Source organism: Pinus tabuliformis, chromosome Q (assembly GCF_031772625.1).
Source record: "Pinus tabuliformis cultivar Carrire ecotype Pingquan chromosome Q, CPIR1, whole genome shotgun sequence".
NCBI lineage: Eukaryota > Viridiplantae > Streptophyta > Pinopsida > Pinales > Pinaceae > Pinus > Pinus tabuliformis.
Genome location: NC_142296.1, coordinates 1,123,657,013 through 1,123,801,191, shown reverse-complemented (window position 1 = coordinate 1,123,801,191; position 144,179 = coordinate 1,123,657,013). Strand labels below are relative to the sequence as shown.

Sequence of the window (144,179 nt, the reverse complement as noted above, 5' to 3'; positions counted from 1 at the left end):
GCTTCAACACCAGCACCAGCTCCCTGGCACTAGCTCTGATACCACCTGTCACGCCCCTACATTGGTGGTACTCTTCCAACCTCACTATAGCGAGGTGCAGCACTACAAACCGTTTTCTTTTCACCAATACTTACGATTGTAGACTACACGTAACATTCCATACTTAGTTTATTTTTCGTTACCAAGTATTATCTTTGTTCTTTATACAATGAAAGCCCATAACATTCACATAAACAACATTATACAATAGAAATGCACAACAGTATAAAGGGAGGGGCAACTCTCTGCAATATGAGTCTGCCCGAATCAATATATATAATGTTCTTTTATAAGTACAAGTTAAATATCGGGAAACCCCAAATTTACACTTAGCCAAATTTCTAACTTCGGCAAACTTGGTTGCCCAGCTCGTCGGCACCTCCGCACGGTCGCCGCATGACTCACCAACCCTTCATTTACCTCGTCGCACGATCGTGTTGTTTGCCCAACTTGGGCACGCCTCATCGTAACCAAGTCGCCACACACGGGTGCCTCCGTACGAGTCACACCTCCGTTCACAACTCCAACACTTCACCGTTTCCACCATTTCGTTGTGCACGGCACACCCTACCCAAGTCGCCCGTCCGCACAATTCTTCGTTTTGTAGTGCACATCGCGCCCTCACCCGTCCGCACGTCCACTCGTTCACCCAAACAACTTCACCCGAGTCGCCACACGACTTCACCCAGGTCGCCACACGACTTCACCCGGTTCGCCCAAACGACCTCACCCGGGTCGCCACACGACTTCACCCGGCTCGCTCGAAAGACTTCACCCGGGTCGCCCGACGACCTCACCTGGCTCGCCTGAATGACCTCACCCAGTTCGCCTAAACGACCTTGCCCGAGTTTCCTGCCTGACGACCTCGCCCGAGTTCTGCCCGAACGACCTCGCCCAAGTTCTGCCCGACGACCTCACCTGAGTTTTCTGCACGAGTTTTTCACCCGAGTTTTCTGCACGAGTTTTCCACCTGAGTTCTGCCAAAATGCTCATCCACGCACTACAGAACTCCTTTGATCGAAATCGTGATGATCAAATGATGCCTTTGCCTCCACAAACGCACACCAATATATATGGGCGGGTGGTCGGTTATGTCACCCGGCCGACCTACACTCAACCCCCAAGCCGACTTGTTTACAATGTGTTGTCTCACCCAGGAGGAGGGTCGGCCCTACCAACTCATGGCACTGCCCCCTCAACTCGCCCAACACCTTATAAACTCATCCAAGGTTCATTTACTTCGCATTTCGCACAAGTCTTTCGCACGGCGGAGTCACCCTGCCTGTCACGCCCCTACACCTGCGGTGATCTTCCAACCGCTTGTAGCGAGGTGCGGCACCACCGAGCGCTTTCTTTTTAACAATACTAACACCCGTGGACTACGCCTACTTCAACATGAACATACTTAGCTTTATGTTTTTATGACCGAATAAAGCATTATCCTTTATACTTTAGTGAAGACCATTCTCAATTATTAACCATGTACAATAAACCGAGAACATCAACAATAATCAAGTACAAAGGGAGGGGCAACTCCCAGAAAGTCTGCCCGACAATTTTATTATATCAAGAATATCAGTTTACAACAGACTAGTGTGCCTTGCCAAACCAAGTCTACACTTAGTCAAATTTTACAAAAGACAGGCCACCTGCCTTTTACAACATCTTGTGCACCCTTGCACGAAGGGAGGTGCTCACCCGAGCCACCCAAGATCCCTTAGCCAAGTCCTACACAAAACTGCTCCTTAGAATTCACCCCGGACACGTTTGCCAACCTTCGACCTGTTCACTTTCCAAGTGTGCAACACCTTAAGAGATGAGCGCATGAGATATGCGCATCTCTCTTCTAATTCTGCGCACTTTTTAGAACTCCACGAAGTTGTGAGGAGTGAATGCGATGCTCCAAAATGACTCCATCACATGCTTATATATACGCATGTCTTGTTGGTGATACGTGGGGTGTGCAGCCTTAAGGCCGACCCCCAAAAGTCATAACAATGCGCCCTCCAAACATCTTGCAAGTCGGCTTGCAAGTCTTCGTTCCAACGCATATAAACTTCGGTTCATACTCCAAGTGTTGTCGCAAGTGTTCGTCCTTCGTCACATTTTTGTCGCACTTGTGGCGCCCGCCCGTCGCGTTTCTCCACGTTCGTCGCACCAACGCATGCCCGCGCGCCCGTCGCACCCGGCGCCCAACCGTGCCAAGTTTGCGAAGGTCTTACACTACCCGTCGCACAGACCGCAAGTCCTTACAGGGGGAGGAGGAGGTGGATGGAGAGGAGGGAGAGAAGGTAGGTGAGGACCAAGAGAAGGAAGAGGGGTTAATATATATTTTATATATATAATTTTACATATATAATTATATTAATATTAATATTATTAATATTAATATTAATATAATATAATATATATAATTTTTATTATATATATTATATAATATAAAGTTATTTATATATAGCATATTATTATATTATATAATAAACTATAATACTATAATATATAAAGTTTATTATATATTTAATATTTAATATTTAATATAATATTATAATTATATATACCTGCCCATCCAACATACATCCGTTGGCTTAACTCATCTTTTTCACGTCGGCCCACCCGTTATGTGGGTGACCGCCTGCTTGTCGGCTCGCCCGCGATTAATATAATTTCATTATAATATATATATATATATATATATATATATATATATACGGAACACTTTGATTTTATAAATAGGACCTGGGAACCTTATTCTTTGAGGCCCCACTCTGCCAGAAACGCGACAGGAGCGATCGTTTTTAGAGAAAAACGAGCTAGAAACGGGACGGTACTGGAAACGTCGTTTTCTACGTCCGTTCTAGTCACCATGGGTCAATGCTGGACATAGTGAATTATTTGGAATACATAATCTATAATTCTGTGTATAGAGTGTCTAAATAAGGCAGTTTATACAATTAAGCTTTTTATTCTATTCTTCAACTGATCATCCAACACGATGTGTTGTTTTACCCTGTATTTCATTTCAAATGACTTAGTGGGCAACAACATCTTATTGTGAGAAAATCAAATATTTTCAGATGGCTTATTATTTGGACATTGAAAAACATGGAGAATGTTATTGCCAAAACAAACAAATTTTATAATATTATCCTATAGTTTATTATCTGGATCATGTTAAAAGTGGTTAACTTTATTTTGAAATGATGTATTTTTAAATTTTATTTAATATTTTATAAGTGGTAGATTATGTATTTTAATTAGGTTTTAGATTTTATTTACAAAAATTTGGTTCTAATTTATAGTTTTATATAAAATTGAGTGAGATTACACTTTAGGTTGAACTTTACTTTATTTGAAGAGTTAAAATTTATTTTTTTCTTATTTTTATTGTTTTTTTCTCTCTTCGTTTCTTGAATGTGAAATTTCAAAACTCTGTTTCTTGTCTCGTTGATGTTTCTCGTCTCATTTCCCATTTTTCGTCTCGTTTCTCGTTTCTCGTCTCGTTTCCCGTTTTTCGAATGGCATGAGTCTCCAAGTGATGAGGCCAGATGTATTTACTTGGCGACTTGAGTGGAATAGCTATGGCACCTAATCCCAATGAAGTTCGCACTTGGGGTAAAGCACTAGACTTCACAGTATGTTTCTCTAAACACTTCCGAATAATAATTATAAAACAAAGAAAAAAATGTTTGATCGTGACAAAGTGCAAACTAGTCCTGAAATTTTCAGAATTGTGAAAAAAAATCAGACTTTTATTTGCCTTTAGACTTGTGTGAACATATGGTATAGTTGAAGGATAGAGGACCAATTTCGAAGACTTTGTATGGATTTTTTGCGGACAGTTTTTGTTTAGGCTGAATTTTAGCAGAGTACAAGTTCTTGTGGACTATAGATGAAAGGACATACTAGAATGCCTCTCTCTGAATTGTAAGTGCAATAGCACAGTGGCACTGTAATTTCTTTAATTTTCGATTGGAAATGGCTTCGTAAACAAACAAAGTGCAAAAAGGGAAAGTAGGTAGAAAAACATGGCTTCACTATCCATGACTTGCTAATAGCCTTCAAGCGTTTGGGCAGTGGCATAGGTGGCTACTAGTAACGTTTAAAAGAAGGAATGGCAAAAATCATTGAGTTGGGAAATAGGATTACCAAGTAAAATTCAAATCTGCATTAGAACGAGATTGCCCCATCTCCGCGAATGAAACATAGGTATCATCGACATTTCTCTCTTTGCCCTCACAACTTGAATAACTCCTCTAGTGATCGAGAACATGAAAAAAAAACCAGATATGTAGATAGATAGGGGCCTCGAGAACACCAATTTGAATAACTCCTCTGGTGATCGAGAACATGAAAAAAAAAACTAGATATATAGATAGATAGGGGCCTCGGTAACACTTTGATTTTATAAATAGGACCTGGGAACCTTGTTCTTTGAGGCCCTACTTCGCCAGAAACGCGACGGGGGCAATCATTCTTGGAGAAAAACGAGCTAGAAACGGGACGGTACGAGAAACGCTGTTTTCTATGGCCGTTCTAGTCACCATGGGTCAATGCTGGACATAGTGAATTATTTGGAATACATAAACTATAATTCTGTGTATAGAGTGTCTAAATAAGGTAGCTTATACAACTAAGCCTTTTATTCCATTCTTCAACTGATAATTCCAAGGTGCGAAAGCATCCAACAGGATGTGTTGTTTCACCTTGTATTTCGTTTGAAATGACTTAGAATATTTTCAGATGACTTATTATTTGGACAATGAAAAACATCGAGAATTCTATTGCCAAAACAAGCAAATATTATAATATTATCTTATAGTTTATTATTTGGATCATGTTAAAAGTGGTTAACTTTATTTTGAAATGATGTATTTTTAAATTTTATTTAATATTCTATAAGTGGTAGATTATGTACTCTAATTAGGTTTTAGATTTTATTTACAAAAAGTTGGTTCTAATTTATAGTTTTATATAAAATTTAGTGATCGAGAACATGAAAAAAAAACAAGATATGTAGATAGATAGGGCCTCAGGAACACCAATTTGAATAACTCCTCCAGTGATCGAGAACATGAAAAAAAACCCGCTTGGGTTTTTTTTTCAAAAATTTGTGGTTGAATGTTTGGTTTGCCAACAAAATAAAGTTGAAACAATTAAGACACCAGGTCTATTACAACCTTTATCCATTCGAATCCAAGGTTGGGAGGAGGTTTCAATGGATTTTATCACAGGTTTACCCAAGTCTGAGGGGAAGAGTGTCATCATGGTGGTAGTTGACATACTTACCAAGTATGCACACTTTTGTGCATTATTACATCCATTTAAAGCCAGTACAGTTTCTACTGCATTTATGGAAACAATTCAAAAGCTACATGGAAACCCAAAGATTATTGTAAGTGACAGAGGTCCCATTTTTACTGGAACTTTTTGGACAGAATTATTTTCTTGTCTTGGTACTCAGTTAGCTCATAGCTCATCTTATCATCCTCAACCTAATGGGGAATCTGAGATAGTAAACAAATGTTTGGAAGGATATCTTCGTTGCTTTGTATCTGATAAACAGACACAATGGGTCAAATGGTTGCCTCTCGCTAAATGGTGGTATAACACTTCCTTCCATACTACAACAAATATGACCCCATTTATGGCACTTGATGGATATCGACCACCATTCATCACATTCTATTTAAGATAAAGTTCTAAGGTTCAAGCAGTGGAACATCACAGCGAGTATCAACAACAAGTTCTCCAACTCTTAAAGGATAACCTCGTGTTGGCGCAAAAAAGAATGAAACAACAGGCAGATCAACATCGCAGCGAAAGAAGTTTTGATGTAGGTGACTGGGTATTCCTACGGCTACAACCATATAAACAAATGTCCCTCAAGCAAGCTAAGAAGGATAATAAATTATCACCAAAGTATTATGGTTCGTACAAGGTGTTGCAAAATATTGGTACTATGGCATACAAATTGGAGCTTCCTGTAGCTTATTGAGTGCACCCAGTTTTCCATGTTTCATGTTTAAAGAAGGTTATAGGCGACAAGCTCCCAGTTCAAACAATATTGCCAGAACTTGACGAGGAAGGAAAAATTATATTGGAACCAGAAGCAGTCATAGAAACAAGAATTCGACAGCTACGAAATCGATCCATTTCGGAGTATCTCATCAAGTGGAAGAACTTATCCGCTGAAGATTCCACATGGGAGGATGAGAATTTTATACAGAAACATCCATAGCTACTCAAGCGTTGAGGACAACACTTTTTTGAAGGAGAGGGGCATGCTAGGTCTCTATAATACTAGTGATGCCCCCATTACTATTGTAGTTGTATCCCTTATTAATATTGTTGTGCCCCTATTGTCCCCATATTGTTATTACTATGCCCCATAGAATCCCTCTATTGTAATTTTTGTGCCTTTATATTATTATTGTTAGGTCGGTTTGGTTATATTGTTACCCCTTAGACTCCTATATAGAAAGGAGGTTTTGTCATTTGCATCATCCAAGAATTGTTCATTTGTGTAATGTAAAGGAGGTTGTCCCCTCAAAGAGGCTGAATTCTAAGGCGTTCAACTATCTTTTCTATCCTTTTGTGAGCTGGTTTCATAACATTTATTTATTTATCTATTATATTATTGGTGGATATATTTAAAATGTTCTTATGCAAGTGCAAGTAAGGTTTTGAGCTTTTGCTAAGTTTTATGTTAAGAATCTGCAAGAGTGAGACAAGACAAGAAAACTAGCGGAAAAGGCTTGAAGCCATCTATTCTATTATATTGAATTCAAAATTTAACTTTATAATACATCAATTACGATTCAGGATCTTTTAGGTCTAGATCTAGATCGCACTCACAACTTATTAGTGGATCATCACGGTATCTCATCAAGATAAGATTTACAAGTCATGGCAGTTGTATTCTTAGATTTTGTGATTATTTAGGAACTCACAGAGTAACATCTCCAGCCCCCCTAAAAAAAATCACAAGTTCAAATAATTGCACTAATAACATGTGTTATCTTCACTATCTAAAACCGTTGAACTAAGTTTCGAAGAAGATATGCATGAAAACTGCCAATATTTGAATATCGGGGAAGTGAACAATTGTTATGTCCAAATATTTCAGTTGAATAATTGAAATGATTTTATATTGAGGAGACCAATTACTATGCATGAATTCCCAATTGATGACTAAATGCTAATAAGACCTCGAAACTTATATGTGATGTCCACCCCTATCACGTGAAAGATGAGAAGTTTTTCAATAGTTCATTCTTGAAAGGATCCAAGCTAGGGCTTTGGATTCTTTAAGTGGTGGTTTTTTTGGTTGACCACTAATCGTATTCCATAGAAACTGGTGGTTTATGGTTTACCATTAACCAATCTACTTTGAATAATGTGGTGGCTTGTGGATGACCACTAACCAATCTTCTTTGAATAGGGTGGTGGTTTTTGGATGACCACTAACCAATCTACTTTCAATAATGCGGTGGTTTTTAGATGACCGTTAACCTATATGCTTGATTTGAATAATGTGTTGGTTTTCAATTTACCACTAACCAATTTGTTTTATCAATTTACTCTCCCCACCCAAAGGTGTAGGAGAGTTATGCATGTGCTCCACCCATTAAGGTGTGGGAGAGTACCATCTTTATTTTGGAATAACTTGTTGAAAGATTTTTGTCAATTTCTTCATACAACTTTGTCTTTACCTCTATCTTGACCAAACTGTAGGACTTATGCAACTTCTTTACTTCTTGATTCCATCTCCAATGATTTATCCATCCATATTGAATTAATTTCTTAGATTATTTTGCTTTCGACATCTTTCTGATGGGTGATTTTTCTTCCCACAATGAAGACAAGGATGGAGATCAAAACATTGATGTGTCAATTTCTCTAAAAATATTGGCACTTTTATCAAACTTCATCGAGAAATCCTAAACTCACAAACTAAATTGGTTTGGAGTACTTTGAAATATAAAAGTTATCATTGAGTATAGGTGGCCAATGTTCATTATATGATTACTGGTAACGTTTAAAAGAAGGAATGGTGAAAATCATTGAGTTGGGACATGGGATTACCAAGTAAAGTTTCAGTCTGCATAAGAAAGAGGTTTCCCCATCTCGCGAATGAAACGGAAATCGCAGGTAGCTTCGACATTTCTCTCTTTTCCCTCACAACTTGAATAACTCCTCCGGTGATCGAGAACATGAAAAAAAAAAAACTAGATATGTAGATAGATAAGGCCTCGGGAACACTAATTTGAATAACTCCTTCAGTGATCGAGAACATGAAAAAAAAGCAGATATATAGATATATAGGGGCCTCAGGAACACTTTGATTTTATAAATAGGACATGGGAACCTTGTTCTTTGAGGCCCTACTCCACCAGGAAAGGCGACGGGAGCGATTGTTCCTGGAGAAAAACGAGCTAGAAATGGGACGGTACGGGAAATGTCGTTTTCTACAGTCGTTCTAGTCACCATGGGTCAATGCTGGACATAGTGAATTATTTGGAATACATAATCTATAATTCTGTGTATAGAGTGTCTAAATAAGGCAGTTTATACAATTAAGCCTTTTATTCCATTCTTCAACTAATCATCCAAACATGATGTGTTGTTTCACCCTGTATTTTGTTTCAAATGACTTAATGGGCAACAACATCTTCTTGTGAGAAAAATCAAATATTTTCAAATGGCTTATTATTTGGACATTGAAAAACATGGAGAATTCTATTGCCAAAACAAACAAATATTATAATATTATCCTATAGTTTATTATCTGGATCATGTTAAAAGTGGTTAACTTTATTTTGAAATGATGTATTTTTAAATTTTGTTTAATATTTTATAAGTGGTAGATTATGTATTCTAATTAGGTTTTAGATTTTATTTACAAAAAGTTGGTTCTAATTTATAGTTTTATATAGAATTGAGTGTAATCACACTTTAGGTTGAACTTTACTTTATTTGAAGAGTTAAAATTTATTTTTTTCTTATTTTTATTGTTTTTCTCTCTCCTCATTTCTTGAATGTGAAATCTCAAAACTATGTTTCTCGTCTCGTTTCTTGTTTTTCGTTCTTGGTAACATAGGTGCAATAGCACAATGGAACTGTAATTTCTTTAATTCTCGAATAGAAATGGCTTCGAAAAAAAACAAAGTGCAAAAAGCGAAAGTAGGTAGAAAAACATGGCTTCACTATCCATGACTTGCTAATATGCTTGGAATTGTAAGTGCAATATCACAGTGGAACTATAATTTCTTTAATTCTCGAATAGAAATGGCTTCGAAAAAAACAGAGTGCAAAAAGGGAAAGTAGGCAGAAAAACATGGCTTCACTATCCATGACTTGCTAATATGCTTCTAATACCTCTGTAAAAAACCTTTTACTCAACAATCCACCTCAGCGTTGGAAATATTATGAAGGAAAATTTTGCTAGTGTAATAATAGCCTTCAACCGTTTGGGCAGTGGCATAGGTGGCCACTGCTCATTATATGATTACTGGTAATGTTTAAAATAAGGAATGGCGAAAATCATTGAGTTCAGACATGGGATTACCAAGTAAAGTTCCAGTCTACATAAGAAGGGACTGCCCCATCTCCGTGGATGAAACAGAAATCGCAGGTAGCGTCAACATTTCTCTCTTTGCCCTCACAACTTGAATAACTCCTCCGGGTATAAAGGTTCATTCCGATGAACTTATTTCGAACCAAAAAGCAAAATGAGTTTGTTTGGGGTTTTATTTTAATTTGTGTTTGTGCTAATAAGTATGGTTATGAGATTTTTCAATGCGTTTTTAAAGTATATTTTTGGGATGAATGAAGAAAATTGGTGTAAATTAAATATTTTTAAATAGTATGTTTTATGTTTTTTATTTATAGTTGATTTTATTAGGAATAGGATTAGTAATGGATTAGTAATGGATTTATAGTTGGTTTTATTAGGATTAGGATTAGTAGTGGATAAATAATTCACTTTCTATTGATTAATTGTTTAACTCTATTTATTATATTGTTTTATATACTAATTTTTAGTCGTGTGGAAGTTAAAATATTTTTTTCTTTTTATAAGAAAATTATATTATTAATTTATTTGAATTATTGAATTTTATTTATCTATTATATTATTGGTGGATATCTTTAAAATGTTCTTATGCAAGTGCAAGTAAGATTTTGAGCTTTTGTTAAGTTTTATGTTAAGAATCTGCGAGAGTGAGACAAGACAAGAAAACTAGCGGAAAAGGCTTGAAGCCATCTATTCTATTATATTGATTTCAAAATTTAACTTTATAATACATCAATTACCATTCAAGATCTTTTAGGTCTAGATCTAGATCACACTCACAACTTATTAGTGGATCATCACGACATCTCAGCAAGATAAGATTTACAAGTCATGACAGTTGTATTCTCAGATTTTGTGATTATTTAGGAACTCACAGTCTAACATCCCCCGCCCCAAAAAAAGTCACAAGTTCAAATAATTGTACTAGTAACATGTGTTATCTTCAATCTATAAAACTGTTGAACTAAGTTTCAATGAAGATATCTGTTGGATCCCTATAATACTAGTGATTACCCCATTACTATTGTAGTTATACCCCTTATTTATATTGTTGTGCCCCTATTACCCCCATATTGTTATTTCTGTGCCCCATAGAATCCCTCTATTGTTATTTTTGTGGCTTTATATTATTATTGTTAGGTCGGCTGGATTATATTGTGACTCCTTAGACTCCTATATATAGAAAGGAGGTTTTGTCATTTGAATCATCTAAGAATTGTTCATTTATGTAATGTAAAGGAGGTTGCCCCCTCGAAGAGGCTGAATTCTAAGGCATTGATCTATCTTTTCTATCTTTTCTTGAGCTGGTTTCTTAACATTTGGTATCAGAGCTTTGGATTCTAGGGTTTCGCTGCTCCAAATAGGTCATCGTGGCATTTTCGCTATAATTTTTTTCTGTGACATTTCAGAAGTCGCAAAAAAAACCCATTTGAGAAGAAATCGTGTTGAACCTTGGGTCCGAATTTTAGAGCTTTTCGCGTGATATTTTCAGAGATATGATCTGAGGAAGTTGGTCTTTTTTGCAGACTCCTGAATTACATTCAAAACAGGTGACCTGGGGAAAATCGTCATAACTTTCTCTCTGAGGATCGGATTGAAATTTCATAAGAAGGTACAGAAAGAGGACGGACTGTAGTTTCTTGTATGCATTTTTCAGATCCATAGGTCGAAACAATGACTCGTGGCACGTCGTACAATTTTACTCTACTGAACTAGTCTATAAGCAAGTCACTGTGGGAGATTTCGCATAACTCTTCCTTGGAGAAACCAATTTGGGTCAGACTTGTGGCATTGGAAAGAGGACTCAGAAGGCTACTATAGATCAAAATTTCAGAACTGAATGATCCGAAATTACAGAGATACATCAAATTCAATATCAGGCTTCTACAAAGTGAAAAAAGGTGTGTAGTTTTTTTAAAATTTTTTGCATAAGCTTGGTTTGAAGGAATTCAAAGGGCATAGTAAAGCATTATTATCAGTAACTGATGCCCTGAGAAAAGAAAATGCAAACACCTAGTAAGGAACCTGAAAGCTCTAGCATGACTCATGAAGAAAAGGAAGAAATGCTACATGATATATCAAAATTACAAGAACAAGTGCAACAAATGTCACACTCACAAAAGCTAACAGAAGCTAAGATAAATGGTGTGGAATCTAAGATAAAGGGCATGGAAGCTAAGATGGATGATTCGAACACAGATTTGAGAGAGGCAGATTTGGCAGATTTGAAGACAGACATGGACGAATTGAAGATAAATATGAATAAGTTGCTACAAGAAATGGGAACTAAGGATGAAAGGGTACTAAAGGAAACTCATGATGAGAATAAAAGAAATGTTAATCATGATTCCATAGATGCTAATGTTGGATCGAAGACTCACCATATTCCAAAAATCGATATGAGGAAGTTTGATGGCAAGGATCCTGCCACATGGATATTACAGATGGAGCAATTCTTCGATCTCAATAATGTGCAAAACACACAAAAGGTACGTATGGAAACTGTATATTTGGAACCAAATCAGTTTGTATGGTATCAATGGCTTTGCTCTCGTAAACAATTTATCACTTGGGCAATTTTTACGGAAGAATTGATAGCACATTATGAGGATACAAAAAGCAACACTTTTTTTAGCCAATTGATAAGTCTCAAACAAAAGGGTTCAGTAATGGAGCACATTGAGGAGTTCCAAAAATTGAACATAAGGGTAAAAGATATTCCAGAGGAGCATAGGATTGATGTGTTCATAGGGTCTTTAAAGGATAATATCCAACATGATGTTCGCCTTTGGGAACCTGATTCATTAGAGAAGGCATTCAGGTTAGCAAGAAAAATGGAAAGCAAAATTATGGCAACCAGGAAGCATACCACTCACAACTATAAAGATGGAAGTGTTGTTGCCCCTAGTCTTCCACAACCTATAAGGTTGACACCACAACAATTGGAAGAAAAAAGAGCAAAAGGGCTTTGTTACAGTTGTGATAGCAAATACACTAAAGGTCATAAGTGTGCTGAGAAGAAATTATTCTACATAGATTGTGAAGAGGAAGAAGAAAAGGAGCAAGAAAGGTCAAAAGAAGAGGATATACTCCAGGAACAAAGCCTAGATGAAGAACAAATAAATCCGACCATATCTTGTAATGCATTGGCGGGAATTACCACTCCTCAAACCATCAAGATAGAAGGACAAATCAAGAAGAAAAAGGTAATAGTGTTGATTGATTCAGGAAGCACCCACAATTTTATTCATTGTAGGGTAGCAAAAGAATTGAATTGCTTCCTATATCCAGCACCAGAGTGTCAAGTGATGATTGCAAATGGAGGAACAATAAATTGCTCTGGAAAGTGCCATAATATCAAGCTATCCATGGGAGAATATGTATTGACTAGCCCAATGCTTTCCATTCCAATGGGAGGTGTTGATGTTGTACTAGGAGTCCAATGGCTACAATCCTTGGGTACAATAGCTTTTAATTTTCAAGAACTTTTCATCAAATTTTCTACGGAAGGAAAGGAAGTTGAATTAAGGGGTATTGCAGGGAAACCAGGAAAGATAATCAGCTCTAATGGTATGACAAAGCTTCTAAAAAAGGAGCAAAGAGGTGTAATTGCACAATTATGTTCGCTAGATGTTTCCACATCGGAATCATCTATTTCTCCAGATCTCCAAAAAGTCCTGGACAATCATTCCAAGGTATTTGAGACTCCCAAAGGTCTCCCACCTATGCGTGATCATGATCATGCTATTCATCTGATTCCAGGAAGTGTTCCTCCAAACATCAGGCCGTACAGATATCCCTATGTCCAAAAAAGTGAAATTGAACGTATGGTTGCAGAAATGCTAGAGGCTGGTATAATTCAACCGAGTCAAAGTTCTTTCTCTGCTCCAGTAGTATTGGTGCACAAGAAGGATGGATCATGGCGCATGTGTCCGGATTATAGGGAGCTCAACAAGCTCACTATTAAAGATAAGTTCCCCATTCCTGTCATTGATGAATTACTGGATGAATTGCATGGATCAATTTACTTCACCAAGTTGGATCTTCGTTCGGGATATCATCAAATCAGAATGAAGATTGAAGACATTCCAAAAACAGCATTTAGAACTCATGAGGGTCATTATGAATTTTTGGTCATGCCTTTTGGCCTTACCAATGCACCTTCAACATTTCAAGGTTTGATGAATTCAATTTTCAAACCATTCCTTAGAAAATTTGTGTTAGTATTTTTTGATGATATACTAATCTACAACAAGTCTTGGAAGGATCATGTTGAACATGTTGACAGGGTGCTACAACTATTGGAGGAGAAACAATTATATGCAAAAAGATCCAAATGTTTCTTTGGAGTCCAGGAGGTGGAATATTTGGGTCATATTGTATCTCATGAAGGAGTTAAGGTAGACCCTAGCAAAATTAAAGCCATTAAGGAATGGAAAATCCCCACATCCATAAAGCATCTGCGAGGATTTCTTGGGTTGACAGGGTATTATCGCAAGTTTGTTAAGAATTATGGGAGAATAGCAGCACCTCTAACAACATTATTGAAGAAAGATGCATTTTCATGGACTCCGGAAGCAACAAAGGCCTTTGAACATCTTAAAGAGGCAATGTGCCAAGCACCGGTCTTAGCTACACCGGACTTCACAAAAACCTTTATTGTGGAATGTGATGCTTCAGGAAATGGAATTGGTGCTGTTCTAATGCAAGATGAAAGACCCATTGCTTTTGAAAGTCGTCCAATCAAGGGAAAGTTTTTAAGCAAAGCTATTTATGAGAAGGAAATGTTGGCAATACTCCATGCACTTAAGAAATGGCGACCCTACCTAATGGGAAGACACTTCAAGGTAAAAACGGATCATGATAGCCTTAAATACTTTTTAGAACAAAGATTATCCTCTGAAGAGCAACAAAAGTGGGTCACAAAGATGTTGGGTTATGACTTTGAAATCATCTACAAAAAAGGGAAGCAAAATGTGGTGGCAGATGCACTCTCAAGAAAGGATGAGGATGTGGAAGCATTGTTGTGCGCCATTTCTATTATCCAACCAGATTGGATAAATGAAGCAAGGGAGGAATGGAAGAATGATGAAGAAGTGTGGGCACTTATTCGAAAGCTACAACAAGATTCCAGTACGTCTGATACATTTAGCTGGCAAAATGATTCGTTATGGTACAAAGATCGCTTATACCTCTGTAAGAATTCCCAGCTAAAACAAAAGATTCTTATGGAATTGCACACTTCTCCCTTAGGAGGGCACTCAGGATTTTTAAAAACTTACCACAGGGTTAAGAAGGAATTTTTTTGGGATGGCCTTAAATCAGATATTCAAAAGTTTGTGGCGGAATGTTTGGTTTGCCAACAAAATAAAGTTGAAACAATTAAGACACCGGGTCTATTACAACCTTTATCCATTCCAAGCCAACGTTGGGAGGAGGTTTCAATGGATTTTATCACAGGTTTACCCAAGTCTGAGGGAAAGAGTGTCATCATGGTGGTAGTTGACAGACTTACCAAGTATGCACACTTTTGTGCATTATCACATCCATTTAAAGCCAGTACAGTTTCTACTGCATTTATGGAAACAATTCAAAAGCTACATGGAAACCCAAAGATTATTGTAAGTGACAGAGATCCCATTTTCACTGGAAATTTTTGGACATAATTATTTTCTTGTCTTGGTACTCAGTTAGCTCATAGCTCATCTTATCATCCTCAATCTGATGGGCAAACTGAGATAGTAAACAAATGTTTGGAAGGATATCTTCGTTGCTTTGTATCTGATAAACAGACACAATGGGTCAAATGGTTGCCTCTGGCTGAATGGTGGTATAACACTTCCTTCCATACAACAACAAAAATGACCCCATTTATGGCACTTTATGGGTATCAACCACCATCCATCACATCATATTTAAGAGAAAATTCTAAGGTTCAGGCAGTGGAACATCACATCGAACATCAACAACAAGTCCTCCAACTCTTAAAGGATAACCTCGTGTTGGCACAAAATAGAATGAAACAACAGGCAGATCAACATCGCAGTGAAAGAAGTTTTGATGTAGGTGATTGGGTATTCCTACGGCTACAACCATATAAGCAAATGTCCCTAAAGCAAGCTAAGAAGGATAATAAATTATCACCAAAGTATTATGGTCCGTACAAGGTGTTGCAAAAGATTGGTACTATGGCATACAAATTGGAGCTTCCTGCAGCTTCTCGATTGCACCCAGTTTTCCATGTTTCATGTTTAAAGAAGGTTATAGGCGACAAGCTCCCAGTTCAAACAATATTGCCAGAACTTGACGAGGAAGGAAAAATTATATTGGAATCGGAAGCAGTCACAGAAACAAGAACTCGACAGCTACGAAATCGATCAATTTCAGAGTATCTTATCAAGTGGAAGAACTTATCAGCTGAAGATTCCACATGGGAGGATGAGAATTTTATGCAGAAGTATCCAGAACTACTCAAGCATTGAGGACAACACTTTTTTGAAGGAGAGGGGCATGTTGGGTCCCTATAATACTAGTGATTACCCCATTACTATTGTAGTTATACCCCTTATTTATATTGTTGTGCCCCTATTACCCCCATATTGTTATTTCTGTGCCCCATAGAATCCCTCTATTGTTATTTTTGTGGCTTTATATTATTATTGTTAGGTCGGCTGGATTATATTGTGACTCCTTAGACTCCTATATATAGAAAGGAGGTTTTGTCATTTGAATCATCCAAGAATTGTTCATTTATGTAATGTAAAGGAGGTTGCCCCCTCGAAGAGGCTGAATTCTAAGGCGTTGATCTATCTTTTCTATCTTTTCTTGAGCTGGTTTCTTAACAATATCCCTAGAAACTACCAATATTGGTGAGACAATGACTGATAGACACCATCATAGAGAATTAAACGGGCAGCTTTAAGACTTGAAATACATTTTATTAAAGGATTTGTATTTACATCTGCTATGTTAAGAAACATTATACTTTCTGCCAATTTAACTTCCAATGAATTTAACTGTTGCTTGCATTTGTTACTTCAGTCACTTTGCAGTAGTGGAAGCTAGATTTCTTTGTGCTTTTTTCAATGCATTTATGGATATCCTAGTGCTTGCGACTAGAACCATTGAACAATTTGGTTCCAATTAGAGACACTACATACTTGTGACGTGATGAAGTTGTTTGGCTTCTGAAGAATTTAGCACAATGAGTTAGAATGGAAGATCATCAATGGAAACTATTTTATTTACAAATAGATGGTTCCAACTTATTACACCTTGTTCTTGTACGTTATGTTCTATTTCTTATGGATTTAATGGATAGCTGCAATAAGGGATTAGTCATCCCTATTGTAAGGTAAACTGTATTTATATAATGAGCATTTTTATAGAATTTTATTTTATCTATGCAAGGTACGCAGGAACTGTCTGCGTCCTAATGCTTTTAGTCGGTTCAAGATATTTGGATGCTTGGACCAATGGCCTTGATAGATTTGAGGTTTTCACCATTTCTTTCATTTGTGTCATGTATGTAAATTAAATACATCTCAATTCCATATGACAGTGAAGGAAGGCAAATTATTCAGATAAGATAATTAGAGCAAATAGTGCAATCCAATTATAGATATTCAATCTCTTTCCTGCAAAATCAACCATTTTTTTTTAACTTAGTCTATTCTATTAATATACACAGAGGTTACGATGCCAGAGAGTGAGGGCTGGCAAAACGAGGCTCAATGCTCTATAATTATGAAAAGATCATTTTTAACCAGTGGTTTTCCATGAGCAGAAATAAAAAATGGGCCCTTTGCCTCTAGAGTCTACGATACATACTACCGTAACACTAACAACCAAAATTGAAACTAATTGGGCTATAATCCAAAAAAATTACTACTAATGTCATATTCATCAAAGAAAAGTATGTAACATGGCAGGTTTGGAGGTCATTCCTGGACATTAGTGTCCAAGGAAATGGGGTTTGATGGACTTCTAGCTTCCTTTCCTACCTCATCAACATCCAGCATTTGATCTTTCCCAATGTCATTTTCCTCTTCCTCATCCTCTTCATTAATGGCGAGAATGGCCATGATGAATGCATCATACTTGGCATCCATCTGATCTAGCTCCTCCATAATTGGGTGAATCTCTTGCCCTCCAAATATGGAGGCCATCATTTCCTAGACATGCCTATAAAGATCTGCCATCATAGAATATGTTGAGTTTCTGCCACTTGAATGCTCATGGTCTGGAATTACTTTGCCCACCTCATTTACTACTGGATCAGGGGTTTGGGCTCTTTTTTGCTTGATTTTGTTCCCAAGCTCTACTTGGTCCCTTGTAGTCTCCAAATGGTGCCTCTGGTAGCCTCTTTCAGTGGCAGCCACCTTCACTTTTGCTTTTCTTTCCCAGGAAGAGAAGCCAGTGGTGGCCTATGAGAATGGCCAACCTCCTCTCATTTATGGGACTTAGGTGGCCTACCCCTTCTTTTCCTACCATTGTATCCCCTATTCTCTTAAAGGCCGTCATAAATCAGACGGGGAGGTATGGAATCCATGGTTTCCCCCAACAGATACAGTCAAAACAAAGAGAAGGAAACCAATGCTCTTACTTTTGTTGCTCTTCTCTTTCTCTTCACATAATATTTCTTCTGCCATTCCAAAGGCAGAGATACCAAAGAAAAGGGGAATGAGCTTCATCAAATGATTGTGTTGTGTGTGCTCTTCTATGCTGTAAATTGACGGTTTCGTCATCCTATGTGTGCTAGATAATAATACCCCCCCAATATTTTCATGAGTAGTATGGTTGGTGATGGGACCGTGCTTGCTATCAGTCAAATGACACCTGCCTGCCAAAACATTTTTGTGACACTGTCTGGGATCTCACAAAATTAACCTTTGAAATTTGTATAAACTAGGAATAAATTACAAGTCACCATTTAATCGGAGAGGGTGAAATGGTTTTTTTTCAATAAATGCATGAGTTTCACCACTGGAGGTATTAACCCAATTTTAGGTTTTATTTTCTTGTTCTTCCCTTTCTTTCCCAACCAATATCTATGGATATCATCTCTACGTTGCCCTATGAGAATGGCCAACCTCCTCTAATTTATGGGACTTAGGTGGCCTACCTCTTCTTTTCCTACCATTGTCTCCCACATTCTCTTAAAGGTCGTCATAAGTTAGATGGGGAGGTATGTAATCCATGGTTTCCCTTAGCAGATATAGTCAAAACAGAGAGAAGGAAACCAATTTTCTTACCTTCGACGCTCTTCTATTTCTCTTCACATAATATTTCTTCTGCCATTCCAAAGCCGGAGATACCAGAGAAAAGGGGAATGAGCTTCATCAAATGATTGTGTGTTGTGTGTGTTCTTTCATGCTACAAATTGACAGTTTCGTCATCCTCTGTGTGCTAGAGAATAATATCCCCCCCCCCATATTTTCATGAGTAGTAGTATGGTTGGTGATGGGACTATGCTTGCTATCAGTAAAATGGCACCTGCCTACCAAAAGGTTTTTGTGACACAATCTGGGATCTCACAAAATTAACCGTTAAAATCTTTATAAACAACGAAAAAATTACAAGTCACCATTTAATCAGAGTGAGTGAAATGGTTTTTTTTCAATAAATGCATGAGTTTCACCACTGGAGGTATTAACCCAATTTTAGGTTTTCTTTTCTTTTTCTTACCTTTCTTTCCCGACCGATAGCTATGGATATCATCTCTAGGTTGCCCTAACTATATAGTGTAATGTAGAGAGTAAGTTCCTGCCAATGCAAAAAATAGAATGCCATTTTCATATAAATTGATAACCACTATTAGAAGCCCTGCTCCAATGTTCTTTTTATCAAATTTATGGTGACACTGGAACATTTATCAAACAACCAATCTTCCTATTCGGTATAATATAAAGGTCCTTCCAATGAAATTGACACCTACTATTTGTGTGGAGAGGGTGAATTTTAATTGAATAATTGGATTGGAATAAGGGTGTTTGAAGTGTTCAAGAGAATTGGTTTTGATTTATAGGTTTATAGCGATTACTGAGATCCCTCAGAGAATGTATAGACTAATTGAAAGGTAAAAGGTTGTTGTGAGCTTTCTTCTATGGTGGAGGGCAGATCTTCGAAAAATTTGAGTGAACCAATACTTAGGTTTGGTGGTCCAAAACTTCAAGAGAAAGAACTTACTATGCACTACACTCTTTTTTCTTTTCCTTTTTTTTTTCTTTATTTTTTCTCCAGAGGAAAGAATCTGTAATTTTATTCTACTTTAAACAAGGAACAAAATTACATTTTGTAGATGCCAAAAGAATTTGGTAAGATAAGCTTCTCAGCTTATGTGCAAAAAGAAAAGAAAAAAAATTTGAAAAAAATTACATAAGATCTTGCAAGTTAAGTGTGATAATAATCACTTAACTTTTCTTTCTTGCCTTTTTTTTTTTTTTTGGGACCTTTTTCCATCCCCCAGAGTTGGGATGTATTGGAACCATTGCCAATTCACTTCATGTTGTCTTCGGTGGAAGTTCTTTGTCTGAATTTTTGCTCTTAGAAATGTGATCTCTCTTTGTACCCCTTGTCCCATATTCTGTGTGCCTCATTTTCCGCTGATCTAGTGCTTGGAACTCTTCTGATTCAATTCCATTCTACATATGTGTTGTGCTATCATTATGGACTAGAGCATCCCCTTCTGCTTGATTTGGAGGGTTCTCCATGGTTTCTTCTTTTGAGAGGTAGGGATCAAAAGGCCGCCATCCCTTTGATTTTCGAGCTTGCCCCTTTTTCCTTTTTGGGATTTTTTTTTTTTTTCCTTCGGGCATGTGTTCTACAAGTGTCCTATTTGGTAACATATTTGACATCTGAATGTTGTATTTTCATAGTCCAAAAATTGGGTCCACTAAACGTTTTTATGTTTTAGCAGAATGCGATTAGGTAGGCCTTTATTGAGGTTTATTTCTACACAGTTCTGACGAAGGTAAATAGACCTTTCTTCTTTCTTTCAAGGTCCATCTTTTTGAATGATCCCAGGGTGTTTTCAATATCATCTAGAACCTTGTGGTACTTGAAAGGAAGGGGGAGATTTGGTAGCCTCTCCCATACAAACATTGTTGAGACCACCATTTTTGTGGCATCAAAATTTAGGAACCAAGGGGTGATGATGAGCCCAACTCTTCCCTAGAACTAGGGCCCATCATTCAATACTTTCTCCTGATCTTCCTGAGTATCGAATTGTACAATAAAGAAACCCTTGGAGCATAGATAAATATCATAATTGGGGGTCCAAGTTGAAAAGACCCACTGATGCAAAGCATAAAATTTAGGCCAAAAGCCATTGAACTTGCAGATCACAACCATAGATTGGAGAGCATAAAAGAGGTGGTTTACCTATGGTAGGTTAACCTCCATGGAAGACACTTGTTTCATTTGTTTTGCAGCGTAAGGTCATGGGATGTGCATAGTCAAATTTGTTGGATTGGTGCCATTTCCTTGTGTCGCATCCTTGTAGGAGACATAATCACCAGGGTTTTTGGATTCCCGAGCCCCTCCACACAACCTTAGGTTCAAGATTATGGTAGAGTTTCTTGAAATGCAGTAGTTCCTTATCTGAGAAAAATCTTGTAGCAACTTTCCTTCAGAAAGGAGACACTGTTTATTTGCAAGAATACCCAACCTATTCTCTATGAGCTGCTTCAACTTTGTCACTGAGTCTGAATCTGCAACCCAGAAAAGGAGAGGCTTCCCATTTAGGTTCTTGATGAAGATCTGCAAAGCCTCTTGTTCCAACCCATCCTTTCTTCCTTCTCACCCATATTGATGAGAACGGGGGGATTCTCTTATCATATCTATGCCATGCGTGAAGACGGATGACAACTTCTTCGTTGTCTCGATGGGATTGGAGAGACAAAATGACACTCTCGTCTTGATGTTAAAGGGTATGTCCTCAGGAGAAACCCCGTTGGTCAACATATTGTTTACAAGGATTTTGAATTCGATGCAATTCATGATCCTCCTGATGGAGGTTCCATCCTTCCTTCTTGCCAAATTGGTCACGAAGTTGATGTTGAAATGCGTAACTAGGTTCGATCTTCATAATGTCTATTGTAATCATGATTTTATGTGTTCAACGAAAATAGAAAAATAAATTTATTGTTTTCATTCTTGATGCATGTGTTTCATGCTCAAGCTAAATTTATTTGTAGGTCAAGCACCCATTGAGTGCTTCTAGGTTTCCCCAATGTTGGGGTAATCCATATTTTGATGAAACTACGATAAACTGGCTCGAGGCTCTGTCCTCTTTGTATATTTCCTGTACATATTAATAGACTACTTTTACTTAGAAAAAAAATAAAAATATTATATTATTAATATTAATAATATAATATAATATAATAATAATATAATATATAATAATAATTAATTTTTTATTAATAATATATATTAATAATACTATATAATATTATTGACAGAGGAGGAGGTGGAGGGGGAAGAGATTGAGCGAGAAGGGGAGGAAGAGGGGGAGGAAGGGGGGTGAGAAGGGAGAGGAGATGAGGGGGGAGGCGAAATCAGAGGAGGGGGAGGAGGCAAAGACAGGGAGGGGAGGAGGACGGGGGGATGGCGAGGAGGGAGAGAAGGTAGGTGAGAACAATGAGGAGGAGGAGGGGTTATATATATATATATATATATATATATATATATATATATATATATATATAATATATATATATATAAATAGATTGCAACATATTCTCAGCTAGGTGAAGTCCTTATAGTGGGTGATTTCAATGCTAGGACTGCAAGTGAGCAAGCTAGCATTCTTTGTTGTAAAGATTATTGTGACCCTATTTGGCTTACAGAAGAAAGCAATCATCAATGGGAAAGAATTTCAGAGGACAAGGGCTGCAATCTCTTTGGTGAACAATTGCTTACTCTATGTGGGGCCTTTGATTTAGTCATTTGTAATGGCTTGACTAGATGGGCAAAATCTGGTAATTTCACTTGCAATACTTATAATGGAGCAAGTGTGGTAGATTATGTAATTTTCTCTCATGGTTTGTGTGAGAAAATGGAAGAAGTTCTGGTTGGAGATCAGCTGTGGGATTTGAAATCAGATCACAAGCCAATTTATTTATGTTTCTCTTGGATTGGAAAGAAACAATTAGAGTCAAAAATTCAGCATGTCCAACAAAATCTCCCACACGGCAGAATTCTTTTGACCCTAGGAAATTGTAATACCTTCAAATGACGCTAGAGAGACTCTTTGAGAAGGATAAAATTACAATTCACAGCCTTCATAGTCACGAATTAACACATTTAATTCAATGCGCACTTGCAAAGTGCAAAAGAACAAAAATTAAGAAGTCTGAAACAAATTGATTTCCGGTTAATGCTTGGTTTGACGAGGAATGCAAAAAGGCAAGGAGAATGTGGAAAGAGTCAAACAAGGATAACATAAAGCTCAAATCTTACAAGCATTTATTAAGCAAGAAAAAGGCTGATTTCATGGTTTCAAGGAGGGAAGAACTAATCTTCCTTGGGAAAAATAATCCCAAATTATTTTGGAAGGAGCTCCAACCGAAAAAGATACAAATTGGAAATAATATTACAACTTCTAAATGGTTTGACTATGCAAGACAACTCTATGAACAGGTTCCCAAGGTTGACCCTCCCCCCTTGGTCAACATTGATACTAAACTCTTCACGGTACAAGAGGTAGAGATGGGTATCAAGAAGTTGGGTGTTGGAAAAGCAAAAGACTTAGCTGAACTCCAAGCAGAATATCTAAAGTGGGGCTCAAAGATTCTTGCACCTCACATTACAAAAATCTTCAACAACATCATACAACAAGGGCTCCCCACAGATTGGACAACTAGTCTGGCAATACCTCTTTTCAAGAGCGGCGACATCAATAATCCCTCCAATTATAGGACCATCATGATAAACCCTTTGTTTGCAAAGCTATTTGGAAGCATGCTAGAAAACAAAATTAGCAAGTGGGCAGAAGAAAGAAATAAGCGTGCTAAAGGGCAAGCAGGTTTTAGACCTAAGCATTCCACAGTTGATCATTGCATAACTTTAAGGCACATCATTGAAAAAGTTTGGGAGAAGAAGGAAGAAGTCTTCTGTTGCTTTGTTGATTTCAGAAAAGCGTTTGACTCGGTTCCTAGGGATAAACTTTGGCAAAGAATGGAGGAACTTGGGGTTCCTAAACATTTGAGAGCAGCTGTGCATAGGCTGTATGAAGAGGTGAAAGTCAAAATTAGAACTTCAGCAGGCATTTTTGAAAGTTTTAGAAGCGATATCGGGGTCAAGCAAGGTTGCCCACTGTCTCCTACCCTTTTTGGTTTATATATCGACAAGCTTGAGGAGTGGTTAAATTCGCAGGGAGGTGATGGTATCTATTTGTGCAAGTTTGTTATAAGGCTTCTTTTGTATGCAGATGACCTTATTTTGATTGCTAAATCGGCTCTTGGTTTACAAGAGCACTTACTATCCCTTGAGCATTTTTGTAGAAGTGTGGGGATGCAAGTCAATATCAACAAAACGAAAGTAGTGGTCTTCTCTAAGAAAAGAAAACATAACCAACATAAGTTCTACTTTGAAGGCAACATTCTGGAAGAAGTTGTGGATTACAAATACCTCGGAATTGACTTCAACAAAAATCTAAGCTGGAATGGTTGTAGAAAGAAAAGAACTTTGGGGGGTTGGAAAGCATTTTATGCTTTTCAAAATAGGTGTAGAGAGGCAGAGTTATGGGACTGGAAGACCACTCAAACTCTTTTTGGGCTTCTAGTGATTCCAGTGATTCTATATGGTTGTGAACTGTGGGCTAGTAGTACTTTCGACATGCAGTAGAGACAAATTGAGAAAATTCAGAAGCGTTTGATTACAAACAAATTTAAGATTAAAAGTGCAATTCCTTATGATATCTTGTTAAGTGAAACAGGGATTGCTCCTATTGAAGCAATTGCTATGGTGCGAGTCATAAGGTATTTAAAAAAAATTGAGCAAATGGAAGAGGGTAGATGGCCTAAGGTTGTCTTTAATGATAGATTGTGCAAGAGCAAAAAAACTTGGATGCAGCAAAATAACAAATGGTTTAGTAAATGGGATATTTGCTTGAACGCGTGCCCCATAAACAACAAAGAGATAAAAGCTTTTGTTATGGAAAAGTTCCACAAACGTACTTGGGAGAAGGAGCTAGGAAGAAAGAAAAATTACTATATTGAAGTGTTTAATCCCACTCATAATCATCAACCAAAAGCATACATAGAGGCCAATATCTCTTGGAGAGCCAAAATTCTTATTGCTCAGTTAAAGACTAATTCTCATCAACTCCGTTGTGAAACAGGGCGCTGGAAAAGGCCAAAGGAAGTGTGGGAGGAAAGGGTATGCATTTTTTGTTCTTCCGGAAAAGTGGAAACATAAAAACATTTCATTTTAGAATGTGGGGCCTTCAAAGACAACAGGGAAAGTTATGCAGATACGCTGGCAGCTAGCTCTTGGGATAATCTATTTAACGAGGGGTTTGTCGAGAAGATGAGAGCATTTATTGTGAAGCTTCACAAAAAAAGGACCGAATACATCAAGCAGATGAAGAAGCAATCTGTCCCATAGGCTATCTTTAGCCTCGTGGACGTTAAAATAATTTCTTTCTTTCTTTCTTTCTATATATATATATATAATATAAAGTTATTTATATAAATATATTATATTTAAACAAGAACTTCTACTCTTCTAAAATTCAGCCTTAACAAAAACTGTTCACAAAAAGTCCATACAAAGTCTTTGAAATTGGTCCTCTATCTTTCAGTTATACCATATGTTCACACATGTCTAGAGGCAAATAAAAGTCTTATTTTTTTTCACAATTTTGAAACTTTCAGGACTGTTTTGCACTTTGTCACGATCAAACATTTTTTTTCTTTGTTTTATAATTATTATTCGGAAGTGTTTAGAGAAACATACTGTGAAGTTTAGTGCTTTACCCCAAGTGCGAACTTCATTGGGATTAGGTGCCATAGCTATTCCACTCAAGTTGCCAAGTAAATGCATCTGGCCTCATCATTTCGAGACTCATGCCATTCGAAAAACGGGAAACAAGACGAGAAACATCAACGAGACGAGAAACAAAGTTTTGAAATTTCACATTCAAGAAACGAGGAGAGAGAAAAAACAATAAAAATAAGAAAAAAATAAATTTTAACTCTTCAATAAAGTAAAGTTTAACCTAAAGTGTGATTACACTCAATTTTATATAAAACTATAAATTAGAACTAACTTTTTGTAAATAAAATCTAAAACCTAATTAGAAAACATAATCTACCACTTAATAAAATATTGAATAAAATTTAAAAATACATCATTTCACAATAAAGTTAACCACTTTTAACATGATCCAAATAATAAACTATAGGATAATATTATAATTTTTGTTTGTTTTGGCAATAGCATTCTCCATGTTTTTCAATGTCCAAATAATAAGCCCTCTGAAAATATTTGATTTTTCTCACAATAAGATGTTGTTGCCCACTAAGTCATTTGAAACGAAATACAGGGTAAAACAACACATCATGTTGGATGATCAGTGGAAGAATGGAATAAAAAGCTTAATTGTATAAACTACCTTATTTAGACACTCTATACACAGAATTATAGATTATGTATTCTAGATAATTCACTATGTCCAACATTGACCCATGGTGACTAGAACGACCGTAGAAAAAGACGGTTCTTGTACCATCCCATTTCTAGCTCGTTTTTCTCCAAGAACGATCACTCCTGTTGCGTTTCTGGCGGAATAGGCCTCAAAAAACAAGGTTCCCAGGGCCTATTTATAAAATCAAAGTGTTCATGAAACCCATATCTATCTATATATTTGGTTTTAATTAAAAAAACATAAAAATTTAATTATATTTTAATAATTTTATTTTTTATTAATTAAAATAAATAAATTATAAAATAAATTAATCATAAACCTGACCGATAATAATTAATAAACAAATATAATCACCCTATGTTAATTTAATATGCCTTAAGGATTAAAATCATTCTTAAATTCAATAATATCATCACCCCATTTTTTCCTAAGAAATTTAAGAGGCCATGGTTGGATTATTATGTCAGGTATTGCATGTTTGTTATAAAGATAGTTAACATATAATTATGTAAAACAAATAACATTATTTAATGTTTATATAATTTATATTATAAAATTTATATAATTTATTATAAAATTTATTTAATGTTTATATAATTTATATTATAAACACTTTACTCTTTTTACCTAGAGATTTGTATTTCATTGAGACCCAAGCGGTTTTTTTTGCAGTTGTCTATAAAGAGACTTTTTGAAAGCTTTTTTGGCCGGTTTTTCTGGTGAAAATCCTGCAGCAATTTATTGGAATCACAAGTTTGATAGCTAGTTTCTGCACAATCAAAATGTCCCAGGGGTTTTTCAGGTGCTGAATCCAAATATACAGTTAAAAAACCATTTTAAGTGCAACATCTCAATTTCTTCCGTCGGATTCCGTCACCAGAATCTCCAAAAAATCACATTATAGACAACTCAATTTTTTTTTCATGTTCTCGATCACCAGAGGAGTTATTCAAATTGGTGTTACCGAGGCCCTATCTATCTACATATATGGTTTTTTTCACCGGAGGAGTGATTCTAAGTTGTGAGGGCAGAGAGAGAAATGTCAACGATACCTGCGATTTGGGTTTCATTCGCGGAGATGGGGCAATCACTTTCTAATGCAGATAGGAATTTTACTTGGTATTCTTATTTCCCAACTTAATGATTTTTGCTATTCCTTCTTTTAAACGTTACCAGTAATCATAAAGTGGCCACCTATGCCACTGCCCGAACGCTTGAAGGCTATTAGCAAGTCATGGATAAATTACAGTTCCACTGTGCTATTGCACTTACAATTCGGAGAGAGGCATTCTAGTACGTCCTTTCATCTACAGTCCACAAGAACTTTTACTCTGCTAAAATTCAGCCTAAACAAAAACTGTCTACAAAAAATCCATACAAAGTCTTCGAAATAGGTCCTCTATCCTTCAGCTATACCATATGTTCACACATGTCTAAAGGCAAATAAATGTCTGATTTTTTTTCACAATTCTGAAACTTTCAGGACTATTTTGCACTTTGTCACAATCAAACATTTTTTTCTTTGTTTTATAATTATTATTCGGAAGTGTTTAGAGAAACATACTGTGAAGTCTAGTGCTTTACCCCAAGTGCGAACTTCAGTGGATTAGGTGCCATAGCTATTTCACTCGAGTCGCCAAGTAAATGCATCTGGCCTCATCACTTCGAGACTCATGCCATTCGAGCAAACAATGGCAAGAATGAAGCCCTGGTGGATGGCTTAATACTCTGTGAACGTCAAACTGCATTTTCAATAACAGTCACCAGTCTGTTAGTGATTTTTCTCATTTCTCCTGCTCCATCGATTTAACACGTCTAGTCCAAAATGCCGATGACAATACTTTTCATTTTCAGTTTGAACTTTGAATGGTTCTCTGTACTTTCAAGGCAGCCATGATGTCACTGGAGAAAATCCACCCAAAACACAGCACATCAAATTCTATCCGTCAGAATGCCTAACTGTATAGTGTTCTTTTCATGATAATGAAAATTGTTCTCTCTCTCTACCCGCACTGGGCCGGATTCCCTCGACAGCAGAACTTGTGTCTGTTGTTTTCTGAACTATTGTGAGTGCATGGGCCAGTTGGCTGTAATTATTGTTTTTAGACTGTCAGTGGTTAAGGTTGTCTTTGCAGCTCAACTTTTTTTAATTATATAAAATGCCCTGTATACACAATACACAATGATACATATGTTGATCATCTTAATAGTTAAAGGAAACATTTTACGCAAAACATTTAATTATTCCATTCAATTGGCTTCTGTGGTCTGACATTACAGTTAGGGCCAGACGTGTTTTTTCATTAGATAAACTGTCACCCTAGGCAATAAAGCTTACTGCTAATACATTTGGTCTTTTACTTCTCCAATTTTAAAAGCATAAATATGAGCCTTTGATTTGCTTTCTAGTTTTTTAATGAAAAAGATCATCGTACTTAGGCTGCTTTGATTTGTATTTATCCTGATTTACCATATCACTTCTATTTTACGAGAATGTTTCTATCTACCCCTGCTTTATTTTTCTCGAGCAGTAGGCTGAAAAGTTAACACCATTCGACAAGATTGTATTTACCTTTTTTGTTGCTTTTAACTTCAAGATTTTGATAATATTATCTTGGATATCTCTAGTCTATGTTTGGAATAAGCCTTCGGTAAAAACAATATAAGTCCTCAAGGAAAGATGACTATGTTGTTGGCAGTTTGATTCAATGAATTACCTTAAATGGCCATTTGCAAGCGCAATGTCATTTTAGGTTTTAGGGCTAGGAATGCAGCCTTAGTCATATCTATGACAAACTATCGATGTGCTTGAATATGATGAATATATTACCTTTTTGACATGCAGCGATTTGCAAGTGGAATATGCTTCAGAAGAGAATGCGTCCATGGTTTATACAGCACTTTCCGTTGACAAAGAGGTATGTCATGACTACATGCACCATCTATGCCCCGTAATTTGATTTTGTTTGTGCTGATGTATAATCAGGTTATTGGACAATGGAAATTATTGTCGTCACTCTGAAATGTCTTTCATCTCAAGAAAAATATCTCCCACTAGTTAAAACTTAAAACAAGGGATTTTTATTCATGGGAATTCCAGACTTCACCTTTTTCCTAGACCTGTTTTGGAACTTTTGTCGAGTTAATTCACTGAAATCATTGTACAAGGTGAAATTGTTAAATGTTTTGCGATTTATGTAGGTTGATAAATTTAAGGGTGAAGTCTGGAATGGGAACTTTTGCAGAGTCTATTACTGAAATCAATGTACAGGGCAAAATTGTTAAATATATTTGCAATTAGTGTAGGTTGATATATTTAAAGTGTTATGGTCTTTTTCACTATTATAACTTATTATGTTTTCAAATTTCCATAAAAGAAGTCTATTAGGTTTATAAGCTAAGTTTACAATTCCGGTTGCATACATTTTGCCAAACATAGCTCCAACAATTTCTCAGAAGTGTAACTTACATTGCAATGTATTCCAGATCAGTTTGTTAGTTGCATATCTCTTATTGCTGTGCAATTCTTGAAGTCCTTTTAGTCTTGTGTTCTTGTGGCATATCTTTAAGATTTAGATATGATTGGATTCTGCCATATGTTTGAACAATTAGATAAATAAAATTTGAAGTTTGCAAAGTTCAACACTTCTCGATTTTCCTTAATAATGGTTTTCTTTAGTACTGCCTGTCAGTATTTTTCTTGACAATGAATTCCATGAGACATTTCATTGCCAAGTTTATTTTCCTTATTTCATTTGATGTAAACTACTGTTTCATCAGTACTTTATAATTTCGCTCAAGTAGAAGGGATAGTTAACAAGAAATATATGATCTTCTAGTTCTGATTTACCTTTGTAGATAGATGCAAGTATACCAAAGCCACTTTTAGAATCGGAAGTAGAGGAAAATATTACACCAACGTCATGTGTTAATTTCTTTATATTAAATGATTAAAAAAATTACACCTTAAGAAATTTGATCCCTCTAGGTGTTTAGATCCAGTTTTAAGATGGATCTGTGCTGGTTTAATTTTTTGGATGTTGTCATGTACATATGTAAAATGAAATGAAATGATATTTTAATGTCCACGAGACTAGAAATAGTCTATGGGACCCCCAGTTCCCTGTTCTTTCGCTTTTTACAATTCAATCCTTTTCTTATTCAAATTGATGATGAGCTGGCCCAACCTTCTAACAATCCCCTCATTGAAAATACAATGCCAAGAAACTGATGCTAACATATTCCCATAACTTTCTCTGATGTCTTTGAACGCATCACATTCCAAAATGAAATGTTTTTCCAATTCCACTGCCCCAGACGTGCAAAATGTACACACCCATTCTTCCCAAGCTTCTTTAGGCCTTTTCCACTATCTTGTTTCACACCGAAGAGTATGTGAGTTGGTTCTTAATTGAGCAATAAGAACCTTTGCCCTCCACGAAATGCTAGCTCTGATGTACTCTTTTTGTTGGAGATCACACATAGGGTTGAATTCCTCAATGTAGTACTTCTTCTTTCTACCCAACTCTTTTCCCCATACCCGTTTACGAAACTTCTCCATAACAAAATTATTTAGCTCCTTGCTATTTGTGGGACAAACATTGAGGTAGATATTCCATTTTTGCATCCATGTGTAGTTTTGTCTCATCCATGTTTTCTTTCTTTCACTCATGTCTTCATTGAAGATAATATTAGGCCATATACCTACTCCCATTTGTTCATTTTTTTTAGATATCTTATGAGCCGCAGCATAGCAATTGCTTCGATGGGAGTTGCTTCTGTTTCACTCAACATTATCTCATAAGGTACCAAACTTTTTATTTTGAACTTACTCATGATCAAGCGTTTTTGGATTTTCTCAATTTGTTTCCACTTTGAGACGGGGGTGCTGTTAGCTCACAATTCATACCCATATAGCATCACTGGACATACTAGGAGTCCAAAAAACACTTTACTCGTTTTCCAATCCCATAACTCTGCCTCACTTACTCATGATTAAGCGTTTTTGGATTTTCTCAATTTGTTTCCATTTTGAGATGGGGGTGCTATTAGCCCACAATTCATACCCATATAGCATCACTGGACATACTAGGAGTCCAAAAAACACTTTACTCATTTTCCAATCCCATAACTCTGCCTCTCTACATCTGTTTTGAAGAGCATATAATGCTTTCCACCCTCCTAAATTTCTCTTGTTTCTGCAGTCCTCCCAATTAAGTTTGTTGTTGAAATCAACACCGAGGTTCTTGTACTCATTTACTTCTTCAAGAATGCTGCCTTCAAAGAAGAACGTATGTTGGCTCTGCTTCCGTTTATTAGAGAAAATCATTATTTTGGTCTTGCTAGTATTGACTTGCATCCTCATTGCTCTACAATAATGCTCAAGGGCATATAAGCATCTGTAATCCATGGGCCAATTTAGCAATCAATACAAGATCATCAGCATATAAAAGAATATTTATCACAAACTCCCCCAACCTAACACCATCTCCACCTTGCACATTTAGCCACTCTTCTAGTTTATCAATATATAAACCAAAACTAGTAGGGGATAGAGGGCAACCTTGCTTGACTCCAATGTCACTTCTAAAGCTTTATGAAATACTCACGGAGGTTCTAATTTTGACTTTCCCCTCTTCATAAAGTCTATGGAAAATGACTCTATAATGCAAAGGAATTTCAAGTTTTTCCATTCTACGCCACAACTTATCTCTAGGGACTGTGTCAAATGCCTTTTTGAAGTCAACAAAGCAGCAAAATACTTCTTCTTTGTCCCCCCAAACCTTTTCAATAATGTGTCTCAACGTGATACCATGATCCACTGTAGAATGCTTCGGCCTAAAACCCGCTTGTCCTTTTGCCCTCTTTTCTTTTACTTCTGCCCACTTATTGATTTTATTTTCTACCATGCTGCTGAAAAGCTTTGCAAACAAAGGATTGATCATAATGGTTCTATAATTGGAAGGATTGTTAATGTCTCCACTTTTAAAAAGGAGTATTGCTAGGCTAGTTGTCCAATCTCTTGGGAATCCTTGCTGAATGATGTTGTTGAATATTTACATTTCTATGGTTTGATGGTGGATGATCCGCTTGGGATGGTGGAGGAATCCAGGGTTTTGGGGAAAGCATTGGGTGTGCTCAACTCTACATTTATAGCATTCCTTCCTAAGAAGTAAGATGCATTATCCTATGATGATTTGAAGCCTATCTTTATGTGTAGCCTGGTATGCAAATTCATTTTTAAAATTATTGCAAACAGGCTGAAAGGAATTTTTATTTGGAGTTATAGCTGAAGAGCATTTTAGATTTCTTTTTAATAGACAAGTTCATGATGCTGTTGGAACAGCCCAGCAAGGAATGCATTCAATTAAATCTAGAACCTTCCTGCTGCAGTGATGAAGTTAGACATTGCAAAAGCACATGACAAGGTAAATTGGTTATATCTTAGACAGTTATTGATCCAGCTGGGCATGAATTTGCAGATTGTGGAATGGATTACAGGCCTTAGCTTCCTTTGCAGTACTAACAAATGGCTCTCCCTTGGGTTTCTTTATTGCTTCTAGAGGACTTCAACAAGGATGTCCTTTAGCTCATTTTTCATTGTACTGGTAGCCAAAGGACTTAAACAAAGATGTTCTTTAGCTCCTTTTCTCTTTATACTGGTGGCCAAAGATCAAAGTATGTTGATCAGAGAAGTTAGGAGAGTTGGAACCTTGAAAGGAGTACAAATTTCCAGGCGTATTTATCATATTTACTTTTTGTTGATGACATCGTGACCTTTGGCAAATGTTCTGTTTCTGAAATCAGAAAAATAAAAGAGATTCTGGATATTTTTTGCAAGGCCACAGGCGTGGAGAATAATTTGAGAAGGTCATTAATGTTGTTTAATACTGTGGATGAAGAAGTAAAAACTTAAATGGTCTTCCTTCTCCCAGTGAATACGTTGAACTTATCTGAAGGCATCAAATACTTAGGCTTCATCGTAAAGCCTAATATTCACAGGTGCGAATACTTTGTATGGATGTACAATAAAATTTAAGTGAGTGTTTCCCTATGGTCTAATAGGTGGCTTCCCAGGGGTGGTGGAGGCTATTCTGGGAAGCATTCCCATGTGTTGGATGTCTATTGCTCACATATCAAAAGTTATCCTTAACAAGATTAGTGCTTCAGCTTCCCTTGGACTGGAAAGAGGGAGAAGAAAGAAATTCCTAGAGTAAAATGGACTAAAGTGGGAAACCTAAAAGAAGCTTGAGGTTGGAGGTTAAAAAATATTCATTGCTTTAGTCAGGCTCTTAGCAAAATTCTTTGGAGGCTTGTCTATAATGAGGAGCTGTGGGGTAAGGTTATGAAGTCTAAATATCTGAGAAGGCTGTCTTTTGTAGAATGGCTTAGGAATGAAAGGAAGTCTTCAGAAGGAACTTTGGTAAGGGTCTTCCCTCTCATACGAAAATGGGTAGCATGGAAACTTGGTAGGGAAAATAAGGAGAGAATAGGGGGAGACCCCTAGATTGCGTGTAAAGGTATTTCAGGATGTCTGGAGCCTTGTTAAATATTTTCATGCATAAGATATTTTCTCTTTGGAGGATGCAGTAGTAAATGATGGAAGGAATATATGGGCCGAGTGCTAGAAGTTGGCAGAAGACTTGGCCTATGCAAGGGGAAAAATCAGAGGAATGGAAACTTTTTGTAAACATATTAGCAGCGAGTGCCATAAAACGTTCACATCAAGAAGACATTTCTCAAGTGGTCTAAAAGCCATGGATCTAGAGAGTATACAATAAAATTCGGGATATTCAGCTAAGATGGAAGAAAACCAAGATGGAGAAAGAGTTTTGTGGTGGCAGGTAGTGTAGAAGTTAGACTGCCCTTTAAATGCCAAAATTTTCCTGTGGTTAGCTCGACAACAAAATTCTGACATGGGGAAACTGTTAGAAAAGGAACATGCAGTGTCCAGGGAGATCCACTCTGTGTAAGGGGAATGTGGAAACTGTGGATCACTTGTTTGTTTCTTGTAATTTGTCTACAGTAGTATGGGTTGAAGTGCTTCAAATAAGTGAAAAAAACTAGTGGGAGCAGAGGACTTTGCTAGATTGATTTTGTTCTTGGATTGGGGACATGTACGAAAAAGCTTTCAGGGATTTACCACGTTATATGTTTGGGGTATTTGGACCTCAAGGAACAAAATCATATTCCAAGGAGCAGAGTTCAGTCCATTGCAACACAAATAGCTTATAAAATCAGGAGTGCATGTGACAGTAGTTGGAATCCATTAAAAGAAATTTTTGCCAGAACACAAAAAGAATATCTTACAAACTATGATCAGGCCTGGGGCTTTTTGATGGAGCCTGCCAGGGTTGTCCAGGTGTGTGTGGGGCTCATGCTGTGTTGTTTCTCAATCAATCTCATTTTTTCAATCTGAAACTAGCTGCTGGAAATGGTACACATAATAGTGCTGAGCTATTTGCCATGTGGCTTCTGCTGCAAACGGCAGCAGCTAAAGGCTTAAAAAATTTGCAAGTCTTCGGAGATTCCAACCTAATGGTGAACTGGGCAAAAATGAATACAAAATTGTCAATCTGACCTTAGAACCTATAATGACCCAAATGCAGGAGGTTAAGAGGTCCTTTGATGAAGTTTCCTTTTTTTTTTGTTGAGAATTCAACTCCTTTGTTGATCATTTATCTAAAGAAGCTATTTCTTACGCAGGCGGGTCTCATTTCTGAGTAGGAGATCAGGGAATGTTCACAGGTCTCAGTTTCTGAGAGAGTCCTGTACTGATGCAGGGCCACCTTTGCAGTTGAAGTTCATTAAAAAATCTGTTTTTGTTTATTCAAGTTGTTAATGTATTGGACCCTTCGGGCAAACACGAGGATGACAAAGTCCTTTTTCTGAAGGCTACCTTCTAGGAGCCTCTGGATCTTTCTACAGTTAAGCCTTAGGACTGTTTATTTTTTGATCCTGTATGGGTCGTTTGATGTATATATTGATTTCACTCTTGAAATATTGAATATAAAGCTTTTTTCTGTAAGGATTTCAAGTCTCAAAGAATATATGCAAAAGGACATGGAAAATGATGAGCATTTTTATGAGGCTATGAGTACAATTAGTTACAGTCATCCAAAAAACCATAGTGAAAGGAGTCAGGTCTGTAAATGAAAAAAGAGTTGTTTGAAACTGGCAACCAACAACAGAAAACTTCATATCTTCTTCCACAGAAACTTTTCGTCATTTCTACCTCTCTTTTCTTCCAAGAAAAAAAATGTATATTTGGCATTTGCTATTTCAAGTAGAAATCAAAATATACATTGACTGTGCCTGCTTATAAGAGCTCCTTTCAGACAACTTCCAGATCAGCATAAGATTCTACAAAACATCCTTCTAATAAAAGGGTCAGGCCTAGACGCAGACTTAAAGTACCACTATACTGCCTTACTTTTGGGAGGGACAGGACATTTCCAGCTATAGTGCTAACATTGCAAACAACCCAAAATAATATCTTTTTTTTTTTGTTTTTTTGTAAAGGTTCAGCGGGACTTTATATTAATAGAATATAGTAAAATACATAATGCAGAGTGGGAGTCGATGGGACCTCCGTGTGTCTGCCTTTGTACAGCTGAGCTGGTCTAGTCTCTGCTTCTTTTTTTTTTGAATGGATCGTTTACAGCTTGTGGAATTATTGATAGATGCATACATAGAAGAATCAAGGGAACTCGACATCCGTTAAGCTCGATGGTCTGCATTGTTTATGGTGTTGCATTTTGCTCAAGTTCCCCCTCCTCCAAGTCTTCCAGAGGATGTGATAATCTTCAAGATTGGATTGAACGCCGGCGTTGGCTATGGTGTTGGCCAGCTTATTTGCTGTTCTTTGGACCATTTGAAAGGTGACACCTTGAATGTTGCTGAGATGGCCTTGCAGATCCTTCAGGATTGTCGAGAGCCTCCAACTGGGTGTTAGCTTGTCCACTTGCGTGTCGGTTTGGAGTTTTGTCATCATCTTGATGACAATCTCCGAATCTCCTTCCACCACCAGAGGTAGAAATTTGTAGCGGTCAGCTAGGGTGATGCCTTTGATGAGAGCGATTAGCTCTGCAGCATTGTTGGTATTTGTGCCCAGATTGCCATGGTAGATAAGATGGATGTTCCCGGTGTGATCCCTGATTGCTCCACCGTACCCAGCTTTCCCCGGGTTTTGCTTTGACGCCCCGTCAAAGTTCAGTTTGAATGAAGGAAATGGAGGCGTACCCCATTTATCCTGCTTCATCGCAGCGGTGGCCTGGTTCCTGCCCGTGGGGGTGGTCTCGGCTTTGAGATTTAGGATCTGGATGATCCTTTGGTCATTCGAGACGTGTTCCCCTCTTGCAGCATTGTGTCCATGGCCTGGATCGATTCTGTGATTAGCTGTCGCGTTTTTCCAGTTAGCCTTTCCACTGTCAGCGTCGAGTTCTTGAAGATTCGAGCATTTCGCTCTTTCCATATGATCCATGCAATGGCTCCCAGAATAAGGTTCCATGCCCTGTTGACCAGATTGTTGGGGGATATGGAGGATTGCCAATTGCTCAGTGTAAGGCCGATCGAATTTCTGTTTCTGTCGGATTGTCTACAAAGGCCATGTCATCCCAAAGAGAGCAAGCAGTGGGGCAGGTGTTGAGAATGTGATTGAGCATTTCCTGATCATTCTCACAGAGGATGCATCGGGAGGGCCCTATGAAACCCCGTCTCTGTAAATTGTCCCAAGTGAGCACTCTGTTATGCAGGACCAACCAAGAGAACAGGGTTATTTTGGGCCACGTTCCTCTACTCCAAAGAGCGTGCCATTTGGGGTCCGGTTGCCAATCAAGAGAAGCAGCTATGATTTTGTATGCTTCTTTGAGGTTGAAAGTTCCTTTAGGATTATTTCCCCATCGAAGGATGTCTTCTTAATTCGAAGTGAGGATTTTGCGCTGGTCTAGTTGTTGTAAGAGAGGTTCTATATTCTCATTGCGGTCTTGAGTTAGCCATTGCTCTTTGGCTAGCCATTTTTGCCATGTGGTGGCCGATGTTCGGGGTTGCCAGTAGTCTGCTACCCTTCTCAACCCTGCCTCTTGCATGTCATTTTTAAGAGTAATCCAATCTGGGTGGTCAAGGGGGGGGAGTTGCTGCCAGGCATCCTCCCAGAAGAGGGCGGTGTTGCCCTGGTGCACTTCCCAAAAGCTGTGCTTCTGAACAATATGTCGATTTTCCCATACTTTATTCCAGAGGGGGGATCCTTGAGTATTACCAGTGAGCCTGATGAGGTCTTTGTCCTGGACTTGATTTGTATACTTTGCTTTCCACAAGGTGCCCCATAGGGAATTAGGATTTTCCACCCATCTCCACCAGATTTTCGCTGCTATAGCCTTGCTTAGGATTTCATGATCTCTTAAGCCCAGTCCTCCTGCCAGTTTTGGTTTACATATGTCTGTCCACTTGAGGAGGGCCCATTTGCGCTTCTTAGAATCTCCATTCCAGAGGAAGGACCGCTGGATGTTTCAGATGGATTTATACACTGTTTTAGGCGCTACTAGGGCCGAGAGCATGTAGGCCGGCATTGTTTGGAGAACTGATTTGACCAGCACCAGTCTGCTGGCCATGTTTAGGGCTCTGTGAGTCCAACTACTTAATCTGGCCTTCATTTTGTTGAGGAGATCTTCCCAGTTTGCAGCTTTGGGGGCATATTCTGAAAGTGGGATGCCAAGGTATTTGGTTGGAAGGGAGTTCCTCTGAATTTTGAGAATTTTGCTGAGATTTCTCTGCACAGGAATAGAAGTATTGAAGAAAAACAATTTGGATTTTGTTAGATTGATCTCCACACCTGAGGCCTCCGTGAATGTTCTTAGCACCTTGCTGAAGGTTCGAGCTTCCTTCACCGTGGGGGTTCCCATGAGCATTGTGTCATCTACAAATTGCTGATGCGTTACTGTGGGGCCTTGATGCGCAACTTTGATGCCTTTGAGCTGATTCTTTTGGAGTGCTTGGGATAGAGATCTTCCGAGACCCTCTGCCATGATGACAAAGAGAAAAGGCGACAAGGGATCTCCTTGCCTTATACCTCTGGACGGGAGGAATGGTTGTAGGGGGCCTTCGTTCAGCATGATTGAAAAGAAAGCTCCTGAGACCATTTCCATTATCCAGTTTATCCAAATCTGACTGAAGCCAAAAGCCTGGAGGATTGCTCTGATGTATGTCCAGCTAATTTTGTCAAAGGCCTTGGAGAGGTCAAGCTAAATGAGCATACCAGGAATCTTTTGTGTTTTGATAGAATGCAACATTTCCTGGTTGAGAATTATGCTGTCGGTTATCTGTCTACCTTCAACATATCCTGACTGTTCTGGAGATATGATTGAGGGAAGGATAGGTTTGAGTCTGTTGGCCATCAATTTTGAGAGGATTTTATAAATGACATTGCAGAGGGCTATTGGTCTGAACTTGTCGGGGGAGTCAGCATGATCAGATTTTGGAATTAGGGTGAGGAAGGTGGCATTGATGGCCGGTAGCACTCGCTTGGTTCTGTGAAAGTTCTTAATCAGATTGAAGAGGTCGGCTTTGATAATGTGCCAGCAAGCTTTGAAGAATTCAATTGTAAAGCCGTCTGGTCCAGGGGCTTTGTCAGTGGCCATGGTGAAGACGACTTCTTCAATCTCCTGCTCAGTGAACTCTCTTAAGAGAAGGGAGTTTTGCTCCTCCGTAACTAAGGGGGGAATAACATCAATGACTTTGTTGATAGGTTGGGTTCTATCATGATTGGGATTAATGAGAAGTGACCTGAAGTATGAGTTTAGTTCAGATCCTATTTGCTCTCTGGTAAAGACCTTAGCCCTGTCAGCTTTTGTAAGGGATAGAATACGGTTGTTGGCTCTATGCTAAATGGTTGATTTATGGAAGAAGCTTGTGTTGCGTTCCCCATGTTTTAACCATTGCACCCTTGATTTTTGTTTCCAGAGCAGCTCTTCTTGTCTTAGCCTTTCTTCCCATTGCTTTTGAAGGTTTGATTCCTGAGCTAACCTTTCCTCATTAGGCCCGTCCTTGATCATTGTTTGTTGGAGGCCCGCCATTTTTTCCTCGAGCTCTTTTTTGGCTTGAAAAATGTTACCAAAAGTGTTCGTGTTCTAGCGTTTGAGATTGGCCTTGATGATCTTGAGCTTTTGCTGGAAGATGTACATGATGTTATCGCTCTCTACAGTGGTTTGAGTCCACCAGCTCTGTATATTTTGCATGAAGGTTGGATGATCTATCCAAAAGCCTTTGAATCTGAAAGGCCTGTTTTGAGGCTTGTCCATATTGGTGAAGTGCATCTGCACTGGCCAGTGATCTGATCCCCCAATAGGCAGAATGTTGGCTTCCATGTCTAGATTTTGGAGCATGATGGATTCCGAGATGAGGAACCTGTCAAGCCTCGATGCAACTTGCCTATTTCCCCCTTGCTTATTGTTCCAAGTATATAGACCATTGACTGTGGGAACATCAATGAGTTTAGATGCAGCTATGAAGGTATTGAAAGCTTCTGCATCTTTATCCAGTCTTCTTAAGCCTCCTTTCTTCTCCGCTAGGGTGGTGATCATGTTGAAATCACCACCTAGGACCCAGTGATTGTCTCCATGGTGTTGTCGGATCTCGTCCAAGTCTTCCAACATCTTGAACTTTTCTTGGAGTCGCTGAGGTTCATACACATTGGTAATGCATATTGTGTGCTTTGAGTCTGGCATGTTGAAGATGACTGATAGCGAATGCTTAGTGGACCGAGCATTCTGCATGAAGAACTTGTTTTTATTCCAAAACATTAAAAGCCCTCCTGCTCACTGTTTTCAAAATCGTTTTTGAAAATCGGCTACCGATCTAACCGGTCGGTTAGCAAGGGCGCCGGTCTAAACCGGCAAAAAAACCCGGTTCAATCGCCCATTTCACTAAAATTTGCCCTAAACCGGTGCTAACCGGCCGGTTTAGGACGGAACCGGCCGATTTTGTATCAAACCGGCCGGTTCCGTCCTAAACCGGCCGGTTAGAGGCATGCCCACCGTGTAATGCAAAAAGTCTATGCGGACTGTGTTTTAGGGGTTTTGGGGGGAAACTAAGGGTGTTTTCCCTCCAAAAACACCCTCTCCAAGCCTTTAAGAGGCCCCTCTCACTCTCATTTGTCTCACACAACTGTTTTGGAGTGTTTGTGAGCTTGGAGAGTGTTGAGTTTTTGGCATTTGCTGAAGTAGTCATCTTGGAGTTGGAGTTGGAGCTATTTTGGAGATAGTGTGTAGCTGTCAGTGGAGTTGCCATCTTCAAGAGGAGGCTAAGGAAGCTAGTTTGCATTTCCAGGTAAGGCGTTGCACTTGAAAATTCCTTATTTGACTGTTGTCCATGAATTAATTTTTTTTTTATGTGTTATAAACTCTCACTTCTATGATCTACCATCCAGGGAGTCATCATGCCTCCAAAAGCCAGAGATACTGCATGGGCTCATTGTGATATGATTGATGGCAAAATGATATGCAAATATTGCCAAAAATCCATTCAAGGAGGGGGTATTAACAGGTTCAAGCAACACTTGGCTGGGATAGGAGGCCATGTAAAGCTATGTGGAGCACCAAATGAAATAATAGGGCATATTAGGGCAGAATACCTTCAGAAGTTTGAGACTCAAGTCACTGAACCAATAGAGAAGTTTGTGACTGCAAAGTTTGGGAGTCGAGACTCAACCAACTGAGTTTGATCATGATGACTGAGACTCATGAGAAGTTTCAACTTCAAGTGATAATGTTGATCACTATTATAGTATTACTATTATCATATATGTAGAGTCCAGACTGAAGTCTTGTAGTAGGCCACTGGCCCCATAGTTTGTAGGCTTTGTTTTTGCACTCTAGAGGCCATTTAGAGTCTCATTGCTTATGTATTTTGTCGATGATATGTATTGCACTCGGTGCCATTTTGATATATTCACCTTTACATGGTATATAAATGAGCAATCTTTGCATATTTTGTCTCTATTGGCTTGGAATCATGCTTTTAAATCTTAAAAATAGTTTTTTCATTAAAAAATAATTATTTAATGCATTTTTCTAAAACCGGTTCGTTTAGACCAAACCAGTCCCGGTTAGACCGGTTCCGGTCGGTAAACCGTTTCATTAGGTGGACCCGTTCGATCACCGGTTCCGGTTTTAAAAACATTGCTCCTGCTTGCCCAATGGCGTCTGTGCTTATGCAATGATAGCCTTTTGCAAAGAGTTTCTTAAGTGTCTCTATGCTGTTGGAGGAGCATTTGGATTCTTGTAGAAGGACAAGGTCTGGAGATTGCGTAAAAAGACGGCTTTTTAGGATTCGTCTTTTGGAGGTGCCATTTAGCCCTCTGATATTCCAGGTTGTAATCTTCATTGAGTAACTTTCGGTGTGGATAGGACCAAAGCCCTAATTTTTCCTTCATTGATTAGGCGCCTTCCGAGTTCTTGTATTTGTTGTTTTGTCGATTTTCTCCCCCTTTTCTTCCTGGACCTTTCGGCTTGTATTGGTCCAGGTCCAGGTTGGCTTGGATGCCTATTTGGCTGCTATTTCCCCATTGCTTTTTGGCTGCATTCTGGTTGAGATATTCTAACTGCAGGTATGCCATTTCGATTTTCTCTAGGTGTTCCTGGGGAATGGCATTCACTCCCTGTTTGGACCATTGCTCATTGACCTCATGGAGATCTAGGTCACCTAGGATCTCTTCCAGGGGATTGGTAGGAGTAGTTGAGGGTGGCCGGTCTGGATGAGTTTCTATGCAGGGAGGGGCATGCATTGGGACATGGCTTGCATCGATCTGGCTGGGATTGGGCTGTGGGTTTTGAAGTTGTGTCTCGGCTTGGGGTGAGTCATGGTTTGGGATGGAGATGATTGAAGGGCTTGATGATTGAACCTGCTTGGGTGGATCTTGAGCCGTGGGGGTAGGGGATTCCAGAGGGTTCTCGTTTGGATCAAGGTTGCCCAGTACTTCAAAGCTATTCGGCTGGGTGGGGGTCGGGTTGGAGGAGTGTTTCAGAGGATTTTTGCCTTTCTGCCTTTTGTTTTTCCTGGAAACAGGGATGAAATCTGGGGGCGGGTTATCCACCTTGTCCGCTTTGGGTTGAGGTGGGGGTTGATTCTGGGGGCACCCATGACTAAGATGTCCATGCTGTCGGCATTTCCTGCATCTGAAAGGGATGTTTTCATAGTCGATGGATTGCTTCCAATGAATTCCTTTGTAGATCAGATCAATATGACCTGGGAGGGGTCCTGAGACATCCATGTAAACGCAGATTCTAGCATAGGCAGTGTATTTACCTTGAGATGTGAGATCTAAAGTTTTGATGAAGACGCCCAGTATTCCCGATGGCTTCCAAGATATGCTTATTCCAGTAATCCACAAGCAAGGAGTAGAGTCTGAGCCAAACTGGAACTTTTTTGAAATCTTCCTGTTCTGGAGCAAAGTTGGGCCTCCAGTACGTCATGTAGAGTCCTGCCGAGTTGTAGAAGTATGGGCCTCCTTCAAAAGTGCGATCTCTGTCATCCCTGTGAGCGAAGATGACCGTGAAAAAACTTCTTGCCCCCAACTGAAGTTCATAGTTCCCTTTGGGCTTCCATTTCTGGTTTATCCACCAGCAGAGAGATTTTTCATTAAGTCGCACTCCCATGAAACGACAGATTAGGGCATGTTTACACATGTGATCTCTGTATTCTTCGATCCAGGGGTCTTCGATGATTAATGATGGTGTTTCCTCCGATAGCGGTTTGCAAGGGGACGGGCCTGTTGTCCAGTTTTGGCTGGGAACGTTCCCTGCGGCCGAAGATCCATTGGCCTTTGGAGTGTGGTTTGCCGCCGGAGCTTTGCCGTTGTCCCTGGATCGAGAGCCTGATGGGGTATTGACGGGCGCAGAAGGAAAGTTGCCGAATATGAAGGAGCCGAAGGCTGGGGGGGTCGATCCCCCCCCCGAGGGTGGTCATGGAGCAATGCGGCTAGGGTTTGTTTGCAGGATTTGGAAAAGCTTCAGTCAGAGCACAGAGCTTATTTTCCCCAACCCAAAATAATATCTTAAAACTGCCTGAAAAATGCTTTTTAAACAGTACTTATTGGAAAGCCGACACCAAAACCCTCCTTCTGAATTCCTTGCCATGCATAATCATTTTTCTGATTGCAATGGCATCCTTGGAAAGACAATATGCCCGAGAATTAAATTGTCTGTGAACAAGCTGAATTGAAACCGAATGAAAAGCTTCCTAGAGTTCCTTAACTCGGTGCTGCTAGTGAGAAAGAACAAGACTATCCAACTGTACAAATCCTTTAAACCTCTCTGTTGCCACTTTTGAGTCTCTAGCAACCTGAAGATCCTGAACACCTTTAACCACATCAAATTTTAGTAGGGCACAAAGGGCTACTAACTATTGATCTTTGTGTAGCGTTGGGAGGTATTCCCGCATGGCAAAAGGCCTCCCAAGTCGGCCAAGGAAAATTATAAAAATGAAAAACTAAAATTTGTATTTTTGGGCTTCATGTAGGACCCAAATGGTCAAGTTGGCCCCACCATGAAAGGATGTGACCCTTGGTCAAAGTCACCCATTTAACAAGTATAAATACACGAGTTGACTTCGACTTTTTGACCAATTTGGATTAGCACATTCTCTCTTCTATTCACATGTGCGAAGTCAAGAAGATTTAATGTTTGATCAAGTCATAGAAGCTGCCATTTGACCAAGTTTTGACCTGATCTGTTTGACCAAGAACCTGTCCAAGTTTGACCACAGAAAAAGGCTGAGTTTGACTGCAGAGAGAGACTGTTTGACCGCAGGAAGTCAACCACAGGTCTGCGTTGACTGCAGGGGTCAGCCACAGGTCCAAAGTTGATTGCAGGGGGACAGGTTGACCAGGATGAAAAGTTGACCAGAATTGACTATTTTGAAGGCTTGACAACATTGACTACGCTGGAATTTTGACCAGGTTTTACTGGTGAATAGACTTGGATTTTGGCACAGATTACTAGAATATTCTTGGAAATGTAAATATTTCTGAAGAACAAATTTCTCGTAGAAGAAAAGTTTCTGGTTTTTCTTGCATGTTTGGGTTTCCCAGGGAAAATTTTGTTGTCCCTATTGAGCTTGGCTGTCTCTTTATGATCTTACTGTTTTCACTGCATTATGTTGATATTTTCTGTGTATAATTGCTCAATGATATAAATGATATAAAAGATAATTTGATTGAAGATCATTAGGAAGTAATTATCATATCAGAAAATCTGTTTCTACTGTGCATTCCTTGTAGAAAATTCAACATGGTATCAGAGCTTTGTTGAAAGAGCACACATTGCAGTCAGTCCTAGAGACAAGTTTTCAAGCAACTTAATTGGTTTTTGGGTCTCTTGCCTAAAATGGCACCAAGTCTTAGAGTTGAAGACAGGTTGGATGGTGCCATCAATTTCAGATCTTGGAATACCAGGATACTCCTTATTTTGGAAGAGAATGAACTTCAGGATCATGTGGAGAAAGTCATTCTAGAGTCAGAGGGAGCTGAAGAGAAAGCCAAATATAAGAAGAATGAAGCTAAGGCCAAGAGAATCTTGGTAGATTCCATAAAAGATCACTTGATTCCTCATGTTGCTGGATTAAAGGCTGCCAACATTTACTTTCTTCATCCTCATTTAGAGGATTGAGTGCCTCATACCTCTGTTTTGCTATTAGAATACTTGTAGAATTATTCCATTAACGCACCAATTGGTCAATTTGTTAATTCCAAATAATCACACTATGATTACGACCATGATTGAACCTTATCTATTCTTGAGCCAGATTCCCCTACAAACCAATCATCTTCTTCAACAACCGTGCTTGATGCTAGCCAATGTGCACACCATGAACACTAATGTCTGCAACATAGCATTAATCCCTCTCACTTAGTTGATGTATCAACTCATATGAGAGAGCATAGTAATCTGCTATCCCTATCCAAGGATTTAGATTCCACAGCCAAACGGACATGGTCATTCTTGCCTAATTTCCAGGCCACTCCTTGATCAAGGACTGAGAAAGCACAAACCAAACCCTTCCAAATATTTGAAACACCTCTTACAGATTTTACTTGAATTCTTATCCATTGTTCCACACTTAAATTGGGAAAGTATTTTTGTTTTATCAGTTTTCCCACATCGCCTTAGAGAATAAAAGCCTACAAGGACTTTTATCTGCCAGCACAAACATACATATATTTTCAACTCCCATCTGCCACAATTTTTGGGTTTTGCCAAAGTCTTCTATTTAATCAAAAGTATTCCCTCCTTTTTCTTATGCCCATCCAGAGAAAACTGAAAAATTGCTTTCTAATAGCCTCAAGCATGCTTCTTAATGCATAATCAAGGGAAAGCCAGTATATTGGGATAATTTCAAGGACCAAATTGATAAGAATAAGACGACCACCAATGGAGAGCCACCTAAAACACCATTAAGTAATCCTTTTAACCAGCCAGATCCAATCCGCCACCCTGTAATCATTTGACGTGAGATAGTAACCCAAATATTTTAAACCTTGATCCATCACATCCGTATTGAAAGGAAAGAAAAAGCAAATCTAATCAATCACCTCTGGAGATACATCATTATGCAGAAAATAAGATTTATCATTTCTAATTTCCATCCCTATTGCAAGACAAATTTGATCAATTATGCCCTTACTAGCCCCCCACTCTCTTATAGTTCCATCTCCACATAATAAAACACCATCCACAAAAAGGAAATGAGACACTAAAAAATGATCTGCCACCTGGATACCTTTAATCTTACCACTGACTCAGGCTTCCTTGAGAAGTCTGCTCAACCCTTCTGCAAAAACAGGAACAACGATAATGGGCACCCTTGTCGTAGCCTCATGTGAAGCTTTGAAGAACTAGGATGGGGATCCTTTAATTAACACCACGAAATTTGATGAGGAGACATTATCCAAATTTAACCCAATCGGTAGCAAGACCAGCAGGAGAAAAGTCCAACTTACTTTATTGTAAGCCTCAGCCAAGTCAAGTTTCATCACCACCACTGTAATTCCATTGTTTTTATGGAGTGGAGGCTCTCTTATCTGTTGTTGCATGAACCATCACTCTTGTACACCTATTAAATCCTTCAAACAACACCAGAATCCTGGGCAGTGATAATCCCCAACTTATGTACATTGGAAGCACTTTGAATGCCTCAACCTCAACATCATGAACCGAATGCCACATTTACTGCTTGAATGAAGTAGAACTCCACAAACCTGGACAATCCAATGACCTTAGAACATCTCGCTACACCTGCTCTGCAATAGGACATGAGACAGAGATGGTTCACTGTTTCTTTGTCCTGACACCACACACCTTATTGGGACCTTGCCAACCTTGTTTTTGACCATTATCCCAAGTCAAGACCTTATTGGCCAGCACCAACCAAACTGTAATGCATGCTTTTAAGGGACAATTCCATTTCCAAACAATAGTCCACCAACATTTACTTCTTCATCCTCATTTAGAAGATTGAGCGCCTCATACCTCTGTTTTGCTAATAGAATACTTGTAGAATTATTCCATTAACACACCAATTGGTCAATTTGTTCATTCCAAATAATCACACTATGATTAAGACTATGATTGAACCTTATCTATTCTTGAGCCAGATTCCCCTACAAACCGATCATCTTCTTGAACAACCGTGCTTGATGCTAGCCAATGTGCACACCAGGAACACTAATGTCTGCAACATAGCATTAATCCCTCTCCCTTAGTTGATGTCTCAACTCATATGAGAGAGCATATTAATCTGCTATCCCTATCCAAGGATTTAGATTCCACAGCCAAATTGACATGGTTATTCTTGCCTATTTTCCAGGCCACTCCTTGATCAAGGACTGAGAAAGCACAAATCAAACCCTTCCAAATATTTGAAACACCTCTTACAGATTTTACTTGAATTCTTATCCATTGTTCCACGGTTAAATTGGGAAAGTATTTTTGTTTGATCAGTTTTCCCCACATCCCCTTAGAGAATAAAAGCCTACAAGGAGTTTTAGCTGCCAACACATACATACATATATTTTCAACTCCCATCTGCCACATTTTTTGGGTTTTTCCAAAGTCTTCTATTTAATCAAAAGGATTCCCTCCTTTTTCTTATTGCCCATCCAGAGAAAACTGAAAAGTTGCTTTCTAATAGCCTCAAGCATGCTTCTTAATGCATAACCAAGGGAAAGCCAGTCTATTGGGATAATTTCAAGGACCAAATTGATAAGAATAAGACAACCACCAATGGAGAGCCACCTAAAACACCATTAAGTAATCCTTTTAACCAGCCAGATCCAATCCGCCACTCTGTAATCATTTGACGTGAGATAGTAACCCAAATATTTTAAACCTTGATCCATCACATCCGTATTGAAAGGAAATAAAAAGCAAATCTAATCAATCACCTCTGGAGATACATCATTCTGCAGAAAAGAAGATTTATCATTCCCAATTTCCATCCCTATTGCAAGACAAATTTGGTCAATTATGCCATTACTAGCCCCCCACTCTCTTATAGTTCCATCTCCACATAATAAAACACCATCCACAAAAAGGAAATGAGGCACTAAAAAATGATCTGCCACCTGGATACCTTTAATCTTACCACCGACTCAGGCTTCCTTGAGAAGTCTGCTCAACCCTTCCACAAAAACAGGAACAACGATAATGGGCACCCTTGTTGTAGCCTCATGTGAAGCTTTGAAGAACTAGGATGGGGATCCATTAATTAACACCACGAAATTTGTTGAGGAGACATTATCCAAATTTAACCCGATCGGTAGCAAGACCAGCAGGAGAAAAGTCCAACTTACTTTATTGTAAGCCTCAGCCAAGTCAAGTTTCATCACCACCATTGGAATTCCTTTGTTTTTATGGTGCGGAGGCTCTCTTATGTTGAACTGATAGCATCTAATATCTACCTATTGAGAAGAAACCTTAATTGTTCCTCTGAGTTGCTAGAAGATAAAATACAGTGTTCCACGGGGACATGTCCCTAGGGTGAAGGGCATGCTCCCCATGTTTCCCATGTTGTTGGGACGGGGGGATGCCTGGGGAAATGTTTCTTGCCGTTCCCTTTTGGGGAAACTTAGGGAAACATAGGGGGACACACTTACCCAATGTAGGGGTGTCCCCCTTCCAAAAGGGGGGCTTTTGGGCATCCCATCTCTAAAGTGGGGCAATTGGGTGCCCCATATTAAATTTAGATAACAATGGTATGTTCTATGCTTAGCACAATTACTTCAATGTACTTTAGCATCGCAATGACAATTTCCAATTTAGTTTCCAATGGTGATCACTTTCTCCATTAATCACATTGACAGTAAAAGTAGATAGAACATGAATCTAAATGCAAAGACAAGCCAAGACAAGAGAATACCAGATTTGGCGGATGCCAGGGAAAAACCCTTTGATCGATTCTTCTTATTATTATATCAAATGTTCAACAGAGAGAGAAAATACAAAAGTCAAAATTGACTTGCCAAATCAAAGACAAAACAACCCTGTAAAATCTGCAATACTGCTTCTCAGTGAACAATAGTCAAATCAACCTGAACTAGGAAGTCAACGATGGTCAATGCAACAGTCAAACAGTCCACTTGGAGCTCGGTCAAACCCAGTCAAATTCAGCCTTCCTTGCTGGTCAAAGTCAGCCCAAAACAGTCCTTCAAAGTCCAGTCAAATTCGGTCAAAGGAGAGAGAAAGTCTGCTGTAATTTTCTGCGGTCAAAGTTGCAGTCAACCCTAAAGTCAACGCTGGTCAAAGTGCCCAGATTTTCTCGATTTCTGTGCCCAGTAATGCGGCCTAGAGAAACAGAAATAATCCTCCAAAAATCGCAGTCAAAACTGGTCAAAGAGTCCCTGGTCAACGTTGGTCAAACTTGGTCAACTCCTGAAATTTTCGGCCCTGCAATTTTGTCCAGAAATTCGACCTCCTTGTGCCACACGTGTGAGAGAGAATGCCCAATAGCTGTACGAACTAATGAGAGAAGGAGAGAGAAGAATGTGAGAGTGATGATGATGCCAAATGAGGTGAGAGGACACTTGTATTTATACAAGTTGTTGAGGGTGAAGTGACACATCCATTGGGCTTCATGAGCCTACATGATGATGTGGCTGACTTGAACAATTTGCACATGTGTGGGCATAAATTCAAAAACACACTTTTGTTTGTCCAAATTAGATGATCTTTATATCAATTTTGGTCCTCTCGAAAAGAGGAATTTAATGCAATCATCATCTCCATCAAATGAGCTGTCCCAAGGTGGAATTTGGCTCTAGTTGCCAATTTTAACACTCCCTCTCAACTAGGGAGAATTCCACCTGCCAATCCATCCATCATCAGCGATCATAATGCCATCTTGTCATCATGTACCATCTCTGTATCTCATCTTATCTCTGCTCTGCTGAACACTGATATGAATAATGAAAAAGAATCGATCAAGAGTGAGTCACAAGACCTTACCACTCTCCACTGACAAAAGTCAATCTCGAGGTAGAACCTCAATGAGACTTGATCCTAGATCAAGTTGTTGAACATCATGCATCCTAGTCATAGGGAGTACGACAATACACGATGCGTCAATCGGTAATGCTATGGTCCCTAACCACTTTTCCCAACTCTTTGGCTAGATGAGAGGTACTTCCCATGAGTCTCAGACTAGATGGGTAGGATGTATGTTGGGGCATCAACAGGAGAAAGTGAACCACTCATCTTGCTCATATGCCATAGGAGAAGGTGAACCGCTCATCCTATGAATATGTCAATCGTAAGGGAAGGTGAACCACTCACCCTACACACATGTGTCATCAATCGTAGGGGAAGGTGAACCACTCACCCTACACACATGTCAACCATCATGGGGTATCACAGGGGAAGGTGAACCACTCACCCTGTACACAACACACCAATAGGGGAAGGTGAACCACTCACCCTGTACACAATGCACCAATAGGGGAAGGTGAACCACTCACCCTATGGTCGCTCATAGCTTCAAGAAGTACCCCAAGCCCCCAGGAGCTCCTAGAGCTCAATGTCCAACTCAAGTGGGACCCTCATTGGAGGGTCTTTCCACGACTCCAAGTCTTTGTCGGAAGGCTAAGAATTTGACCTTCCCTAAGGGCTTCGTGAGGATGTCTGCGATTTGCTCATCGGTCTTGATGTGTTGGAGCCTTATTGCTCCTTGTTGTACCATATCCCGAATAAAGTGGTACCTGATATCAATGTTCTTGGAGCAGTCGTGGAACACGGGATTCTCTGAAAGACGAATCCCACTTTGGTTGTCGCAGAAGATCACAGTGGTATCCAACACGTGCTCAAATAGCTCACTAAAGAGCTTCCTCAACCAAACAACTTCACAACAGGCCATACTAGCTGCAATGTATTCAACCTCGGCTGTGTATAAAGCAACCGATTTTTGCTTCCTGTTCATCCCTGAAATTGAAGTAGACCCCAATGAGAAGCAACATCCTGATGTGCTCTTTCGATCCACCACACTGCCAGCCCAATTAACATCAGTATATCCATGTAGCCTCAAATTCCCGGCAGTGTATCTTAGTCCATAGTTGATTGTGCCATGGAGATATCTCAAGAGATTCTTAGCAACAATCCAATGTGTGTGATGAGGTTCGACCATAAATTGACTCAACGTATTCATAACGAAGCATATGTCTAGACGAGATTTTACCAAGAACATGCCCCCTCAGGTTGTCTATATTTAGAAGGGTTTGCCAATTTGGGCCTAGCAGCACTTCCACATAGCATCTTGAAGTTGAGTTCCATCAGAGTAGACACAGACTTGCAATCCACCATCCCACATCTCTCGAGCAACTTCACAATGTATTTTCCTTGAGAAAGGAAAATCTCACCTGGCTTTTGCCAAACCTATAGGCCTAGGAAGTAGTGCATCAATCCTAGGTCCATCTCGAACTCGGAAGCCAACATCCTCTTGCATTGATAAATGAGAGGGTCTGCACCTATTAGAAAGATATGATCTACGTGAAGGACCAAAATGAGAGGCATGTCCTTTTGAACCTTGAAGTATAGGTTAGGATTAACATCGCTCCTCGTAAATCCCAACTTCATAAGATAGCTATCAATCCTCTCATACCAAGCCCTAGGGGCTTGCTTCAACCCATAGAGGGATTTCTTCAACCTACATACATGTGTCCGTCTATCTTGTACTTTGAACCCCTAAGGTTGTTCCAAGTAGACTTCTACCTTAAGCGAGCCATTCAAGAAAGCAGTCTTAATGTCCATTTGATGTAGTCTCCATCCTTGAGTGGCAGTTAAAGCAATAATAGATCAGATGGTTGTATATCAGGCAACTAGTGCAAATATCTCGTCATAGTCCACTCCTTCCTTTTGAGAGAAGCCTCGAGCAACGAACTTGGCCTTGTATTTTTCAACACTCCCATCTGCTCCATGTTTGATTTTGTATAGCCATTTTGAGGTGACTATGGATTTGTCCTTCGGTCTAGGCACTACATCCCATGCATCATTTTTCATGATAGATTCATACTCCTCATTCATCGCATCCTTCCAGACTTGGTGTTTTATGACTTCTTCGAATGTACATGGCTTAGTTTGAACAATGGCACGCAGCTAAGTACCCTTGATACCTGTTCGACTTCTTACTTTCACAGAATGTCCCTCTTGGAGCAATATGTCTTTCAACATCTTCGAGCGTATCTTTGAGCCACAAGGGTCTTTTCCTTGAGGTAGAGGGATCAATAAGAGGTGGATCAATGGGATCCATTAGGCCTTCAACATCAGGCATAGGCTCATATGTCGGAGGTTCATGTTTTTTTGTAGCATCATCATTATCCTTCCTTGGAGTGGGGAGATCTCTAGCTTTCCCAAGGGTAGTGTCTTCATCAAAGGTGACATCATGGCTTACTTCCACATCTCTTTGACCAGGTACATAGATTCTATATGCCTTTGAATTTTCACTGTAGCCCACAAATATACCTTTCTTCCTAGATGCTTCCAACTTGTTTCTTTTCTCTTTAGGCGCATGAAAATATATGGGACGACCAAATATTTTAAAATGAGAAACATCAGGATTCTTACTAGTGAAAACTTCTTCGGGTGTCTTGAAATCCAGTGCTTGATTTGGGCTACTATTTTGAACACACAAGACAGTGTTGGCAGCTTCTCCCCATAAGAACTTTGGTAGACCTTGATCACGGAGCATGGCATGGGTGGCTTCCATAATTGTTCGATTCTTCCTTTTAGCAGCTCCATTTTGCTTGGGAGTGTATAGAATGGTTGTCTCCCTCTTAATGCCAGCCTCTCTGCAAAAGTCATTTAATTCATTTGATTCATATTCAGTTCCATTGTCGGTCCTTAATATTTTGATCTTCTTCCCTATTTGGTTCTCCTCCAATTCTTTGAAAGAACGAAACCATTTGAACACTTCATCCTTCTTCAAGAAATAGATCCGTGTTTTGCGAGAGAAGTCATCCACAAAAATTGCATAGTATACATATCCTCCCAATGATGTTACGGGCAACATACCAGATAGGTCAGAATGGACTAATTGAATACTATCGGTAGATTGGCTTTCACTTGAAGGGAATGGTCTCCTTGTAAGTTTCTTAGTTGTACAACCCTGACAAACTCCATCATGATTCATGTTGAAATTAGGCATACCTGTAACCATCTTCCTTACCTCAAGTAAGGCTTTGTAATGTAAGTGGGCGAACCTTTGGTGCCATAGCTCAAATTGAAGTGAAGCATCGCAAGTCAAGGCTCCCAAAGGACTTCCTCCAACTTGATAGAGGTCATCAACCCTATGTCCAAGTGTGAATGCATCTTTAGGGTTTCTTTCCCAAATACATACCTTTCCATCAATGAATGCTACCTTGAAGCCTTTTGTTGATTTCTAGTAGCATCGGATGTGCCCTAAATCTCAAAATACCCAGAAATCGTTTTGGGAAATCCACCCGGAGGCAGTTTTATTAAAATAATTAATTATTTTTAATAGATCCCTAAGTCTAAACTTAGGAAATTAAAATAATTAATGGGTATTAATCTAATTATGGGTGTAACTTCTAGAAGAAGACGAGGATCAAGCTAAAATGATCTTATCCATTGATTAAGATCTTATCTGGGCCGTTGAATGTCAACGAGGAGATTATTTAAGGAGGCTTGAGGGTCATTTGGAAAACACACTGAGAGTTCATCAGTCAGATCAAATTGCTGAGCCAAAGAGCAACGCAGTGATTTCGTGGTCATCATGTAGACAGTCGCAGAGATAGTTTTGGCTGGAGAATCTTCTCCGCAGCCAAGAATATGCAACAGAGAGGCAGAGAAAGATGCAGAGGAGGCAACACAGTGCCCAGTGAGGGTGATGCAGAGCTAGGAAGGGCTCACGTAGAGCAGCGCAGTGCCTTCCAAGCATAAGTCTGAGAATTTTCTGGGACGTTTTGAGCCGGGAGGGCTGAAGTTGGAGCTCTTGAGAGCAAATCGATCCAACATAGAGGTGACGCAGTGCCTCAAAGGCAGTGGCGCATGCCCACGCAGTGACTGCGTAAGGGCAACGTAGAGGTAGCCAGGGACTCATTGGTTCAACTACCAGATCAGTTGGGACTTGCAGTGTAGAGTGATGTAATCTCACTAATTTCTTTTGCCAAGTGATATTCTCTGTACTGGATTGCCAACAAGGCATCCAAAGTTTGTATTCAGAAATAACTTCTGCTTAATAATAAAAACCCTCAGATCTGCTGCACTGGTTTTCCCGCATTGTGTTTTTCTGGGGACATTTGTCCAACATTAACGACGTCATTGTGTTGTATTTTTTCCTGTTCAGTTTCTTGTTTCGGCATATTATTTTTAAAATAGTGAATGTTGCAGTTGTATTTACTTCGATATTTACCGTAGAACACAATAAATAACTTGTATGGATTAACAAGTAGGAGAAGTAACATCAGTTTGCTGAAGTAGGGATTCCGGGTTTAGGAATATTCACATGGTATCAGAGTTGCAGGTGAAGCAAGAAGAACAAAGCCGGAAGATCTAGTGCTGAAGAGAAGGAGGATCGAACTACTGCATAGGCAACAATTCAAATCCCCAAAGGGATTACGCAGTCTAGATTGGAGGGCAAAGATTTTCGAGGAAAGGTCTCTCTTTGAGTGAGTTGACAGAGAGGTAAGACCTCCAGATCGAAGTTTCCAGTGGTAGAGGGAGAAACGCAACAAATTTAGCAAAGAAGAGGTTTTTCTGGTGGGACGCAGTTTTTTCTGCAGGCAATTGCTGGGCAGAAAGACATTCGAGGGAAGAGAGAGACACGGTTGCGGGAATTCTTCCTCAGAGGACTTCCAGCCAAGGAGTTTGAATTCTTAGTAGCTGAGCAACAATGGAGAGGGGCAGATCTACAAGCTCCAGAAAGGAGTGCGTAGGCCAGTCCAGTGCTACACAGAGGAGAGAGGAGGCTATTCGACATTTCGATTGGCAGATATGGCAGCCAGTGAACTGAGAGATCAGGATAGGTTGGATGGGACATCCAACTATTTGATCTGGAAGGCAAGGATGTCATGCCTTCTGGATGAGCATTTTCTCAAAGTCTACGTCGACTGCGTGGTAGCTAAGTCCACAGATCTAGATCAACTCAAGAAGTACAAGGGAGAAATGGCGAAGACAAAAAGAATGATCCTCGACGCAGTAAAGGATCATATAGTATGTATGTCACATAGTAGGTAGAAATATTGCCAAAGAGATGTGGGATGCATTGTCGATGCTATATCTAGGATCTTCCGAGCAGCGAAAAATGTACTTGGATCAGAAGATGAGATCTACGCAGATGCAAAAGGGGGAACACATTGATCCATAGCTCATGAAGCTTCAGGAGACTAGAGATGAATTGGCAGCTGTGGGGTTGTTGTCGCACATTGACATGACAACGCTCAGACCGGGGGCTGTCACTCTGATCCCCGATCTCTCTGTTCAAGCCTGTCTCCCACGGCTAAGGGGGTAGACCCTATGAGATGATGAAGACCAACTGTGGACCAGTTGGGTTGGGAGACACGATATAACAAGCACTAAATGGATTTTGCTAAGTTGAAGGAACAGTGCCTTATAAGATTTATGTTTAAACGATTACTTGCTAGATGATATAGAAATACAAACCATGAACAACAATCATTTATCATCAAACGACTAGAACGGCGTAAGATATCCGTTAAAACCACACAATTCTTATAATATTCAAATCTCAATAGCTATTAAAAATTTCGAAAAAGATCAAATGCTTAAAACAACCATGCAATTATGAATCATTAACTAGATATCATATGTAGCTAATCTTTAAGATGATCATTCATGTGCAGACCTGTCTAAAATGATGAACATTTATTCTGCATCAATATTTGAATCTCAGCAGGAAAAATAAAATGTGACGAGCTGAGATTAAAACTAGCAAAAAATTTTCAAAAAATGCCTTTTATGCTTTTCGAATTATGGCAAAAATTTAAAGCTTAAAAATAAAATAAAATCCAGTTCTACATGTTAAAAAAAAATCCCCTTTTTCCCTTTTTTATTTTATTTTGATTTTATATTTAATAAAAATCTAAAAAAAAGAAACTATTTAAAACTAAAATCTAAAAATGATAAAATTTAAACTATGACTAAACCCTAATCTAAAAAGAAATAAGACATAACCACGCAAATATCTATATCATAAAACTTAAAATTAAGCCATCGAAAAATCGTTTTAATAAAACACTACACGCTACTGCCCTTTTATTTTTTATTTTGCCTTACAGTTTCGATACCCTATACGCACAATGCTTACTGCAGTCAGACAAAACGATAGATTTAACAAATAAAACCTGAGACTGCAATCAAAACCACGACGAGTTGGGCAAAAATCATGAACGCTGCTTCTGAAGGGTATGGCGTAAATAAAAAATTGAAATGCTCATTTACTAGATCCGCAGGCTTTGCAGGTTTAGACACCAGACGGCGGCGTTTTGAAGAAAGACGCGTGGGTAGGTTTGAGTCCACCACTCCTATTCAAATCGAAATGCCTGCGGGTCGATTCTCAGCATTTCTGAATGGGACGATTTCGCTTTAGATTGGATCTGTTACCTGGCGCTAAATGGTTCACGTCGAATGATTTTCAAGTGATGGGTTTCTTACCTGGTTTTCACAGCATGAAAGCAAAGAAAATACGCCTTTAAAAAAAAAACGATGCTACAGCATATACAAACTTACCTACGCATATACAAACCAACCTCGTGTATATTTTGTTTTGCAGTTCTTTTCTCTTGACGGCTATGAAGCCACGGCGTGGAATGAACTGCACAGATTTTGCAGGTAGCCTGCCGTTTTCACGTGGGTAACAGAAAAGCAAAACCCTTGAATCGAAATATGTTCCCTTCAATACGTGATTTCTGGGCCTTGATGCTTCCACGGCCAGCCAAGCAGATGGTCAATCAATCAACGCAGCACCCAGAGGACCGAGAAAACTCCAGATCTTGTCTCAGGTCTGTAACCTGCAAGAAGAAAACAAAACCCGGCAGATATATACAAAATTTTAAAGTAAAACCCTTCAAAACTAACCTAAAATCACAAAATTTTTTTTTGCAGTAAACAAAATCAAAACCCTAGATCCAGCAAAAGAATTACAATATTTACAGATCTAAGGCTCTTTAGTAGCCAGATTTATCAATAATCACAGTAATATTATCAGAATTTAATTTAAATGTAAAATGCTTCAGAAAACCCTGCATGCATTCATAAAAAATATTTCGAATGATAAGCCCGGGATCAAGAACTGGCTGGGCTCTTTCAGAAAACACAATCCGGGAGTTGGCTGGTTCAGCCGAGAACTTCCCCTAACGCCCGGTAATCTGAAAAAAGGATTTCCTGCACAGCTTAAAATCAACCATCAATGTAGAAGGAGAAAACAATAGTGAAACCCCGATCAAATGGAGATACCTGCCAATATATTTCAGAATCTAAACTATCATTCAAACCCCAAAGATCAGACAAGATCCCTGTGCCTAGATCAATCTTCATTAAGCTATCATTAATGGCTGAAAATAAAATTATGCAGAACAAATAGAACAATCTTACAACATTTTCAGAAGAGTAACACCTGCAAGATTTTTAACCCCAAAGTTTTCTTTATTGCACAAAAAAAAATAGACTACAAGAGAGCTTCTTCAGCACAAGACTCACAGATCCAATCTGATCTCAAATGACCCCTAGCACCCTATTTAAAGTAAAAAATCCCAACAGCTAGTTCGAGTGATCCATGTCAAAATGATCTCGACCGTTGATGAGGATCAAGACATCTCTTAATATCATCCGTCGAATTTGTTAATTCTTTTAAAAAATAAAACTTTGCATGTATTTACTCAAAATATTATTATTTTATTATTTTTATTTTTTATTTTTTATATTTTTAGTTATTTATTTATTTATTTTTAATTTTTTAATTTTTAATTCATTTTTAAAATGGATCCTCGAACTTAGCCTTTGGAAAAATCACCTAGGACCTAGGACTAAGGACTCATGAGGGGATTTAAAACATTTTCCAACCCTCAAGACACTTTACATCATGACTTTTACAATTTTACATCTTAAGGGGAAAAACCCATTTAGCATAGACCCTCATAAACCACCCAGTTCTGCGACACCACTATAATCTAGCAGATTTACACACTAGGATTCTCCTGAGATTCTAGTGACAAAATCCATCCCGGCTTTGGGTTTAGGCTGAAGGAAAACTCTGCCGATCATGGATCGGTGAGATGAAAAACCTTCCGAGACGTAGATTATCACTTAGAAAATTAGGTCCACCTAGGCAATTTACAGACATGACTCATATCTGCTATGATTATTTACAATTTATACATGCAGACTGGGTTTACAACATAAATTGATCAAGCTGTCGATGACTGAAGGAGGGCACGGACATGTCGATCAAGCGCTACCCCTTTTTGCGAAGAAAAGGGGGTGTACTGCTATGGGCAGTTGACCGGTAGTGGTCAACATCTGGCTCTACTTGGGGACACGTTGCTGTACTGTAGGAATGTGAGAATCCAGAATCTGCACCCATGCAACACACAACAAAATATAAGTAGCGTCCATCCAAAAATCATCATATAACATTAAGCACAGGAAAGATATAAGCTCTTCATTTATTAACTATCTAATCCTAAAACAGAAATGAAAATGCTGAAAAAAAACAAGGAGTAGGGTTAGAAATACAGCGGATGCCCCTGGCATCAGATATGTTCAATATAGTGTATATTGAGCATTTGCCTGCTTTCAGGCAAATCTGTCGGCTGCTTGTCGGATGTGCCATGTCCAATTCTGCATATGGTAGGAATTTTTGCTATCCGAAAATCAAGCTGCTCGCGGCCGTCTGATGCATCAAATCTTCTTCTCATTTTCTTTCTCTTGCACTTTTTCTTTGTGGCAGGCTGTATCACTGATGACATGGAACTTTCTGTTTCAAAGCTATCAGATGAAGTATGTAAGATATGCGTGACATGTCTTTCTTTATCCTGCATCTGATCTTTATCATTTTTAAGTCTATCTGGATCACCTTCAATTAACCATCTTTCAATCGAACCAATGACCTCCTCATAATAAGATGGAACTTGTTGCAACAAATGAGAAGGTTCCTGATCTGTTGATGTCCCCTGGTTTCTCTCATCCTCTGACCATTGTTGAAACTTTTGAACCTGTATTTTAATGGCATCCATCTGACTAGAGTGTTCAACCTTTATAGCACTGATTTGCCTGGCATGGTCTTCTTCCATATCTTTTATTACTTTATCGTTCTTTTCCTTTATGTTCATCAAGCAATACTGCATGGAGTTTATTTCTTCTTTATGATTTGCTTGCATGGTAGCCAACTGATTATTATGATCGAACGTCATGATAGTCATTTCTTCATCCATAGTTAATAACTTGTTTTGCATAGAATTAATTTTCCTATCATGATCAGTTTTCATGGTCATCATATTTTCCTCTAATCCTGACATCTTGCTTTGCATGAATCTAATTTCTGTGTCATATTTAGTCTTCATGGCCTCAATTTCCTTAGCATGCTGATTTTGCATAATCTCCATCTCCCTATTACGTTTTTCCAGGTGGGTGCATAAAGTTCTCACATCATTGACGTAATTAGTTTGATTAATCTCCATATTTTTTACCAGCATCATTAGTTCTTGTATAATTTGCCTTTGATCTTCCTTTTCATTGTCATTTGTCCCTGCTTTTCCACTATCATGGACTTGATCTGCAATAGTACAGGTGGATGACACATTCTGATCTTGAAATCTTTCGTCAACAGCTGGACCTTTTATAAGATTACTTTCTTTCTTTTGCATAATTTTAGGGGCACAAGGCGAGCTGTTTGGATCACCATATCTATCTTTAAAAGCATTGACAATGTCTTGTAAAGAAGTGAAAGAATCCTTAGGAAAATTGTTAAACCAATTCAAAGCATCACCCTCTAAAGAAAAGACAAAAAGACGCATTTTGATATCTTCATGATTAAACTGAGGGGGTCTACAATATATGATCATTATACGAGTAAACAAGCCTAGATGCCTTTTAACAGCAATTGAATCACCACCCGAGAACACAGGTAATTTAGAAATGGCCTCCTCCGGAAAGTCATGGAGACGGTCAGTAAAATGACATGGTTTAAATGAATAATCCATGATGAATAATAAGGGATCAAATGGATGATAGAACGAGATTTCTGCTCAAGAAAATTAAGAGATGAAAGAAATGGAGTCGCCACTTGAACAATGAATCTAATTCTAGGATCCAAAAAGCAACAAACAAGCTGATGAGAGAGGCTTCTTGTCTGGGAAAAATAAGAAAATGGAGTCGCCACCCAAACAAGAAACAAATCGAATAGAAGTTGCTGATATGACGAAAGATAAGGTGATGAAAGAGATCCCAAATGATGCCAAAAAAAATGTTGAATTTTCCAGCTCAAATGAGAGATGAGAAATATGAGAAGATGAATATCGTTAAAACGCCAGGAACAGAAAAACTCTATCCCCGGAAACGACGCCAAAAAATTATAAATTGTAAATAATCATAGCAGATATGAGTCATGTCTGTAAATTGCCTAGGTGGACCTAATTTTCTAAGTGATAATCTACGTCCCGGAAGGTTTTTCGTCTCACCGATCCATGATCGGCAGAGTTTTCCTTCAGCCTAACCCCAAAGCCGGGATGGATTTTGTCACTAGAATCTTAGGAGAATCCTAGTGTGTAAATCTGCTAGATTATAGTGGTGTCGCAGAACTGGGTGGTTTATGAGGGTCTATGCTAAATGGGTTTTTCCCCTTAAGATGTAAAATTGTAAAAGTCATGATGTAAAGTGTCTTGAGGGTTGGAAAATGTTTTAAATCCCCTCATGAGTCCTAAGTCCTAGGTCCTAGGTGATTTTTCCAAAGGCTAAGTTCGAGGATCCATTTAAAAAATGAATTAAAAATAAAAAAATTAAAAATAAATAAATAAATAACTGAAAAATATAAAAAATAAAAAAATAAAAAATAAAAATAATAAAATAATAATATTTTGAGTAAATATATGCAAAGTTTTATTTTTTAAAAGAATTAACAAATTCGACGGATGAGATTAAGAGATGTCTTGATCCTCATCAACGGTCGAGATCATTTTGACATGGATCACTCGAACTAGCTGTTGGGATTTTTTACTTTAAATAGGGTGCTAGGGGTCATTTGAGATCAGATTGGATCTGTGAGTCTTGTGTTGAAGAAGCTCTCTTGTAGTTCATTTTTTTTTGTGCAATAAAGAAGACTTTGGGGTTTAAAATCTTGCTGGTGTTACTCTTCTGAAAATGCTGTAAGATTGTTCTATTTGTTCTGCATAATTTTATTTTCAGCCATTAATGATAGCTTAATGAAGATTGATCTAGGCACAGGTATCTTGTCTGATCTTTGGGGTTTGAATGATAGTTTAGATTCTGAAATATATTGGCAGGTATCTCCATTTGATCGGGGTTTCACTATTGTTTTCTCCTTCTACATTGATGGTTGATTTTAAGCTGTGCAGGAAATCCTTTTTTCAGATTATCGGGCGTTAGGGGAAGTTCTCGACTGAACCAGCCAACTCCCGGATTGTGTTTTCTGAAAGAGCCCAGCCAGTTCTTGATCCCGGGCTTATCAATATTTTTTATGAATGCATGCAGGGTTTTCTGAAGTATTTTACATTTAAATTAAATTCTGATAATATTACTGTGATTATTGATAAATCTGGCTACTAAAGAGCCTTAGATCTGTAAATACTGTAATTCTTTTGCTGGATCTAGGGTTTTGATTTTGTTTACTGCAATTTTTTTTTGTGATTTTAGGTTAGTTTTGAAGGGTTTTACTTTAAAATTTTGTGTATATCTGCCGGGTTTTGTTTTCTTCTTGCAGGTTACAGACCTGAGACAAGATCTGGAGTTTTCTCGGTCCTCTAGGTGCTGCGTTGATTGGTTGACCATCTGCTTGGCTGGCCGTGGAAGCATCAAGGCCCAGAAATCACGTATTGAAGGGAACATATTTCGATTCAAGGGTTTTGCTGTTCTGTTACCCACGTGAAAACAACAGGCTACCTGCAAAATCTGTGCAGTTCATTCCACGCCGTGGCTTCATAGCCGTCAAGAGAAAAGAACGCAAAACGAAATATACACGAGGCTGGTTTGTATATGCGTAGGTAAGTTTGTATATGCTGTAGCATCGTTTTTTTTTTGAAAGGCGTATTTTCTTTCCTTTCATGCTGTGAAAACCAGGTAAGAAACCCATCACTTGAAAATCATTTGACGTGAACCATTTAGCGCCAGGTAACAGGTCCAATCTAAAGCGAAATCGTCCCATTCAGAAATGCTGAGAATCAACCCGCAGGCATTTCGATTTGAATAGCAGCGGTGGACTCAAACCTACCCACGCGTCTTTCTTCAAAACGCCGCCGTCTGGTGTCTATACCTGCAAAGCCTGCGGATCTAGTAAATGAGCATTTCAATTTTTTATTTACGCCATACCCTTCAGACGCAGCGTTCATGATTTTCACCCAGCTCGTCGTGGTTTTGATTGCAGTCTCAGGTTTTATTTGTTAAATCTATCGTTTTGTCTGACTGCAGTAAGCATTGTGCGTATAGGGTATCGAAACCGTAAGGCAAAAAAAAATAAAAAATAAAAAAGGGCAGTAGCGTGTAGTGTTTTATTAAAACGTTTTTTCGATGGCTTAATTTTAAGTTTTATGATATAGATATTTGCGTGGTTATGTCTTATTTCTTTTTAGATTAGGGTTTAGTCATAGTTTAAATTTTATCATTTTTAGATTTTAGTTTTAAATAGTTTCTTTTTTTTTTATATTTTTATTAAATATAAAATCAAAATTAAAAAAAAAAAGGGAAAAAGGGGATTTTTTTTTTAACATGTAGAACTGGATTTTATTTTATTTTTAAGCTTTAAATTTTTTCCATAATTCGAAAAGCATAAAAAGGCTTTTTTTGAAAATTTTTTGCCAGTTTTAATCTCAACTCGTCACATTTTATTTTTCCTGCTGAGATTCAAATATTGATGCGGAATAAATGTTCATCATTTTAGACAGGTCTGCACATGAATGATCATCTTAAAGATTAACTGCATATGATATCTGGTTAATGATTCATAATTGCATGGTTGTTTTAAGCATTTGATCTTTTTCGAAATTTTTAATAGCTATTGAGATTTGAATATTATAAGAATTGTGTGGTTTTAACGGATATCTTACGCCGTTCTAGTCGTTTGATGATAAATGATTGCTGTTCATGGTTTGTATTTCTATATCATCTAGCAAGTAATCGTTTAAACATAAATCTTATAAGGCACTGGTCCTTCAACTTAGCAAAATCCATTTAGTGCTTGTTATATCGTGTCTCCCAACCCAACTTGTCCACAGTTGGTCTTCATCATCTCATAGGGTCTACCCCCCTTAGCCGTGGGAGACAGGCTTGAACGGAGAGATCGGGGATCAGAGTGACAGCCCCCGGTCTGAGCGTTGTCGTGTCAATTTGTGCGACAACAGGGGTCAACACCTCAAGGTTTCTAGATGGTAAGAATGACCCTAAATTTAGTATCTGAGGAGTGGGAAGTCTTTGTCTAGAGCATCCTGGGCAGGGCAACTTTGCCAAACTGGGATGAGATGTGGGCAACTCTTAAGCAAGAGGAGCTGAGGAGGGACTTGGTTAAGTGTAAACTTGACGGAAGCAGCAGCAGTGGGTCGAAGCCCAAGGAGGAGGGTGAGAATGCAAGCCTTGCATCCAAGGGGCAGTAGGAGCAACGAAATCGGAAGGACGTTTCGAAGATTAAATGCTTCAGGTGTGGTGAAATGGGTCGCTACGCAACACAATGTCCTCTCAGGAAGAAGGACAAAGATGAGAAGCATGATCCAAAGGTTGTAGCTGCGAAGATCGAGGAGGAAGAGTTTTCTATGACAGCCGAGATACCTCCAGGAGGGAGGTGGGCTGATTTAGAGTTGTAGTTTGAAAGAGCTACAGATGGGCAGGATCCTTGAGGAGCCCACCTCTCAGATCAATTCCTTGCTATGGGAGCCTAGATTAGAAGTAGCAGGATGGACCAGTGTTAGTTGGTGCAAAGGAGTGCATTGAAATTTCTAAGTCCAACCCGTTAGAAATTTTCCTGCACTATCTAGTTTATTTCACCTACTTGTTTAGTAATTGAACAAGTTATTTAACCATATAAATACTGAAATAAATACAATTGCAATCTCAACCATCTACAAATCATCAACTGAAAGAAATAGACAAACATAGGACACCATTATTTTTGGACAATTGTCCCCGGAAAATCCCATCTTGGGAAAACTGATGCAACAGTTATGAGGGTTTTATTATTAAGCAACTTTTCTTGAGTACAACTGGGTGCCAAACTGGCTCACCCGACAGAGAAATCAATCTGGCAGTAATATCTCTCTTCGGAAGCAGATATTCAGCAAGTCTGCTCCACAAAAGTCTCTCCAACGCCTCTTCGAGGCTCTGCGTTAGCCCTCCTAGCTTATGCGTTAGCCTAGAACCCTCTGCGTCAACCTATAGATGCTCTGTGCTAGCTCTCTGGCCCTCTGTGTCACCCATGCAAGCCCTTTGCGCAGTCACTCTGGCCCTCTCTGGGGCTCCTGCTGGCTTTGCGTTTACCTCTCTGCCTCTTCACTGATCTTCCGACACTATCTCTGCCTCTCTGCTATGCACTCATTTCCCCTCACTACAACTCTGATCATTGGTTCGATTTCTATCAACAAATCGAACTGAATGATCAACTTGGTGTCTCGCTCCAGAAAATCGAACTGACTGATCAACTTGGTGTATCTCCAACTGACCCTCAAGCCTCCTCTTATAATTTTTCTGGTGAGTCTTCAATGGCCGAGATTAAATCTCTAATAAAAGGCTAAGATTAGATTTGTGTTGATCCATGTCATTTAGAACCTTCTCACCTAGTTTTATATTAATACCCATTAATATTTTTATTTTCCTAAGTTTAGACTTAGGAACCCATTAAAAATATTAATTATTTTAATATCTCTTTAACCGGGTGGAATTTCCCCAAACCATTTATGGGTCTTGGAGATCTCATGTGCTTTAGCCTCTCCACTGATTTTCATGGCTAGAGCACATCTAATGCTACCTCAAATCAACACTCCCTCTTACCAAGGAATGTGCTCTAGTAATGCTCCACCACTGAAAGTTACCCTGATCATTCGACATCGGTACCTGTGCTGATGTTTGGCCTTATTGCCCAGCATCCATTGCACTGCTGCCTCCTGTATTGTTGCCCATGGCTCTACGACTGCCACTGCTACATCTGTACTGCAACTCCCTCTGCATCCGTGATGTTGCTGGTCCTTTCTCCCAACACTAGATCTGCACTGCAACCCTCTCTCATGTTGCATCATGCTGCCCATAGCACTACCACTGCTACTACTGCACTACAACTCAGTTATTGAGAAGTTGGTAACTGACCTACCCAACAGCTGACTTCCTTGTCAGGCTAGAAGCCCTCCTGATGCTGAAGCTTTCTCTGTTGCTATCTTGTGCTATCTCCGCTGCCGAAGGCATGGGTCACACATAGACTAGATGAAATCAACATAATATGACCTCATATGAAATATGAGGTGGTTGACAATGGTTGAAGGAACTCTAATTGAAAAGTTCCTCAGAAGGAAAATGTGTGAAAAAAGAAGGGAATAGATCGTGGAATATGCAACTATGAAGAAGGCAATCAGCATCCAAGAACTAAAATATTTGACTAGGATATCTCCATGAAAGATATGAAGACTCTGATGAAGTCTGAAAAAGAAAGAGACCCTTAACAATATATATCTTTTGGAGATATGTCAATATGTAGGATACTGATGCAAACTAGAAGATGTCATGATGATAGACCATGACAAAGGTAATTTTGATTTAATGTTCGTTTCTTATTTTGAATAATGTCTGGATGGGCTTATGCAGGGATGCCGAGGGAAGAGATGTGGATGTCTTTCAGCACTGATGACCATGAAGCAGGATGAAAGATCCTTAAGGAAACATGGCATGAAGGCAGCATCATGGCACGAAGGAAGACCAAATATGGACTAATGGATCACTTTCCATTGAAAGGAATGATGACATGATTAACTCATGGATGAAAGTGATGGATGGTTTGTGCCCTACTAAGAAGTCCCGAAAGATGTAGACTCTATGAGAAAGAAGAAATTCATGACATCAAATGAAGGAGTTCTACAAGCAGCTGGTTGTCCCATGATATCCACCTAAAGAGCTGCTGAAAGCAAGTCCCAGGTCAAGAGGGAGCTTGGTCAAGTCCCTAGCTAAAAGGGAGCTTGGGTGCATTCCTGTCTATAGGAATGGGTACATTCCTTCTGTGGAATGGGTATGTCCTCCCTAAGATGAGAGGGAGAGATAAACACATCATTCTTGTCTTTACTTGGGAAGACAAAATGGAGGATTGGGTAAACATCTGGCATCCGATACTCTTTGAGGATGAGTTAGGGCATCCAAGATAAGAGTAGTCATAGAGGACGGATATTATTTGAGGACTAGGAATCCATGATAAGAATAGTCCTGGTGGAACACACTTTGAGAACTCGGGTAGGGTGTGTTCCGAGAGAGACATTGGTGAGGGTGTCTATACATCATTTGTCTTGCCAACATTGAGTTCTGATCTTGTGGAGAGATAGAGCTGTTAGTCAAGGCCTTGCTATGTGACAATGTTGGTTGATATGATGCTATACAAATGGGTTACCAATTTGACTCTTCTTATGAGAATTATTTAGATTGAGAATGTCGAAGTACCTTGTATGGATTATGAATACCTCCCTAGTTAAGAGGGAGTGTTGAAAAGGTAACTAGGTTCGGTCTTCATAATGACATGTGTAATCATGATTTTATGTAATTGATGTAAAGAAGAAAAATAAGATTATTTTTGTAATGCTTGAGCCATGGGTTTCATGCCCAAGGAATTTTATTTTTAGGTAAGGCTCCCATTTTGAGCCTTTAGGATTAGTCATCATGTCATAAAGTCTATAGAGTCAATGTCAAAGATGAAAGACCCATTTGGGCATGTAATTTATTGTAAAAGAAAAATTTGTGAACCCTCCAAGACCATGTCACAAGGTCACCTTGAAGTCGGCCTTAAGATAATTCTAGAAAGGCATGTCGGCCTTGTCACTGGGAGATGTCAACTCATTTTGAGGAGCAAACCACTATATATAGGCAACTCGACCTTCATTTGTAGACAAAATTTCGGTCAAGGATAAGAAGGCAGAAAGAAGTGTGAAGTTCATGAAGAAGGAAGCCTATAACCAAGCGAAGGAAGGAGGAACATAATCAAGGATATTTTCGGATTTGTTTTGGGTTGATCCACTCCACACGTGCGAGGAATAGATGCTGTCCACTGCAGAAGAAGCCGAGGTATGACAATCAAACTTGAAGGTCGGATCAAGGTAAAAGATAAGGTGGATCTCAAGCCGAGTTGCCAAAGAAGAAGTCTCCATCTAGAGCGAAGATAAATCAAGGTTCAAAGTTGGTCAACCACACGTGCTAGGGTTTCTGAAGCAGGGCTAAAAGTTGCAGATCTGAAACAAGGGACCAAAATTTGAAGGATAGCCGAGCTCATGAGAAAAGGAAGAAGTTTGACTATCGTTGACTCAAGGAAGAAAACGTTAAATCAAGAAGGCCTGTTACTTGGCCTTGGAAAGGTTGTTGTGTCAAGGGTCTTGGTCGTGGTTTTGGTATTCGTCAATTGAAGTCTCTATAAGAAGAAGAATTCGTTTTGGGTTTTGCTCCCAAGTGGGAGAGGTTTTGTCCTTGGCTGATTGCCTACATTCTGTGTCTCTTGTCTCTTTATTGTTTATGCTATGGTAGCTATTTTGTTAATTTTAGGCAACAGTGGTATGTTCTATGCTTTAGAGCAATTTTACTTCAATTTCTTTATTAGCCCAGTATCAATATTCAGATTAGCAATCACATCAACATGATAGTAAAATGCAGATAGAACATAAACATAAACAGTAGAAGACAAGCTAAGACAAGAGGACACAAGATGTGGTACCAGCTAGGGGCAAACCCTAATGTGCGGAAACCCTTGATCAAATCTTGTTTTAGTCTTCAATAGTTCAGCAGAGAGAGATAGTACAATTTACAAATCTGATAATTTATAACAGCAACAAAAGAGCCCTAACCAGAAAAGTCAATGTTGGTCAACAAGGCATTTTGACCCTCAGCAAATTTGTCAACTTCAGTCAACTTCGGCCTCTAAACAACAAGATAAAATAGCCCTCAAAACAATCAAATTCAGCCTAGTAAAACAACCCACTCGCAGTCAGTGCTAACTGCAGTCAACGCTGGTCAACAGTCAACGTTTAGCCTTGATTTTTGTGCCTAAAAATGCAGCTTGCCCAAACAGAGATAGCCCTTACAAAAAAACAATCAAAGGAGGTCAACGCATGCTAGTCAACGCTTGGTCAAAATGCCCAGAAATTTGGTCTCCTGAAATTTCGACCTCCTGAAATTTCAGACGTGTGGAGAGAGAGAGAGAGACCCAGAAATCCATACCCAATCAATGAGGAGAGAGAGAGGGAGAAGTGTGGAGATGAGTGTGTCCAAATGAGGTTAAGTCACCTTCTATTTATATGCAACGTTGAGGATGAATAAACGTGACTGTTGGGCTTTTGACCCTACATAAGTTTGCTGACCGACCTTGACAATTTGACCATAATCAAAATAAATTCATAACATCATTTGTACATGTCAAAATCGGATGATCTTTAGATCAATCCTACACCTCTCGGAGAGAGGAATTGAAGAAAAATATCAACGGTCATAAATAAGATGACCCATGTGGAGTTTGGCCCTAGTTGCCAATTATAACCAGTGTTCCACGGGGACTCACCCCCCCCCCCCCCCCTAGGGGTGACGTTTCCCCACGCTCCCAAAATGGAGGAAACTCGGGGGGATGTGCTAGGGAAACGTTTCCCTTCCCTGAGGGGACGTTTCCCCACGCTCCCAAAAAAATGGCCTTGCTTATAGTTTATGATTTAATAGACCTAAAGTGGTACAAAGCTACTCATGTTCTGTATGGGGATAACGTCTTGTGCTGTCTTTTGGTTTCAACAAGCGTTATTTTAGAGGGTCAGTATCATGGAAATTTGCTGGACCATATAGCACGTACATGAATTTTCCCTTTTAAAACTTGTCATTTTTTTCTCAAGTGATGGCTGGATTACAGTGGGGAGATAACTAGAGTGACAGGCAAAGAATATGAGACATTCAGTTTGTGTTTTTAATTTGCATGACATTTGACATACAAACTATGGAAGTAGCACCTATGTCATGTGGGAAATAATTGGGTGGACTATAGACTAACATGCGTTTACTGCAAGCATGACAAAATACTATGGGCAACAAAAAATCTCAGGAACTGTCGTTATATATGAATTTATACAGTTACAAAATTTACACAAAGCACAGTGGCTCAACTTGAATTCTCAGGTCTGAAAATTATTTTCACCCCTGAAATACACTGCTAGTTTGAAGTTTGAATTGCATGGCATTGCTCTAATAAGGTAGACAAATTATCCATGCCATCGTTGGTCACCCAAGTTGGTTCGCAGATGGTCATCCTGCAGTCAATGTCATTTGATAGTAAACTGTTAGAAACTCTTTCATGTGATCTTCTCATCTCTCCTGGAACTAAAACTCTTCTTTCAGCATATGGTGTACTGTCTATATTATATATAATATAACAAACTTTCTCATTGTTGGATCCAATACAGCTGGACAACCCATTGTAGTTGCCCCTTCTACTGCCAATGCAGTGTTCCTGATCTGTTCATTTACCTTTTCACATAATTCAATGGCTACCTTATCAAGCTGAAGCTCTCCCTCTGTCTGACCAAAATCTAAATTAGAATTTGACCAAGCTGAATTAGAATTTTAAATTTATTATTTTATATGATATTATAAATTTGGATAATGTCAAATGATATTCATATCAATGATCATGCTTTGCAGCTTTTCAATTCAAACCAAATTGTCATAGTGGACTCAATTAATAAATTATATTTTATATTTATAAATTTTTAAGACCCTGACGCTCCCCAACGTTTCCTAAAAAATGGTAGGGAGCTTTTGCTTAGGCCGCTCCCGCGCCCCCTCGCTCCCTCGCCTCCTCGTCCCGGAACTTTGGTGGAACATTGATTATAACACTCCCTCTCAACTAGGGAGAACCCCATCAGCTAATCCATCTGCCAATCTGTACTATCTCTGCCATCAATGCACTGCTTTTCACTACTCTGCTCTGCTGAACTATGAAGAAGAAGTGATCGAGAATGTATCATACCATTCGCTACTGACCTGAAGTGAGTTCCAATCAAAAGAGAGTGTCTCATACCACACTTACTAACCCGAAGTCAGTTCCAATTGATCCCAGATCAATACCGGTCATCCTAGCATAGGGAGTACGGTAGTACACGATGTGTCCATCAGTAGTACTATGGCCCCTATCCTCATTTCCCTACTCATTGGCCAGATGAGAGGTACTTCCCATGAGTCCTAGACTGCATGGGTAGGATGTCTCAGCAGGAGAAGGATGAACCACTCATCCTGCCTACATGTCGCCACGAGGTATCATAGGGGAAGGCTGAACCACTCACCCTGTACATAGCAAACCACTAAGGGAAGGTTAAACCACTCACCCTATGGCTGCTCATCGCTCCAAGAGGTACCCCAAGCCCCTCAGAGCTTCTACAGCTCAATGTCCATCTCATACAGGACCCTCATAAGAGGTTCTCTCCATTACTCCAAGTCGTTCTTGGAAGGCCAAGAACTTGACCTTCCCTAGGGGCTTTGCATCGACGTCCTGCTCATCAGTCCCAATGTGATGGAGCCTTATTGCTCTTCATTGTACCATATCCCGGATAAAGTGGTACTTGATATCTACATGCTTGGAGCGATCATGAAACACGAGATTCTCTGATAATCGGAGCCCACTCTGGTTGTCGCAGAGGATCATGGTGGTATCCAACACATGTCCAAACTACTCACTGAAGAGCTTCCTCAACTAAACAACTTCACAGGAGGCCACACTAGCAGCTATGTATTCTGCCTCAGCGGTGCTTAAGGCAACTGATTTCTGCTTCTTGCTCATCTAGGATATCGAAGTAGAACCCAAAGAAAAACAACATCTAGAAGAATAACCATGCAGTCTCACATCTCCGACAGTGTATCTCAGTCCATGAGTGATTGTGCCCTGAAGATATTTCAGAAGATTCTTGGCACCCATCCAATATATATGATGAGGCTCAACCATATATTGGGTCAATGTGTTAACTGCAAAACATATGTCCGGACGAGAGTTCACCAAGAACATCAGTGCTCCTATGAGTTGACAATACTCAGAAGCATTTCGCAATCCAAGTCTAGCAACACTACCACACTACTTCTTAAAGTTAAGTTCCATCGGAGTAGTCATAGGCTTGGAGTCCACCATCCCAAATCTTTCCAATATCTTCACAACATATTTTCCTTGAGAGAGGAAAATTTCACCTGGCTTTTTCCAGACCTCCAACCCTAGGAAATAGTGCATCGGTCCTAGGTCCTTCATCTCAAATTCAAAAACCAACTCCCTCTTACATTTGTGAATGAGAGGGTTTGCACCTGTCAGAAAGAGGTCGTCCCATAAAGTACCAAAATGAGAGGTTTATCATTTTCAACCTTAAAGTAAAGGTTTGGATCGGCTTGACTTCTAATGAATCCCAACTTCATCAGATAACTACTGATCCTCTCAATCCATAGAGAGCTTTCTTCAACCTACATACATGAGATTCCCAATCATGAACTCAAACCTCTCGAGTTGTTCCACATAGACTTCCTCTTTGATTGAACCATGCAAAAAAGTGGTCTTGACATCCATCTGATGTAGGTTCCATTCTTGCGAGGCAGCAAGGGCTATGATTGAGCGGATGGTGGTGTATTGGGAACAAGTGCAAATATCTCATCGTAATCTACACCTTCCTTTTGAGAGAAGCCTCTAGCAACAAAGCGAGCCTTGAACTTTTCTGCACTTCCATCAATTCAATGCTTGATTTTGTAGAGCCACTTAGAGGTGACAACTGATTTGCCCTGGGGTCTAGGGACCACATCCCAGACATCTTTCTTCATAATTGACTTGGATTCTTCATTCATAGCATCCTTCCATACTTGATGCTTCATGGCTTCTTCGAATGATGAAGGCTCATTTTGAATGATAGTGATCATGGAGGCATCGTTTTGTCTTAAAGCACCTTGATTTCCGATGTTAGCTTTTTTGTCCTTCCTTAGGATAGGAAAGTTGTTGATCTTCCCGAGGGCCATATCTTCGTTGAAGGAGACATCATGACTTACCTAAACTTACTTTTGACCAGCCACATAAATTCTATATCCATTAGAATTTTCGCTATAGCCCACAAAAATTCCTTTCTTCCCAGATGCACCCAATTTGCTTCTTTTCTCTTTCGGCACATGAAAATATACGAGACTCCCAAAAGTTCTAAAATGAGAGATATCGGGTTTCTTACCAGTGAACATTTCTTCGAAAGACTTGGAGTCCAATGCTTGATGAGGGCATCGGTTTTGAACATACACAACGGTATTTGCAGCTTCAACCGATAGGAACTTCGGAAGGCCCTGATCATGAAGCATGGCACAAACTGCTTCTACAATAGAGCGATTCTTCCTTTCAACCACACCATTCTGCTCAGGAGTGTATGGCATTGTAGTCTCCCTCTTAATGTCAGCTTCTCTGCGGATTTGATGGAGGAGAAGCAACGTTTTTTGCAGGGGATGAGGGCTGCAATAGAAAAGAAAAACGCAAAGAAAAAAAAATTTGAAAGTTGCAGAGGAATATGATGGAAGTGATGTATGTAAGTTGAAGAGACAGTGAGTCAAGCAAGCTGGAAAAAACGCAACATACAGAGGTGCTGCAATTTTGGTAGCAAAGGAGGAATGAGGGTTTAAAAAAAAATCGATTTTTTCTAGAGAAAAAAACGCGGCATAAAATGATACCCAGAAAACCCTTTAAAGCATTTCTAGAAATTGTTTGATTAAAGATAATGTATCCTTCTCCTTCAGATTTATTCTTGAAACCCTTATAAAAACTTCAAATCTAAGAATTGTAAAACCCTTGGACTGCAACATTTTGAATAATATGTCCCTGCAAAATTATGTGAATAAACCCCAGAGATCTAGATCTTGCCCTCCAGGGCCTAGATCTGGACTCTACACAAATTTCTTCCTCAGAGCTATAGTTGCACAACGACAAAAAAACACCCAAACGGTATATATAGTGATAAAAATTAAAACCCAGAAAAACCCATGTTAGGAAAATAATTACAAATTTTACAAACTGCAGACTCTAATCAGCCAGATCTACCATTATGTTGCACATAAATTAAAAGGTTTTTACATTTTAAAGGTGCTAACCGAAACCCTCGTGTATCAGTAAAGCAAAAAAATTCTTATGATAAGCCCGAGATTAATTTTGCTGGGCTCTTCAGAAAACACGGATCGAGAGTTGGCTGGTCCAACTGAAAACTTCTCTTAACGTCTGAGGATCTAAAAAATCAAGATTTCTCTGCAAAACTCAATCCAGCTGTCAAAATTGAGCGAGAAAATAATAATGAAATTTAGACAAATAGAGATACCTGCTATTACATTCAAAATTTAGATTATTATTCAAACCCTAGCGATTGAGCAAGATACCTGTACTCAAATCACTCTTTAGAAGCTATCATCAATGGCTTTAGAAAAAATTATGCATGAAAACAACACATCTTACAGTGTTCCCATGAAGAGTAACACCAATAGAACTTAACCCCAAAGTCTTTTTTTATTATCCAGAAAAATATTACACAAGAGCTTCTTGCTAAGCACATGACTCAAAGGTCGGATGGATCGACTGACAAATGACTTCCTATTTAAAGATAAATCCTCCAACGGCTAGTTCGAGTGATCCTCGTCAAAGCAATCTCGACCGTTGATGAAGATTAAAATTTCTTTTAATCTCATTCGTCGAAATATTTAAATATTTGGGGAAATTCGAAAATTTTCATTAAATGTATTTTAATTAACTAAAAAATATTTTTTTTTGAGTTAATTTCCCAAAAAATTTGACTTTGACTTAACCCTCGGGATCAAAGGTTTAAAATTTGGCAAAATAATTAATTTACCTTAGTCCTGGAACGTTTTAAAATTTAATTTTTAAGGACCGACGAATTTTGCCTTTGGAGAATTTAAATTTACCTAAGACCTTGAATTAATTAAATTTCTAGCTTAGGATTTTAATTAATTTTTGGCACGAAAATTTAATTAATTAACCTATGAGGGGATAAATTATTTTTCCAACCTTCAAGACACTTTACATCATGATTTTCATATTTTTTTACATCATAAGGGGGAAAACCCATTTGTAAAAGACCCTCACAGACTACCCATTTATGCGACACAAATATAATCCAGCAGACCAAACAATTTGTAATAAAATAACTTAACCAAATAGTTAGGATTATTCCCAAATTACTTTTACATAGACTTGATCTAGAACACTAGGACTCACCTAAGATCCTAGCGACAAAATCCATTCCAACTTTGGGGTAGGTCTAGAGGAAAACTCTGCTGACTATCCGAGAATGGATCGATGAAACAAAAAACCTCCCAGAATGGAGATCGTCACTAGAAAAGTAGGTTTACCTAGGTCGTTATATACATGGCACGGATCTAATGAGATTATTTACATTATGCACATGCAAAAATGGTTTACATAACATCTTGGAAGTTAAGCTAATAATGGTAGCTGGATGGCATAGACACATCGTTCAAATGCTATCCCTTTTGCGGAAAAAGGGGGTGTACTGCTATGGTCGTTGACACGTAGTGGTCAACAAATTCCATATGATCATCTTTCCCACAAAAGTTGCAATTTCTGTCACTGTTCTTACTCTTTGATTTTGGTCGTCCTCTGTCACCATTGGGAGTAGAAGCTAATTGAGAGGGTTTGTGATGTTTGTTTTACTTGTTGTTGCAAATATGTTGCTTTTTGGGATGATTAGTTTTATCTTTCTATTGGGTCCACCAAGGCTTTGTTAGATGTACCTATGGTGCTCTACACTCCAAGATGCAAGAGCTTATCTTGCTCTCTAATTAAAGAATCACAAAAAGATTCAAGAGTGAAATCTTGATATGCAACCCCTAGAGCTTCTCCAGTGGCATAAAAGGTAGATACAAAAACAAAATATTTAGTACCAAGCTTAGCAAGAATAATATATATGCATTGGTCATCCTTCATATCAATTTTATAGTCTTGAAGTAAAAGCATAAGTGTTTTGAACTTGGATAAATAATGAAAGCCATTATTTGTTTGTCAAGTTGATGGGCTCTAATGATATTTTGTTGGATAAAGACTTTATTCCACTTATTCCAAGCTTCATTTGGGTCATCAATTCCTTGAAGATGAAACCTTAAATTAAGAGAAACGAGAATTCCAATTAATCCCCATGCTTCATCATTATAAATTCCTATTATCCCATTTGGCTTTCTTATCGGCATTAGTGAGGGATTTTTTTTATCCAAGGTAATTCAGTACAATCATCTGCTTCTTAGTACATCCTCCTTATGGGATTTCCATAAGAAGTAGCTGGTACTTGTAAATAAAAGTTCACTTGGAGTACCTATATTAAGATATGTAGATAATATGGATTCAAAAGCTGAAATTGACTATCTGAATCGAAATCTCTGAAGGAAAAAGGTTGTTTAAAAAGAAAGAACACTAGAAATGAATTTCAAATGTCAAAGTTATGACCTTTTTAAAAAAGACATGAAAGGTGACCAAAGCACCACTTGTTGAAAAATGTGTAACTAGGTTCGGTCTTCATAGATATGAAATGTACTTTTTGATTCTTGTAAATTGTAAAATGAAATAAAATTATTATTATTATTTTTGGAGCATGGGTTTCATGCTCAAGGTCTTTTTTATTTTATAGGTCAAGCACCCATTGAGTGCTTCCAAGGTTTGTCCTAGGCCAAGAAGTCAAAAGAGTCATTGTCATAAGTTGAAGACCCCTTTGGGCACATTGTAACTTGTAAAGAAAATTATTTTTGTCTTTAAAAGTGTCAAAATACCCTTCAAGACCAAGTCGGTCTAAAATGAGGAGCCACGTTCACCTTGAGGAGCCTATATAAAGGAGGAAAATTGACCGCTTTGAAGTACATCCATCTCTCATTCCTTCAAGAGAAGGAAGAGGAAGAAGAAGGAAACAAAGAGGGAAGAAGACTAAGAAGACTTGGTTTTGAGCTATTTCTCTCTCACACGTGCGAAGGAAGGCTAGGGTTTTTGCAGCAGATATAGGGTTTTCCTCTACAATTTTCGATCTTGAAGAAGGGAAGGCAAGATGGTCAAGCGAAGGTCACGAGAAGCCATCCTCAAGCTCTAGAAGTTAGAGAATGCCAAGCGAAGGTCTAAGAAAGCCTTAGAAGGCTAAAACGAAGCTCACATGTGTGGTAGCAACAACTGCAGGAGTGTCGAAAAGTTCAGGTTTGTAGTGGAGGCCGAAATTCTGTAGCTGGGGGTCGAAGTTGTGCTACTGGAAGAGATTTCACTGGGTTTGACTTGTTCAAGGAAAGCACACCATTAAAAAAGGTTGGACTTGGTCTTGGTCTAGAGGTCTTGGAATTCGTTAATTGAAGAATCTATAAGGAAGAGGAGATGTGTTGATTTTTCTCTCATTTGGAGAAGTTTTGGCCCTGGCTTGCAACCTATATTTTGTGTTCTTGTTCTTCTTGTTTTGTTCACTGTTTGATGATATACAAACATAATATTAAGTAAAGAAGTTGATAAGTAAGAAAAAGTTAAAATACATCACAAGCAGTTATCAAGGAAAGAGAAATCACTCTAATCATTGCCCTATAGATTTCTCAACACCATGTGGTAGGTAGAAGTCGACTCGTGTGGAGAGAGATGCACAGTGAGGTTATTGAGTAAAGAAAAGATTCCTTCCCTTTTCTAACTTTTCCTAGAAGCTCACTTTTGCAAATAAGTTACTTATGATGCGATCCACTTTATAAAATAAGTGAAAATCATTTTTACAATGAAGTTATTTTATAAACTAAAGTCACATACAAAAAGTAACTAAAAAGAGTATTAAAGCTACCTTATAATGTTTCAATTTTATAATTTAAGTGAAAGATACTTTACAATAAAGTTAAGAGATAACTCAAGGTTGTAAATTTTCCAAATCTTTATTAAATAAATTGGAGCTTGAATTTACTCAATAACAAAAATAAAAAATCGAAGCATGCATCAATCACATAGATCGCTGGAAAAGACAACGAAAGCATAAAACACGAAACACAAAATCTATCCTTCAAATCAACTTATTATTCATGACTCAAATTTACAAGGTCACCTCATAAACGAGTGTTTCTACCTACTGAATGAGAAAACTACAAAACATGTTATGAGAAACTTTCGATATGACTTTGTTTGTATGATTGTACAAATTGTTAGTACGATTGTACAAAATTCACTATGCCGATAGATCTACAACTTGCAATCGTTGTTGGGATATTCTTGTCATTGCTGCGCAATTTTCTCCTTTCCTCAAACTCTTTCTCCACCTTAAGATGAAATTGTCTCCATGAAGAATCAACATTTCTTTTACCTCTACCTTGCCTTGCTTTCATAGTTTTAGCAGAGAATCAGGTTTTAAGATTATTCCTAGTCTAAGCACAATTTTAAACTAACTACTAAAACAAGACTCACATTTTTTATAAAATGAATTACAATATAGAATTAATTTTCTAAAATTAGAATTACTATTTGAAAATTAGTTTTTTCAAAAATATCTCGAACTATTTCTTGCCTGTTCACACCAAACATGTGTCAAAGTTCCTAATCGAGCTATAATTGTAAACACTTGCTCTTAGTGAGGAAGGAATTTTGCACCAATCCAAGTCAATGTTATCAGAAGATTCGGAACCAGACCGATCATTGAATTGATCGACCCCAAAATCGAGAACCAAATTAGAATTGGAAAGAAATTAGACCAAAAGATCGGTTAAACAAAAAATACATAAATATTCAAATTTTAAAGAAAATACATAAATATTCATGTGCATCCATATCCATATGAATTTAAATATACACATATGTACAAAGTTTCTCATATATATAGCAAGGGTGCATATAGCCAAAAAAGCATAGAGTGCAATCCACCTTTGAACCAAAAATGCATCAACAAAGAGGCTTTAGATGGCCTCTATACTCCAAAAAAAAATCATGTGTTGAAATTTGGTACCAGAGGACAGGTGGTTCCCTTAGGCTTTGATCTTTGGCTTAGGGAAAAGTGTCCAAAAAGAATTTAATTTTTCTCCTAAAGTGACTTTATAATTTTATAAAGTTAAATCTAATTTAAAATTGACTTTAAGTGATAAAGTTATTAAGTCTAATTTTAAAGTAACTTTTATAAAGTAAATGAAAAATTAGAAAGGAAAAGTGACTTTGGAAATAAATGACTAAGTGGGTCTTTATTAAAGTGGGGTGAATTAAAAAATAGAAAGTGAGATTTAAATGAGCATTTAATCTCAGCCATTGATCTAAATCTATTTCAGCAATTGGATTTAGAGATCACCCAAAAGTCACTTGGATCACCTAAAAGTCACTTGGAGTTATATTAAAGGAGGAAAAGGTCATTCATTCTTTCATGAGCAGATTGGGAGAAGGAGAGCAAGAGAGCAAGAGAGATTTCTGAGCAGGGAGGAGAAGGAGACAGCAGCTTGGCACACATTCCAAGGCAGCAGTTGAGCAGATTTGTACAGCTGATTCAGCACATAGTGAAAGACAGATTTTTGCACAAAAATCGAGGAGCAGTTTGCTGATTTTTCTGCACACAAAACAGAGGCCGTACAACATTTATTGCTGTCCTGTTTGCTGTAATTTCCAGATTGCTGTGAGGCACGGGAAATGAGATAAGTTGTAAATTTGCTTGCTGATTTTTTGCTGAATAATTCTCACTGTAAAAGGCAATTTTTTAGAAATAAAGAAGAGCTCTCAAACTGGTTTTCCCCAAGAGCTGTAGGGGGTTTTTCCAGGGTCAAGTTGACCAAAAATATCAGTGTTTTAATGTGTTTTAATGGCTGTTTTGATTGCTGATTTTTAATTCTGCAATTTCCAGCATTCTGAAAAATTTCCAGAATTTGTGTTTTTAGCAATATTTATTTTTTTCAGTCTGTTAAATGTATGGTTATGGGAATGGGCATTTAACTACATGGGAGAAATAAGGAGAAACTGAAAACCGGGGTGGGAAAACAGAAATTTCTACATGGTATCAGAGCTTGAGTGCTGAAGGGCAGTTTGGGACAGCAAAAAGGAAAAATTACAGTTGGTGATTTTTCACTCAGAAAATTATAGCAAGCTGATTTTTTCATAAATAGCAGTTTTATCTTTACTAAAGCAGTGCTATTTTTCAGTTTTAGGACAGCAGGATGTCATTGGGATTGAGGGTGGAGGATAGGCTGGATGGGCATATAAATTACAGCGTTTGGAAGGAGAGAATGCAGAGTATCTTTGAGGAGGCAGAAGTCTGGGATATCATGGTGCATACCGCACAGAACCCTGTTGTTGTGCCTGCTGATGTTACTCAGTTGGCTGAGTATAAAAAGAAGAACAATAAGGGTAAGAGGCTGATTCTAGACGGAATCAAAGACCATTGCATTCCTCATGTGAGAGGAAAGAGCAATGCCCATGAGATGTGGACAACATTGTCCAATCTCTACCAGAGTACCAATGAGAACCAGAAGATGGTCCTGAAGGAGAAGCTGAAGAACATTAAGATGGGTAATGATAGTGCAGCTGGATATCTCACAAAGATTACTAATGTGAGAGATGAGTTGGCAGCGATTGGAGAGGCCATTCCACCCACTGAGTTGGTGCGGATTGCAGTGAATGGCCTCCCCCGTTCATGGTTGAACTTTGCTGATGGGGTTTGTGCATGTGAGACCCTTCCCACATGGGAGAGGTTTTGGGATGATTGCATTTAGACAGAGATCAGGAAAGGTCAGCTTGGGGAAGCCAAGCCAGTTGAGCAGGATGAGGATGTAGCACTGGTGGCAGGAGGCAAGAAAGGCAAAGGGAAGAAGGAGGCTTCCACAAGCAGTGGTGGGGGCAAAGGCAAAGGTAAAGGTAAACAGGGGAACACACAGAAGGACTATTCCAAGGTGAAGTGTTGGAATTGTCAAAAGATGGGACACTATGCAGTTGTGTGTCCGGAGAAGAAGAAGAAGAAGGGGAAGAACCAGGACGTGGCAGCTTCAGCAGAGATTGAGGACTTTGCTGGTCGTTTTGACCGAGAGTTTGCGTTCACTACGTGTGAGTCCTCTAGTGCAGGATCACCTGCCACACAGGTTCAGAGGGAGCATGCTTTTCCCTCGATTAGCGGAGCATCTACAGGTATCTGGTATGTGGACAGTGGGGCTTCACGTCATATGACAGGAGTCCGTGAGTACTTCTCAGAGCTTTCAGAGAGGCACTGATATCGAGGTAGTACTCGGTGATGACAGAGTTGTTAGAGCAGTGGGGGTGGGGACAATGACATTTCAGAGGGAGTCCAAACCTCCCTTGAAGGTGTAAGAGGTTCTTTATGTGCCAGGGATGAGGAAGAACCTCATATCCGTCTCAGCTTTGGAGGACAGAGGATATGAGGTACTGTTCAGGGGAGGACAGGTGTTGATGTATCCCAGGGGCACTCCAGCTGATTCAGCTAGAGTGATAGGTGTACGCCATGCAAAGGTGTACAAGTTTGCATTCCAACCCCTTTTGGCATTGAGCAGTAGTACCGACAGCAGAGCTAGCAGTTCTGAGCTGTGTGAGATTTGGCACCGCAGGATGGGACACATGTATCATGGAGCCTTGAGGACATTGCGGGAGATCACCACAGGTGTGCCAGATTTCAGTACTGATCACTTTGATACTTGCAGAGGTTGTGCGATGGGCAAGTTTGCCAAATCCCCTTTTCCCAGCAGTGACAGCAGAGCGACGGGGATACTTGATTTGATTCATTCCGATGTGAGCGGTCGGATGTCTCATGTTTCCTTGAGTGGATATGAGTACTATGTTTTATTCATTGATGATCACTCCAGGAGGACCTGGATTTATTTTTTGAAGACCAAGAGTGAGGTCTTCAAGCGGTTTCAGGAGTTCAGAGCTCTTGTGGAGACTTAGACAGGTCGAAAGATCAAGTCCTTGAGGTCGGACAATGGAGGAGAGTACACCCTTGGAGAGTTTGTTGACTATTGTGCGGAGGCAGGCATTAGGAGGGAGTTCACTGTTCCTTACAACCCCCAGCAGAACGGGGTTGCAGAGAGGAAGAACAGATCCATCATAGGGGCTGCCAAAGCCATGTTACATGATCAGGGGTTGCCATTGTTCTTGTGGGCAGAGGCCTGCAACACAACTGTTTACTTGCAGAACAGGAGTCCGCATCGTGCCTTGGGGCACATGACTCCGGAGGAGGCTTTCTCTGGGAAGAAGCCTGATCTTGGTCATCTTCATATCTTTGGATGCATTACATACTCCTATATACCCAAGGAGAAGAGGACCAAACTAGAGCCCATCGCAGAGAAGGGTATCTTTGTGGGCTACAGTGAGATCTCAAAGGCCTTTCGGATTTACATTCCTGCACAGAGGAGAGTTGTTGTCAGACGGGATGTGAAGTTCGAGGAGGACAGGGCCTTTGGGAGGTCACGGGAGTTAGAGTATCTGGATCAGCCAGACCCTCAGCAGCAGTTGATCCAGTGGGCAGGGATCAGAAGGATCAGGAGGTACATCTATGAGGATGTCAGGTCCGTCAGTGAGCATGGCTCATCGAGCTAGAGGGGTGGTGCTCCGGGCAGCATGCAGAGCAGTTCACAGAGCAGTTCACTAGGGAGTCCACTGATGGACAGTTCACACGGTACCTCAGCTTCTACAGGTTCAGGTGCAGGCAGGAGGACAGCAGACAGACAGTCAGGAGTTCAGGCTACTGATGATGATGAGGAGGAGGAGTTTCATTCTCCGGTGGGAGAAGTGCGCTCAGGGAAGAGGAAGCCCAAGTGGCTTCAGGACACCTTGAGAGATGCCACATCTGTTGCTGAGCCGAAGAGGCCGGTCAGAGAGAGTAGACCACCTGAGAGGTTTTGTAGCTATATGGTGATGGTTACCAGCATCCTTGACTCTGAGCCTTCTAGCTATGAGGAGGCAGCTAGCCAGCAGGTCTGGAGAGAGGCCATGCAGGAGGAGTATTCTTCTATCATGAAGAATGATGTTTGGGAGGTGGTGCCGAGGCCTGAGGGCAAATCCGTGGTTACTTCCAGATGGCTTTACAAGGTAAAGCATGCTGCAGATGGCAGCATTGAGAAATTCAAAGCGAGGTTTGTGGCTAGAGGGTTCTCCCAGGTAGAGGGAGTTGATTATGAGGAGACCTTCGCTCCCGTGGCTCGATATACTTCGATCCGCTCCATTATATTGATAGCAGCAGAGATGGGTTGGAAGATCCACCAGATGGATGTGAAGACCGCATTTCTCAATGGCTTCATACAGGAGGAGGTGTACATTGAGCAGCCACAGGGCTTTGAGGTGCATGGGAAGGAGTCCCATGTGTGCAGATTGAAGAAGGCCCTTTATGGCCTGAAGCAAGCTCCCAGAGCTTGGTACTCCAGGATAGATGCATACTTGCAGGGGATGGGTTTCACAAAGAGTGAGGCAGATCCGAACCTTTACTTTATTGTGATTGGTGAGGAACCTTTCATTCTGGTGCTGTATGTGGATGACTTGATCATTACAGGTGCAGAGAGACTCATAGAGCACTGCAAGAGAGATCTTGCGGCGGAGTTTGAGATGAAGGACATCGGCTTGATGCATTACTTTTTGGGTTTGGAGGTGTGGCAGGAGGAGGGGCATTTCTTCCTGGGGCAGGGGAAGTATATTGTGGACATCCTTAGCAGATTCCACATGGAGGATTGTAGACCCATGTCGACACCGATGATCACCAACTGGAAGAAGCTTCATGCTTCGGATTCCGAGTTGGTGGATCCCACATTGTACAGGTAGCTGATTGGTTCCTTGATGTATTTGGTCAACACTAGACCAGATATCTGTTTTGCAGTCAACACGACGAGTCAGTTTATGTGTGAGCCTAGGAAGGTTCACTGGGTGGCTGCAAAACACATTTTGCGGTACTTGCAGGGGACAGTGGATTATGGTCTGGACTACAGGCAGGGAGATGGAGTGAGATTGGCAGGATACACTGATTCTGATTGGGCAGGTTGTGCTTCTGATAGGAAGAGCACTTCAGGGTGTTGTTTTGGGTTGGGTTCAACAGTAGTGTCATGGTTCAGCCGGAAGCAGCAGTCAGTAGCACTGAGTTCAGCGGAAGCAGAGTATATGGCAGCCAGTCTAGCTAGTTGTGAGGCCATCTGGCTTCGCAAGATGTTGTTTGGCTTATTTGGTCAGCCGTTGAGACCTTCAGTGATTTACTGTGATAATCAGAGTTGCATTAAACTCACGGAGAATCCAGTATTTCATGACAGGTCAAAGCATATCGGGATCAGATATCGTTTCATCAGAGACTATGTTCAGAAGGGAGTTGTGAAGCTTGAGTATATTTCCACTGATGAGCAGGTTGCAGATATCCTTACCAAAGCCTTACCACGGGGCAAACATGTCTACTTCAGAGACAAGATGGGTGTGGTGAGGAACACCTTCCTCGGTAAGAGGGAGTGTTGAAATTTGGTACCGGAGGACAGGTGGTTCCCTTAGGCTTTGATCTTTGGCCTAGGGAAAAGTGTCCAAAAAGAATTTAATTTTTCTCCTAAAGTGACTATAATTTTATAAATTTAATTCTAATTTAAAATTGACTTTAAGTGATAAAGTTACTAAGTCTAATTTTAAAGTAACTTTTATAAAGTAAATGAAAAATTAGAAAGAAAAAGTGACTTTGGAAATAAATGACTAAGTGGGTTTTTATTAAAGTGGGGTGAATTAAAAAATAGAAAGTAAGATTTAAATGAGCATTTAATCTTAGCCATTGATGTAAATCTATTTCAGCCATTGGATTTAGAGATCACCCAAAAGTCACTTGGATCACCTAAAAGTCACTTGGAGTTATATTAAAGGAGGAAAAGGTCATTCATTCTTTCATGAGCAGATTGGGAGAAGGAGAGCAAGAGAGCAAGAGAGATTTCTGAGCAGGGAGGAGAAGGAGACAGCAGCTTGGCACACATTCCAAGGCAGCAGTTGAGCAGATTTGTACAGCTGATTCAACACATAGTGAAAGACAGATTTTTGCACAAAAATCGAGGAGCAGTTTGCTGATTTTTCTGCACACAAAACGGAGGCCGTACAACATTTATTGCTGTCCTGTTTGCTGTAATTTCCAGATTGCTGTGAGGCACGGGAAATGAGATAAGTTGTAAATTTGCTTGCTGATTTTTTGCTGAAGAATTCTCACTGTAAAAAGGCAATTTTTCAGAAATAAAAAAGAGCTCTCAAACTGGTTTTCCCCAAGAGTTGTAGGGGGTTTTTCCAGGGTCAAGTTGACCAAAAATATCAGTGTTTTAATGTGTTTTAATGGCTGTTTTGATTGCTGATTTTTAATTCTGCAATTTCCAGCATTCAGAAAAATTTCCAGAATTTGTGTTTTCAGCAATATTTATTTTTTTCAGTCTGTTAAATGTATGGTTATGGGAATGGGCATTTAACTACATGGGAGAAATAAGGAGAAACTGAAAACCGGGGTGGGAAACAGAAATTTCTACATCATGCGACAACAAGTACCTACATATCATCAAAATCATCACCTATATTGGAATCCTTATCATCAATATCACCCTCTAATCATTAAAATAAGATAGGAAAGGCTTAAAGTGTGGAATTGAGATTTTGTTTGAGTGATGGGTACTTTTTTACTAGGGTTATAACAAAGGAGTTCAACAATCCATGCCACCAACATCGAGGTACATAGAGGGCTTGGCACTCTTGATTAAATGCTAGTTCCATGCCCTCATTTATAATTGAATCCAATGGAAACGCTGCACTCCCCCCAATCATAAAATCCTGAAAACTATTAAATTTACTGGATTTTGAGAGGGATCTAAAATTTTACTTTGTCCATATGAAATCCAATGAGGTTGGAACCACTCTCAAACATTTTGAAACAATTAATAGTAATGTTAAAAAATGATGAAAATGTTATCTTTTAGTTTCATCCTTTTACTTTAAGAATTTAGCATTACAATTAATTACAAAGCATTAGTAGTGCCCTATGGGTGAATATTAGGATTCCCCACTTATAAATTATTATTCCTAGGCAAAATTCAGGGGGGACGCCCTGATGTCCCCATTTAGAGGGGGGATGTATGTTGAAGATAATAAAAAATAAATTATCATGTGCTGCACTGGTTTTCCCTTTGGGGTTTTTCTAGGGACTTTAGTCCAAAATCCTTGGTGTCATTTTTATGTGTGTGAATCTATTTCTTAGTGCCTCTTATTTTTAGTAGCATTTATTTTTAATTGTGAAGATTGCAGTAGTGAGCTATTCGTTATTTGCCATTAATTAATTAACAAAAGGCAAATAAATTGCATTAGTTAGAAGAATAGTTTCCAATTTATTGCAATTGTGGTTTTTTCACATGGTATCAGAGCAGTGTTGATCAGATTTGAAGCTCAAAGGTGAAAGCAGGAGAAATCGTGCAGTTTCAAAGGGTGATTTGAAGCACTTTCTTCAAATTTGCACAGGTCAGCCAAGCAGTGCGCATAGCAAAGAGGTAGAGTTCGATTTCTAGATCTGACCTGGTGGGAAAATGTGAATTTCCTTAGATATGTAGTAGCAGGCAGTAGATTTACTGGAGAGAGGGTTCCGTTGAGCAGATCAGTGATTTTGTAGAACAAATCTATCAAATTTGGGTGCAAAAATTTGCAACAGGGGTTTACATTTGCAACTTAGCTGGGAAGGAAGAGGAAAGCACATAGGAGGAATTTCCAACAATTTCATAGACGGTTTCCAACCAAGGGAGAGGAGATTGAAATTCTAGCAGTGATGCCGGATTTTGCAGTGTGAATTAGCTAGTCTAGCAGTGCAAATTGCCGGGAGAAGGTTTGATCAGTTGCCAGAGGTGGGTTCAGTGTCCAGAATGCAGAGCAAATTTCTTCCAGAGGCAGAGGGAGGCTAGATGTCCCACCTGGAGGCAAATCCGGGGCTGTACGAATTTCCAGAGGCCACATCTGCGCATTCCAAGATTAGTACGGGCAACAAAAGAAGCCAGATTCAGTTGCTGAAAAGAGAAAGGCAGTTCCAATTGATTGACCTCTAGCATACTTGAGTTTCGTAGAGATGGCCACAACAGGTCTTAGGGATCAAGACAAACTTGATAGAGCCTCTAACTTTGGTGTATGGAAGGCCAAAATGCAATTCCTGTTAGATGAGCATGGTTTGAAGGCTTTCGTGACAAATGTCATGGTAGAGCCAGCAGATCCACAACAATTGGCTACCTTCAGAAAGAAATGGCCAAAGCTAAGAGGATGGTCCTATATGGGGTTTGGGATCACATAGTCTCGCATATTGCAGACAAGAATACAACAAAGGACATGTGGGATGCCGTCATAAAACTGTATGAGAATCCATCAAAGAATCGTAAGATGATTCTCAAGGAGAAGTTGAGGACCAACTTGATGCAAAAGGGAGACGCCGTTACATCCTATCTCACTAGAATTCAGGCTGTCAAAGATGAACTTGTGGCAGTAGGAGAGAAACCTGAAGAAAGTGAGCTAGTGAGGACAACTCTCAGCGATTTTACCAAGGAGTGGCATACTTTCATCCAAGTTATTTCTGGGCGAGATACACTACCTAGATGGGATCATCAATGGAGTGACTTCACTCAGGAGCATTGTTTTAAAAGCCGGCTGGCTCGAAACCGACTCAGCCGAGTTGGTTCGAGCCGGTAAAAAAATTTGTGACTCGGCCAACGATCTGGTTTGGTCGGCCGAGTTAAGACTGACTCGGTTGAGTCATGGCATGACTCGGCCGGGTCAGTCTTAACTCGGCCAGATCCGTATCTACTCAGCCGGGTCACTTCATGCGGCTAGTAAACCCCAAAAACAACGTTTTTTTATATATTTTTTTAAATTTTTAAGATTTTGCTGAGTGTTGGGGACTCCAAGTTGTTTTAAAAATTGGTTAAGTGCTATTTGGGGTCCATTCCCCTCTCCCAAACCCTATTTAACCCACTCAAATGCTCTCATTCTCTCACAGCCATCTCATGCATTTGAGTGAGAACTTCAGTGAGAGTTTGTGAGCAGTTGTTGAGTTTGTTTTTGGAGCAGCAGTGAGGAGTCTTGGGCAAGCATTGTAGCTGGAGTGAGGAGCTTCTTGGGCAGCCATTTGGAGCAGCATTGAGGAGTTGATTTCTTGGAGCAAGCTTGAGGAGGCAGTTTGTGCCTGGAGGTATTTTTTTTCACTTGTACAAATATGTTTTTGCTTATTAAATTTTAGGTGCATATCTAGAAATCCTAAAGAGTGTTTTTTGTGAAAGAAATGAATATTGAATCAATGTTTTTTTTTTCATTTTCAGATTGTTTGCTTTCATTTCCTAGTCAAAAAATGGCACCTAGAGTGAAAGATGCTGCTTGGGCATATGTTGAAATGGTTGATAGTCAAATGCATTGCAAATTTTGCCAAAGGAAAATTAAGGAAGGTCCTGGGGGCATTAATAGGTTGAAACAACACTTGGCGGGGATTAGAGGCCAAATTATTCTGTGTACCTCACCAGAAATTGGGGAGATTAGGAAGGAATTGTTAGCCAGCTTTGAGAAGTTTAAAGAAGATAAGGCTAGGCAAAAAGAGTTAGAGGCTGAAATTGGGAGGAAGAGGGAGATACAAAAAATGATGGCTACCAACCCCCATTATGATTTTGAGGGTTCTTCCTCTATCCCTCATACTGATGCATCCAACCCTTTCTGATATGTTCCTCCCTCTTTTGGTTCTATTCAAGATAAGGGAAAGGGTAGAATGAAAAAGGGTGATATGACTATCAAAAGTTATTTCACTCCCTCCTCTCCATCAGATGCACATGGTCCTCAAGCTAGTAAAAGTCAAATGCAGCCCACTTTAGATGACCATTGGAAGAAAGAATTGAGGGAGACTGCTTGTGATTACATAGCTAGATGGTGGTATGATGCTGATATCCCCTTCAATGCTTCCCGTTCACCATATTATGAGCCTATGTTTGATGCCATACATGCTGCTGGAAAAGGCTTCAAAGGCCCTACTATGCATAAGCTAAGGAGGTATCGCTTGCAGAAAGAAATTGCCTCCATTAATGAGTATTTGAAAGATTTCAAGGACTCATGGGCAAGAACAGGATGTACCATCATGTCAGATGGATGGACTGATCAAAGAAACCGTACCATCATAAACTTTCTTATCTTCTGCCCATGGGGAACCATGTTTTTAAAATCAGTTGATGCATCTGATAAGGTAAAAGATGGGCAATTGTTGTTTCAGCTATTGGATGAGGTTGTTGAGGAGGTGGGGGTGGCTAATGTTGTTCAAGTCATCACAGATAATGCCTCTAACTATGTTCTTGCTGGTAAACTGTTAGAGGAAAAACACAAGACCATCTTTTGGACCCCATGTGCTGCACATTGCATAGACCTCATGCTTGAGGATATTGGAAAATTAGATTGGGTCAAAAACACTGTAGATCATGCCAAAAGCATAACAAAATTTATCTACAATCATTCATGGATTTTGAGCCTCATGAGGAAACACACTGGGGGCAGGGATATTATTAGGCCTGCCATCACTAGATTTGCTACTCATTTTTTGACATTGCAATCTATGCTTTCCCAAAATAGAAACTTGCAAAAGATGTTTTCCAGTGATGAATGGAATCAAAGCAATTGGTCTCACAAACTGGAAGGCAAAGAATTGAAAAAGAAAGTTAATGAAGAAACTTTTTGGAGAAAGGCAGCAGAGATTGTGAAGCTTGCTGAGCCACTGGTTAAGGTGTTGCGGTTGGTGGATGGGGAAAGATTGGCTATGGGCTTCATTTATGAGGCTATGGATCAAGCAAAGGAGCAAATAAAGAGGGCATACAGGGATAGAGTGGCTAAGTATGGGCCCATTTGGGCAATCATTGATGAAAGATGGAACAATCAACTCAATTGCCCTATACATGCAGCTAGGTATTTTTTAAACCCACGGTATCATTATAAAGCTAAGGAGTCAGGAGCTTTGAGGGGGAGGTTAGAGATTGACTGCATTGATTGCATGATCCAATTGGAGTTTGATCAACTGGAGATACGCCGACAGGTCACGACCTTCAGCAATGCCTCGGATACCTTTGGGAAGAACCTAGCAAAGATTGCAAGAGAAGCAGATGAACCAGGTAAACAAAAATTTCAAAAAAATTTCAATTTTCAAATTCTTAATAGTTTTACTTTTTTAAAATTTTTTTAAATCGTTTATAATTTGAAAGTTGGATATAATTTGTAATTTTGTTGAGCTAACTCATTACACTCCTATGTTTTTTGCAGCATAATGGTGGGAGGCTTTTGGTGGCCATTATCCTGAATTGCAGAAGTTTGCAATTCGTATTTTGAGTCAAACTTGCAGTGCTACTGGGTGTGAGCGCAATTGTTCTGTCTTTGAGAGGATTCACACAAAAAAGAGAAACCGTTTGGATAAAAAACGGTTAAATGATCTAGTCTATGTCCAATACAACCTCCGGCTCAGACGAAACCAATTGCTGAACAAAAGACCTGATTCAGGTCCCATTGTGTTGGAAGACATTGATCCAACATCAGATTGGGTAGTGGAGTGTCATCCAGCAGAGTTTGATCCTGATGAGGATCTTGATTTAGATTTAGGTAGGGAGGCATCACTCGAACATGATGTTCAATTGAAAGTAGATCCCGATCCACCTGTACTACTAGCCTTAGCTTCACAGCTAGCAAGTACTCCAGTTGCAGGCACTTCCTCTGCTCAGCCACGACAGAAGCGCAGCCGCATATCTTCTCTATCTCAGCTTGCATCTACTGCACAGCTTGCTAGTGCTACCACTTCTACAGTTGCAGTTGGAGATGATGATGATGAGGAGGAGCCATGGGGCCCCCTCTCTGACTCTTATGATGAGGGGGAGCCATGGGGCTCCCTGTCTGACTCTGATGATGATCTAGAGATTGATCCACATGATCTTGGCTCCTCTGGCAGTAGCTATTAGCCAGTAGTACTAGTCATAGTTTACTTTTGTTGTAGAGGCCATTTCTAGCCTCCTTGGTTATGTGTTTTTTGTTTTGAATCTTTGATCATGTATGTATTGCCATTGGACAGTGCACTGGGTGCCATTTTGATATAATGGATATATTCATGAGCCTACTTTGATCATATGTTGTCTTCCATCTATATTATAATGCTGTGTGTTTGGAAACATGAATGAAAATCTTTAAATTTATGTTTTTTTATAAAAATAAATAAATATTTAATGTATTTTTTACAACGACTGAGTCATTGAAATCGAGCCGGCTGAGTCGATATCGAGTCGGAGTTTTAAAACATTGCTTAAGAGGAGTTGAGGCTCAATCTTGCAGCAGGTACTATCAATAACAACAAGGAGGAGGAGGATGAGGAGAACGTAGCCCTTGCAAGTAAGGGAAAGGCGAAGAAGGGTCCCAGTCAGGGACAAGGCTCAATGGGAGGAGAAAAGAAGAAGAAAGACCTGTCGAAGGTCAAGTGCTTTGGGTGTGGTGAATTTGGCTACTATGTCTCCTAGTGTCCTCAAAGGAAGAAGGAGAAGAAGCAGGAGCAGATAGTAGATTCGATAGAGATTGATGAGTTAATCACCAAATTGGAGGAGTTTGCACTGATAGCAACAATACCTTCAGGAGGAGGAGGGGCTTGATACCTTAGCGTGTCAAGATGGGCAAGTTCCAGCGCAGATGCAACATGAAGATCAATTAGAGTAGTTCGAACTGTTGCAATAGGACCATCACCTTTGCTACGAGGGCCCACAATATCATAGTAGCAGGTTCAGTGTCAGCAAAGATAGTTGCAGTCAGTACTTGAGAGATAGTGTAGAGCTAGTTGCAGTGGCACAGATAATGCGAATTGCTCAGTTGCAGGGTGTAGATGCAATTCCAGCTAGACTGATTTCCCATTGGGAGATTGTGACTCAGAGGGAGTCTAGCTTTAGAGGGAGCAACCCTATGGAATCTTAGTGCTTCAGGTTCTAAGGAGATCAGACTCACTATTGTAGTAGTTGCAGTAGCAGTGCATGATCAACAACAACAGTGTGAGGTGGATCAAAGTATGTGCAGTAGTTGATGGACAATGTTTGCTAGTCGAATTTTTCACAATGATTTCCAATGATAGGGAGTCAGATCAGGTGAGATGTGAAGAAAGGAGGTGTAATAGATGTCACACATTAGTAGCATGGTCAGTCCCAGCTATAGGTTGTAGATGAGAGATGATGGAGAGAACACCTTCCTCTCTAGGAGGGAGTGTTAATTATTGGATATTGTGGTAGCATCAGACAGGTGTTCTAGTCTCTAAGGTGTCAGAGAGACTAAGGAACTTGAGATCTCCAATACCCAGAAATGATTTTGCGAGATATGGCTCCGAAACACCTTAATTAAATTGATTGACCGAAAAATTAAAATTTCCTAAGTCTAACTTAGGAAAACTGGTTAATTAAAGTGTATTTATTAAGAAAATCGACTTTTGCTCTAGAGGCTTCTCAAAAGCGATTTGGTAGAGTCTAAGATGATCTGAGCCATCGATCACGATTAGATCTTGGCTGTTGGTGCTCTAGCGAGAGAATTGTAAGAGCAAGTCGACGGGCCTTGGAGAAGAGACATTGAAGGAGCAAGAGAGCATGGCAGTGGGAATTTCCCAGTGTGCAACATCCAACGAGGGAAGAGTTCGAGCTAGTAGAGCATCAATGAGAGGATCAACAAAAATTGGAGGGTTTCCAAGGGAGATTTCCACTTCAATTTGCAGAGGTCAAGTTTACCGGTAGGAAGGCCGTGTGAATTTCTCTAGTGCGCGGATTTGGGCAGTATATCACTTTTTCAGTTGCTGGGATTAGATCTGGAGGATAGAGTGAGTTGCCTAGTGCAAGTGCAAGTTCTCCAAAGGAGTGCAGGATCAACAAATCTTAGTTTCCAACTAGTGTGTATTTCCCACATCAATGTTTTTTTTGGTGCCCATTTACTGGAGGAGGCCGATTTTGATTTTGGGAGGGAAACAAAGGGTTTCTAGGTCGATCTGCCAGTTGGAGTGGAGTAAATTTTTCGGAGCTTGACTACTAATTGGCAAGAAGATCTATGTACTCTGTAATTTGTTGAAGATAATAAAATATAAACCCTCATCTGCTGCACCGGCTTTCCCTTCGGTTTGTTTCCAGGGACTTTAGTCCAAAATCCTTGGTGTCCTTTTTATGCGTGTGCATCTATTTCTTAGTTCCTGATTTATTTTTCACAACATTTATTTTAATTGTGAAGATTGTAGCAGTGAGCTATTTGTTATTTGCCGTTAATTAATTAATAGAAACAAATAAACTGCATTAGTTAGAAGAATAATTTCTAGTTTATTGCAATTGTGGATTTTTCATAGGACGCCCTCTTCCCCCCGTTCCCTTTTGAGGGGGGAAATCCACATGCACCTGTTTTGGGGAAACATGTTTACCACTTTGGATAAACATTTTCCCCTACGTTTCCCCAAAATGGGGATGTGGGGAAACATTTCCATAGCCATCCCCCCATTCTAGGAGTGTGGGAAACATGGGGAGCATGCCCCCCACCTTGGGGGAGGCATCCTTTTGTAACATTGATAAATAGCCTTTGGGTTGACCCACTGGCTACCCCAGATCAATATTAAAAAAATCGGCATCAGGATAAAATTTGCAAAGGTTTGAAAAATGAATAAATTGTAAAAATTGGCAAAATTAAATTAAAAAAAGTGATGGCAATATTTTAGATTTTATCACAATTTTTACGATTTTATCCCGTTTTTTTTCAGACTTACAAATTGGTAATTTTTTCAGCTGATAAAATCGGCGCCCATCACGATTTTTTCGTGATATTTTCAACACTGCCACAGACGTCCTTGTGTAGGTATTTTTGTTGAATGCTTTTTGATACATAATAGAACTGTGTATCTAAAATTTGCATGCAACTTTATAGTTTATTGTAATGAATCTTTGTTAGCATGAAACTGTGTTTCACAACATTTTGATGCTGCTCTTGCGACTTTAATTCATGGACTTAAGGCCTCTCTGCTATTTTTTTTGTGATTTCTTTGCTGGGAATGTCCGATGATTTCATGTTTATATTTTCCTCACGATAGAGAAGAACTATTAAGTGCAAGTCAGTAAGATTCTTATTCTTAAACATATATTTTTCTCCCTGCAGTTACAACCTGACAAAGTGAAGAGGAATATGGTTTTGAATGGTCGGCAACTTTTGGTGTGAGTAAATCTTCCCTTTATCAGTTTTATGCAATGCATCTGCACCTAAAACGGTATTGCGAATATTGAAGTCTGGTTGCATCCAAGTCTGCAGCTAGTGACCTTGAGGATATTCTGAATGGGTCTATACTTGTAATGTGCATTTCTAGTGGGTACAGTGATTTAACATGATTACAGCATGTTATCATCTCTAGTCTGTATATCAAGTGTAGGTGCTTGGACTGGTCTCAGTTCCTAAGATTTAATGTCATGCAGAATTAAACAGGCAGCTTTAAGACTTGAAATACGTTTTATTGAAGGATTTGTATTTACATCTGCTATATTAAGAAACATTATACTTTCTGCCAATTTAACTTTCAAAGAATTTAACTGCTGCTTGCATTTGTTACTTCAGTCAGTTTGCAGCAGTGGAAGCTAGATTTCTTCGTGCTTCTTTCAGTGCATTTGTGGATATCCTAGTGCTTGCGACTAGAACCATTGAACAATTTGGTTCCAATTAGAGACACTACATACTTGTGCCATGATGAAGTTGTTTGGCTTCTGAAGAATTCAGCACAATGAGTTAGAATGGAAGATCAGCAATGGAAACTATTTTATTTACAAATAGATGGTTCCAACTTATTACCCCTTGTTCTTGTACGTGATGTTCTATTTCTTATGGATTTAATGGACAGCTGCAATAAGGGATTAGTCATCCCTATTGTAAGGTAAACTGTATTTCTATAATGAGCATTTTTATAGAATTTTATTTTATCTATGCAAGGTACGCAGGAACTGTCTGCTTCCTAATGCTTTTAGTCAGTTCAAGATATTTGCATGCTTGGACCAATGGCCTTGATAGATTTGAGGTTTTCACCATTTATTTCATTTGTGTCATGTATGTAAAGTAAATACATCTCAATTCCATATGACAGTGAAGGAAGGCAAATTATTCAGATAAGATAATTAAAGCAATTAGTGCAATCCAATTACAGATATTCAATCTCTTTCCTGCAAAATTAACCGTTTTTTGTAACTTAGTCTATTCTATTAATATACACAGAGGTTACGATGCCAGTTTTAACCAGTGGTTTTCCATGAGCAGAAATAAAAAATGGTCCCCTTGCCTCTAGAGTCTACGATACATACTACCGTAACACTAACAACCAAAATTGGAACTAACTGGGCTATAATCCAAAAATCCAAAAAAATTACTACTAATGTCATATTCATCATAGAAAAATATATAACAGGGCAGGTCTGGAGGTCATTCCTGGACATTAGTGTCCAAGGAAATGGGGTTTGATGGACTTCTAGCTTCCTTTCCTACCGCATCAACATCCAGCATTTGATCTTTCCCAGTGTCATTTTCCTCTTCATCGTCCTCTTCATTAAAGGCGAGAATGGCCATGATGAATGCATCATACTTGGCATCCATCTGATCTAGCTCCTCCATAATTGGGTGAATCTCTTGCCCTCCAAATTTGGAGGCCATCATTTCCTAGACATGCCTATAAAGATCTGCCATTGTAGAATATGTTGAGTTTCTGCCACTTGAATGCCCATGATCAGGGGTTTGGGATCTTTTCTGCTTGATTCTGTTCTGGAGCTCTACTTGGTTCCTTGTAGTCTCTAAATGGTGCCTCTGGTAGCCTCTTTCAGTGGCAGCCACCTTCACTTTTGCTTTTCTTTCCCAGGAAGAGAAGCCAGTGGTGGCCTATGAGAATGGCCAACCTCCTCTCATTTATGGGACTTAGGTGGCCTACCCCTTCTTTTCCTACTATTGTCTCCCCTATTCTCTTAAAGGCCGTCATAAATTAGACGGGGAGGTATGTAATCCATGGTTTCCCCCAGCAGATACAGTCAAAACAGAGAGAAGGAAACCAATGCTCTTACTTTTGACGCTCTTCTCTTTCTCTTCACATAATATTTCTTCTGCCATTCCAAAGCCAGAGATACCAGAGAAAAGGGGAATGAGCTTCATCAAATGATTGTGTTGTGTGTGCTCTTCCATGCTGCAAATTGACGGTTTTGTCATCCTCTGTGTGCTAGATAATAATATCCCCCCTATATTTTCATTAGTAGTAGTATGGTTGGTGATGGGACCGTGCTTGCTATCAGTCAAATGACACCTGCCTGCCAAAAGGTTTTGGTGACACCATCTGGGATCTCACAAAATTAACCTTTGAAATCTGTATAAACTAGGAATAAATTACAAGTCACCATTTAATCGGAGAGGGTGAAATGGTTTTTTTTTCAATAAATGCATGAGTTTCACCACTGGAGGTATTAACCCAATTTTAGGTTTTCTTTTCTTGTTCTTCCCTTTCTTTCCCAACCAATAGCTATGGATATCATCTCTACGTTGCCCTATGAGGATGGCCAACCTCCTCTCATTTATGGGACTTGGCCTACCTCTTCTTTTCCTACCATTGTCTCCCCTATTCTCTTAAAGGCTGTCATAAATTAGATGGGGAGGTATGTAATCCATGGTTTCCCCAAGCAGATACAGTCAAAACAGAGAGAAGGAAACAAATTTTCTTACCTTCAACGCTCTTCTCTTTCTCTTCACATAATATTTCTTCTGCCATTCCAAAGCCAGAGGTACCAGAGAAAAGGGGAATGAGCTTTATCAAATGATTGTGTGTTGTGTGTGTTCTTCCATGCTGCAAATTGACAGTTTCGTCATCCTCTGTGTGCTAGAGAATAATAAACACACCCCCCCCCCCCCCAATATTTTCATGAGTAGTATGATTGGTGATGGGACTGTGCTTGCTATCAGTAAAATGGCACCTGCCTGCCAAAAGGTTTTTGTGACACAATCTGGGATCTCACAAAATTAACCGTTGAAATCTGTATAAACAAGGAAAAAATTACAAGTCACCATTTAATCGGAGTGAGTGAAATGATTTTTTTTTCAATAAATGCATGAGTTTCACCACTGGAGGTATTAACCCAATTTTAGGTTTTCTTTTCTTGTTCTTCCCTTTCTTTCCCAACCGATAGCTATGGATATCATCTCTAGGTTGCCCTAACTATATAGTGTAATGTAGAGAGTAAGTTCCTGACAATGCAAAAAATAGAATGCCATTTTCATATAAATTGATAACCACTATCAGAAGCCCTGCTCCAATGTTCTTTTTATCAGATTTATGGCGACACTGGAACATTTATCAAAAGAACAATCTTTCTATTCGGTACAATATAAAGGTCCTTCCAATGAAATTGACACCTACTATTTGTGTGGAGAGGGTGAATTTTAATTGAATAATTGGATTGGAATAAGGGTGTTTGAAGTAGATGGTGGTTTGTTCAAGAGAATTGGTTTTGATTTATAGGTTTATAGCGATTACTGAGATGCCTCAGAGAATGTATAGACTAATTGAAAGGTAAAAGGTTGTTGTGAGCTTTCTTCTACGGTGGAGGGCAGATCTTCAAAAAATTTGAGTGAACCAATACTTAGGTTTGGTGGTCCAAAACTTCAAGAGAAAGAACTTACTATGCACTGCACTCTTTTTTCTTTTCCTTTTTTTTTCTTTATTTTTTCTCCAAAGGGAAAGAATCTGTAATTTTATTCTACTTTAAACAAGGAACAAAATTACATTTTGTAGATGCCAAAAGCATTTGGTAAGATATTCTTCTCGGCTTATGTGCAAAAAAAAGAAGAAAAGAACTGAAAAAATTACATAAGATCTTGCAAGTTAAGTGTGATAATAATCACTTAACTTTTCTTTCTTGCCTTTCTTTTTTTTGGACCTTTTGCCATCCCCAAGAGTTGGGATGTATTGGAACCATTGCCAATTCACTTTCTGTTGTCTTCGGTGGAAGTTCTTTGTCTGAATTTGTGCTCTCAGAAATGTGATCTCTCTTTGTACCTGTTGTCCCATATTCTTTGTGTGCCTCGTTTTTCTACTGATCTTGTGCTTGGAAGTTGGAACTCTTCTGATTCAATTCCATTCTACATATGTGTTGTGCTGCATTTTGGACCAGAGCATCCCCTTCTGCTTGATTTGGAGGGTTCTCCATGGTTTCTTCTTCTGAGAGGTAGGGATCAGAAGGCCGCCATCCCTTTGATTTTCGAGCTTGCCCCTTTTTCCTTTTTGGGATTTTTTTTGCCTTCGGGCATGTGTTCTACAAGTGTCCTGTTTGGTAACATATTCCACATCTGAATGCTGTATTTTCATAGTCCAAAAATTGGGTCCACTAAACGTTTTTATGTTTTGGCAGAATCCGATTAGGTAGGCCTTTACTAAGGTTTATTTCTACATAGTTTCTGACGAAGGTAAATAGACCTTTCTTCGTTCTTTCGAGGTCCATCTTTTTGAATGATCCCAGGGTGTTTTCAATATCATCTAGAACCTTGTGGTACTTGAAAGGAAGGGGGAGATTTGGTAGCCTCTCCCATACAAACATTATTGGGACCACCATTTTTGTGGCATCAAAATTTGGGAACCAAGGGGTGATGAAGAGCCCAACTCTTCCCTAGAACCAAGGCCCATCATTCAATACTTTCTCTTGATCTTCCTGAGTATCGAATTGTACAATAAAGAAACCCTTGGAGCATAGATAAATATCACAATTGGGGGTCCAAGTTGAAAAGACCCACTAATGCAAAGCATCAAATTTAGGCCAAAAGCCATTGAACTTGCAGATCACAACCATAGATTGGAGAGCATAAAGGAGGTGGTTTACCTATGATAGGTTAACCTCCATGGAAGACGCTTGTTTCATTTGTTTTGTATCATAAGGTCATGGGATGTGCATAGTCTAATTTGTTGGATTGGTGCCCTTTCCTTGTGCCGCATCCTTGTAGGAGACATAATCACCAGGGTTTTTGGATCCCCGAGCCCCTCCACACAACCTCAAGTTCAAGATTATGGTAGAGTTTCTTGAAATGCAGTAGTTCCTTATCTGAGAAAAATCTTGTGGCAACTTTCCTTCAGAAAGGAGACACTGTGTATTTGCAGGAATACCCAACCTATTCTCTATGAGCTACTTCAACTTTGTCACTGAGTTTGAATTTGTAACCCAGAATAGGAGAGGCTTCCCATTTAGGTTCTTGATGAAGATTTGCAAAGCCTTTTGTTCCAACCCATCCTTTCTACCTTCTCGCCCATATTGATGAGAACGGGGGGATTCTCTTATCATATCTGTGCCATGCGTGAAGGCGGATGACAACTCCTTCGTTGTCTCGATGGGATTGGAGAGACAAAATGACACTCTCGTCTTGATGTTAAAGGGTATGTCCTCAGGAGAAACCCCGTTGGTCAACATATTGTTTACAAGGATTTTGAATTCGATGCAATTCATGATCCTCCTGATTGAGGTTCCATCCTTCCTTCTTGCCAAATTGGTCACGAAGTTGATGTTGAAATGCGTAACTAGGTTCGGTCTTCATAATGTCTATTGTGATCATGATTTTAAGTGTTCAACGAAAATAGAAAAATAAATTTATTATTTTCATTCTTGATGCATGTGTTTCATGCTCAAGGTAAATTTATTTGTAGGTCAAGCACCCATTGAGTGCTTCTAGGTTTGTCATAGAATTATGAAGTCAAAAGGGTCATTGTCATATATGTAAGACCCCTTTGGGCATCTTGTATTATGTAAAAGAAATTTATTTGAGTCATAAACGACCCTCCAAGACTGTGTCAACGAGTTGGAACAAGTTGACCTACATGAAAGATCAAGCCGGCCTCATGGAGGCTATTCGTACCCTTGGAAAACCTATATGTAAGAGGCATTCGACCTCATTTGGAGCATACATCCAAGACATACGAAAAAGCAAGAATAAGAGTTTGATCTTAAAAGGAATAAGTCCTAAGGCAAGTGAAGTTCAAGAAGGAAGCTAGAGTCGAAGTTTTTGGGTCTCTCTCTCTCTCTCTCTTAAGTGCAATGAAATTCTGATGCTGCTAGGTAAAAGTTGTTGGAAAGTTGCTAGAGGACGAAGTCACTGGAAAGTTGTTGGAAGTTGAAGTTGCTGAGGTTCGTAGTTGCTGGGGTTGAAGTTGTCACTGGAAGGTCAAAGTTTGTTGCTGTAAGTTGTGAAAGGAAATCTCATTAAGAAGAAAGGTTGACTTGGTCATGAAGGGGTCTTTGTTAAGGGTCTTAGGTCTTGGAATTCGTCATTTGAATATTCTATAAGAAGAGAAGAATTCTTGTGGGTTTTCCTCTCAAGAGGAGAGGTTTTCGCCTTGGCTAGCAACCTACCTCCTGTCCTCTTGTCTCATTGATCTTTATTGTTTGGTAGTTGTTTGATGATATAAAACATAATAATAGTCATGTTGAAGAAGAAGCTAATCAAGTTAAGTAAAAAGACATCATAAATAGTTATCAAAGTAAGATAAATCACTTAATCTAGTTGCCTCCTAGATTTCTCAACTTGGTATCAGAGCTAAGGTGACACAAGAAGAAGAAGAGGCAACTTGAAGATCAAATCTTTGAAGAAGGATACATAAGGGCAGAGCACAAGGAAATTATTAAGGAGGCCTAAGAAGCACCAATGAGGAGTACCTATCTCAAAGATTACATCATTGCTAGAAGGAAGCCTCAAGGACCCTACCTCCACTCAAAGAAAGAAGGACTACATATTTGAAGCATCTTGAAGTTTCCATATCCTACATTTCTACATCCAAAGAAGGCAAGAAGAATCATTTCGATCATCATCAAACAAATCAAGGTGATCTCCCTCACATTGAAGCCAAGATCACATCACAAACATCCTTGAAGAAAATCATCATAAACAAAACATCAAGTTGAAGATATCATCATCTAGGAGCATCTACACTTGACTAGTAAGTATATTTATATATATGTCTGAACCTACTATCAACATGACTTCATTTTGCAAGGAGAGCAATAAATTGGTTGGGTCATCAAATTTCCTTGCATGGAAAAGGAGGATAGATTTGATCCACTTAGAGAATGAAGTTATTGAATATGTTAAGGGCTCAATCTCCAAGCCATCTCAAGAGCAAGCTCAGGCATTATCGAAATATATAAAAGGGGAAATAAGGGCTCAAAGAATCCTCATAGAATCAATCAAGGATTCCCTCATTTCTTATGTAGCAAAGTTGGAGAAATCAAAATATATCTATGAAAAGTTGGTAGAATTGTTTTCCATGAGCACAATAGGAGAAGTTATATCATTGAGAACCAAACTATACAAAATGAAGTTATCAAAGGAAGAAGGGGTATTCTCGTACCTTATGAGGGTATCCCAAATAAGAGATCAACTACAAGAACTTGGAGAAATAATGTCTGATAAAGAGATGGCCACCTTTGTGCTCAATGCACTACTTGATGAATGGGGCAACTTTGTATATCTAGTATCTATGGAAAGAAGGAAGCCACTCCATTCAATGAACTTTGGTCATTATGTTAGATTGAAGAAACTAGGTTGAAAACAAAGAGTGATGTTGGGTCAAATGAACAAATTCAAGCATATGCTACCATGGCTCGGAGAAAAGGAAAGTTTGGAAAGTTTGATCCTCGGAAAAAGAAGATTGATATGTCAAAGATACAATGCTATGAATGTAATGAATATGGGCATTTTAAAAGGAATTGTCCTAAACTCAGGAAGGACAACAAGAAGAGAAAGGAAAGAAATGAAGCCCATGTTACCGAAGAAGTGGAAGAATAAAAAAGAATAAATCAAAGGAGGAAGTGAAAGATATTTACTATGACTGAGATAATCTCCTTCACTTAGTTCTTTTTAGTTATAGAAGAGAATAAAAAGCATCACAAGTATGATAGGATGCATTATAGCAAGATAGAGATGACATCATCATAGAAGCATGGAAGGATAATTGAAATAGAAGTCTACATGGTTGTAGCTGTCATCATGATAGAAAGAAAGTAACTCATGACATCTCCATTAGAAGCATATAAGGACAACCGTAGTAGCAATATGTATGGTTGGAGGAAAGTCATCTAGCAAGATAGAAGGTAAAGAAATCATCACACATCATCATCATTAGGAACGAGGCATTTGCAAGATGAGGATAATCAAGATCCTCCATTGGAATCTTCATTGGAAGGTTTACCTCTACTAAGAAGAAGCAAGTGAATCGCAGATAGTTCACATTCCATCATGTGTGGGATCCACTGGTATGGTATGATGATCGAGACATGCAACATGTCAAGTTGGTTGAAGTACTTTCATCTTCAAGCAAGGAAAGGAAGCTGCTAGAAGGAAGTCTAGATGACCAAAAGGAAGAAGAGGTATGTATATATTTAATAAATAAAGTCATGTAATCATATAGTTTCTGATAGCATGGTTGAATGCTCTATCTCATGAGCATGATCAAAGAAGAAGGATCTCTTCCATTAGAATGATGCATGAAGGCATGTAGACAATGTGCTTTGAACTCATCTATATGTTGATAAGATGAAATCAACATAATATGACATTATACGAAATATGAGGTGGTTGACAATCATGGTTCCTATGTTGAAAGAACCATGTAAAGAAGATCCTGAGGAAAGCAATATGTGAAGAAAGGAAGAAGAGTTCGTGAAAGTTGCAACTATAGTCACATAAGATAAATGATCAACATCCGATAACTAGAAGAATTAGCTATGACATCTCCATGGAGAAGGTATGCAGACCCCAATAAAGTCTGATAAAGGAGACCCTTGATATTGAATGTCTTGGAGATTGAGTCATACATGTGCAGGATGTTCATGTTGCAAGAAGTTGATGTCATGACGAAAGACCATCGTAAAAAGGTAAATCTGATTTGATGTTCATTTTGATTTTTGAAAACATCTGGTTGGGTTGAAATAGGGCTATCGAAAGAGAGTTGTAGAAGTTGCCTACAACTAGTACTCATGGGAATGGATGGAAGATCCTAAAATAAATATGACTTGGAAAAGGTAGCTATATGAAGGATAACGAGATGTGGACTAGAAGATCACTTTCCAATGAAGAGAAGGATGGCATGGCAATTGGTTCAACTCTATGAAAAGAAAGTGATGTAGAAGATGGATGACGCCCTACAAAGAAGCTATAGTGAAGAAGGATCCATAATGAATAAGATGAAGTTCATGACTTGATGCAGAAAAAGGAGCCCTACAAGCAACTGATAGTACCATGATCTCCACCAAAGAGCCAAAAACTGCTGTTGGAAACAAGTCCCTAGTTGAGAGGGAGCTTCGACAAGTCCCTTGTTAAAAGGGAGCTTGAATATATTCCTTTTATAGGAATGGTATACCTTCCCTAGTTAAAAGGGAGAGATAGACACATCATTCTTTTCTTCATGTTATGAAGAAAGAATGGAGAATTGAGTAAGCATATGGTTTTCAATACTCTTTGAGGATGTGGTAGGGTATCCAATAGGTATGGGGTATGTGCCGTAAGAGACAATGATGATGGTGTCTATCAGTGATTGTCTCACCAATATTGGTAGGTTTTAGGGATATCTTCATTGAAACTTAGTTCAACAGTTTTAGAGATTGAAGATAACACATGTTACTGGTACAATTATTTGAACTTGTGATTTTTTTTTTGGGGCGGGAGATGTTAGACTGAGTTCCTAAATAATCACAAAATCTAAGAATACAACTATCATGACTTGTAAATCTTATCTTGATGAGATGTCGTGATGATCCACTAATAAGTTGTGATGATCCATTAATAAGTTGTGAGTGTGATCTAGATCTAGACCTAAAAGATCCTAAATGGTAATTGATATATTATAAAGTTAAATTTTGAAATCAATATAATAGAATAGATGGCTTCAAGCCTTTTCCGCTAGTTTTCTTGTCTTGTCTCACTCACAGATTCTTAACATAAAACTTAGCAAAAGCTCAAAATCTTACTTGCACTTGCATAAGAACATTTTAAAGATATCCACCAATAATATAATAGATAAATAAAATTCAATAATTCAAATAAATTAATAATATAATTTGCTTATAAAAAGAAAAAAATACTTTAACTTCCACACGACTAAAAATTATTATATAAAACTATATAATAAATAGAGTCAAACAATTAATCAATAGAAAGTGAATTATTTATCCACTACTAAGCCTAATCCTAATAAAACCAACTATAAATCCATTACTAACCCTAATCCTAATAAAATCAACTATAAATAAAAAACGTAAAACAAACTATTTAAAAATATTTAATTTACACCAATTTTCTTCATTCATCCCAAAAATATACTTTAAAAATGCATTGAAAAAATCTCATAACCATACTTATTAGCACAAACACAAATTAAAATAAAACCCCAAACAAACTCATTTTTCTTTTTGGTTCAAAATAAGTTCGTCGGAATGAACCTTTATACCCGGAGGAGTTATTCAAGTTGTGAGGGCAAAGAGAGAAATGTTGACGCTACCTGCGATTTCGGTTTCATTCGCAGAGATGGGGCAGTCTCTTTCTTATGCAGACTGGAACTTTACTTGGTAATCCCATGTCCGAACTCAATGATTTTCACCATTCCTTCTTTTAAACGTTACCAGTAATCATATAATGAGCAGTGGCCACCTATGCCACTGCCCAAACACTTGAAGGCTATTATTACACTAGCAAAATTTTCCTTAACAATATTTCCAACACTAAGGTGGATTGTTGAGTAAAAGGTTTTTTACAGAGGTCTTTGAAGCATATTAGCAAGTCATGGATGGTGAAGCCATGTTTTTCTGCCTACTTTCCCTTTTTGCACTCTATTTTTTTCGAAGCCATTTCTATTTGAGAATTAAAGAAATTATAGTTCCACTGTGATATTGCACTTACAATTCCAAGCATATTAGCAAGTCAAGGATAGTGAAGCCATGTTTTTCTGCCTACTTTCGCTTTTTGCAGTTTGTTTTTTTTCGACGGCATTTCTATTTGAGAATTAAAGAAATTACAGTTCCACTGTGCTATTGCACCTATGTTACCAAAAATGAAAAACGGGAAACGAGACAAGAAACAGAGTTTTGAGATTTTACATTCAAGAAACAGAGTTTTGAGATTTCACTTCTAAAGCTTTATGAAATACTCATTGAGGTTCTAATTTTGATTTTCACCTCTTCATAAAGTCTATGGACAACGACTCTATAATGCAAAGGAATTTCAAGTTTTTCCATTCTACGCCACAACTTATCTGTAGGGACTGTGTCAAATGCCTTTTTGAAGTCAACAAAGCAGCAAAATACTTCTTCCTTGTCCCCCCAAACCTTTTCAATAATGTGTCTCAATGTGATACCATGATCCACTGTAGAATGCTTTGGCCTAAAACCCGCTTGTCCTTTTCCCTCTTTTCTTTTACTTCTGCCCACTTACTGATTTTATTTTCTACCATGCTGCTGAAAAGCTTTGCAAACAAAGGTTGATCAGAATGGTTCTATAATTGGAAGGATTGTTAATGTCTCCACTTTTAAAAAGGAGTATTGCTAGGCTAGTCTAGTTGTCCAGTCTCTTGGGAATCCTTGCTGAATGATGTTGTTGAATATTTACATTTCTATGGTTTGATGGTGGATCATCTGCTTAGGATGGTGGAGGAATCCAGGGTTTTGGGGAAAGCATTGGGTGTGCTCAACTCTACTTTTATAGCTTTCCTTCCTAAGAAGTAAGATGCATTATCCTTTGATGATTTGAAGCCTATCTTTATGTGTAGCTTGGTATGCAAATTCATTTTTAAAATTATAGCCAATAGGCTGAGAGGAATTTTTATTTGGAGTTATAGCTGAAGAGCATTTTAGATTTCTTTTTAATAGACAAGTTCATGATGCCGTTGGAAGAGCCCAGCAAGGAATGCATTCAATTAAATCTAGAATCTTCCTGCTGCAGTGATGAAGTTAGACATTGCAAAAACACATGACAAGGTAAATTGGTTATATCTTAGACAGTTATTGATCCAGCTGGGCATGAATTTGCAGATTGTGGAATGGATTACAGGCCTTAGCTTCCTTTGCAGTACTAACAAATGTGAAGTGGAAACTTCTTGATAAACAGAATTATTTGTATAAATATTTTATTAAAAAGATGAATTGACAGATGATGAATGATTACAATGGGGTTCCTGGCTTATATATCGCCATGGGCACCCTTTGGGAAAAGGGCATGATCTTATGATCGTGCCCTTTCGTCTAATTTAATCTAAAATTAAATAATAAACTTAAAACTAAGTAATTTTTACATAACATTGCCTTCCTCTCGAAAGAATGCTTTGTCCTCAAAGCATACGTAACGACAGATGTTGTTGACAAAATGCTTCATTCTCCCAAGAAGCTTCTTCTTCGGGTAAGTCCTTCCACTTGATCAGATATTCCTTGATAGTACGATATTGAAGCTTTCTTTCTCTAGTAGAAAAAATACCTTCTGGTTCTAGAATGATACTTCCCTCATCATCTAAGGATGGAAGCGTTGTTTGCTCTGTTTGGTTGTTACCTAGTGCCCTTTTAAGGCAAGATACGTGGAAGATGTTGTGAACACGACTTGTCTTTGGAAGGCTTAAACCATACGCAACTTGGCTAATCTTTTTGTTGATCTGACAAGGTCCATAAAATTTTGGTGCCAATTTTTTTTTTTCATTTCTGTTTTAAGGTTAATTGTTTGTATGGTTGGAGCTTAACAAATACCCATTCTCCAACTTCAAACTCTCTTTCGGTTCTGTTACGGTCTGCTTGTTGCTTCATACGATTCCTAACATTATTCAGGTTTTATTTTAATAGTTGGACGATTTTTTGGGTTTCTTCTAGTTGATCTTTAACAGCAGGTAGATTTGTCTGGAAAATAGCTAGATCCTTCCATTTCGGGGGTTCAAACCCATATAGAGCTTGAAATGGTGTCATTTTTGCTGATGTATGATAAGTGGAATTATACCACCACTCAGCAAGATGTAACCATTGAGCCCACTTATTTTGTTTTTCTGTAGCATAGCAATGTGGGTAGGCCTCCAAACATTTATTGACAACCTCTGTTTGGCCATCTGTTTGAGGGTGATAAGTGGAATTCATATTTAGATAGGTTCTTATATGGCTGAACAATACCTTCCAGAAATTACCTTTGAACTTGGCATCTCTATCACTCACAATGACTTTCGGAAAACCGTGTAACTTATATATATTTTTGCAAAATATTTCAGCGATTTCTTTTGCTAAGTATGTTTTCTTTATTGCCATAAAATGAGCATATTTGGTGAGTCTGTCGACTACTACGAAAATCTTGTCCTTGCCTTCAGATATTGGTAATCCTTCGATAAAGTCCATCGAGATTTCTTCCCATTTCTGATTTGGAATGTTTAAAGGGTGAAGTAATCCTGGTGTCGTAATATTTTCACTTTTATTCCTTTGACATGTGTCACATTCTGCTACATATTTCTGAATATCACGATTCATTCCCTTCCAAAAGAAGGATTGACGTGCATTGTAGTAAGTCTTAAAGAATCCTACATGTCCAGCTGACGGTGAGTCATGTGATTCCTTGAGTATCTTAAACTTAAACTTGGAATTTGTATTTAGATAGATTCTTCCCTTATACCATAGGATATCATTCTTCCACTCAAATTTTGAGTTGTTGGGAAGGTTATTGATTATTGCCGTTATTTCTGGATCCTTGGCATACTCACTTCGAATTTCGTTAAGCCACTCAGGGACAACAACCGAAATTGCAAGTAGTGTTGGTTCTTCATCTTTCCTAGATAGGGCATCTGCTACCACATTGTCTTTACCTCTTTTATGTAGTATTTCCAAGTCAAAAGCGGCAATTTTTTCAATCCATTTTTGTTGTTCTTCGGAAAGTGTTTTTTGTTGAAGGAGATGCTGGAGACTGTTGTGGTCTGTTCGAATGGAAAACTTACTTCCCAAAAGATATTGCCTCCACTTAGCTAGTGCGTGCATGATAGCGAGCATTTCTTTGTTGTATGTGGATTTGAGACGTTCTCTTTTGTTGAGCTTCCTACTTTCAAAAGCTATTGGATGTCCTTTTTGCATTAATACTGCACCTATACTGAACCCGGAAGCATCACACTCAATGACAAATGGTTTAGAAAAATCTGGTGTTGCTAATACGGGAGCATTAGACATAATTTCCTTTAATTTTTCAAAACACCTTCCTGCTTCCTCATCCCATAGAAACAAATTCTTCTTTAAAAAATTTGTTAGAGGTGCAGTTATATGTGCATAGTTTTTAATAAATCTTCGGTAATATCCAGTCAAACCTAAGAACCCTCTTAGCTTGGATATATTAGCAGGTTTGGTCCATTCTTTTATAGCTTTGATTTTGTTAGGGTCCACCTTTACGCCTTCACGAGATATAATGTGTCCAAGGTATTCTACTTCTTCCTTTCCGAAGGTGCATTTGGATTTTTTTGCGTAAAATTGGTGTTCTTTAAGTAGTGTAAGAACTTTGTCCAAATGTTGCAAGTGCTCTTTCCAAGTTTTACTGTAAATTAGAATATCGTCAAAAAATACTAATACAAACTTTTGATGTGGGCGAAATAATTCATTCATAGTTGCTTGAAACGTTGCTGGTGCATTGGTTAATCCAAACGACATTACTTTAAATTCATAGTGACCTTCGTGTGTTCGGAATGCCGATTTTGGTATGTCCTCTAATTTGATTCTAATTTGATAGTAGCCTGATCTTAAGTCCAATTTTGAGAAATACTTTGCGCCATGTAACTCATCCAACATTTCGTTGATAAAGGGGATTGGGAACTTGTTTTTGATTGTTATTTTGTTTAATCCTCTATAATCAATGCGTAGCCTGAATGAACCATCTTTCTTCCTTACCAACACCACTGGAGCAACGTAAGGACTTTTACTTTTCGAGATGATCCCACACTTTAAGAGATCTTGGATTAATCTCTAGATTTCTATTTTTTGGTGATGTGGATATCGGTATGGCTTGATGTTGACAGGGTCTGATCCTGCCTTGACTTCTATTGTATGCTCAATTTCCCTATTAGGTGGCATCTTCATAGGTAGGTCTTGAAATACTTTTTCATGTTTCCGGATTAGATCTTGTATCTCTGGTGACTCTTCACTGGTCATATTTGCAGATAACATTTCTAACTGATGACATTGTACTACATAAGCGGGTGCTCCCTTTCGAATCATTTTCATCATCTGAGATGATGATACAATTTGATTTTCTGGTGCTTGGAATCCTTGTAATTTGTACTTTTGACCTCCCCATTTGAATTTTATAAATTGTACTTGGTGGTTGGCGGCATAAGTACCTAAAGTTCGTAACCACTGGATACCTAAGACTACATATACTCCTCCTAATGGTACTGTGAAAAACAGAGACTCTAAACTGAAGTCTTGAATCTGCAATTTAACCTTATGGCATTTCCCCACCTTTTAAATCTTCTTACTGTCAGCTACCATCACCTTCATGTTTGGTAAGGGAAATGAAAAAATATTGAGTCTCTTTGCCACGATTGCATCTAAAAAATTGTGTGTGCTACCAGAGTCTATGAGAACCACCACGTTGTTCTTCTTTATGTGTCCTTTTAACTTTAAAGTCTGAGGTTGTGATATACCTGTCATAACTGATAATGACACTTGCGGAATACTTTCGTCATCTAATTCTGGCGAGAATTCTGGGGCATCTTCTGTTTCTTCTATGTCAGAATCTTCATTGTTTGTATCATTGGTTGCTTCACAATTATATAGGTTCTTTGGTTCTTTTCCCTTAGCACACCTATGTTTGGGGTCCCACTTCTCACCACAATGTTTGCATTTACCCTCTTTTATCCTTTGTGTTTCCACATTAGATTTTTCATCTTCACGTCAGTGTGGTGGAACATATCTTGTATTTTTTGCGTCCGCATACTGAGGTGTTCTTCGTCTTGAATATGTTTTTTCGGATTTTGACCAAAATATTTGTTCGAATTTCTTTTCCGCTGTTTTTGCTTTTCGTCTTGCTACTTCTATTGATGAAATGTCATGCATCTCAAGTTCTACTTGTAAATGGGTTTTGAGTCCCGAAACGTATGATTGAATTAGACGAGATTCTGATAACCCAGGTACTCGTGTTACTAAGGTCTCCCATTCTTGAGTGTATTTGTCCACACTTCCTTTTTGTCCTAACTTGATGAGTTTTGAAAAGAACTCTTCTTCTCTTACACCTTGGAATCTTTTAAAGAATGCATCTTTAAATTTTCTCCAGCTAATGACGTGTGTTGTCTTTTTCCACCACGTATACCAGTTATATGCTTTTCCTTCCATTTTCATGGATGCATGCCTGAGCTTTTCGTCATCGTCATTGATGTCATATATCTCAAAGTATTCTTCTGCTTTATTTATCCATGCAACACTGTTTTTTTCGTTTCCATTGAATTTAAGCATCTCGACTTTTGCCCTTCGCTGGTATGTTGCTAATGGTTGAGCGAAAAAAGGGTGTTGATCGGTAAATGTATCCTAGAGTTGCTTGCTTGTAGGGGTTGTGTTACTCACTTCTTGGTGTGGTGTCGTTGATTTTTTTGGGGATTCAACTTTTTCATGAGAGTCTGTTGACTTTGTTGAATCTAATGAGATGTGTTCTTGATTCTCTTCATTTTCTTTTAGTAGTTGTTCGGGTGTACAATTTGCCTTTTTACATAGAAGTTTCAGCATTGTTAAGGCCTCACTGATTTCTACTTCTGTTTGGACATGTTGATTTTCCATCTTTACTTCTATTCGATTTGTCGTATCCTAAAGATTTTTGATTTTGTCAGCCTGATTTTTGATATCGTCAGCCTGCCTCTCAAGCTTGATATGGAATTCATCTAATCTTCTACTGACCTCATCGTGGTTGTTATTTATCTTATGCTCTGAGTCCAACAATTTTTTTTGGAAATCCGCCATTGTCATTGTCGACATTGAGCGGGTTTGCGGGGGCGTGTATTTATCTGCTAGCTTAATTTTTTTTTTAAATAATTAAATTAAATTAATTAATTTAATTATATGACATAAGTTTTTTTTTAATAAATAAATTTAATTAATTAAATTAATTCTTTTTTTTTCTCGTTAATACTATGCTATTCTATTATATACATGAACAGGAAAACAATTACAGTCATTGAGTCATACTGCCCAAGGCCATGGATGGCACTTTGGACTGGAGGTTATCAGAAAGAGCAGCCCACGCAGGGGCACCGCAACTGAGACAAACCGCCCGCGCAGGGGCTTTAAACCACAGAAGTGTTATCAGAGCAAAAATTGACAACCCGCGCAGGGGCTCAAAAAGGAAAAAGGAGACCTTCATTAGGAACCCGCGCAGGGGCTTCAAAAACCATTCAACAAGATTTCTTTTGAACCATACATAAACAACAAAAACATACAGTAGGCCTAAGCAGACATAGCAAAACATGGGTGAACCTGAGCAGCGTCTGAGAGAGTGATGCTGAGCAAGAGGACGGCTAATCGTCCGGCTCCTCCTCGATAATTGGGTACCAGCCATAGTCTTCAGGGAGAGGGTCCGGTTCTTTCTTGTCCCCCGTTGGAGAAGGCTCTGCCTGAGACGGAGGTGGATTAACAGCACGCTCTGGAGCTGCCTCTGGCGATCCCTCGGCATCCCTTGAGCTTCCTGCCTGGTGCATCTTCTTGCTGGGGTATTCCTCGCCCTCATCCTTCGGTTCTTCAAGGAAAAGGACTGAGACATGGGCGTTGATGCGGGAATTCTCCTGGGCGCTACTGAAAGAGAAGACGGCTGTGCCAAACGCAGGTAGAGGTGCCGAGGCCGGTTTTGGGCTACTAGAGTCCAAGAATTGGCTCGCTTGGATGGGATGGGCTTCTGCAACTCGATGGCAGAGGCATCGACAGCAGCGGGATTGGGGAGATGCATCGGAGGGGCGTGAAGACCCGCCTCGACTAGTGCCTCGACGGCTGAGAAGGCGCTGTCGAGGCCTGACCATTTTCCCACAGATAACCGGGGGGAAGAACAGAGCAGAATAGGAGGAATTGGGGAGATTGAAGCGCCCTCCACCCGCTCTTTCAGCCTGGAAGCCGCAGTCAATTGACAGAGGAATGGCGTGAGCAGTAGCTCCGCGAACCATAAACACAGCAGATGCACACTCCCTAAACCATAAACCAGTCTCCAGTTTCTGAGCGCGAACCAACACAATGCGATCCACCCCCTCACCATTTTTAACCTCCTCAGCATTTCCTCGAACTCTACATGCCATAACTGCGCTCTGGAATCGCACCTGAACCCCGGAGAATGCATTGAATTGCCGTCCCTGATCGCACCTGAACCCACGCTTATAATCTTCGGCGGCGGATCGCATTGAATGCCTGTCTCAGGCATGAGGCCACACATGGCTTCCATGTGGCTCCTCGCCTTCAACCATGGTGTCACCCGCATCCGGGGAATTAAATTAATTGTTATATATATAACCTTTAATTAATTAAAATAAATTTAATTAATTAAATTAACTTATATATATATATATAACTTTTAATCAATTAAATCACGTTACTCAATTTAATGAACGGTCAGGTATGAAAAGTCACGTCCGAATGTATGAACAGTGACGTCAATTAAGGTCACATATTGTTTGACCATACGACCGTCGACCCTTGTGCAGATATCACCGCAAAGCGTTTGACGTACAGCGGACGGGGCAGCGGGGAATTTGACGTTCAACATAGGCAGATGCGGTGGGCAGCGAACTGATGCGGAGGTTTTATTGTATGCGCAGAGAAATTATGGCGGAAGGTGCATAGACAGGGAGGTGGAGTTAGCGGATGGAAAGGCGTGTGGGTATGGAAATCGCGATTGGCAGCAGATGAATATAGTCTGAGGAACGAACGCGCTCTGATACCAGTGAAGTGGAAACTTCTTGATAAACAGAATTATTTGTATAAATATTTTATTAAAAAGATGAATTGACAGATGATGAATGATTACAATGGGGTTCCTGGCTTATATATCGCCATGGGCACCCTTTGGGGAAAGGGCATGATCTTATGATCGTGCCCTTTCGTCTAATTCAATCTAAAATTAAATAATAAACTTAAAACTAATTAATTTTTACTTAACAAAATGGCTCTCCCTTGGGTTTCTTTATTGCTTCTAGAGGACTTCAACAAGGATGTCCTTTAGCTCATTTTTTCTTTGTACTGGTAGCCAAAGGACTTAAACAAAGATGTCCTTTAGCTCCTTTTCTCTTTGTACTAGTGGCCAAAGATCAAAGTATGTTGATCAGAGAAGTTAGGAGAATTGGAACCTTGAAAGGAGTACAAGTTTCCAAGCGTGTTTATCATATTTACTTTTTGTTGATGACATCGTGACCTTTGGCAAATGTTCTGTTTCTGAAATCAGAAAAATAAAAGAGATTCTAGATATTTTTTGCAAGGCCACAGGCATGGAGAATAATTTGAGAAGGTCATCAATGTTGTTTAATACTGTGGATGAAGAAGTAAAAACTTAAATGGTCTCCCTACTCCCAATGAATACGTTGAACTTATCTGAAGGCATCAAATACTTAGGCTTCATCGTAAAGCTTAATATTCACAGGTGCAAATACTGTGTATGGATGTACAATAAAATCTAAGTGAGTGTTTCCCTATGGTGTAATAGGTGGCTTCCCAGGGGTGGTAGAGGCTATTCTGGGAAGCATTCCCATGTGTTGGATGTCTATTGCTCACATATCAAAAGTTATCCTTAACAAGATTAGTGCTTCAGCTTCCCCTGGACTGGAAAGAGGGAGAAGAAAGAAATTCCTAGAGTAAAATGGACTAAAGTGGGAAACCTAAAAGAAGCTTGAGGTTGGAGGTTAAAAAATATTCATTGCTTTAGTCAGGCTCTTAGCAAAATTCTTTGGAGGCTTGTCTATAATGAGGAGCTGTGGGGTAAGGTTATGAAGTCTAAATATCTAAGAAGGCTCTCTTTTGTAGAATGGCTTAGGAATGAAAGGAAGTCTTCAGAAGGAACTTTGGTAAGGGTCTTCCCTCTCATAGGAAAATGGGCAGCATGGAAGCTTGGTAGGGAAAATAAGGAGAGAATAGGAGAAGACCCCTAGATTGTGTGTAAAGGTATTTCAGGATGTCTGAAGCCTTGTTAAATATTTTCTTGCATAAGAGATTTTCTCTTTGGAGGATGCAGTAGTAAATGATGGAAGGAATATATGGGCCGAGTGCTAGAAGTTGGCAGAAGACTTGGCCTATGCAAGGGGAAAAATCAGAGCAACGGAAACTTTTTGTAAACATATTAGCAGCGAGTGCCATAAAACGTTCAAATCAAGAAGACATTTCTCAAGCGGTCTAAAAGTCATGGATCTAGAGAGTATACGATAAAATTCGGGATATTCAGCTAAGATAGAAGAAAACCAAGATGGAGAAAGAGTTTTGTGGTGGCAGGTAGTGTGGAAGTTAGACTGCCCTTTAAATGCGAAAATTTTCCTCTGGTTAGCTCGACAACAAAATTCTGACATGGGGAAACCGTTAGAAAAGGAACATGCAGGGTCCAGGGAGATCCACTCTGTCTAAGGGCAATGTGGAAACTGTGGATCACTTGTTTGTTTCTTGTAATTTGTCTACAGTAGTATGGGTTGAAGTGCTTCAAATAAGTGAAAAAAACTAGTGGGAGCAGAGGACTTTGCTAGATTGATTTTGTTCTTGGATTGGAGACATGTAGGAAAAAGCTTTCAGGGATTTACCACGTTATATGTTTGGGGTATTTGGACCTCAAGGAACAAAATCATATTCCAAGGAGCAGAGTTTAGTTCATTGCAACACAAATAGCTTATGAAATCAGGAGTGCATGTGACAGTAGTTGGAATCCATTAAAAGAAATTTTTGCCAGAACACAAAAAGAATATCTTACAAACTATGATCAGGCCTGGGGCTTTTTGATGGAGCCTGCCAGGGTTGTCCAGGTGTGTATGGGGCTCATGCTGTGTTGTTTCTCAATCAATCTCATTTTTTCAATCTGAAACTAGCTGCTGGAAATGGTACACATAATAGTGCTGAGCTATTTGCCATGTGGCTCCTGCTGCAAACGGCAGCAGCTAAAGGCTTAAAAAATTTGCAAGTCTTCGGAGATTCCAACCTAATGGTGAACTGGGAAAAAATGAATACAAAATTGTCGATCTGACCTCAGAACCTATAATGACCCAAATGCAGGAGGTTAAGAGGTCCTTTGATGAAGTTTCCTTTTTTGTTTTTGTTGAGAATTCAACTCCTTTGTTGATCATTTATCTAAAGAAGCTATTTCTTACGCAGGCGGGTCTCATTTCTGAGTAGGAGATCAGGGAATGTTCACAGGTCTCAGTTTCTGAGAGAGTCCTGTACTGATGCAGGGCCACATTTCCAGTTGAGGTTCATTCAAAAAATCTGTTTTTGTTTATTCAAATTGTTATGTATTGGACCCTTTGGGCAAACACGAGGACGACAAAGTCATTTTTCTGAAGGCTACCTTCTAGGAGCCTCTGGTGAATGTAATATGTAGTAATAGGATAGAAGCAGATATTTCTACAGTTAAGCCTTAGGACTGTTTAGATTTTGATCCTGTATGGGTCGTTTGATGTATATATTGATTTCACTCTTGAAATATTGAATATAAAGCTTTTTTCTGTAAGGATTTCAAGTCTCAAAGAATATATGCAAAAGGACATGGAAAATGATGAGCATTTTTATGATGCTATGAGTACAATTAGTTACAGTCATGACTCATCCAAAAAACCATAGCGAAAGGAGTCAGGTTTGTAAATGAAAAAAGAGTTGTTGAAACTGGCAACCAACAACAGAAAACTTCATATCTTCTTCCACAGAAACTTTTCCTCATTTCTACCTGTCTCTTTTCTTCCAAGAAAAAAAATGTATATTTGGCATTTTCTATTTCAAGTAGAAATCAAAATATACATTGACTGTGCCTCCTTATAAGAGCTCCTTTCAGGCAACTTCCAGATCAGCATAAGATTCTACAAAACATCCTTCTAATAAAAGGGTCAGGCCTAGACGCAGACTTAAAGTACCACTATACTCCCTTACTTTTGGGAGGGACAGGACATTTCCAGCTATAGTGCTAACATTGCAAACAACCCAAAATAATATCTTAAAACTGCCTGAAAATTGCTTTTTAAACAGTACTTATTGGAAAACCGACACGAAAACCTCCTTCTGAATTCCTTGCCATGCATAATCATTTTTCTGATTGCAATGGCATCCTTGGAAAGACAATATGCCTGAAAATTAAATTGTCTGTGAACATGTTGAATTGAAACTGAATGAAAAGCTTCCTAGAGTTCCTTAACTCGGTGCTGCTAGTGAGAGAGAACAAGACTATCCAACTGTAGTATGTACAGATCCTTTAAACCTCTCTGTTGCCACTTTTGAGTCTCTAGCAACCCGAAGATCCTGAACACCTTTAACCACATCAAATTTTAGTAGGGCACAAAGGGCTACTAAATGTTGATCTTTGTGTAGCACTGGGAGGTACTCCCGCATGGCAAAAGGCCTCCCAAGTCGGCCAAGGAAAATTATAAGAATGAAAAATTAAAATTTGTATTTTTGGGCTTCATGTAGGACCCAAATGGTCAAGTTGGCCCCACGAGTTGGTCAAAGTCACCCATTTAACAAGTATAAATACACGAGTTGACTTCCACTTTTTGACCAATTTGGATTAGCACATTCTCTCTTCTATTCACATGTGCAAAGTCAAGAAGATTTGAAGTTTGACCAAGTCATAGAAGCTGCCATTTGACTGAGTTTTGACCTGCTCTGTTTGACTGATAACCTGTCCAAGTTTGACCACAGAAAAAGGCTGAGTTTGACCACAGAGAGAGACTGTTTGACCACAGGAAGTCAACCACAGGTCTGAGTTGACCGCAGGGGTCAGCCACAGGTCCAAAGTTGATTGCAGGGGGACAGGTTGACCAGGATGAAAAGTTGACCAGAATTGACTATTTTGAAGGCTTGAAAACATTGACTAAGCTGGAATTTCGACCAGGTTTTACTGGTGAATAGACTTGGATTTTGGCACAGATTACTAGAATATTCTTGGAATTGTAAATATTGCTGAAGAACAAATTTCTCCTAGAAGAAAAGTTTCTGGTTTTTCTCGCATGTTTGGGTTTCCCAGGGAAAATTTTGTTGTCCCTATTGAGCTTGGCTGTCTCTTTATGATCTTACTGTTTTCGCTGCATTATGTTTATATTTTCTGTGTATAATTTCTCAATGATATAAATGATATAAAATAATTTGATTGAAGATCATTAGGAAGTAATTATCAGATCAGAAAATCTGTTTCTGCTGTGCATTCCTTGTAGAAAATTCAACATGGTATCAGAGCTTTGTTGAAAGAGCACACATTGCAGTCAGTCCTAGAGACAAGTTTTCAAGCAACTTAGTTGGTTTTTGGGTCTCTTGCCTAAAATGGCACCAAGTCTTAGAGTTGAAGACAGGTTAGATGGTGCCATCAATTTCAGATCTTGGAATACCAGGATACTCCTTATTTTGGAAGAGAATGAACTTCAGGATCATGTGGAGAAATTCATTCTAGAGTCAGGGGGGAATAGAAAGCCAAATATAGGAAGAATGAAGCTAAGGCCAAGAGAATCTTGGTAGATTCCATAAAAGATCACTTGATTCCTCATGTCTCTGGATTAAAGGCTGCCAACATTTACTTTCTTCATCCTCATTAGAGGATTGAGCGCCTCATACCTCTGTTTTGCTATTAGAATACTTGTAGAATTATTCCATTAACGCACCAATTGGTCAATTTGTTCATTCCAAATAATCACACTATGATTATGACCATGATTGAACCTTATCTATTCTTGAGCCAGATTCCCCTACAAACCAATCATCTTCTTCAACAACCGTGCTTGATGCTAGCCAATGTGCACACCAGGAACACTAATGTCTGCAACATAGCATTAATCCCTCTCACTAAGTTGATGTCTCAACTCATATGAGAGAGCATAGTAATCTGCTATCCCTATCCAAGGATTTAGATTCCACAACCAAACGAACATGGTCATTCTTGGCTATTTTCCAGGCCACTCCTTGATCAAGGACTGAGAAAGCACAAACCAAACCCTTCCAAATATTTGAAACACCTCTTACAGATTTTACTTGAATTCTTATCCATTGTTCCACAGTTAAATTGGGAAAGTATTTTTGTTTTATCAGTTTTCCCCACATCCCCTTAGAGAATAAAAGCCTACAAGGACTTTTATCTGCCAACACAAACATACATATATTTTCAACTCCTATCTGCCACAATTTTTGGGTTTTGCCAAAGTCTTCTATTTAATCAAAAGGATTCCCTCCTTTTTCTTATGCCCATCCAGAGAAAACTGAAAAATTGCTTTCTAATAGCCTCAGGCATGCTTCTTAATGCATAACCAAGGGAAAGCCAGTATATTGGGATAATTTCAAGGACCAAATTGATAAGAATAAGACAACCACCAATGGAGAGCCACCTAAAACACCATTAAGTAATCCTTTTAACCAGCCAGATCCAATCCGCCACCCTGTAATCATTTGACGTGAGATAGTAACCCAAATATTTTAAACCTTGATCCATCACATCCGTATTGAAAGGAAAGAAAAAGCAAATCTAATCAATCACCTCTGGAGATACATCATTCTGCAGAAAAGAAGATTTATCATTTCTAATTTCCATCCCTATTGCAAGACAAATTTGATCAATTATGCCCTTACTAGCCCCCCACTCTCTTATAGTTCCATCTCCACATAATAAAACACCATCCACAAAAAGGAAATGAGACACTAAAAAATGATCTGCCACCTGGATACCTTTAATCTTACCACTGACTCAGGCTTCCTTGAGAAGTCTGCTCAACCCTTCCGCAAAAACAGGAACAACGATAATGGGCACCCTTGTTGTAGCCTCATGTGAAGCTTTGAAGAACTAGGACGGGGATCCTTTAATTAACACCACGAAATTTGTTGAGGAGACATTATCCAAATTTAACCCAATCTGTAGCAAGGCCAGCAGGAGAAAAGTCCAACTTTATTGTAAGCCTCAGCCAAGTCAAGTTTCATCACCACCACTGGAATTCCATTGTTTTTATGGAGTGGAGACTCTCTTATCCGTTGTTGCATGAACCATCACTCTTGTACACCTATTAACTACTTCAAACAACACCAGAATCCTGGGCAGTGATAATCCCCAACTAATGTACATTGGAAGCACTTTGAATGCCTCAACCTCAACATCATGAACCAAATGCCACATTTACTGCTTGAATGAAGTAGAACTCCACAAACCTGGACAATCCAATGACCTTAGAACATCTCGCCACACCTGCTCTGCAATAGGACATGAGACTGAGATGGTTCACTGTTTCTTTGTCCTTCTGAAACCACACACCTTATTGGGACCTTGCCAACCTTGTTTTTGACCATTATCCCAAGTCAAGACCTTATTGGCCAACACCAACCAAACTGTAATGCATGCTTTTAAGGGACAATTCCATTTCCAAACAATAGTCCACCAACATTTACTTTCTTCATCCTCATTTAGAAGATTGAGCGCCTCATACCTCTGTTTTGCTAATAGAATACTTGTAGAATTATTCCATTAACACACCAATTGGTCAATTTGTTCATTCCAAATAATCACACTATGATTAAGACCATGATTGAACCTTATCTATTCTTGAGCCAGATTCCCCTACAAACCAATCATCTTCTTCAACAACCGTGCTTGATGCTAGCCAATGTGCACACCAGGAACACTAATGTCTGCAGCATAGCATTAATCCCTCTCCCTTAGGTGATGTCTCAACTCATATGAGAGAGCATATTAATCTGCTATCCCTATCCAAGGATTTAGATTCCACAGCCAAACTGACATGGTCATTCTTGCCATTTTCCAGGCCACTCCTTGATCAAGCACTGAGAAAGCACAAACCAAACCCTTCGAAATATTTGAAACACCTCTTACAGATTTTACTTGAATTCTTATCCATTGTTCCAGAGTTAAATTGGGAAAGTATTTTTGTTTTATCAGTTTTCCCCACATCCCCTTAGAGAATAAAAGCCTACAAGGACTTTTAGTTGCCAACACACACATACATATATTTTCAATTCCCATCTGCCACAATTTTTGGGTTTTTCCAAAGTCTTCTATTTAATCAAAAGGATTCCCTCCTTTTTCTTATGGCCCATCCAGAGAAAACTGAAAAAGTTGCTTTCTAATAGCCTCAAGCATGCTTCTTAATGCGTAACCAAGGGAAAGCCAGTATATTGGGATAATTTCAAGGACCAAATTGATAAGAATAAGACGACCACCAATGGAGAGCCACCTAAAACACCATTAAGTAATCCTTTTAACCTGCCAGATCCAATCTGCCACTCTGTAATCATTTGACGTGAGATAGTAACCCAAATATTTTAAACCTTGATCCATCACATCCGTATTGAAAGGAAATAAAAAGCAAATCTAATCAATTACCTCTAGAGATACTCCATTATGCAGAAAAGAAGATTTATCATTTCTAATTTCCATCCCTATTGCAAGACAAATTTGGTCAATTATGCCCTTACTAGCCCCCCACTCTCTTATATTTCCATCTCCACATAATAAAACACCATCCACAAAAAGGAAATGAGACACTAAAAAATGATCTGCCACCTGGATACCTTTAATCTTACCACCGACTCAGGCTTCCTTGAGAAGTCTGTTCAACCCTTCCTCAAAAACAAGAACAACGATAATGGGCACCCTTGTTGTAGCCTCATGTGAAGCTTTGAAGAACTAGGATGGGGATCCATTAATTAACACCACGAAATTTGTTGAGGAGACATTATCCAAATTTAACCCAATCTGTAGCAAGACCAGCAGGAGAAAAGTCCAACTTACTTTATTGTAAGCCTCAGCCAAGTCAAGTTTCATCACCACCACTGGAATTCCATTGTTTTTATGGTGTGGAGGCTCTCTTATGTTGAACTGATAGCATCTAATATCTACCTATTGAGAAGAAACCTTAATTGTTCCTTTGAGTTGCTAGAAGATAAAATTCAGTGTTCCACGAGGACATGTCCCTAGGGTGAAGGGCATGCTCCCCATGTTTCCCATGTTGTTGGGATGGGGGAATGCTTGGGGAAATGTTTCTTGCTGTTCCCTTTTGGGGAAACTTAGGGAAACATAGGGGGAAACAATTACCTAATGTGGGGGTGTCCTCCTTCCAAAAGGGGGGCTTTTGGGCATCCCGTCTCTAAAGTGGGACAATTAGGTGCCCCCTATTAAATTTAGATAACAATGGTATGTTCTAAGCTTAGCACAATTACTTCAATGTACTTTAGCATCGCGATGACAATTTCCAATTTAGTTTCCAATAGTCATCACTTTAACCATTAATCACATTGACAATAAAAGTAGATAGAACATGAAACAAAATGCAAAGACAAGCCAAGACAAAAGAATACCAGATTTGGCGAATGCCATGGAAAAACCCTTTGATCGATTCTTCTTATTATTATATCAAATGTTCAACAGAGAGAGAGAGAATACATAAGTCAAAATTGACTTGCCAAATCAAAGACAAAACAACCCTGTAAAATCCAACACTGCTTCTCAGTGAACAATAGTCAAATCAACCTGAACCAAGAAGTCAACGATGGTCAATGCAACCATCAAACAGTCCACTTGGAGCTCGGTCAAACCCAGTCAAATTCAGCCTTCCTTGCTGGTCAAAGTCAGCCCAAAACAATCCTTCAAAGTCTAGTCAAATTCGGTTAAAGGAGAGAGAAAGTATGCTATAATTTTCTGCGGTAAAAGTTGCAGTCAACCCCGAAGTCAACGTTGGTCAAAGTGCCCAGATTTTCTCGATTTCTATGCCCTGTAATGTGGCCTAGAGAAACATAAATAATGCTCCAAAAATCACAGTCAACATTGGTCAAAGAGTCCCTAGTCAACGTTGGTCAAACTTGGTCAACTCCTGAAATTTTCGGCCCTGGAATTTTGTCTAGAAATTCGACCTCCTTGTGCCACACGTGTTAGAGATAATGCCCAATAGATGTACAAACTACTGAGAGAAGGAAAGAGAAAAATGTGAGAGTGATGACGATGCCAAATGAGGTGGACACTTGTATTTATGCAAGTCGTTGAGGGTGAAGTGACACATCCATTAGGCTTCATGAGACTACATGATGATGTGCTTGACCTGAACAATTTGCACGTGTGTGGGCATAAATTCAAAAACACACTTTTGCTTGTCCAAATTAGATGATCTTTATATCAATTTTGGTCCTCTTGAAAAGAGGAATTTAATGCAATCATCATCTCCATCAAATGAGCTGTCCCAAGGTGGAATTTGGCTCTAGTTGCCAATTTTAACACTCCCTCTCAACTAGGGAGAATTCCACCTGCCAATCCATCCATCATCATCGATCATCATGCCATCTTGTCGTCATGTACCATCTCTATATCTCATCTCATCTCTGCTCTGCTGAACACTGATATGAATAATGAAGAAGAATCGATTAAGAGTGAGTCACAAGACCTTACCACTCTCCACTGACAAAAGTCAGTCTAGAGGTAGAACCTCAATGAGACTTGATCCTAGATCAAGTTATTGAACATCATGCATCCTAGTCATAGGGAGTACGACAGTACACGATGCGTCCATCGGTAGTGCTATGGTCCCTAACCACTTTTCCCAACTCTTTGGCCAGATGAGAGGTACTTCCCATGAGTCTCGGACTAGATGGGTAGGATGTATGTTGGGGCATCGACGGGAGAAAGTGAATTACTCATCCTACCCACATGCCATAGGAGAAGGTGAACCGCTCATCCTATGCATATGTCAATCGTAAGGGAAGGTGAACCCCTCACCCTACACATATGTGTCATCAATCGTAGGGGAAGGCGAACCACTTACACTACACACATGTCAACCATCATGGGGTATCACAGGGGAAGGTGAACCACTCACACTATACATAATGCACCAAGGGAAGGTGAACCACTCACCCTATGGTCGCTCATAGCTCCAAGAAGTACCCCAAGCCCCCAAGAGCTCCTAGAGCTCAATGTCCAACTCAAGTGGGACCCTCATTGGAGGGTCTTTCCACGACTCCAAGTCTTTTTCAGAAGGCTAAGAATTTGACCTTCCCTAAGGGCTTCGTGAGGATGTCTGCAAATTGCTCATCGGTCTTGATGTGTTGGAGCCTTATTGTTCCCCGCTGTACCATATCCCGAATAAAGTGGCACCTGATATCAATGTGCTTGTAGCAGTCGTGGAACGCGGGATTCTATGAAAGGCGAATTCCACTATGGTTGTCGCAGAAGATCACAATTGTATCTAGCACGTGCTCAAATAGCTCACTAAAGAGCTTCCTCAACCAAACAACTTCACAACAGGCCATACTAGCTGCAATGTATTCGACCTCGGCGGTGTATAAAGCAACTGATTTTTGCTTCCTACTCATCCATGAAATTGAAGTAGACCCCAATGAGAAGCAACATCCTGATGTGCTCTTTCGATCCACCACACTGCCAGCCCAATTAACATCAGTATATCCATATAGCCTCAAATTCTCGGCAGTGTATCTTAGTCCATAGTTGATTGTGCCATGGAGATATCTCAAGAGATTCTTAGCAACAATCCAATGTGTGTGATGAGGTTCGACCATAAATTGATTCAACGTATTCACAACGAAGCATATGTCCAGACGAGATTTTACCAAGAACATCAGGGCCCCCTCAAGTTGTTTATATTCAGAAGGGTTTGCCAATTCGGGCCTAGCAGCACTTCCATATAGTGCCTTGAAGTTGAGTTCCGTCATAGTAGACACGGACTTGCAATCCACCATCCCACATCTCTCGAGCAACTTCACAATGTATTTTCCTTGAGAAAGGAAAATCTCACCTGGCTTTTGCCAAACCTCTAGGCCTAGGAAGTAGTGCATCAATCCTAGGTCCGTCTTGAACTCGGAAGCCAACATCCTCTTGCATTGATAAATGAGAGGGTCTGCACCTATTAGAAAGATATCATCTACATAAAGGATCAAAATGAGAGGCATGTCCTTTTGAACCTTGGAGTATAGGTTAGGATTAACACCGCTCTTCATAAATCCCAACTTCATAAGATAGTTATCAATCCTTTCATACCAAGCCCTAGGGGCTTGCTTCAACCCATAAAGGGATTTCTTCAACTTGCATATGTGTGTCCGTCTATCTTGTACTTTGAACCCCTGAGGTTGTACCAAGTAGACTTCTACGTTAAGCGAGCCATTCAAGAAAGCAGTCTTAACGTCCATTTGATGTAGTCTCCATCCTTGAGTGGTAGTTAAAAGCAATAATAGATCAGATGGTTGTATATCAGGCAACAGGTGCAAATATCTCATCATAGTCCACTCCTTCCTTTTGAGAGAAGCCTCGAGCAATGAACTTGGCCTTGTATTTTTCAACACTCCCATCTGCTCCATGTTTGATTTTGTATAGCCATTTTGAGGTGACTACGGATTTGTCTTTCGGTCTAGGCACTACATCCGATGCATCATTTTTCATGATAGATTCATTCTCCTCATTCATCACATCCTTCCAGACTTGGTGTTTTACGACTTCTTCGAATGTACATGGCTCAATTTGAACAATGGTACTGATAGCAGCTAAGTACCCTTGATACCTGTTCGACTTCTTACTTTCACAAAATGTCCCTCTTGGAGCAATATGTCTTTCAACATCTTCGAGAGTATCTTTGAGCCACAAAGGTCTTTTCCTTGAGGTAGAGGGATCACTAAGAGGTGGATCAATGGGATCCATTAGGCCTTCAACATCGGGCATAGGCTCATATGTTGGAGGTTCATCATGTTTTTCTGTAGCATCATCATTATCCTTCCTTGGAATGGGGAGATCTCTGGCTTTCCCAAGGGTAGTGTCTTCATCGAAGGTGACATCATGGCTTACTTCCACATCTCTTTGACCAGGCACATAGATTCTATATGCCTTTGAATTTTCACTGTAGCCCACAAATATACTTTTCTTCCTAGATGCTTCCAACTTGTTTCTTTTCTCTTTAGGCACATGAAAATATACGGGACAATCAAATATTTTAAAATGAGAAACATCAGGTTTCTTACTAGTGAAAACTTCTTCGGGTGTCTTGAAATCAATGCTTGATTTGGGCTCCTATTTTGAACACACAAGGCAGTGTTGGTAGCTTCTCCCCATAAGGTAGACCTTGATCACGAAGCATGGCATGGGTGGCTTCCATAATTGTTCGATTCTTCCTTTGATTAGCTCCATTTTTCTCAGGAGTGTATAGAATGGTTGTCTCCCTCTTAATGCTATCCTCTCTGCAAAAGTCATTTAATTCATTTGATTCATATTCAGTTCCATTGTCGGTCCTTAATATTTTGATCTTCTTCCCTATTTGGTTCTCCTCCAATGCTTTGAAAGAACGAAACCATTTTAACACTTCATCCTTCTTCTTCAAGAAATAGATCCGTGTTTTGCGAGAGAAGTCATCCACAAAAATTGCATAGTATACGTATTCTCCCAATGATGTTACGGGCAACATTTCTGATAGGTCAGAATGGACTAGTTGAATAATATCGGTAGATTGACTTTCACTTGAAGGGAATGGTCCCCTTGTAAGTTTCTTAGTTGTACAACCTTGACAAACTCCATCATGATTCATGTTGAAATTAGGCATACCTGTAACCATCTTCCTTACCTCAGGTAAGGCTTTGTAATGTAAGTGGGCGAACCTTTGGTGCCATAGCTCAAATTGAAGTGAAGCATCACAAGTCAAGGCTCCCAAAGGACTTCCTCCAACTTGATAGAGGTCATCAACCCTATGTCCAAGTGTGAATGCATCTTTAGGGTTTCTTTGCCAAATACATACCTTTCCATCAATGAATGCTACCTTGAAGCTTTTTGTTGATTTCTAGTAGCATCGGATGTGCTCTAAATCTCAAATTTTGCAAGGAGGCTTAGACACATGTATTACACAATACCCAGAAATCATTTTGGGAAATTCCACCCGGAGGCAGTTTTATTAAAATAATTAATTGTTTTTAATGGATCCCTAAGTCTAAACTTAGGAAATTAAAATAATTAATGGGTATTAATCTAAATATGGGTGTAACTTCTAGAAGAAGACGAGGATCAAGCCAAAATGATCTTATCCATTGATTAAGATCTAATCTGGGCCGTTGAATGTCAACGAAGAGATTATTTAAGGAGGCTTGAGGGTCATTTGGAAAACACACTGAGAGTTGATCAGTCAGATCGAATTGCTGAGCCAGAGAGCAACGCAGTGATTTCGTGGTGATCATGCGGACAGGCGCAAAGATAGTTTTGGTTGGAGAATCTTCTCTGCAGCCAAGAATATGCAACAAAGAGGTAGAGAAAGACGCAGAGGAGGCAACACAGTGCCCAGTGAGGGTGACGCAGAGCCAGGAAGGGTTCACTTAGAGCAGCGTAGTGCCTTCCAAGCATAAGTTCGAGATTTTGCTGGGGGTTTGACGTTCTGAGCCGGGAGGGCTAAAGTTGGAGCTCTTGAGAGAAAATCGATCCAACATAGAGGTGACGCAATGCCTCAAAGGCCATGGCACATGCCCACGTAGTGACTACGTAAGGGTAGCGCAGAGGTAGCCAGGGACTCATTGGTTCAGCTACCAGATCAGCTGGGACGTGCAGTGTAGAGTGAGGTAATCTCACTAATTTCTTTTGCCAAGTGATATTCTCTGTATTGGATTGCCAGTAAGGCATCCAAAGTTTGTATTCGGAAATAACTTCTGCTTAATAATAAAAACCCTCAGATCTGCTGCACTGGTTTTCCCGCATTGTGTTTTTCCGGGGACATTTGTCCAAAAATAACGACGTCATTGTGTTGTATTTTTTCCTGTTCAGTTTCTTGTTTCGGAATATTATTTTTAAAATAGTGAATGTTGCAGTTGTATTTACTTTGATATTTACCGTAGAACACAGTAAATAACTTGTATGGATTAACAAGTAGGAGAAGTAACATCAGTTTGCTGAAGTAGGGATTCCGGGTTTAGGAGTTTTCACATGGTATCAGAGCTGCAGGTGAAGCAAGAAGAACAAAGCCAGAAGATCTAGTGCTGAAGAGAAGGAGGATTGAACTGCTGCATAGGCAACAATTCAAATCCCCAAAGGGATTGCGCAGTCTAGACTAGAGGGCAAATATTTTCGAGTGAGTGAGTTGACAGAGAGGTAAGACCTCCAGATTGGAGTTTGCTAGCGGAAGAGGGAACAACGCAACAAATTCAGCGAAGAAGAGGTTTTTCTGGTGGGACACAGTTTTTTCTGCAGGCAATTGTTGGGCAAAAAGACGTCTGAGAGAAGAGAGAGACAGAGTTGAGGGAATTCTTCCTCAGAGGACTTCCAACCAAGGAGTCTGAATTCTCAGTAGCTGAGCAACAATAGAGGGGTAGATCTACAAGCTCCAGAAAGGAGTGCATAGGCCAGTCCAATTCTACGCAGAGGAGAGAGGAGGCTATTCGACTTTTCGATTGGCAGATATGGTAGCCAGTGGACTGAGAGATCAAGATAGGTTGGATGGGACATCCAACTATGTGATTTGGAAGGCAAGGATGTCATGCCTTCTGGATGAGCATTTTCTCAAAGTCTACGTTGACAGCGTGGTAGCTAAGTCCACAGATCTAGAACAACTCAAGAAGTACAAGAGAGAAATGGTGAAGACAAAAAGAATGATCCTCAATGCAGTAAAGGATCATATAGTCTGTCACATAGCTGGCAGAAATACTGCCAAAGAGATGTGGGATGCATATGCTGTATCTAGGATCTTCCGAGCAGCGAAAAATGTACTTGGACCAGAAGATGAGATCTATGTAGATGCAGAAGGGGGAACACATTGATCCATAGCTCATGAAGCTTCAAGAGACCTGAGATGAATTGGTAGTTGTGGGGTCAACACCTCAAGGTTCCTAGATGGTAAGAATGACCCTAAATTTAGTATCTGAGGAGTGGCAAGTCTTTGTCCAGAGCACCCTGGGCAGGGCGACTTTGCCAAACTGGGATGAGATGTGGGCAACTCTTAAGCAAGAGGAGCTGAGGAGGGACTTGGTCAAGCATAAACTTGACGGAAGCAACAATAGTGGGTCGAAGCTCAAGGAGGAGGGTGAGAATGCAAGCCTTGCATCTAAGGGGCAACAGGAGCAACGGAAGCGGAAGTACGTTTCGAAGATTAAATGCTTCAAGTATGGTGAAATGGGTCACTACGCAACACAATGTCCTCTCAGGAAGAAGGACAAAGATGAGAAGCATGATCTGAAGGTTGTAGCCACGAAGATCGAGGAGGATGATTTTTCCATGACAGCCGAGATACCTCCAGGAGGGAGGTGGGCTGATTTAGAGTTGTAGTTTGAAAGAGCTACAGATGGGCAGGATCCTTGAGGAGCCCACCTCTTAGATCAATTCCTTGCTACGGGAGCCTAGATCAGAAGTAGCAGGATGGACCATTGTTAGTTGGTGCAAAGGAGTGCGTTGAAATTTCTAAGTCTAACCTGTTAGAAATTTTCCTGCACTATCTGGTTTATTTCACCTACTTGTTTAGTAACTAAACAAGTTATTTAACCATATAAATACTGAAATAAATACAATTGCAGTCTCAGCCATCTACAGATCATCAACTGAAAGAAATAGACAAACATACAAGGGACATCGTTATTTTTGGACAATTGTCCCCGGAAAAACCCAACTTGGGAAAATCGGTGCAACAGTTCTGAGGGTTTTATTTTTAAGTAGCTTTTCTTGAGTACAACTGGGTGCCAAACTAGCTCACCTGACAGAGAAATGAATCTGGCAGTAATATTTCTCTTCGGAAGCAGATATTCGGCAAGTCTGCTCCACGAAGGTCTCTCCAACGCCTCTCCGAGGCTCTGCGTCAGCTCTCTTGGCCAATGCGTTAGCCTAGAACCCTCTGCGTCAACCTATAGATGCTCTGTGCTAGCTCTTTGGCCCTCTGCGTCACCCACACAAGCCCTCTACGCAGTCACTCTGGCCCTCTGCGTGGCTCCTGCTGGCTCTGCGTATGGATCTCTGCCTCTACACTAGTCTTTCGACACCATCTCTGCCTCTTTGCTATGCAGTCACTGCCCCTCGCTACAACTCTAATCATTGGTTTGATTTCTCTCAGCAAACCCCACTCCAGAAAATCGAACTGACTGATCAACTTGGTGTATCTCCAACTGACCCTCAAGCCTCCTCTTATACTTTTTCTGTTGAGTCTACAATGGCTGAGATTAAATCTCTAATAAAAGGCTAAGATTAGATTTGGCTTGATCCATGTCATTTAGAACTTTTTCACCCAATTTTATATTAATACCCATTAATATTTTTATTTTCCTAAGTTTAGACTTAGGAACCCATTAAAAATATTAATTATTTAATATCTCTTTAACCGGGTGGAATTTCCCCAAACCATTTATGGGTCTTGGGGATCTCATGTGCTTTAGCCTCTCCACTGATTTTCATGGCTAGAGCACATCCGATGCTACCTCAAATCAACACTCCCTCTTATCGAGGAATGTGCTCTAGTAATGCTCCACCACTAAACGTTACCCTAATCATTCAACATCGGTACCTGATCTGATGTTTGGCCTTGATGCCCAACATCCATTGCACTGCTGCCTCCTGTATTGCTGCCCATGGCTCTACCAATGCCACTGCTACATCTATACTGCAACTCCCTCTGCATTCATGCTGCTACTGGCCCTTTCTCCCAACACTGGATCTGTACTGCAACCCACTCTCATGCTGCATCATGCTGCCCATAGCACTACCACTGCTACTACTGCACTGCAACTCAGTTACTGAGAAGTTGCTAACTGACCTACCCAACAACTGACTTCCTTATCAGGCTAGAAGCCCTCCTGATGTTGAAGCTTTCTCTACTGCTATCCTCTGCTCTCTCCGCTGCCAAAGGCATGGGTCACACATAGACTAGATGAAATCAACATAATATGACCTTCTATGAAATATGAGGTGGTTGACAATGGTTGAAGGAACTCTAATTGAAAAGTTCCTCAAAAGAAAAATGTGTGAAGAAAGAAGGGAATAGATTGTGGAATATGCAACTATGAAGAAGACAATCAACATCCAAGGACTAAAATATTTGACCAGGATATCTCCATGAAAGATATGAAGACTCTGATGAAGTCTGAAAAAGAAAGAGACCCTTGACAGTATATATCTTTTGGAGATATGTCAATATGTAGGATACTGATGCAAACTAGAAGATGTCATGATGATAGACCATGACAAAGGTAATTTTGATTTAATGTTCGCTTCTTATTTTTGAATAATGTCTGGATGGGCTTATGCAGGGATGCCAAGGGAAGAGATGTGGATGTCTTTCACCACTGATGACCATGAAGCAGGATGCAAGATCCTTAAGGAAACATGGCATGAAGGCGGCATCATGGCACGAAGGAAGACCAAATATGGACTAATGGATCACTTTGCAATGAAAGGAATGATGGCATGATTGACTCATGGATGAAAGTGATGGATGGTTTGTGCCCTACTAAGAAGTCCCGAAAGATGTAGACTCTATGAGAAAGAAGAAATTCATGACATCAAATCAAGGAGTTCTATAAGCAGCTGGTTGTCCCATGATCTCCACTTGAAGAGCTGCTGAAAGCAAGTCCCAGGTCAAGAGGGAGCTTGGTCAAGTCCCTAGTTAAAAGGGAGCTTGGGTGCATTCCTGTCTATAGGAATGGGTACATTCCTTCAGTGGAATGGGTTATGTCCTCCCTAAGATGAGAGGGAGAGAGAAACACATCATTCTTGTTTTCACTTGGGAAGAAAAAATGGAGGATTGGGTAAATATTTGGCATCCGATACTCTTTGAGGATGAGTTAGGGCATCCAAGATAAGAGTAGTCATAGAGGGCGGATATTATTTGAGGACTAGGAATCCATGATAAGAATAGTCCTGGTGGAACACACTTTGAGAACCCGGGTAGGGTGTGTTCCAAGAGAGACAATGATGAGGGTGTCTATACATCATTTGTCTTGCCAACATTGAGTTCTGATCTTGTGGAGAGATAGAGCTGTTAGTCAAGGCCTTCCTGTGGGACAATGTTGGTTGATATGATGCTATATAGATGGGTTACCAATTTAACGCTTCTTATGAGAATTATGTAGATTGAGAATGTCCAAGTACCTTGTATGGATTATGAATACCTCCCTAGTTAAGAGGGAGTGTTGAAAAGTGTAACTAGGTTCGGTCTTCATAATGACATGTGTAATCATGATTTTATGTAATTGATGTAAAGAAGAAAAATAAAATTATTTTTGTAATGCTTGAGTCATGGGTTTCATGCTCAAGGAATTTTATTTTTAGTTAAGGCTCCCATTGTGAGCCTTTAGGATTAGTCATCATGTCATAAAGTCTATAGAGTCAATGTCAAAGATGAAAGACCCATTTGGGCATGTAATTTATTGTAAAAGAAAATTTTGTGAACCCTCCAAGATCATGTCACAAAGTCACCTTGGAGTCTGCCTTAAGATAATTCTAGAAAGGCATGTTCGCCTTGTCACTAGGAGATGTCAACTCATTTTGAGGAGAAAACCACTATATATAGGCAACTTGGCCTACATTTGTAGACAAAATTTTGGTCAAGGATAAGATGGCACAAAGAAGTGCAAAATTCATAAAGAAGGAAGCCTATAACCAAGCGAAGGAAGGAGGAACATAATCAAGGATATTATCTGATTTGTTTTGGGTTGATCCACTCCACACGTGCGAGGAATAGATGTTGTCCACTGCAAAAGAAGCCGAGGTATGACAATCAAACTTGAAGTTCGAATTCTCAAGCCGAGTTGCCAAAGAAGAAGTCTCCATGAAAATAAATCAAGGTTCAAAGTTGGTCAACCACACGTGCTAGGGTTTCTGAAGCAGGGCTAAAAGTTGCAGATCTGAAACAAGGGAACGAAATCTGAAGGATAGCTGAGCTCATGAGAAAAGGAAGAAGTTTGACTATCGTTGACTCAAGGAAGAAAAAGTTAAATCAAGAAGGCCTGTTACTTGGCCTTGGAAAGGTTGTTGTGTCAAGGGTCTTGGTCGTGGTCTCGGTATTCGTTAATTGAAGTCTCTATAAGAAGAAGAATTCGTTTTGGGTTTTCCTCTCAAGTGGGAGAGGTTTTGTCCCTGGCTAACTGCTGACATTCTGTGTCTCTTGTCCCTTTTTTATATGTGTACGCTGGAATCATCTTTGTCTTTAACCTTTGACTGATACTCTTTACCTGTTACTCTTTGACCCTATTTACCTGTTTTCATCTGGCTGCCATTTAGATTTACTGTGGTAACTTATAGTAAATCTGTCACATTTTTCCACCATTCATCTTCAGGTAACTTTATCTTGAGCATCCTTCTATATATCTCGTCTGCCTCAGTGTATTGGGAAAAATTTGGCTTGGTGACAAATAGATGCTTCACTTCATGTTCTAGGAAGAATAAATTTTCTAAAGTATCATATAATACTTTCCCTGTTGGCAATGCTTTGACTCCTGAAGTGCTTGCCTGTTCTCTGGACAATTTCTCTAGTCTTTCAACATAGTCCAATGGATCATAAGTTTTTCATTGATTACCATGGGATTGGGAAGGTCTTTATCCCTCAAAATTTGAAGCTTTGCCATGAATCTGTCAATACCAATGTGCATGTTATGGCATTTTTTCTCTAGATTGAGCATAAGGTTCCTTTTAGTCAGAACCTTTTTGACTTGGATGATGGTTTCAGTTCTGTCCTCCAGACCAAGCTCACTTAGTTGCTCCCTGTTCTTGCTGTTCAAGAATTGGATGAGTTGATTAGCCTCTTCAGGTTGGTCTCCCAGGTCTTCCTTAATCTTTTGTATTGCTTCGATAGCCATTTTCACCAATTTTGTTTACTCGAATATTACTTGAATTGATGGCCAAACATCATTGACAGAGTCCATGATGTTGGCCCATAGCATTTCCTTAGTTTGTCATAGTGGCTTTTGCAATGTTAAATCTTTTTCAAGGAACTTTATCCTCTCACCCATCCTTAGGGATTTCTGTGCTTCTTCTTTTTGCTGTATTTGAGCAAGCTTACAGTCAGTTTCTAGGCTTTCTATTTTCTCCTTAAGCTGTTTTAGCTCTGTAGCCTGGATGGACATTTCCTCCATGGCTTTTACTAACTCTGTTGTCTTTTTTGTTGATGTGCCTGTTGCTTTAGACTCAGTTGTGATTGGCAGTGATGTAGCAAGTGGAGCTGTTGGTGCTAAAGAGGCTGCCAATGTTGAGGGAATTGCAGTAGAGACTGTGGGAATAACAGTCTATGGAGTGGTGGCCAACTCACTCTGTTTAGACTGAATCAATGTGTCCAACTCTTTCTCAGTTTCCTTCAGCTAATCATTTAGCTAAAGGACCAAGTCCATAAGCTCTTCTTGTTCCTTCTGAGTCTCTAACACTTCTGTTGTTTGTGGATGATGGAGATATGGATTTTTGAGCTGCTTTTTCAAAGCAACCATGTCATCATTCTTCTTTTTAATTAAACTTTCTGCAGCTTTCACATCTTTGGGATCATGTCCCAACTCTATGATTAAGTCCTCCAAGGACTTGATTTTGGTATCCTTGGCCTATGAGGAGGCATTTTCTAGTTGAAACTGTGTTGATATATTATTCAGCAAATTCTGTAACTGGAGGGCTACAATGGCTTTGCTTGTCAATGTGGTGTATACCATATCCCCTGTCTATTTATGCAATTCAATCTGGTCAATAGGATGTATGTCCTTTGCCAACACTTCAAAATCTGTCTTTTGGTAGTCAACTGCTAATCTGGGCTGCTGAGTGGTGGGCTTCAGGAAAGTCATCTGCATTTTTCCTTCTTTCACATCAAAGGCTGACATAAGCCTTGTTTGGTAGGTGGGAGCCATTTTGAGGTACTGTGCATAGCTTTGGGCTTTTAAACTGTCATTCCTGGCCTTTATTTCCTTGTACTTTTCTCTGATATCTTGGTCTTGGTCAGCTGGAATATTTAATGAGGACACTTCCACACTTTGCTGTCTTTCCAACATTTGAACATGTGAAGGTTCTTGTGTTCCTCCAGAGGGAGTAGCATGCTTGCTCCCTTCTCTTTTTGTGCTTGTGCCTCCAGCTGTTTCCTCTGTAAATTCTTGCTTGGAGAAAGGATTTAACCTTTGCCTCTTGACATAAGTCTGTGAAATTGCTCTGCCTGAAGGAGTGGCCTCCTCCTTGTCTCTTTTGAGGTTCTTCTCCTCATTTAGAGGAGTTTGCACGTTAGGGAGAGTACTCATGATGGGCTTTGGCAGTCTTGTTTGAGTCAATTCTTCTGATAAGTCTGGTTGTTCCGACTCTTCTTGAACTTGGGGCCCTTCTTCTGCTTGTTGTTCATTGTGTGCCTGTGATTCCCTTTGGGCTTGGGATTCTTCTGGTACCTGTATGGAAGAATCTTCATCACGTTTCCTCTCTAGATCAATTAATGCATTTTCAACAACAACTTCAATGCTATCTCTGTCTACTAGAGTATTCTCCACCCATTCCAACTGATTTGCATATTTTTCTATTTCAGGGATTCTGTGGTGGATATAGGGAGACAACTTGTTTTTCTGTCTTCTATTGCAGATGAAGCCAAAGGGGTCATATCTCCATATGAAGCTTTGTTTCAGTTTGAGCCTTTGAAGGATTTCTTCTGATTCTCTTCTAGCTTTTTGACTATTGCACACAAAGGGGCCTAGTTGATCTTTGATTCTAAGTTGAGCCTTCTTCTTGGCTTTAACAAAATGTACCTCATCTGAGTCAATTATCTGTGTAGTACTCCAGAGAAAATAACCTCATTGGGAGGTATCTGGGTAACTTGTATGGTGCTAACTCACAACGATAGATCCTAATTTCAGTGTGATTTTGGTACAAGTACCAATCTCCCACTTTGTGTTGTTTTGAACACTGTAGGATCCTCTTGATATCTGAACTGATCCTTGGAGGAGGACTTCCTAACAACATGGTCACTTCAGGATGTACAAAAAGATCTATGAAATTTGTGTATGGATATGGTGATTCAAATTTGTGGATTAGAGGAATCCAAAAGACCACTGACCCAGGGTTGCCTCTGCTATCAAGTTTTTGAAGAGTAAATGGGAATTTATCAACTTGATAATATAAGAAAAGGTGGTACAGAACTTAGGAATACTTGAATACTCTTTCATTGTTCATTCTTAAGAATTGATCATGCGTTTTATCTGTTATGAATTTGACATAATCATATATGATGGCAGGGGGTTGCCTTGTGGTAAAAATGGACATGAAGGCTAGAATGATTTCATCAACATATTCACTTGTAGTATAGCCTAAGACACCTGATATCATTGACACAATGTCCTGGCCAAGTTGGGAAAATATGGTAGCTACATATGGAGGGGGTTCTGTTGGGACATGCTTTCCCTCCTTGATGAAGGTCTGAAGCATTTCAGCAAGTCTTGTAGGGGTAATCTTGGGGAATTTGTCTATCGGGTCTCTGATGGAAATGGGGATAAGATTTTTTCCTAGTTTCAACTGCAGCATTTCGTTGATGGATTCAGAAGTGATGGTGAAAAGTACAGTATGGTCAGGGGACATCACTGCTCTTTGGCTGGGACTGTAGTTTATATGGAAATAATGAACAATTTCAAGAAAGATATGCACTGGAGGGAATTGGTACTTGGGAGAATTAGACTCCCAAAGACCTATTTTTTCTGCATGGTTTAAGTATTGGTCTCTGTACTTACAACATAATTTCAGTGGGGATTCATGGACAGAGGTGTCCTTGATTTGGAAGTCTTTGTTCGCCAAAAGGAGATGGTCTAAATCCAGATGGGGAGTTGAAACTGGTCGGACATCCATAGCAATTGGGGCGGCCATTCCTAGTTCTTGTGGATCTAAGAATGGGGAAAAGGGTTTTCAGTCAAATTGGGGCAATTTGGTTCAAATACAGAGTAGTTTGGGGTTGTTGGGCAATTCTTTCACTTAATTACTTAATAATTCTAAGCAATTGGGTAATTGGTTCAGAAATGAGACAAGGTTTAAGGTGAATTTGGATAAATACTTGGAATTTTTGGCTTTGATGGGTCGACGGGAAACTGTGCACGGTTGCAGGAGGTCTATTTGAGTTGGAGGGTTGACTGGAAGTTCAGTGGTTTTTGCAGGTTGGTGATTGGATGTAGGTTGGTAGTTGAACGTAGTTTTTCACTTGCATGGAGGTTTGAGCATTTTTTTCACGATAAGACCAAGAAATAATGAATTTTTTAGTTATATATGCAAAGTCAATTGTTTGGCGGGAACATGGGGAAAAGGTACGTTTGGCTTTTAGCAGGAGATGGGATGTTTTGTCGTCTAGCGGGAGGCAGTAAGTGGGTTTGATTGCACCGCTTTTGGGACTAGAGTGGTTTTGGGGGGAGGCCGGTCGATGCCATTCATCGGGCGCCACGTAGCATCGGGGCCCAAAAGGAAATTGCCCATACCGAGTGGGTAAAGGTCAGGCTTTGGAGGCCGCCCGATATGATCGTCCACCATTGGATTAACGGGGGGCCGATCGTATGGTGATCAGGGTGGGATTATGGCATGAATTTAATGGAGGGGCCCGACAAAGGTTTACTAGCGGCGAGTTAGATTAAATGATAGATTATGGCGGGTTAAGGGTGTCGAGGGTAATTTCATTGGCGGAAGTCGATTATTAATTAACCGCAGATCGGTTAATTAATTCGTTTATAGGGTTAGAGTCTATTATAAAGTTTATGTTTCAAACTTCTTTGGGGGGGGGGTATTAATATAAGGGTTTTGTTTTATAACTATACGGGGAAAGGTTATTTCTTTAGGGAATTAATATAAATAAAGTTAAAAGTTAGTATGAATATGAAAAAGCGCTAAAGTGTAATGTATTCATTCATTTGTTGTTTGTCATAAACACATTATACTTAAGCTTAAAGTATTTTTGGGTTTTTTTGAGAAAATGGGTCTCTTCATGGGGGGATGATCACTTTTTCTAGGATAACAAGGTTTTAGCCTTAGAGAAAGGGGTTTATTAGGGGAATGGGGAATATGAGTGAATTGAAGGGGGTGAATGTTTATGAGGGGACTTTTAGTACTTAAGACCTATAAGTCATTGGGCCGAGGGTCCGGTCCCTCTAGAAGTTAGAGAAATGCTCTGAGCCCCTTTCGCTTAAGATTTTGGGTACTTGAGACTTTTTATTGGAAATTAGTTAAGTGAAAGGTGTAATGAGTGAGGGAAGTTAATCAATTTGACTTTGTGAACTTGATACATGCCCAATTTTCATCCATACTTAGAACTTTGATGATGAAGGTGATCAATATGCTTTTATCTAACAACCATCACAATTCTACAACCTTTTTTTTACTTACCCACCTACTGATCCTACCATTCTTACTTCTCTTTATTAGGGTGCACTTAAGCTGGCAAACCCTTATCAAAACATTTTCTTTTCTTTTACAATAGTAATCTATCTAAGTCTAACCTTATTACATCGAAAGGCTTAGATTAAACAATTGAGCTCCTTTTATTCACTCTATCTAATCTAATTATCTACCAAGATTACACTGTTTGGTCAGATTTTATTATCTATCTATAAGCATAAAATTGAAAGCATGAAATAGTCAAGTTTAAACATTTTGACTATCATGGATTGTGGCAAAGGTAACAAGCTGCACAAAATCATTTATTCTGCATCAAAAGCAATTAGGAGTGGCATTTTGACTTGCACACTTTCATGATCTTTTTTTTTCTTCTTGGAGTTCATTTTTTCATCTTTCTCGACCTTTTTTATTCTTTTTGTCCTTTGATTTTTCTTTGAGGACATACCCTCTTTACATTTTTTAATTTTTTGAATATGGAAAACAGTTGCAAAAAAGCAAAGGTATGTACATATTATAGGTTTAATCTCAGCCATTAAAAAATTATGACTCCTATTGGTATAGGAACCTAACATGCCTAACAGGTAATGTCAAAATTTTTGTAGTGCGTATACCATCGCCAACCCTTCACGCTCTGTAGTTGAATAATTCTTTTCTTTCTTTGATAATTTTCTGCTCGTGAAGGCTCTAGGATTATTAATCTCACCTTCGCCTCGCTGGGTCAATACCGCACCGAAAGAAATACAAGAGACATCCACATGAACATGAAATTTGTTCTTCCAGTTTGGGAACACCAAAATGGGCGCAGTCACCATCTTTTCCTTTAAAACATCTAAACTATTTTGACAGTCCTCATCCTAGCAGAAAGTCGCATCCTTCTTTAGTAATTTCTCCATTGGTGCAGTTATTTGCGCATAATATTTTATAAACTTCCTATCGTATCTGATGTGGCCCAGCATTGCATGCAGTTGCTTTACATTCTTTGGAGCCTCTAAATTTATAATAACATCTGTCTTCGCAGGGTCTACCATTAATCCCTACCTGCATACCACATGGCCTAGCAATATCCCATATGGAACACAAAAGATACATTTCTTTAAAGTCGGGGAAATTTGGTATCTGCGAAAAGTATACAACATAAGGTGAAAAATTGCAACGTGGTACTTTAACAACCCAATCATAGTCTAGTCATCAAAATAAACTTTTAAGAATTTATTGATGAATTCCTTACATGCTGCAATTATGACCCTTGAGAAGATCGCAGGTGCATTCTTCAGCCCGAATGGCATCGCTGTGTACTGGAAGCATCCCCAATCCATCGTGAAGGTGCTTTTGTTGCGGTCTTCTAGGGAATCTTAATCTGGTGGTACCCGGAGAACCCATCAGTGAATGAATAAGCTTCCTACCCTCCAACATTTTCCAGGACTTCATCTGTAAACGATGTTGGAAATGGGTCATGGACACACGCATCATTGGGATTTCTCATATCTACGCATATCCTGATTTCATCTTGTTTCTTCTTCTCCTGAACAACCATAGGGCTTACCCAATCAGACTCTTCCAATGGCTCAATGATTCCAGCGTCCAACGTTTTTTGTCTAACTCTTTGTGCACCTTCTCCTTATATTTGGGATTTAGACGGTAATATTTCTGTTTCACGAGCTTCACATCGGGCTTTAAGGTGATCTTCATTACACCCAGATCCCCTATTATTCCCTTTAGATTCGAGAACTTGGTAGGAAACAAGTCTTGATATTCGCGCAGTAGTTCCGCAACCTTATCAACTGTATCTTCATCCCAATAATCGCCTATCTTTGCACACTTAGGTTGCACGTCGGATCCAATGTTCACTTACCTGGTCTTCAAAGGTTTTTTTTTATATCAAGGTTTGCTTCTTTGGGTCCTTCAACCTAGGTTGTCCCTCGGACTCTAGAATGTTGATATTTCGTGGATCCTTTTATTCTTCTTTTGCAGTCATGTTGTAGCTTTCTAGCGCATGGTGGAGTTGTGTATTCTAGTCCGGTTGAACCCATTCTATCGTCTCCTAAGGCATCCTGAAGATAGCGGCCTTAATTTTCTAGAGTGTTTCATCAATACACACAAATCCATTGTCAAAGTTGAAAGTTAGCAAGAAACTATCCCTCAGGATATCCCATTTGGTTGTCCCATGGCGTAGCTCCATTTCCAAGTACCAGTTCATCGGAATAGTATCTAGGGTGTGACAAAATATATGTACCCATTCAGGTTGAGGCTCCTCCCCCCAAGCTTTAGTCCATCGCGCCAAATGCTCACGCGGATCATCCTTGCCTAAGTATTTCTCTGTTAGGTGGGTATTCGCGTACCCAAACCTTAGCTTCATCATTCGCTTGTACTTTTTCTAGTTAGCAAAGCTATCCTTATGTGTCCCCCACCATTGTGTAGGTGTGGCATGCAGCCAAATCTAGTGCCTGGAACTGATATTCCTTTGGCACCTCTTTTTCAAACTGATCCAAAAACAAGTTACCATCATTTAGGTCATCATAATCAGGCAGATTTCATACCTCTGTAGATACGCATCGAAGCAATTTTGTCATCATATTGTAGCGTAGCGTTGAGACTTCGTGCAACCTATTCTGCCAATGCTCGAGTTCTTCATCTGAATCCGAGGTACAGGAGCTATCTCTATCCCATGTAATTCACCCATCTGCAGTGGGATTGATCCAATATTCATCACGTGTAGTGATCTTATATATTTGATCCAAATTGTCTTCCTCTTCATAGTCGTGAACTGGTTCATTGTAGCACGCTCATTTAGTAGGATCCAACAAGACAATAACCGGTAATGCCCTCTTCTCAAATGTCATCCTTTGCTTCTTCAAATTAATTACCGCATCCATGTCAAAGGCCCAATCAATTCCTAATAGTGCAAGGTAAGGATTGTTGTCATCCACTATTTCAATTACTTCAAAGTCGGCCATAGTGCTTTCTCTCTCAATGTCTACTGTTACCCCATACAGGTGCCCCATAGGAATAATCTTCTATTGATTGGCAGTGCATAGTTGTATAGGAGACCATTGTAGCGCAGGTCCTCCCATCCCGTCCCATGTCTACTTTGACAACACGTTTGCATAAGATCCTAGATCTAGGATGACTTGATCCATTTCGTATTTTCCAATCTACGCGGTTAGCCTCATTTCATGCCTTGTCCGCTTCTTATGTTTACCCAATTTCCTTAGAGCACACTGTTCAGGAGTCTTGATTTTATCCGTATAGTTCCTAATTGGCTCATGGAGCCCTTCCAACACCCTCCTATCTCGCAATAGCTTCATACAGGTTTTCAGAAAAGTAGCCAATAGAGAGGGATCCACGTCCTGCACGTCATTGCTTTCAGTTGTTTTCTCCTGAATTCTTGACATACAAGCCTCAATGAAGTCCTCCTTCATTTCCATAAAAGTCTCTTTAGCCATATTGAGATCAAATCTGACTTCTTTTTCGACATCCTTGCACACCCAACCTTCTATTTCTGGTTACTTTCCTTTATTTTCTCTGATGGTAATACCACTCCGTGTCATGATATTGATGCTATGGTCCTCTTTGCGAGGTTTTGCCCTCATCATCTATATATTTTGTGTGGGTGGTTGAGTCTTTTTATCCTATAGTTTGGCTATCAATACCGGGAAATCTTCTATAACATGATTAAACTGTTTGTAATACTAGTAGGATGGATGCATTGGGTTCTGACAATCACGTGAAAAATGTCCTGCTTCTCCACAGTGGTAGCAAATACCTTATATGCGACCTCTTCTAGCCCCTCTTCCTCTTCCTCTTCCTTGCCATTACAATCCTTTGCGCGCTGCAACCACGCCTTGATCCATCATCAATTCACAACTTGGAAATTGCGCTCATCATGCCCAACCGATTTACATAAAATACAAAACAATTGTTGGGGTTTCTGAACAAACTTATGTAGAAGATGATAGTCATCAGTCATGTGCTTCCCCACTATTTGACAGATAGCACACCATAAGGATACTCTTGCGCTCGGTCTAATGACGTTTTCTACTTTTAAAGGAACAAGACCTCCCCCAATGAGGTAGTTCTGATAAACAGGACAATGGTCCTTGTCATGACCCTGGCCTTTACACTTCAGGCGCCAAACTTCTACGTGCACCTCAGGTTGCACTTCCTTTCCCTTCTTCAGGTTTTGCAGCTCCATGTGCAGGCTTGCCAGCTGCAATTGAATCTACTGTACCCCGATATTCATATCTTGCACATGCGAATATTCTAATCTCATAGTGATCTCCACTGCTTCTTCTTGGTTCCTATTTTATGTTGTGACAATGGCACTCTTAGGTTAAGCAATATACCAATCTTTATGTTGAGCATCTATAATAGTCATATTAGCTTACTAAATCAAACATTTTAATCTCTGGTCAAATTCCCACGCAGACTCATTTACCCTCTGTTGAATATCCTTGAGCTTTGTTACAGATTGAACCTGTGATTTTGGGCTTCTTGAACTCGCTATTCAGTGCTTGCTAAGTCTATAACATAGTTGCATTTGGGTCTATCTGTGAAGAACTTAATGTACCAACTCAATGATCTATCCTATAGCACTGTGACTAGTTGCGCTTTCTTCATATTATCATTAGTAATATGTTGCGCTGTCTATACAACATCTGCGACAAACCAAAATTGTTCAGGGTCTTCAATCCCCACACCCTTAAAAATAAGCATCTTCATTGTATTCGCCATATTAAATGATGGAGGTGGAGGTGGAGGCTTAGGTGTAGGTGTGTGAGGCGGAGGTGGAGGCTTAGGTGTAGGTGTGTGAGGCAGAGTTGGAGGTGGAGTGGATGGATTAGGTATCCCCACGATACCCTAACTCACCAACTCTAACATGCTTCGCGGTGTTCTCAGAATATTACCTTTGTCGTCACTATTAAAGGATCCTAACAACGGACTATATTCAGACCCTAATTCTTTGTTCCTTCCTAATGTTCTTCCACTTCGCGTAGTCCCAAACATCAATTTAAGGGCATAACCCACTTTTCACACAATAGCATTTTAATCCAAGTCTTCAAGGATTTCACTTACCTCTTGATCCCTTCAAGAACCTACACTTAGCTTCACTATAGCTGGAAGATGAATCGACCGCGAACTCAGTGATGAATCCTCCTAGAATACAATCGATCCAGTGGCTGACAGCCAACACGGTTTTATTTTCTGAAGCCTCCAAGCGCTTCACCAATTCTTGGGTCCACACAATAGGGTTGTCAAGCTTCCACGTACCCTGACTATCCACCAATTTGGACAACCGCTCGTGTAATTCACAAGGGAAAGAGTAGAAGAATATTTCAATTTCGTTTGTGAATAGGTATCTATTCAGCCACTCTTATTTTGATAAATGAAGGTTTCTGTTCTCCTGAGATGCGAACGCATGCATCTTTCAATCAATCCACTTTTCGATTTCTTTCTTAGTAGGGAACCACTTATTCGACATCGCACATTCCTCAGATAGATCTCGGTCCAGGAAACAGAACCATTTGTTGGATTGATGGGGCTTGACCTAGGTTCAACGTTATCTGCGCCAACCAACAAAACCCTAAACTGCTAGCCCTTTTAGCGACAACTCGCAGATCACAGGCTGCAGTCTCACCCGAAGCAGTATTGGGGATGACAAAACCAGGTTTTTTCATCCAGAAGCTTGTGTGATAGGTTCCTGTGGTTCCTAGGGATCAAACCTACCTTCGCGAACCCTAACCCTTCTGAAACAGATGATTACAGTAAATTCACTTAAACAGTGTTTAGATCTTTACAAAGGTTCTAAATTATTAATAACATGCATAAATATTACTGATATACTACTTTCGCGCACTAGATAAGCACTAATTTATATAAAATTCAACACAGCGAAAATACAAAAACTTGTAGAAGTAAGAAATAATACACACATGCATCAGAACTAGCTGAAAACTGTTTTTATTAAGCATAATCATTCAAGTACAGACTTATTTTTCCTGCGCACTCAGCTGCAGGGGCCCACACACTCAGCATGTAGACTTACCAAGGTCTCTGTGCATTCAGCTGTAAGAGCCTTCCCTTCGCCTAATTACAGGAAATAGACCTTTCTTGTCTTATCTCACTTACCCTTACACATATTCTTCTAAATGAGTTATCCCTTAGACTCGCTATGACTCTTCTATTTATATCTTTTCTTTTATAATACCATGGTCCACAGACCATGGGTGGGTCTCAAAACCTTCCTATCACCTACCCACCTAAGGGACTAAAGTCCCTTTGACTTTGACTATCTTTGCGCTCCACTTCCACATTTCGCGGAGTCTTTACATTTTTACAAAACGATATTACAAAATTTACGAAAATTTATCAGAGGGATCCCATCCCAACAGTTGTGCTGCACCCAATAGGCCACCAACACTCACATGTGACTCGTTCCGAGTCACTCAACTTCTATGCCCCAAATATTTGCTGCAATGCTCATGTAGGTGGAATTATACTGCTAAAGTTTTTTTGCTACCTGCTTCTCCTCTTGGTGCACTTCTTCTAGCTATGCCTCTCTGGTTGGTCCAACAGTCCTCTGTAGCAATTCTTTCTCCCTCTTTCATAGCTCCGTGAGCTAAGTATCAATTGCCTGCAAAAGCTGGAAGGCCTCATCTTGCCACAATTGAGTCCTTTCTGTCAAAATCTTCTCCTTTCGCCAAAGGTCTTCAATCTTCTTTTGAAGAGTCTTTCCTTTAGTGATCCTTGTGAGCCTCTACAAGACTGGTAAGGTCTTCACAGTTGCCCAGATTTCGTCCAATTGCTTCTGCTTCGTCTGGAGCTCCTTGTCAATCCTATGAATGTTTGGATCCTCCTATAGTGAGGTCCAAATCTGCATGGTTTCATCTAGTAGTTTGTCACAATCCACCACTATGTCAATGATGCGTTTCAGTGCATATTTCAAATCCTTTTCCCTTTGCTCAAGTACTTTTGATGGCGTGACTTCCTGTAGCCTCATTTGCAACTCAGTAATATTTATTTCATACTCAAGCTTTAGCTCTGCAAACTTATTCTTTAAGTCTCTTATCGCGAGGCCAAGATTTGTGACCTTCTTTTCGGGGGACTCCTCTTCGCGGACCTTCACGTGCCAAACTATGCTACAAGTATTTGTAATGAATTTTTCTAGCTGCTTCTGTTGCTGGTGTGCTCCATCCCTTTCCTTGATAAATTGATCACGCTCCTTCTTCAATGAATCTCTATCCTTTTCCACCTGAATTCTTGATGACGAAGTGCGTTGTTCTTGCTCCTTTAGTTCATCGGCAATACTTTGATGGAGCTCATGTAATACTTGAATCAGTAACGTCACAATGTTCATGTTGATGTTATCGCATGATTTTTCTCATTCTCTATCCTCTGGTGATTCAAACTACAACACTCCAGTTGCTACCTGCAAGATCCTTACTCCAAATGTTGTTTCTATTCGTCACTCTAGTTGTGGTAGCTAATCTATTTGTGTTGGTTGTCTCGATTATGTGGCAGTACTTTTAACTCTGCAATGCCTTGTTGCACCTATGT

The 144,179-nt window shown here is 39.4% G+C and overlaps 1 protein-coding gene across 3 annotated transcripts; it reads left to right on the top strand.

Moving 5' to 3' along the window:
- The first annotated feature begins 27,249 nt into the window (after positions 1 to 27,249).
- On the top strand, positions 27,250 to 94,221 carry LOC149223470 (uncharacterized). 3 transcript variants are annotated; one of them, XM_089385844.1, is made up of 4 exons: positions 27,250 to 27,386; positions 29,113 to 29,185; positions 93,306 to 93,361; positions 93,756 to 94,221. In XM_089385844.1, exons 1-4 carry the CDS (start codon positions 27,307 to 27,309, stop codon positions 93,859 to 93,861), a joined length of 315 nt encoding a protein of 104 aa, XP_089241970.1. In that variant the 5' UTR covers positions 27,250 to 27,306; the 3' UTR covers positions 93,862 to 94,221. The 3 variants fall into 3 exon arrangements, with proteins under 3 accessions (XP_089241970.1, XP_089241971.1, XP_089241969.1); XM_089385845.1 differs by lacking the exon at positions 27,250 to 27,386 and adding an exon at positions 27,414 to 27,560; XM_089385843.1 differs by lacking the exon at positions 27,250 to 27,386 and adding an exon at positions 27,801 to 28,333.
- Positions 94,222 to 144,179: the final 49,958 nt, after the last annotated feature.

Coding starts and splice junctions, on each gene's coding strand:
- LOC149223470 (XM_089385843.1), top strand. CDS start 28,245: ATGATAATGAAAATTGTTCTCTCTCTCTACCCGCACTGGGCCGGATTC. Junction 29,186..93,305: donor CACTTTCCGTTGACAAAGAG/GTATGTCATGAC, acceptor TTCTCCCTGCAG/TTACAACCTGACAAAGTGAA. Junction 93,362..93,755: donor AATGGTCGGCAACTTTTGGT/GTGAGTAAATCT, acceptor TTGTTACTTCAG/TCAGTTTGCAGCAGTGGAAG.